The 144,179-nt window shown below is 44.6% G+C and overlaps 1 protein-coding gene and 2 long non-coding RNA genes across 6 annotated transcripts; all 3 read right to left on the bottom strand.

Annotated features, from left to right (window-relative positions):
- Nucleotides 1–16,529: 16,529 nt before the first annotated feature.
- On the bottom strand, nt 16,530–22,787 carry LOC137476613 (uncharacterized). Its single transcript, XR_011000457.1, has 3 exons — nt 22,482–22,787; nt 21,056–21,216; nt 16,530–17,126 (listed from the first exon to the last, which is right to left on the bottom strand). It is a non-coding gene; the product is annotated as an uncharacterized lncRNA (long non-coding RNA).
- Nucleotides 22,788–31,487: 8,700 nt separating this feature from the next.
- Nucleotides 31,488–44,121, bottom strand: LOC137475158 (uncharacterized). Its single transcript, XR_010999712.1, has 4 exons — nt 43,958–44,121; nt 42,616–42,738; nt 37,011–37,127; nt 31,488–36,627 (listed from the first exon to the last, which is right to left on the bottom strand). It is a non-coding gene; the product is annotated as an uncharacterized lncRNA (long non-coding RNA).
- A 12,691-nt stretch (nt 44,122–56,812) lies between these two features.
- On the bottom strand, nt 56,813–120,022 carry SYT16 (synaptotagmin 16). 4 transcript variants are annotated; one of them, XM_068192160.1, is made up of 7 exons: nt 119,670–120,022; nt 107,258–107,404; nt 96,161–96,697; nt 75,953–76,209; nt 71,680–72,123; nt 70,432–70,621; nt 56,813–59,598 (listed from the first exon to the last, which is right to left on the bottom strand). In XM_068192160.1, exons 3-7 carry the CDS (start codon nt 96,624–96,626, stop codon nt 59,285–59,287), a joined length of 1,671 nt encoding a protein of 556 aa, XP_068048261.1. In that variant the 5' UTR covers nt 96,627–96,697; nt 107,258–107,404; nt 119,670–120,022; the 3' UTR covers nt 56,813–59,284. The 4 variants fall into 4 exon arrangements, with proteins under 4 accessions (XP_068048261.1, XP_068048260.1, XP_068048264.1 ...); XM_068192159.1 differs by lacking the exon at nt 119,670–120,022 and having other exon boundaries at nt 96,071–96,697; nt 107,258–107,433; XM_068192163.1 differs by lacking the exons at nt 107,258–107,404; nt 119,670–120,022 and adding an exon at nt 93,464–93,589 and having other exon boundaries at nt 96,161–96,290.
- Between the last annotated feature and the right edge of the window lie 24,157 nt (nt 120,023–144,179).

The following is a 144,179-nucleotide window of genomic DNA, read 5'->3' as shown; positions in this document are numbered from 1 at the left end:
TATCTGAAAGCTGTACAGCAACCTCTTCTTAGCATGCAAGCATGCATTTGACAGCTCGCAAAATAGGAGGTGAGTGTGCAAGGTGGGCTGAGTGCCAAGGCTTGCAGAGAGCTTTGGCAATGCCCTTTATTATCCTGAAAATCCAAGCAGCCTCAGAAGAAGGCTATGGAAACCCTCTGGCCAGGGCAAGTCCATTTTCACAGCTTACAGATTGAAGAAAGCTCTTCCATCTTTCCACTGACCTGAGAAAAATCCATAATTAGCAGGGCCTGAATTTGGATGTCAATCACAGAGTTTCAGATCCTGAGTGTTTTGACAGAAAACGCAGAAAATTTTGACACAACGGCTCCAGTTCAGGCTCAAAATGCAGTATTAGCACACACCCACTTGCTATGTTGTCTAGTCCTAAATAATTCCTGAAACCTGGGGAGCTTAAGTAATAGGAGAAGTGGGGGGGGGAAAGAGATGCTGTTATAGAAAAGTGACTTTTCCCAAAGCACAAGATGCCACCAGTCTGGTACTTCTGCCACAGCCAAGTCCTATTACTTTAAAGGAATAGTCCAGGCAAATCAGGACAAGCAAAGCCAGGCTAAGCAAAGCAAACGGAGCTGGCAGAGCTGCTGACAGAAGCAGGTGAGTCCCAGCACCATCAGCACAATGCTGCAGTCCTTGCTGCAAGAGCAGCACTGAGCTTGCACTAATTTTCACACTCTTTATTTTCCTCCCCTTCTCCTCGCATGGCATGACTTGTTAAGCAGTGGCCTGTCCAGAAGGAAGGGGAATTAATAAGGTGTCAGCTTTTCCAGACCCCTGTTTTGAGGAAAGCTAAATTTCCAAGCTCAGCCAAAGCCCTCCAGAGTGCTCACCTCTCCCCCTCCCCATCTGACCCAGCCTTTGAAAGCAGAGCTGCCTGGCTTCAGCCATTAGGCTGTTAAGAGCCTGGCACTAACACTATAAATATCCCATATTCAAACACTATCATTGAGCTCCCAGAGCAGAAACTACCTTGACTGAAGAATGGACTCATTAAGGGAGCGAAGTGACAGCTCTGAGCAGGCTCTGTTTGCAGTTTCTAAATGCATCTGCTCTGATGGGATTAAAGATGTGTTCCCCACTGGGAGCAAAGAATGGCCTTAATGCCAGGTCTGCCTCTGGCTACATCATTAAGCAATAAGACATGACAGGCAGTGCATTTTCAGAGGTTTTTTTACATACTCAGGTGTGCAGTGTCATAATGGTCATAGCAAAGCAATCTTGGGCCCCAAGAGCTGTGCTCACTGCACTGGTACATATTAAACACAGCCCTCAGCCAGCCAAACACTGTGCATCTTCAATCCAATAATAGCAGGAGCAGAGAGCACCATTTTTTACATGCCAAACCATTTTTGGGTGCAATTCTTCCCAGCTGTCTAAAGCCCAAGCAAACAGGCTTTAGATTGAACACACATAAGTCACTGTATCTATTAAAAAGGATTTGTGAGCAACCATCATTTCAGAATTGTTAATAGCAAGCCAAATCCTGGAGAATTCCCTAAGCAAGTGCTATGCCAAAATATTCACAGGTGGGAGTAGAGAGCCAGCAGTGTTCCCACAGGGCTTTGACACATCACTGAGCACAACTGCAGCAAACCAAGATGTGCATCCTCCTGTGTATCACTCTTTAGGAGGCCTGAAAGAGTGGTACCTACATTGGCAGGGTACTCTGCATCGTCTACGGCCACCTTGGTGGAGGTTTGCCCTCAGGTAGCACCATTTCTTTGTGACAGTGTCACCCATCATCACCAAAGCAAACAAAATGGTTTTAGAGCAGTTCACCTTCTACTACTGCATACATGGGGAAAAAAACCATCGTTTTTGTCCATGCAGGAGGTGCAAATGCAAGCCCTACAACCAGGGAATGCCTACACAGCCATGACTGCCAAAGAGAGCAAGACAGATCCTGGTGACTGCATTAAGGGTGGTAAGTCCTCCTTAAAAAGAACAGGGTGGTCCTGAACCTCTCAGATTCCAAATCGTGGTGAAAAAAATTAATGTACCAGGGTCTACTGCTAATAACTGCTTCCAATGTGTCAGTCCTTTTCCACACGTCAGGTCTGGCAGCTCTCCTTGCCTCTGGACTCACTACTGACTACAGCTGCTTGAATATTCATAACCTGTGGCTTACTCAAATAAATTTTTCTGAGCAGAAATTCTCCAAAAATCCCTCAAGCTAGACACATAAAAATGAAGATATTGAAAAATACCTTCAAGATGCTTTCCAAAAAGCATGTACACTTTCTTTTTGGACCGCTATGAATGCAAAATGCAAGCTACATATTTCATATCTTCACAAACCCAAAAGCAAGTCTGCTCCACATGTCGTTTGGCTGTGTGATTTATATGCCCTGTGTGAGCAATGTAGGAAAGAAAGCTACAAAAAAAATCCAGATAGTTGATGGGGAAATTATTTCTTAGCTCACAAAGGGCCAATCATATGATAAGACACCATATCCTGAAAGAGTCAGGTGCTCACAGCTGCTCTAATATTGACCACAGCAAATGTTCTCATCAAACAAGCGCCCTTACTTCAAATTGTAAGGGCTTATACCATCCCAGCAAGCTATGAAATATGTAGGGCTTCTCTTATAAGCCTGGGGATTTTTTTAAGTTGCTTAAATGAATGCATGTGGATGGGCTTAAGGCTGGCCAGCCAGGCACAACCTGCAGTGAGCAGCTTTAAGAGTAATTTAATACAGGAAAACACCACCTGAACTATCTGAGGGCTTAGTACTCCATTCCCGAGAGAGGCTTGGCCAGAACACATAAAGGGTATTTCTCTGCTGGGTCTGAGATTTGTAACCAAAGTGTTTCCTAACAGTGAGAAATCACATAAACAGGGAAAGAAAACCAAATATAACCAATTAGCCCTTTTCTTTTTTCTTTTTTTGGATGGAGCGAGAAAAACTTAGATCACTATTTTCTCTCACGGCTCTGCTCAAACAGAAATCTTCACTCCAGTGTTTTAGTCAAGAGGTTTCTGTTTCTACCTGGGGGGACAATTCCATCCACACAGATAATGAACTCAAATGACACCCCAGGAAGCCTCCTACCCTATCCCTCCTGTATGTTTTTATCAATCACCCAGGTTGGTGTGTGTTGGAGTCCAGGACATCCCTCTGGCTGCCCTGACTGTCTCGAGACCCTGGCAGGGGGCTCGGAGACCCTGGCATGAAGTCAAAAACACCTGTGGCTTCAATTTTAGCCTGTGGAAAACTGACAATTTTGTATGAGGAGTTACAAGTCACAAGGGTTTGAGTAGTGTGATAGTGAAATTAACGCAGGGTGAAAAATAGAATTTTGGGGTTTTTAAGATAAGGGGTTCAGGGGACAAAATGGAGGGATTTGAGCATGTTCTGACCTTCTTCTTGCTCTCCATGTCTTGGTGTGATGGTGACACTTTTCTCTTGGTTTAAGGTAGAGACACACTATCCAACATAGGTCTTAGATATTGGTACGGGAACTGTAAACACGGTACACAGAGTTTTGAGTATATAAGGTGGGAGCTGCCTGAGGCTCGACAGCAGAATACCATGGCTGCCTTGCTGAGAGGATCTTGGCAGGTGAGAGAAAGAACATATAGATACGAAGAAATAAACAACCTTGAATGCACAATCGGACGCATTCCAGACCTCTTCACTTGTGGCTCAGGCTGGGAGAAAAAGGACTTTTACAATCTTGGGGTCATCAAGACTTCACAGAGACACAGACCCCAAGAGGTGTGCAAGCTCCCAGCCCAATCCCCCACCGTAGTACAGCCACAGCCTCACATTAAAGCATGAAAATTTAAACTCCTCCTGTTCTGCAACATTTACAAATCTATGAGAGTAATGCAAGCAAATGGCAGTTGTCTGGGGCTGAGGGGAACTGCTGAGCTTTCCATCAGCAAATCTGTTCCCATTTTTTATTTACAGGAATTTAAGAGATTTCATTAGTCATAGAACAATTCACATTTCAAGACAAGTGAGGCCACACAATTGAACTGCACTCAGTAACTCCCCAGATGCTCCCACATTTTTATAGGAAATGCAGAGGCTGAAACTTTTCAGGCTAGAAAGCCCCAGTGATGAAGCCCAGCAAGGAACTCTACTGCAGAGGGTCCCACCCAGGCTGTGCTACACAAACCTCTCCAAGTGGAGGGTGTCCTGCTGTGGAGTCAGGAGCTGGCCCTGCAAAGCAATCTGCCTCTGCACCATCATCCTCTGAAAACTTTAACAGTCCCTTCTCTGCTACTTATCTCCTACTGGCATGGGAACCACTTTGCTAAATTCATATCTGTCCAAATTTTTAAAGCTTATGCAATATTGGATAATCTTTCAATTTTAAATTGAGGTGGATTTTAAAAAGCTGTTTAAGTTCTGTGTCACTCAAACCATTTTTACACATTTGCTGTCATGTTCCTAGAAGCAGAAGGACCACATTGCAAGAATATTCCAATTTCTTTTATTCACAGGCAGCTTTGTGTTACAGGTTCCTTTGGCAAGAAATATCAGTAATATGCTTCCATCCTGAAAATATTCATCTGGTGGGAGATGTCCCTACTCATGGCAGTGGGGTTGGGCTAAATGATCTTTAAAGGTCCTTTCAACACAAATTATTCTATCATTTTATGCTGGGACAGACTCTCTGCCACCAAATGGAAAACTGATTTCTTTGATAGCCATCACAACCCACACCACCATCATCCTTTCTGAAAATATGTACCCTTTAGGGACCAGGCAATGGAGAGAACCTGATTCATGCCACAGGCAAATTACCTTCCTGAAAATGTCTTGCTTCTCTCGATGCCATTTGCTGTCAGATAGGTTAAAGCACCCGTTGGGAAGAGAATGCTGATGCTGCAGAAGCAATGAGATAAGTGTGTATTTACCAGTAATTTATGATTTATATAGGATGAGAATCCTCTTGTCTGAGGATCTTCAAATACATGAAGCTGAGAAACAGCCAAAGTTTTCCAATTACAAAAAACAAGAAGACTCATAGCATTTGAAATGGATTGGTTTTTAACAAGAACATTTAAAAATCCAGAATATATAGACAACTCAGAAACCTCCTTAACTTCAGCTGACTTTAGCTTTCTTTATAGAATTACCAGAGCTGCTCTTCTTTTCTCCTTGCCTTCTACATCCTTTGTCTCTTCAGTACTCTTCAGAAACATTTTGGAAGCCCAACTCACAGTCTATGAACCACATAGCACAGTGAGCCCTCTTCTTGATACACCCATAGATGTTACTGGAAGGAAACAAAATATAGCCTCCTCATTAGCATATGAGTTATTCCTGGAAGACTCAAAGATTTTCCCATCAAGCTTGGACTGTTTTGGTTTAAAAGGTTTCAGCAATGTTCTGCCAGCTTTTCTCCAGCCCTGTCATAACTTATTAAATGAAACGACAAAACTACTTTAATTGCTGTTCCTTCCCCTCATCTCCTCCTCCTTAAGGGGTTTCAGAATAATCATAAATTTGCTTTATTCTTGCTTGAAGCCTTTGAGCTGTTCTCTACCTTCCTGACATCAGAAATCCAGGTAAGCACAGTCAGCCTTCAGGAAACCATCTGAGATGGGCACAACTCTGATGCCTCATCTTGGAAGATGCACAGAACAGAGCAGGCAGGTCACCTCCACAGGACAGGAATTGCCCTTGGTGTACAGCCTGCATGTCCTTGGCACACTGACCTCAGCAAATGCAAAAAACTTTCCTCAGGCTTCATGTTTAAAAAAAAAAAAACACCTCATTTACCAAGGAGATACCTTGCAAGCCCTGTGGTACAGAGAAGAGCTGGCTGAAACCTTCCTCTCCCCTCAAATAAAGATCAGTCCTGCAACAGGGGACACACACGGCATAGTTCTGTCGAGAGTCCTGTGACAGAACTTGGAAAACAATTATCATACAAGAGGAAATAGCTGGCTTGCTCTGGGAATATCCTGCAGCTGTGAATACAGCAGCAGTCCTGACAGCCTGGGGAAGTGTTGCCATCGCTGCCTATCTCAGTGCAATGGAAGAGTTCCAGCCAAAACACACCCTGGTTGTTGTGCTTGATGTGAGAGGACAGCCAAGCACACAGCTGCTTGTGTCACTGCCACTGCACTGGGGAGGTGTTTGCCTCCCAGTCAGGGTGGAAATTTCAGAAGATGGGACTATTTTGAGACTTGCAGTGTGTCTGGACTGTCCTAGAAGAAAGCCATCTCCCTTCACTCCTGTGTGTGCTGGTGGACTTCCACATGAAGGTCCCATTCCATCTTTGTATTCCCTGTGTTCAGGAAAATTCAGCTGCTGGGGCTGGGCTGGAGCTCAGTTGGCTCCAGCCAAGCCTGGTTGTCAGAAACCACAAAAAGAAGAGTTCCAGCCAAGGCCACTGTGCTTGAAAACACACACACAGAGCCAAATTCTGGCACTCACACAAGTCTGAAATCTGGAAGACTGGCAAACCTGGCCTTGAAAACAATCATGGCTAATTAAAAATAAAGACACACTCCTGAGCCAAGTACTGAGGTGGGGAGACATTTCTGTTGGATGTATTATCCTTTCCTGCACCCCAAATGATTCGGCATTATTGGTTTAAAAGAAAAAAAATATCATTCATTTTCTTTCAGTTTACCATTAATTCTTCAATTTGTTTACAAGGCAGCAAGTGAAAGACTCTTTCTACAAGGAGCTAAAATGCTTACAGATCACTATGAGTTCAAAGGATGTGTCATGGAAATACATTGGGGAGAATTACTATTTCTCATCAGTGGGATAATTGCAGGCAATCCATCTGAAGGTTAGAACACAATATTTGGAAGAAGTTATTGCTTCTACATTTCTTTATAGTCTGACATAAAAGATCTGAAACTCCTTCTGCATGTGACTCAAATATGAATAAAGCTTATAATAAAACATAATAGAGGAAAATGAAAAATTCCTGGCTGCTATAGAGGCATCTGTGCTGTGGTTAAATTATATTTTGATTTTCAGCTCATTTGTTTATTCCTTCTGACAGCTACTGACCATATTCTAGAGGATCTTTACTTTGCTGAGGACCCCTCAACTTTTCTGACTTTTAATTGTGCATCAGGGAGACTTTAAATAAATCAACCATTGCTATTGGCTATTTAATGAAAAAACGTTGGAAGAAGGTGCAAGCAGAATCTACAAATTGCTGAGGATAGAAACAGAGAGCTGAATTCCTCATCCATGGTGCAGGCAATTCCTCTGCAAAGTCAAAGCCTACCCAAGGGGCTTGGGCTACTTAAACCAGCTTTGCCAGAAGCTCTCACAACTTTCTCTGTGTGGGAGCTCCTGTGGTGACTGAACCAGCAGAAACATGAGCAGATTGTTGTTTTGCCAGGCTTATCATAACAAAGGACCACAAACTGAACTTACCTGGGAAGAAGAGTAAGACAGTTTTTTCCTTCTCACCCCCAACAGTTCACCTCTTACAGTTCAGGTCTAAAAGTCCCTCTCTGGAATCCACTAAAAATATTACTGGTACTCATCTGAGTTTTAGCTCCTTCCTGCTTGAAGTATGTGTAAGAGATCTCTTCATCTTCAAGCCCAGAGTGGTTTCTTTGCTCAGACCTGGTCTCTGAGCACAGAAGTCCTCTGGAGTTCAAGGTGTCTAGGAGTCAAAAAGCCAGGCAATGGAGAAAGGCCCAGAAGAGCTCTATTTCACTGTCCTATGTCATGCTAAAGCCAGGGTGGCAAACAACAGTCAACCCCCTCAGAAATGCTGACCAAGGTTTCGCAGATCTCAAGAAATGCATGTTGAACGCAAGTGTGTTGGAAGAGACTTAAACAATCTGACATCCTCCCCAGCCTTCACTCCTCAGCATTTATTGCTAGTAATTGGTGCAGATTCTTGCCTTCAGCAATTTCTCACCCAAGCACTGCAGCTGAAGATACTGACTCCCACCGTGCTGGGGGAGCACGGAACAGCCTTGGGCACTAAACACTTCCCAAGAACATCCCCCAGCAGATGGCATAAATTTAGTGAACTGTGGATGGGAAAGGGAATCCCCAGGAGATGCAGTGACAGCACAGACACTGCAGAGAAGATCTTTTTTTCTGTGTCCTCACAATCCATTTCCATACAGCTCTCAACTTCTCTCCACATAGTGTTTGGGACTTGAGCACTTCTAGGGAATCACACTTATTTGAGGCAGGGATGAGGAAGAGAGGAATAAACAGCATTTTTTACTCTTGAAGAGAGATCACTGAGACACCAAAGGCCTTTCTCTACCAGATGGGGTGAGAGATGCTGCTTTGTGTCAGCATGTAGGTGCACCAGCAGGATTATATTAGCAGCACCAGTGAAATGCCCTGACTTCTGCTGCCTCCAGGCCTCAGTTTTTCCCTTGCTTAGCTCCAAGCTCTGCATCAGATACACAGCTGTCTCCTAACTCCTCTGGGCTCTGCACACTGGGCTGCTCCAAGGGCTGAGACACCTCCAGCAATCATCATGAAGTACCTCTCAAGTACAAGATCAGAGAGCAGGATCATAGCCATGGGAGAAAACAGCTTTCTGTGCCCAGCTGGACTACATCAAACAACCTAGCTACATTTAAAAGGTGTTTTCTGCCCCTTTTCTGAAAGCCACCTTCTCATACCTCCATGCTCATGGGCACAAAAAGCCCCAGGGTTTGCAGATATGCAAGTCAGCTGCTGGAGAGCAGAGCTAGGCAGGCTCCAGTGCTGCAAGGTCTGCAAAGCTCTGCCCATCCTGGAGATGTGCACAGCACCAGCACACCTTGGGTTATCACATAGCACACCTGGGCAGGTGTGACAAAGCAGGAGGCAACCAAACAGGAAACAATACAGCCCTCAGGACTGAGAGGAGGAATCCTTTCTCCTGTTGGAAATGTTTGTGGTTGGGCCACCAGACCATCTTGGTGAGTCACGCCTTTAGGGAGCCGTTCACCTGAACCAAATGCTTCAGCATCCCACAGCACCAATAACCCCATCCAGAGTGAAACCTGGATAAATGACTGTGGCAACCCAGGGCACTGGGAAGATTTCTCTGTCCGCTCTGGGGTGTCCTGACCCCCAGGGGAGCACTGACTTTGACCCTCATTCATGGAGAAAACTTCCAAAGCCTCAAGGTAAACTGGAAACCACAAAAGTGTGAAATAGATTGTAGGGATTGTAGATAGTAGTATAGTATGTCACATGGGTGAGAAATTTAGGTTTTAGGATTTTTTAGTTTGTTATAGATGGGTTCAAGATGGAGGATATAGGGTGTTGTCCCGAGTTCCTTTCTTCTTTCTTCTTCTTCCTCTTTCTTCTTGGGTTTGGGTGGTGTCTTGTAATTGGGTAGAAAAATCCGCATTGCAGGTCTTTAGGGGTCAGTTATTGGGTTAGAAGGGAAAATAATTTAGGTGTCACTTCTTAATTGGGTAGCTTAGTTTTTGATTAGACTTAAAAGGGCTTGTAACAAGAGATTGTTGGCCATTTTTGTGCTGTTTTTCCTGCACACAAAGTCTGGTGCAGACAGTGTGCTGAAGTTTTGATAAGATAACAATTAACAGAAGCTGAAGACTGAAAAAGTCCAATGTGTCTCTCGTTCCTGACACAGAACTGCTCCAGGAGGGTCTCCCCTGCCAGGGGAGTCCCCAGGGAGTTGCCCAACTTGGGGCCCGAAAACTCACAATGACCAAAAGAGTGCTGGCATTAAAAGTGGCACACTGAAGTGAGTCACTCAATTAGCAGCCTCTGTGCAATGTTTAGTGGCCAGAGAAGGGCTGTCTTGTCTCCTAAGTGACTCACAACATGAAAGAACATCACATTGTAGTGATCAATCACAAAGGTGAATAAGCAGCAGTGGCTTTGTCCAGAGGCTGAGTAACAAACCCAGCTACACATCAGTCTGATCCGTGGCCCTGCTCCTTTTCTCTTAGTTAAATGAGCACTACTGAGTGTATCAGGCATTGTATCAGGCAGGGTCTTGTCTAAAGGGTGGAGATCAAAGAGCAGCACAGGGAGAGGTTTTCACACACTCCTCCTAGCTTTACTACTGCCAAACCCCTATTGCAACGCTTGTCTGACTCCAGATATGCTTCAGAAGATCACAGGAAGGAACTGCACAAATTCTACCTGAACTGAGACTTGGATCAACTGGGAAAAGGTAACAAAATATTATTTTGATTCAAGATAGCATTTTTTTACTATCTTTTCTGAAAATAAAGTCTGTCATTTCTCCTACCCCTCTCTGTTAAATTCTGTCATAGAATAATAGGACTGTTTGGGTTAGAATGGACATTAAGCACAATTTCTTTCCAAGCCCTCTGCCATGGTCGAAGTGCCTTTTCACCAGACCAGGTTGCCCAGGACACATTTAGATGGGACTTGAGCATTTCCATGGATGGAGCACCCCCAGCTTCTCTGGTCAACCTGTGCCAGTGCCTCACCACCCTCACTGTCAAGAATTTCTACTTAATATCTCATCTAAATCTACCCACCTTCAGATTAAAGCCATGACCCCTTGCATCTCAAAACATGTCTGTGTCAAATTCCCTCTCCAGCTCTCTCCCCACGACCTCTTACTGTAACTCAAGAGCTGAGCAGCAGCAGGAACTTCAGAACAGCATAACCAAGGTGAGCAGGGAAAGTAGCAGAGTTTTCTCTCTTAAAAAGATAAAGCTGCCACACACCCTCCCACACTGCAGTTCTCTCAGTGGTCCTGAAAGCTGAGGACAGCTGGTGGCTACTTGGGAAGAGCTGGGTTTGCACAGCATCAGACAGGAACTCACCAGGCAGGTGAAGAGTTTGTGCTGTCAAGGCACCCTCCAGCTACGCCATAAAATCCTCCTTTTTCTTTCATTATGAGGATCAGAGTGGCTTTAAGAAGCAGCCAGCATAATGGAAAGGAGAGGGGTGTCTGGGCAGGTAAGCACTGCTTTGAGCAGATACAAGTTCCTTCTGTGGTGCTGCATGTGTTTGATGACTCCATGCAAGGTAGGAAGGCAAATATGGACTCAGTGTAATGTCAGATCTCTGCTTTCTTGGTAAAGGAAAACTCAGCATTTCATACCACAGGCAATCAAATTCAGAAAAAAAAAAGGGGGGGTGGGGGGAATAAAAGAAAAACAGAACCCAGAGCCAAGTTCTTTAGCACTGGCACTGAAAGTTTGACTCTACAACCTTAGTACCTTTGCTTCCTCCTGTAAAGACATGCAAATACAGATAAAAATACTCCAGTGATGCTGATAGAACCTTTACAATGATGTATCCGGGGTGATCACATCATTCATAGGTTAGCAAGCTTTACATGAATAGTTCAGCTCATTTGGTTGATTTTTTATTCAACTTTTATACAGTGGTAGATAATGGCACAGCATGTCATAAATCCTTTAGAATTCTATTTTAATGTCTTCCCCAAATATTTCTGACTTAGCATTACAACAGTTGCTTTCAACTCCAGAGACAAATTCTTTGGAATTCATGAAGGCAAACGGGCAGAACTCAGAAACAGCCTCAAGATAAACTAAGAAGTGAGAAAAATTCTTTTTTCACACTTACAGACTTTGTATTCACTCAGAATTTCCAAGGATAATGATGTTTTCTCCCCTTCAACAGCACACAGGAGCCAGATCCATCTGCAGAGATGCTACAATCCAAACCAGTTGGTGTTGTAGTCTGGTGTTCAGGGGAAGACACCTCGAGGTCTCTTTTCCACTTCCCCACCTTATAAATCCATTGAGATGTGAAGGCACAAGGTAGGAGCTTATTAGGCTTTCTTAATCAACATTGAGGCAAATGAGAGTCTGTAAATCCCATTGTTTTGTTATTAATGCAGGAGTATTTTCACATCCAGCACTATGCTAGATTGGAATTTAGCCTGAACTCTTCCATTCCACATCAGTGCCTTCAATCTATTAATTAGACAGGAAAAACCCTAACTATTCTCCTTTATCCAGATAAGCTCTCACTTTGATAGATTTCTGAGCTAACTTTAAAAAGTTGCACAAAAGGCAGCTCCAAGGAAGGCTTCCTGTCTATCTCACCAGCAGTGCCCAGTGTGTGCTCCAGACAACACCTCACACAAAAATGCAGGCAAAAGACTGAATTCCAAAAGAGCTGTCATGACCTAGTTTCATACCAGCCTTCAAAAGACTCCAATGTGTGCATTCTTTCTACATTTTTCCTTGATTCAGAGAAAATCAACACTTTGTCTCTAACCCCAGCAGAGAGGCCAAGGCAGTTTTGGGTTACTGCAATATGATCTCCCTATTAAGGGATGGTCTGAGTTATTGGTTTTAGGACAGTCTTTCCTTTGGCTGAGTGCAGAAGGAATCATGTCTATAACACTGCAAATTCTCCTGTGCCTGTTCTGCTCAAACCCAGATTACCCTCAGCCTTTGGATAAATCAAGTTCTCTTCCAACCTTTCTCAGTGTAATGGAATCAGGCCCCAGAGATTTTCAGCAGACCATGCCTGAAGACCACTTGTGTTAGACCGGGATCTCCAGAGTCACACCATCCAAGTTGTGTTTTGCCAGTTCTTATCCAGCACCATGTCAACTTCTGCATAACAAAACACAGGAGCACTTTCTATATTGCAGGATAATAAGGCAGATGAACAAAAAGTATATTTAAGCAGATTATCCTCAGACAGGAAGAGTTGCTCTGTATTCAGGTTTTGTTGGCAAAAGCAACACTGTACACTTACGAAGCACACTCTCCCAATTCTTTCAACCAGAAACAAGATCATTTGGACCCCATATACCATTAATCTGAGTATTAACAATCCCAAAAGAAGTCAAAGGGAGTATAATACTTGTGGAACAGTAGTCAAGCCCATAATGTACCAATTGCTCATTCAGCATGAGAAGAAAGTATTTGAGTCTTTAATGATTTGGTTATGTTAATTCCACCTTCAAAAGATCCTTAAGCTACAGGGAGGAACACAGGGTACTCACATAATGCTGCAACTTGAATCTTTTAATCTCTTCCTTAACACAGGCCACATATTTACCAAAAGGCAGTGCCACATCCAAAAAGAAAAAAGGTTTTGAGAAAAACCTTTCTAGAAAATGTTAGTGACCTTACCATAAACATATCCATTTTATAGGAAAAGCTTTGATTAAATAATTTGTTCAACCAGTCCCAAGTATCCCAGATTTACACATCCACTTAAACAACTGCTTAGGTCTTTATATCCTTATATCTGGGACCTAATAATAAGCTTTCAAAATTGCTTTCCCTTTTTTAAAGATTCAAATAGGGAAAATAAGTGTCAAAATATGAAGACTAGTTTGAATGTATTTTTTGCAGTGCTATAGGAGGATGAAATACAGAGAGGACCATGAGTTTGTGCATCACAAAAATAACCTGCTTGCTTAAAAGCCTTCATTACCTTGGCCACAGACTTTTTGAAGTTTCCACGATATTCTCAGTTGTTGCTTTGCCCGTGTTCATTAGTTCGGAGGAGATCTCTGAGTCAGGAAATAAAGCAAGAAAGAAAGAAAAATGGGAGTTTCAGCTTTCTGAAAATCTGATTGTTGAACATTTTCAGCTGATTTCATTATTCCCGGGCCTAAGCCAACTAATTGCTTTGGCTCAATTGAACGATAATTGGATTGTTCCCTATAGTTGTGGTTCAATGCCACAGCATTGTGCTGTCGATAATACAGTAAAAGCCTATTAAATCCATGGCCTTGCTGCGGAGAGTGGTACCTTTAAAACAGACATTTGCTTCTATTGCACATATCAATGCTAATTTTCTTCTTAAACCATAGGAAAAGGGCATTAAAAATGCTGCAGCAGAGTGAAAGAGCAGAAACTGTGCCCAAGGTTCCTTCCAGACAGCAATCATAGAAGACCTTTCTCTAAGGTTTCAAAAGGTCTCAAAATTCCAAAGAGTTTCATAATTGTAATTTAGACCCTTTGCCTGGAAAACTTGGATTTAAGAAATTGCATCCCAAACTTTTTCCTGTTTCTTGTGACAGCAGTCAAAAATTCAACTTGAATTTGGAGCTTTAGCTCCAGCTCTCTCTTTAACGTTTACCAAGAAAACACAGGTTACCCTGAGTGCTCTGCAGAATGCAGCACACCCAGAGGGGAAACTATGTTCCAGGTGAGCATTGCTAATGCAGACTTTTCTATTACAAAGGTGGAGAAACTGACTTTTTTCATATGGCACTGATTCCAGCCATTGCAGAGCCCAGGTCCCCACCAAGGTGTGAGCAGGGGAGCTCTCGGGTGGGTGAGGGTGAAGCACCCCTTGAGAAGATGAGCTGGAGCTCAAGTGGAAGAGCCACAACGTTAGGTGGCAATTCACAGCCCAGATGCTGCAGAAAACACACCTGTAGCCCTTTCAACCTCCTCCCACAGGCTGCTTCTCCTTATCAAGATGCTCAAAATTGGGGCTGAAGCTCACAGTACCTGGTCCTGACAAGACAATATTAATTCTGGCAAAAAAATTTCTCAAATACAGATAATTTGAATCAGAAATTGTTATAGATATTTGTGAGATAGCAGGCAGCCTGGGACAGCCTTTGTCATAAAGTTTAATGTGAGTTCACCTCCAAAAATGTCTCTAATGTTTTACCATTTTCAGGAATCATCTCATGGCAAGCATGCCTGGGTTCATTTCAGTGTTGAGAAGTGTTTGCCTCTGTAATAAATGAGAACTTCAAACCCTTCTGCACCACCTGAGATGAAAACTACCTCCTCTCTGAATTTCTCTTGACTCTTGTTAGCATGCTGCGGCACAACTGCACTTAAACCTACACCTCTTCCAAGAGCAGGCACTGAAGGTCTCTAAAACCCCTGCATGAGGTGATTAATTAGATGATTATTCACACACAGAGCTTAATCCCAAACCCAGGGAGACCTGTGGGAGTTTACTGACTAACGACCTGCAAGTTGCTACCTAGAGACTCCCCAAAGATTAATTATGTGCCAGATCTGCTCAGATTATGGGCCTGATTTACAACACTGGTATTAAGCTTGCCCAACTCTTTCTGGTTTTCAGTTTAACACTAAATGTTTGTGCTGAAGGGTTCACATTGTTGCTTCAAGGAGCACTTTTGGAGAATGTTCAAAGCCAACTAGCTTAGTGGTTTCCAAAGAGGAAAAAAGAAATTAAAACAAGAAAATAACAAAGATGTTGGCTTGGTCCCTAGCGCCAGACCTGGGGGAAAGAAAGGGATTTTTATTTGAAAACCTTGAGCTGCAGGATGTCAGCAGTAGAAAGAGGGCTAAGAGACAAACAGCTGTTCTTTACTTCAAGGTCAAGATCCACATTTGTAATTTTTGGTACTTCAACTCCTAAAATACTGACAGACCCCATTCTCAGCACCCCTGGAAGATGACATTTTCCCTGCCACTCCAAGTAGAACATCACTGTGGGAAGTTCCTGGTGTGGATGGGAGTGATAAACCTCTCAGTCAATGACTTGCATCAGTATTTTCCTTCTGCCTGCATGGTGTGGCTGGAAAGGAGGTAAAGTTACCTCTGAAGGCCAAGGTGACTCACTCGATGGCACCTGGTGTCACACAGACACGGAAAGGACACAGAGAGATGGCCATGTAAATCTCAGAGAGAGCAGTAAATCTCCTCTGCATGAGTTATCTTCTCATGTATAAACCACTCGAAGAGCTGCCATTAGAATATTTCTGAGGGAGTTTAACTTTCTGACTAGTCTTAATTGGGCCGGTACACCAGGAGCAGGATCAAGGCATTTGCTCATTTGTAACAGAATGGGTTCATGGCCCAGTGGTTTCTGTTTCAGCCTGTGCTTGGCTTCAGTCCACCAGCTGGACCATAAAATACTTGTAGAGGGAGGATCCTGTTTCAGCAGTCCCTTGGGCTGGAATTTGTAAGTGAAGGTTACCATAAGACCATTGGGAAAGGCAAAAGAGCATCTCTAGAACAGAGCTCGATTCACAGCTGGCATGGATTACAGCCTGTGAGGCAGTCCTTCATCCCCTGGGAGTCTACAGTCGGGATAAGTCTGGAAAGCCAGAAATAAATGTCAGGGATTTCCCTAATAATAGGGTTACTGATTAAAACAAAGGGACCGAGCTGGCTTCCTCTCCCAGGCAGGAAAAGAGAAAAAGTAAGAAGAAGGTAGTGAGCACACATAGGTACAAAACTGGGGCTTCACCAAAGCTGCTCTTTCCAGTTTCTGAGGGACTTGGATTTCATCAAGCCTCCACTTGCACTCTTTAACCACAGAATCCATGTCTGCAGAGCTAAGGGAGGCAAGGGGAGAACATCCAGAAGATCTGTCCTTATCCCCAAGTAAGTTATTGTCCACCTCTAGTACAAGGCAGAAGTAAAGGTCTTCCTGTAGAACACCACTTTGACCATGGACAGTATTTATTTTGCTGTGCAAGGCAGTCATATTTGGTCTACATCCTCCCACCAGCCCCAGAAGGCACACAACAAAATACTGAAATTATTAAATACAAAATGCTGGAGCTGTACAGTTCACATCAGATACAATACAAGGCAAATACAAGGATCTGTGTGTCCTTGCTCTTCTGCCTAAATTGCCCACAAACCTCTTTTGTGAGAAAGGACTGTTTCCCAGGAATATGCTGCAGCATAATGCACTCAAGTGCTTTGCATTTTCTCACACCATTTGTCAGCCTCTGTTGAGGGCAGGTCACAGGACTGGGCAGACTGTTCTCACCCAAGAAACAGGCATCCAGCCCTGCACAGGCTTCAAGTCCACTAATTAGAAACTGAACTGGGGAAAAGTGTCTTTCCTAGATTGTCTTGCTGATCATCTCCCTGACTTCAAAGCTCACATCTGTCTCGTGAGGTGAGGACGGTTTCTAACTTTAGTTGACCCAAATTACTTCCAGCCTTCCTCTGCAGCACACAGCAACACTGAGTTTTTGTATCGTGCCTTTGATCACTGCATCTGGGAAATAAACTGGTGTCTCTGCAAAGAAAGCTTTACAGGCAAAGGCATAGAGGTGAAGCCCATGGTTGAGTCAGCTGCCATTAACAAAATGATTCTTCTTTGGAGAGGCAGCAGGGGAACCTGAGCACAAAACACAATTTACCTGGAAGGTGTTGAGTTTCTGGGCTCTCATATCACACCTGAGGGCAGATCCTCACTTTAGGCAAGAGCCATGCTTTGGTTTTCCACAAGGTGGTCCTGCAGGTAGCAGAGACAACCTTTCCTGAAGTTTTAATTAGTAAAACGATGCAAAGACCTACAGCTGTTCTCAGACCTGGAATAACTTTTAACTTCCTCAGGGATGGGAGGCTGGAACATTCTTCCTTTGTATCCTGAAATCTCTCCCATCCCTCCTTGTCACAGTCCCCTCAACAAACACAGACACTTTGTAAATGCTGAATTAACATATCCTTAAATTCACCATACTGAAAGCAAAATGGTGTCTGGTTCAGAGCATACCTATGAAAATTATGCTTAGAATTAAAGAATGTATCATTAAATTTCATCATTATCTATGAAAATTATGCTTAGAATTAAAGAATGTGTCATTAAATTTCATCATTACCTATGAAAATTATGCTTAGAATTAAAGAATTTATGGCAGGATATTTATTATTCATACATTTCTCTCAAATTGATTTCTAGTGTACTTTGCAGTTTTATTCCCACTCAGCAGGGTGATTGTGGTGGTTGTCCTTCAGTATAAGGATGATTTTTGGTCATCCTCTACACTTAAAACTTTGCTGATTTAGCCACAATAGCAAGAAAGTAGCTAAAATTCTCAGGGATACTTGTGACTTTCACTTCTGTTATTTCAAAGAAAAATTAAACTCAAGCTAAAAAACACAGCATCTCGGAAAAGGGCAAGGCCATTTTTAAACACCACAGATTAGCAGAACATAGCACAATTCAAGCTTTTGCCTATTCATAGACATGACCCTTCTAAAAAGCGAGAAAAGGAAGAAGAGAATTTTTTTTCTTTTTAAAAAAAAGTTGGAACTCTTAAACAGCAGGATATTATGTACCTGCTATTAAGCTCCATCTGGCAGTCACCATGCAGGCAAGTGACAAGCAAAGACAACTTTTTTTTTTTTTTTTGGGGGGGGGGGGTGATGAGGGGTGAGAAGTAGGGGGAGAGACTGATTTCAGCAAAAGCTGTAGAACAAAAATTTGTTTGAAGTGCTTCTGCACAGCTTTTTGTCATGCACTTACAATTTTTAAAACTATTTTAAGATTTGGTGGTAAATGTGTTAAATAGGTCACTGTCTGTGTCCAGCACAGAGATAAGAGGCTGTTTATAACTCCAACTGCAGAACTTGGGCTTTTGAGCTCAACTGGTAACTGCTTACATGGCAGGTCCCCAGTGCTTGCCCAGAAGGCAAAAGTTACAGTCAGAGAAAATAAATAAATCTGACTGCTCTCATGTTCAGCCTTGCTCCAGCTCACCAATACTTCTATATATGGCAGCCCTGGAGCTCTGGTGCTCAGACACCACTGAGGAGCACATGATGAGTGGGAAAAGCAGTCCAAAAATGTTAAAGCATTAGGCAAGGAGGCAAACTGGATGGTTTTGCAGGAAGATGATGAGAGAGAGTAGGTGACATTTCTGCCAAAGCGGACTTGGGTTCTGCAGCTGCTACCAGAAGTGACGCATAGTGATGCTTTTTGTTTGATTCAAACAGGAGCTGCAGGAGGGAGCCTGAAGGAAAGAGACCCAAGAGAAGGGTGAAGCAGCGTGAGCATTAATCCAGCACTGCCTAGGCCAGGACAAAACTGAAGATGAGCAACGTGACCTGTTGAACCGGTGTATTCCGGGGTGAGCACAGCCTCGGCATCCACCAAGGAAAAGATTCTGGCCAAAGCACATGATGGAGGAGCTGGTAGAGTGTAAATGGGCTAAATGGCCCAGCACAGAGAAAAAAGGCTGATTATAACCCCATCTGCAGAGCTCGAGAGACCAGAACCACATTTCAGAGGGTATACTCTCCTGCCCAAGTGCTTTTACATCCCACTGAGATTACTCCTACCTCTAAGTTGGACTAAAGCCTCACAAAGACTGTGACTGAGACTTGTAGAGAGAGAACTATAAAACAAGGTCTCTACTTTCACTCCCCTTGTGCCTCCCAGAGAAATTATTTAAAACAGGAGCCCTAAGTTCTGGTCTGGCCATGAAGAATCCATGACTGCCATGGCTTTACAAACTTCCAAGACTTCAATGTGGTTGATACCATTTTGTCGTTGACCAGCAGTGGACCATCAGCCCATCTGTGGGCTGCACTGCACCTTGTTTGTCATTCAAGAGCAGGGGTTTAATCACCTCTCTGATTGCCCAGGAATTAGCTAAACCACTACCTACCTCCCGTGTGGGCCAGGTGTAGTCACAAAAAGAAAGGAATCCAGGAGGTTGTGTTGAACCAAAGTTCTGAAAGCAACACTGTGCCTGGTCCAGAAATACCTCTTTTAAAAAATAAATCCTGTAGGAGTTATCGGGGAGCATGGGCAGAAATACTTCAGACACTGAAACTGAAAAGTTGCAGCTGAGGGCTGAAATAAGCTCATGTGATGTTTCAGAGGAGCAGGAGACCAAAGGATGCAGTGACTACGCAGGAACAAGGAATTCGAGCCATAAATCCTCTTGTCACATGCATCCCTCCCTGACACAAAAATATTACAAAAAAATACCCAAAAGTAAGGCCTGTGGGTGGTAAATGCTGTTCTGGGTCTTCACATTTCTGCTGCTCCTCTGCCCTTTTGTTTCTGCTTTTGGGCACAGCAAAAGAAGCGTGGAAACAAATCAAGAATCAGTCATACACAGGAGGAGAAAAATCTCTGACGGCAGCTAAGAGGAAGCAGAACGTATGTTTACTGTCATCTTCCTCCCCACATTTGAAAGGCCACCTCACTTCCAAGGGGGAGAAAAATCCTTTTGCTGAGTCCCTTGGAAGTGAGAAGAGCACCTCATCAGCTGGCTGCTGGCTCAGCTCTCAGCAGTGGCTCATTTTCCTTCTGTGCCACCCTCCCCAGGGCTCTGATGGAGCCTGTGATTAATTCAGCTCTTTACTCGAGTTTAATGCTGTTCCACAGTCATTTTGTGCAAGTCGTTTCTCTCCCGTGGCAGAAAGCATCACATTCTCATGCACGCCTGTGGGTTGTTGTTTCAGATTGATGGCTCCTTGTGCTGTCAGCCGCTGAAACATCCCTTGCACAATCCACATCCTGCCACTGGGCAGGGGATGGCTTAGTCCCTGCTGCACAGGAGGGCCAAGAGCCCATCAGAGGGGTGGGACCGATCCAGGCTGGTGCAGGGATATGGGACAACACGGCACCCTAAAGCCAGACCCCACAAAGCAGAGCACAGCTGGCAAGCACAAACCCTCCTGCACATCACTACCTGGGGAGGGAGAGGGAGGAAAAGGAGCAGTGAAGAGCAGAAGTAACAATTTTCACTACTGACACTCTCATTTAAGCGCAGACTGCTATGTAATCTCTTTAATCTACAATCAAACATTATCAGCAGCCCTCAATTTACCCCACAGGGATGACCTCTCCTACCCAAGCACAGTGCAGGCATCCAGGTCATTTGCACAACCAGCTTACTGGGAGACCATGAGGCTGTTCAGCTGTGGAACTGACCCCAGCTGGAATTCCTTACAGGCTGCAGGACCAGGAGGATTAAAACGGGACCATGCACAAACTTCAAGCAAATGACAGATTGCAGCCCCTGTTATACACAGGGGCTCCTGTGTATAACACAGTACCAGACACACAAAGCAAGGAGCACTTTTATGTACTTATTTCCTTCACCAAAAGTATAATAAATAGACCATTCCATTCCATCACCTGATTCTCTGGTTTGTTTCATTTTTTTCTTAAAAAGTTCCCTTGGCCACAAGATGAAGTTATCTGTGGAATTAATTATCCTGAGACAGCAGCACTGCAAAACAGAGGTGTAAAGCTCTAAAGTGCTTCAAAAATAGAAAAATATTAAGTCAAATTAAAAAGAAATATCAAACTTAAAATATTACATTTAAAGACAAGGGCTACTCTGTTCACTGTCACACGCCAGTCACCTCAGAGCAGAACTTAATCCCACAAATGAAAGGAGACAATCTTTCTGAGGAGCCAACCTTTCCCAAATATAGTCCATCCATATTTTCCCCTGTCTGCTCCAAAGAGAATGAAGGTTTCAGTTTTTAGATGAGTAGTTTTTACTTCATATTCTGGATACTGTTGTCTCCTGGACAGTTCCATTTCATTTTGCAGCTCCACAGCACTGCCACGGTCATTTCTGTGTGAAATCAGAGCAGAAAGTACAAGGGACATTTGGCATCATTGGGATTACACAAACTTTCACATCTGGAAATTTATCTCAGCTGGGATAGGAAAAACAGGGTCATCAGGACATCTTTGCTGTTGTTGCAGGAAGATTTCATGGTATTTCTTTTACTACAACCTCAAACTGAACAGGTGCCTAAAAGATTTTCAGAGAGAGTAAGAACAGAGGATTAAAGGAAAAGAAAAACACCTTGAACTGACAAATTAATGAGAGTATATGAAACAGAGAAAAACAATATTTAATGAGTTATTATGGGACATTGTGTTTTGCAAATCGTCCCTGGCCATGTGGTAACCATGACATGTCACAGCCAACACTTGTGAATGTTTGGCTTCAGCTGCTCACCAGAAAGATGGAAGTTGTTCTCAATAGAAGGACCATTGCTAGGAAATGAAAGCCTGCTAATTGTTACAACTCACCAAGAGAGACTTTTTAGTAGTGTGAAGTGGTATTTATACAGTTCTGAACTGTTCACTTTCACCTCATAATTTCCATTATTTCCATAGTATCCAGAAGGAAATCTCTATTTTATTGACTTTCTACTAGCAAATACACAGCCACACATGCTTCCTTTACCCTCAGAAAGGCAATCACAGTGGCCAGGAGTACAGCTCTGCCTTTGGCATCATATATAGTCTTTATATATCTGGGGTTTGTTTTCAGTCCTTGACCTCTCCTTAATTTGGACTTGAAAAAATAAGTTGGCAGCCACAGATTGCTTGATGGCTTTTCTCTCCCACACAAGTTTGGAGAGTTTATCTTTTTTTTTTTTTTCCTTGTGGAAGTCAGGGGAGTTATCAGGAAAAAAGCAAAATGCTTTGCTTGTTATGCTTTTGCTATAGTTATTAAAAATCTTGGAGCTTTATTGTTACTATATTTGATAAAAGAGAAACAGGAACATAAACCATTAACTGGAATGAAAAGAACCCTACTGGTTCTTAGAGGGAACATTATATCCTTCCTTGCATCCTTAGATATTGTTTAGAGCACAACTAGACACACACCAGATCTGTGTTATGTGCCACCATAATTCTTATTTTGGACAAAGCTGTTTCTCCCTCCCTGCATTTCTCCTTCATCCCCAGGGATGGATCAGCTAGCAGCAAACCCATCTGCACAAGCTCATCCAAGTAACAAGTCACCACTAAAAAGGTTTCTGGCCTTCCCTTTGCTCCTGCATTCCCACCACACATCCCAGACGCCATCCCATCACTTGCACTGTAAGTCTGCACTGCATCAGTGGAAGTTTGCTTCACAAGAAGGATCCAGCATGCCTCAACAGCTACTTGAAGTCATCTGGGTTTTACAGACACCAGGTTTCCATGCAGGCATGCTCTGGACAGCATTAGTGCAATAAAGGGCATTCCAGGGGGAGCAGAACCAGCTCCTGCGACAGGAATCAGGATCAATTTTAAGTATCAGTGTGAAGGCAGATTGTCTCCTCCTCAGTCATAGTGCTATAAAAATGTTAAGTGTTGATTTAACAGGAGTTTCTCCTGGCCTTGATCTGCAGTAGCAGCTCCTAGCATTGGCTACAGAAGTGCTCAGGAGTTTCTGAAGCTCACATTACAGGGACAGAGTACAACTTCCCAGGTTTGCGATTTCCTGATTAACACTGATCTGTAACACTGGGGTGGTCTCAGAGAACTCTGCACTCACTGTGAGGACAAGGATTTTGGGACTTGCATGATCCCCTGAGTTCTGACACTGAGGGTAAGATTACAGACAGCACCTTGAGCAACACTCAAGGGGACAACATGAACTATTTCATCCACCTCTTTTCCTTCCTGCATTCTCCACCCTTTTATATATTTTTTCCTTTTTTTCTTTCAATATGCAGGTGGGTTTTTTTATTACCTTTGTGGTAAAGGGAAAAACAGGTCTCTTACTAGTGAAGAATTTCATGTCAGAAATTCTATGCTAGGAAAACATCATGTAAGGCAATGAGGAACTGTTATGAACCCCAATATTGGACCAATATAACCTTAATACCTCTTGTAGCCATCACACTAGCACTTGCAGCAGCCAGAAGGAGCATGAGGCTCTCCTGAGTTCAAAGCTGGGCGCTCTAACTCCCTGACCCCTTCCAGTAGGTGTGTGTCCTTTCACCTTCTCTCTCCAGAATCACCAAGAACATGAAATATTCTGGGTTTGACAAAGGGATCTGCACCCCAAGCCAACAACCTGTTTCTTGGCACTGTAGGGTGATATATCCAGAATAAATTTTGCATCATAGAGTCCAAACCACTGAAACAAACATAAAAAAGGCAAGAGTCAAGGAATCGGATTAAAAAAGACTACACTCTGTACAGGACAAGAAATCCTTAATGCTTCATGTTATACTTTAGAAAATCACTTTAGTCCAGGACTCACTCAGTGATTACAACCCCATTTCAGGCCCAGATGCCCAAGTGAAGCTCTGATGGAAGGTTTAGAAAAGGCCTTTTAGCCACAGACAGGGAGATCAATCTGTTTAGTCTCAAAAGGGAGAGAGTGGGAGGCAACTTGATTACACTGTCTTCACATGGAGAAGAAAACAGGCTCTTAAAAGGGATTTTTAATCTTGGAGAGCAGCTTAACAAAATGCTCCTGGCTAGAAGCTGAGTCCAGACCAGGTCCAATTAGAAACAAGACACTTAATAAAAGGAATTTTAAAAAAAGTAACCTTCTTAAGAGGTTGTGACCACCGGGACAGGCTACTTGGAAAGGACAGTCTCCAAACCAAGACTGGATACTTTCTGGCTGTTGCCCTTCTGTCACCCCTTAAGGAGCTCAAAAGGGAAAGCCAGCTAGAATTTACCAAAATGTCACCTACCATCTCCTGCTGAGCTTCTCTAAGCCCTCAAAATAGCTCAATTAAAAAAAAAAAAAAATCCTTGCTAATAATGACAGTGCAGTGCTATTTAGGTCCACATTTACCTGGGCTTTAGCAGCATTTGTGCCTCTATCAAAATTATCCTTGAAATGAAGAGACCACCCAAAACAGCCAGTCCAATGCCTTTTCACTGTGTTAATACTTTATCCCAACTGGTTTTTGCCTGCTGTCATCCCTTTTGGTGTATGTTTGAACTGGAAAAGAAGCTGCCTTTTGGAAAAAAAAAAAAATACCAAAAAACAAAAACAAAACAACCCAAAAAACACAACAACAAAAAATAACCAGTCAAAACCATTTACAGCCTGCTGCAAGTCTGCCTGCTCCCACCACCCCATAGGCAGGAAGGGCAAAAGGGGGTTAAATAAATGCATGCACAGTGGGCATGCTTTCATTTCACTCCATTTATGCCCATTCATAGACTCACAGGATTACCAAGCTTGGTCAGCCTAGGTCATCAGCCTAACACTGACAGGTTCACCATTAAACCTTGTCCCTGAACACCACATCCACACATTTTTTTGAGCACTTCCAGGGGTGCTGATTCCTTGAACAGCCTGTTCCAATGCCTGACTACCCTTTCAGTGAAAATCTTTCCTAATATGCAGTCTAAATCTGCCCTGGCACAACTTGAGGCCATTTCCTCTTGTCCTGTTCCTTGTTACCTGCGAGTAGAGACCGACTCCACCCTGGCTACAACCTCATTTCAGGGAGTTGTAGAGTTTGAGGAGGTCTCTTCTCAGCCTCCTTTACTCCACACTGAGCCCACCCCCAGTTCCTTCAGCTGCTCCTCATGGGATTTGTGCTCCAAAACCTTCAGCACTCATTTCTGCTGTTCAGTAGTGATCCCTGCTGGCATTCCTCATACCAGCATCACTCAGGATAGAGAGATGACACCACCACTCACAGGTCTGTGAAAGCTCTGTGACCCAGAAGGGGTTCAGCAGGAACCAACAGAGCTGCATGGCTGTTTCTCCTGGCACGTTCCTCCTGTGTGCCAAAAAGAAAGTTATGCCATGGGTTCCTAGGGAAATGAAATGTCTCAAAGAGTCACAGAATTTTTTTCAGCTGTAAGGAATTTAAAGACCATCTAGTTCCAACCTCCCTGCCATCAACAGGGACACCTTCCACTATTCCAGGTTGCTCAGAGCCCCATCTAACCTGGCCTGGAACACTCCCAGGGATGGGACGGCCACAGCTGCTCTGGGCAAACAACTCTGAAAATATGAATGACAGGAGGACACAAGATACCCAGTACACCAATTCCCCTTTCTGCAAGGGTTTCAAAGGGAGCAGTTTGGTGTCTGACCAGTGTCAGATCCCATTAGTGATTCTGAAGCACAATGCTGTTTGATTTATTTATCAAAGCTTTTATTTTCAAAGGAGTTTAAAGGAAACCCAGTCATCTGGGAGGGGAGGGAGAGAGACACAGAAAGGCAAGTTCACAGCTAGAAAGGCCTTTTCAAAATTTGAAGTTCCATGAAAGATTTCTTTAAGAAATCCCCAAAAGCTTTCATTGAAGCAGTTACACACTTCCCTGCCCCACTCCTAGCAAGAAGCACAAACACCAAGGTGTAGAGGGACTTGTGTGCAGACACAACACCTGCAATCAATGCAGAAGACTTTATCCATGGAGAACTTTCCTGTGGTTTTAACCTGGCAGCCCTCCCTTGCTTGCTTCTCTGTCTTTTCAGGGGAGAGCACATAGCTACACGGCGGGGAAAACAACTTTAAATATCACACTGTCATCTAGAAAACACAAAGCACAGTTTTCCACCCCAGGTAGCTTCTACTGGCAAACACACTTCCTCAGGAGTTTGTGGAGAAGAGCCACAGGTTACAGCAGCCACCCTTCCTCAGCGAGGAAGGGACCCTGCTGTCACTTGGTCCCTGCACTGGAGCCCCATTCCTCTTCTCGGCTGCAGGGAACTTCTCCAACAGAGCTGCAGCTGCTAAAATAACCACGGCATGAAGACTTTTGTATTCTGAACGATTTGCTGCCCTCTGTAGTCCAAGCAGAACTTTATTCAATCCACGGCAGGAACGCTACTGCTTTGGGCTGAATTTCTCCAGCAGCCCTTGGGAGCGAGAGCCCAAGGCGTGAGAAAAGGGTGGTGAGTCCAAGAGGACAAGCAACAAAGTCACTCTGCCAGGAGTGAATCTTCACCGGGGCAGTCATCCCAAGGATTTCCCATCCCTAAGGAAGCCCTGCCTGAGAGTCAATCATCAAACTTCACCACCCTGCAGTGAGAAAGGGGACTGGCATGGATTTAGGCAATACCTGTTTTGCAGTTCCTAGTGGCTCTGCTGTGTCTCCAAGCTACGGGAGTTCAAAACTAGAATAGAAGTCTGCAAATTCTGTGTGAAGCTGAAAAAAATCCCACAACAGTCTGAGCAGAGAGCCCTGGAAAGGCCCAACTTTTCAGCACACTGTAGCAGATCTGCAGATAAAATATTTCACTTGTCAAGCTCCTGCTCCCCAGCTGCACCTTTAAATCCTGAGGGTTAAGCAGGAAAAGGGAGCTCAGCCTATTGCCAGGCTCTGCAGAAAGCTGATCCCAAGAGGACCAAGAAGGGCTTGGGTTTGGAGACCAGAGGGGCTGAGCCTCAGGGAACCACCATCCAGCTCAGGCACAACTCAGAAATAGATGGCTGGGAGTAAATTCAGGAGATCAAGGGCCTCTTCATCTCCAACAGCACTAGTATTTAATTTATGAAAGAGGGAACACAGCTCAAAACAAGCTAAAGCTTCTATTTTCACAGCCCTGTTATCCTGAAAAAAAATTTTCCCCCCTTCCCTCCCAACTCACTGCCTTTATTAGAGCTTACCACAAAGCTTCCAACAGGGGGAAAAGTGCTTTCACTGCAAACCGATAAAGTTTACAGCAGATTTTTCCCAAAAGAAAACAGTTTCTGCTTGCCAGCCTTCCCCAATTACACTGGCACAACATCTCTCGAAGTGACAGGCGCTCTGGGTTTAGTGTAACCTAAACAGAGTTTGCAGGTAGATGCAGCCCTCCAGTGGTGAAGAGAAAGACACACAGATAGGCGTTTTGTGTGTGTGTGGATAGAGACAGGGTTATCCTAATGAGCAAAGAATTCTTCTCTCTTGGTGGCCTTTGGGGATGCCAATGCACAGAAAACTGCAAATGCAGACCCAGCTCAAGACATCATTGCCAATTCACCTTAATTGCAGTCGGTCTTCCATCACCCTTGCAATGAAACGGAGCCAAAGTTGATGGTCAGACAACAGATCTGGGACATCTTGGTCATCCAGGGGTCAGAGAAGGTCATCATTCCCTTACTGCAAGGTCCAATCCTTATCTGCACAATTTAGGGATCATTTGCTGCTTCTTCAGGTCCTTCAAGAAGTAAAGGGGAGGGAGAGCAAGAGCCCAGAAAAGACAACTTCATTCACACCTTTGGCTCTGGCCACTGCTGTTTTACTTGATGTGGGCACTGGGCAGAGCCTGGGTCACATTCCCATCTGTCTTCTAACCACCAGAGCAAGAAGGGAATTGTCCCTTGTAAATACGAGCAGCTCCTTGCATTTTGTCCTGCACACAGCAGACCTCCACAGAGCTCAGAGAACAGCACACACATTACAGCTTCTTAAGAGAGCAGAGGAGAGCCTTTACACCAAACTAGCAAGATTTGGACACTCTCTGGGCCAAAAGCTAAGGAAAAACTGAGGATGATGTTACAAAGAGATACAGAGACAGTTTGGGGGTGGCCTGTCAGAGGGGAACAGCGTCCTTTGAGCCCTGACCCAGCCAGCACCCACCACTGCACCCTCACCTGAGCTCCCCTCACCTGCTCTGCCCACCTGCTTTCCACGCAGCTCCACAGCAGTTTTCCAGCAATCCTTCAATGCAGCAGTGCCATCTTCAGGCACAAAACCTGCCCTGCACCGCTGGGGGAAGAGCGACCTGTCCGGGGAGGAAGGGACGAGGTGTCCTGGAGGGCAGGCTCCAGGCTGGTACCCCGGGGTACCAGCATCTGACTTGCTACTGCCCTGTGCTATCTGCAGCTTGCCCTCACTTTCCAGACCACCCCAGCTTTGAGAACTGCAAATGCAAGATCCATGTGGGCTTTTTCAGCCTCATGACAAGTCTCCCTTCCACCACTGATTTTGTTATCCCACGTGGAACCAGAGCAGACATCTCTGAGCCAGTCCATCAACTCCTGGCCATGTCTTCACTCAGGCCACATCTCCCAGAACACAAACTGCCAGCTGGAACAATCCCAAGAGAAGAGTAACTCCTTGGTAGCAAGTGCAAGACTTTTGGGAATTGAGAACTTCCAGCCCAGGATTTTTGACCTAATTCAGGTGCTCCCAAACCAGCCTCTGCATCTGTCTGAGCAGCAGCCAGACACAATCTCTGGCTCTCCTCCAGGGCAGACTTGTCTTCCCCCAGCTCTCTGCACATATACCTGTGCTCCTAAAGGGTACAGAGATGCCCATTAGCCTTAGGCACAAAATTTTGCAGAAAAAAAGCTATTTACACTAATGCTGTAAGCCAGTGACCCATCTTACTGGGATCATCAGGACCAGCACTCTGATTCCATTGTCAAAAGGTGAGCCATCCCATGGTGGGATGTCTTTGTGGGATATCACACTCTACACCTGGCCATGCAGGACCTGCAAACACGGTGCAGAACCTTATGACACTGTCACAATGGGTGAATTCACAGAGTCCCACCCTGCAATTCCATCTACCTTCAAAATCCCAGTGTTTCCCTGGATAGCACCACCTTGAGATGCCACCCCTGCCTGCACTAGAGAGCTCTGGGAGAGACCCTGTCTGGGGTCATGGTGCATCCAGCCTTTTGGAATGCTTACTGTGTATGGGATATATGATCCCAATGGGGACAGGTTAAAAAACTCCTGTGGCTCCCCCCAGCATCCCAGCAAGGGCTGTGGGCTTGTCAGGTGCCCAGACTGTGCTGGGCTGCCCCACCAGCCCAGATTCATGGAGCAGCTGGCACAGAACCCAGGGAACCCGGTAATGGGATGGTGTCAGCACACCTGAAATGTCTGCATGGCCCTGAGCCTCAAACGCAGGAGAGCAATTACAGCTTCCCCACTATGAACAGGGGATTCTGGCACCTTACAGGGAAAAAGACCTTTTCCTTTCCAGCCAGCCTTCCTCTCCCCGACAGCAGATGTTATACACAAACCTCTTTGCAGCAAATTGGCATTGATGTCCACTGAGCAGTTTATGTCACAAAAGAAAGACTCCATCAACCAGTAAGAGCTACAATTTGGCACCACTCAGCCTAAGTGGGGATGGTTTCTCATCGATGGCACATCAGCCTGCGGGCAGTAAGGCAGAGCAGAGCCCCTCGCTGGACTGGGGAGCTGGGAGGCTGCAGGGCTCTGCTCAGCACTCTGCAGCCAGGAGCTCAACGCATCACCTGGTTTGGCCATCAGCACTGCTTATCTTGGGGCCTGAATTAATTAAGCCCTGAAATGCGCTGAGGGTGGGATGCAATGATGAGTTGCAGCTCTCAGCTGGGTTCCCTGGGTCCTGTGCCAGCTGCTCCATGGATCTGGGCTGGCAGTGCCCGGGTAGGGCAGCCCAGCAGCTACTTCAATTCAAAGTGGCTGTAACGAGCTAAAAAGACAATACAGCTGAGTGCAGAGCAAGCCAACAATGGTCTGGCCATAGTATTTTCATCACCTCCTTAAGCAGCAGAAGAATTAGCATAGAGGAGCCCACCTTAAGTCTGCAGCTAAATTTGCTTTGTGGCAGGATGATCCACATGACCTTGAAAAGATCCATAGTGGGAAAGTGTTTGCCTGTGTTACACAACCCAGTACCTCTGTTCTGGGAGGTGGGGAGCTGCTCTAATGCCTTTTGTTTCCACACTAAGGCAGTTCTCCCCACAACTGGGCCAAGGAAGCCTCAGCATATCTTACCTGGGTGGTGAATCCTCAGAGGTGGCAGCTCCTAGCAAGGATCCAGGTCTCACAGCACACGTCACAGCTGAGACGGCCACGATACACAGAGAATCATCATACAATTTCAGAAAGCTTCAACCCGTACAGAGCAGCATCACACCACTTCAGAAGGCTGCAAGCATCTGCCCTTCTTGTTCTTTAGCCCAGCCTTTTGTACCCTCATGGTTCACGCACTGCACCTGTGTGCCCTCTGTTCCCTTTGCTGGTTGGTCAGTGCCCCTGGGCACTCCATGGCTCATTGCTGTCAGTGCTGCTCACCTGCTTCTCACAGCTGTGCCCATGGGGGATGAGGCTGGGCCACAGCCCCACTCCCAAATACCACAAACTGTGTGCCTACATCCATGAGGAATTTTGGGCATTTGAACACATTTCTCTATGCCAGAGACCCTTGGTCATTCATACAAAATATGTGGAAAAAAAGCAGGTTAAAACTGCAGACATGCAGCAAGCCCGTTCCTTAAGTCATGCACATCCCCAGGCCAAGGTCTAGGTATTGCTTTTTGGTTAAAAAGAGGAGTGGCTCAGAGACAGGTAAAGGACTGTGTCTGATAAGGAACACCCCAGGATTTGAGGGGTGGCTGCTAATCCTGGCAACACCACATTCACATGAGGCACGTCGGGGGCTCAGGATCAGTGGTTTCAGAGCTGTACTCAGGTTGAAACATCCAGCTGCTGTGTCCTGATGCAGCAGCTTCAGAGAGGGTGACTGATCTGCTGCTGAGCCTATGGCACCTGGTTGCGATATTCAGTCTTTACAAAACTTGGACCTGCAGCCCAGGTGGTACCCAAGTCCTGGCTGGACATGGGAGCTGAAGCACCTGGCCCTGGAAGATGTTTCCTTGTGATTGCCTCAAGAGGCTCCTGCCCACAGGGGAAAGCCCATTCTTTGTAAATATTTCTCCTTTTCAGTATCTCTTCAATATGTTCAGTGTTTCACTTCAGCTTGTTCAAGAAAAGAATCCTAAAGAAAATTCCTGAGGATAAGGAAGATGGTGATCTTTGTCATAATCAGGATTTTTAGTAAAAAATCCCATTTTTCTGAAAGGCTCCAAAAGCTAACTATTTTAACTTTGACCCTTTGGCAGCATCTGGAACATGCCCTGCAGAACATCATTAGGAAAATGGTTCCTTACAGATTTTGACATAAAATACATAAACAAGGAAAAGAAGAAGGGTTTTGCAAGTCCAGAGGCAAGTTGGGATGTAAACAATGGGATCAGGGCAGGACAAGTGAATGACAGAGGAGCTACCCCAGGTTCGCTCTCTGATCCTTCAAAGAATCTGTGGTTATAAGTTTTTTAGGGGATTGATGGAGTTAGAAACTTTTCTTTAGAAACATTACATGTTATCTTGTAAATCAAACAACATACAATCAACAAGAGTTCATCTGGTTCAATATAAATAGATCTTTATTAATAACATGCACATCATACGTATATTTAAAATACATATACATTTTTTCTACTATTCACTTTAGAAAACAATTTCATAAAAACCTTCAGTCAGGTCCCAGGTAATTTTAAACATTAAAAGTTTTTTTTGTTTTTTGTTTTTTTTTTTTTTACAGAACCAGTAGGTATTATTCCAATTATTTGGTGTATAATCACCATGTATTTAACATAATGCAGGCTCATGCATTTCAATAGAAATAGGTGTTCCCTTCTCTGCTTTGTCAATCGTGTCAAATATATGATGATATACTTGACAACACCTGCCACAGTTGTCATATGCAGCTGTGATTCCCTCCTGGGAGCGTTCTACAGGTGGTGTTTAAAATCTGGAGACAACTTTTTTACAACTTTCAGAGTTCCTGCGAGGAGCTCCTGGTACTGCAGGGAGCCCAGAGCCCAACTATGGCAGAAACCAGACAAACAGAATTTCATGAATGTCGGAGAGGAAAGCAATCTGAAAAAAGAAAAGAGGGAATTGGCAAATCCCCTCTCGTGTTCATGGCAAACTGAGGTCAGGGTTGGGTTTCCCAAGGTCCTGCCAAGTACCAAATCAGATCTGTAGAGAGTGCACAGAGATACCAGCAATAGACGGTTTGCAGATTTACAGAACATTTACAAAGGCTCATACGAGGATGGGACTTTAAGGCACAATAGTCCATATACTCCACACATTCATTGGAAAACAGAAGTTGAATTTACAGTGCAAGAGAGATGTATTGAAGAGCTGAAGCAGCAGCTCGGGGGTCACCGTCACCGATAAGGCGGCGATTGAGGGGGATCTGCAGCCCCAGCCCCACACAAGCTCATGCACATGCTGAGCATCAAGCACACGAGGAGCCTCTCGGGCTCCAGTGACAGGGTCTGAGCGAGGAAATTGGGTGATAACCCAAGCATTTACAGGATCAGGGCCCTAATGTCACAGAATCATGGAATCATGGAATGGCTCGAGTTGGAAGAGACCTTAAAGACCGTCTGGTTCCAACCCTCCTGCCATGGGTGGGGACACACCTGCACTAGAGCTGGTTGCTCAAACTCAAACTGTTGGGGTTCTGCACCAGACCCCATCCACACCCACACTGTGGCCCCCACAAAGGTACCCCGTACACCCTTCACCAGCATGTCCAGCCAGAAAAGCAGCACAAAGAAAACCCAACTCATGGAGACACTAATTACAGCCAAGGGTGCTGCTATTCCCAGGTGAAAATGAATTGTCCTAAGCCAGTCATTTTCAAAATGATCAGCTCTCCTCACCAAGTCTGTCCTGGTTACCCAGCTCATCTATAGTCTCTCTGATGAATATTCTATCTCCAAGGCAACTGAGTCAAAGGGAAGCAAGGACTTTCTTTACATCCAGTGCAAACATAGCCCATATGTAGGAGTTCCTAATGCAGTCATAATAGAACATATATATATATATATAAATCTATCTCAGTGAAAGTTGACCACCTACAGACAGATTCTCACATCAGAAGCCAGAAGAGCTGAGCTGTAGCTACAAACCCAAAAAAGAAAAATCACTGTATGTAGCTGTATTAAAATGCTGGTACCCAGTAACTTGGCAACTAAATGTTAAAATCAATGTAAGTATACAATTCAAAAGGTGTCAAATATTTCGGGAGTCACTTGCAATGTTATTGCACATTTGTACTTCTTTATGACCCCATAAACTATTTTTAAGTGCTCAAATCAAAATTTTCAGACCCACTTTTCAGCAGCGCCAATGCTGGGCAAAGCAGAAGAAGTAAAAACTGAAGCAGACTTAAAGCATATAGATGAGTGAACCTTTGATTCAATTCCATATCAAAAAGTCAACCATAAAAAACTCAGTTTGTTCTCTAGAAAGAAATTATCCATTTTAACAACTCCTGGAGCAAGTGAAAATTTAAAAAATAGACATTGTGTTTTCTTCAAGAAAACAGCACATGAGAAAAACATGACTAAATTATCATCCTCTTTCCTAGGAAGCCCAAGGAGCTTTGTGACCTGATGCAGATTTTTGTCTGTTATATCTGTTCAGTTATCACAACGCCTTCACAGAGAAGCTTTCAATAGGCAAGGAAGTATCTTCCTCTTTCAGCAGGCAAAGAACTTCTTCAAAGGTGAATCTGACAGGGACAATGTTTTTTTGTTCAGGTGAGGTTAAAGACTTTGATCCTACTGAGTTTTTTCATTTCATTGAAACGTTTCTAATTTTAAGTTAAAAGATTTGTTTATTCAAGCCAGAACCATCCTATGAATATAAAAAGTCAGTCAGTGAGAGAAAAGAAGCATTTAAACATTTCCTGTACATGCTAGATCGTTATGAAATCAGATGAAAACCGACAGGAAGAGGGGGAAAAAAAAGCATAAATCAAACCACTTCAGAGTGGAAAATTACATGGTTTGAAAAATCAGAAGACAGGAGCAATTTTCCTTTACCATTCCCCCAGCCCTGGAGTGGCACGAGGCGTTCCTGGTGCCACAGAGGCCAGAGGGCTCCTGAGGGATAATGGCACCTCTCACAACAGCAAATGGGCTTCTCTGCCAGCTCTTACTGGTCACACTGGGGCTGTCCTATGGACCTGACCAGCAGCCTGGGCTCTACCAGCCCCCTGTTGAAGTGGGCATGGCCCCTTTCCACTGGAAATTTCTCAAACTACATTGAAAGCATTTCTCAAATCATGCCACTGGACCAGCTACATGATTTTGGGCTGGTGTAAGCCCAGGGACAGCAGGAATCAAATCATGCACAGCCAGGAAGCTCTGAGGCTGAACTGCACTGGCTAAGGGTTGAAAGACACTTTTCTAAGAGATAAATAAATATGACTTGTCTCAAAGCAAAAACAGAGATCTGAACAGTCATCTCAACTAACAGCACCTCCCAAACAGCACTGCCCTGTTTTTTCAGCCTTCCCACAGTATCTGAGATGTTTATATTCTCTAGTTTGCAGGTTATCCTTGTTTTGAATTACACTGCTGACATTAATTTATTTTTTTTAATTAAAAAAAAAAAATCTGGAGTTTACTGCTTCCTTCTGTCTCCTAAATCTCTACTGACTTCTAACTACTGATACCAGAGTTAACTTTGTTCTTCACACCTTTTTGCTTTTGCCTTTCTGCCTTTTCTCCAGCACTAACACGTGCCTGGGAGCTGTGACGATATGTGAGACACACACGACCAGGGCGCTCTGAGCAGGGTGACAGGAGGAATCTGACACAAAAAGCACATTCCTGGCAAGCCACGGTATTTGTTCACACTATAGAATGCTTCAGAAATAGCATCAGCCACATCTGCAAGAGCAAAGCCTTTCAAAACAAATAAAAAATTAGGTTCTTAGATATATATGTATATATATGTATATATGTATATATATATATATCTGCCTCCAGCTGAGTGTGCGCTATTATTTACTTTGTTTTAAAGCTTTAAAGTGGTGATAGCCAACGAGGCAAAGCCAACAGACCTGTAGGACTTTGACAGGCTTTGAACCATCTTGTGTATTTGTTCAGCAGTTCTGGGATGCAGGTCCCTAACAGCTAATTTACAGGCTCGATAATCACATTCCCCCAGATTATAGTGCAATCTCTGCTTCTGACCCCATTGCTGGAGCATCATCTTTTCCCTAATGTTACTCTTTGGTATTTTCATGACGTAGCTTTGGCAGCTATGAAACTTTCCACTTGTAGTCATTCCATTTGCTGAACATCCCACATGCCATAGCTTGTGAAATATATATATTTACATATTTTAAAATTAATTCCCAGATTGAAATTAGACATTTCACTTAACCTGAAACATTATTACTGATGGAGAACAGTTTCATCAGGAGAGCCTCTGAGGTCTTACCATCATCTGTCAGATACATTCATTCTCTATCTATGAGAGTTATCATTGTTTTTCTGCCTTTTATAGTCCACATAAAAAGAAATTGCTGTCTATTCCCTAGCACCAGTGTGAACCTCGGGCCAAACAGCAAATTAGCATGCAAAGAAGTATTCGGGGAAACAGCTAGGGAAAGAGGCAAATGAAGTTAAGGGAACACTGATGATGGGCTGAAGAAACAATCTTTCCTGTGAGTCATTCTGGTTTGTATTAAAATAGCAAAGTAGATACCAGCTAAGAGATAATATAAGTAAAAAGTGAATGCAATTATTTTTTTAAAAAAACCAACCCACAAACCCTTGCAAATCTCAGTATAGAGTGTCTGTAAGTAGCAAGCGAGTTCAGTCTCTGAAAATCCTAAGCTAAAGACTGATTCCTTTGGCACTGACTCCTTCACGGTCAAAGCAATTCTCAAAGAAACTTTCTGTCTATACTTTTACAGCAGATAACTTGTGTTTTACTCCTCACTGTTAGACTACTCCACTGCTTCGGGGACTCCCCTTGCACCGGGGATGGCGTAATTTAACTGCGAGAGTGATTCGGAGCATCCGCATCTACACACAGGTAACTTTAAGAGCAGCTTTGTTTCTACAAACCGCCTTGCACGCAGTCTCTGCAGGTTTAGGACCTCTGTATTGCACCTCTCTGTGTGTACAGCAAGGTGCTTCACACCGGGGGTTAACAGCGGGGGCTGCAGAGCATTTTCCAAAGCACCTTCCACTCAGCTCCCTGGCCTCCGCCTCCATTGCAAACACATCTGCAAATAGTGCCTCATCTCAACACCTCAACAAGCAGTCCAAGCATTCAGAAACAAACATCAGTGGGTCTAACAGCTACTTTAATTCATTTTATAAATAAGCAACTGAGAATTTTGCTCCAGGTGGCTGCCCGTGTAGCCCATCCCGTAGACGGCGTTCTCTGCAGAGTAAGGCACGATGCGATACGAGTGCAGCTCTTCATAATAGAGCGACTGGGAACAGCACTCCTGCACCATCAGCTTCAGCCGTTTTCGTGCGTCAGAGTAGGCAGTCCTATAGCACGGAGCCTCCTTAAAGTACTCATAGCTCTCCCTCTCTGTCTCTAGGTGAATCTTCCTCAACAGATTGTTAATTAATACAGACCTACGGAGATAGGCTTCGGGGTCGTCCAGGAAGCGGAGTTTCTGGAGAGACAGTTTTAGGATACAAGTCCGGTCCTCCGGTAGTATCAGGTGCTGGGGAGTAAATGGATGTTGTTTTGATTTTTAAAGATTTTTTTTAAAGCTTTTTGAGTCTGCATTTTTGTAATAAACTTTTTTACACACTTTTTGTAAATAACTTATTGTTTTTACATTCTTTTATAAAAGTAGAGAAATTTAATAGACTATTAGTTAGTCCAGTGTCATTGGAGAGGTGGCACTTTCACCCTCCAATCCACTGTCACCTTTAGAAAACTATAAATGCTAGAGTCAGAAAATAAACTTACCTTTTTTACCTTTACAATAACAACAACTCATATCATATTTTCTAGTGTCCTATAGTAACAAATGAATGGGTTTTTAGCATCAAGGAATGAAATTAGTGGGAGGGTGGGGTCTGGAGCAAGAGAGATACTCACTTTTGGACAATACTCATGGTAATCCTGATGTAAATGTTCTTCTTCTGCATATTTTCTCTTAAAGTAAGCTACTTTCGACGTCGTTAATGTCTTTGGTAGGCCCCGAGCAGATCAGCTCTGCACAAAAGAGGAAAAAGAAAGTCAGTATTGGCCAGGGTGGCTGCAACATCTCAGTCTGGGGTGTGCAGGGCAAGGAGGCATCCAGAGGGGGAGCACAGCCAGGACAACACTCATCCTCAGCTTGCAGCCCTCAACCCGCTGGAAAAACAGTTGAGAGGCTGGCAAATGTGAAGCTGTCTCTGAAACAGCCACCCTCAGGCTTGCCAGCACAGGCAGCCCATCTCCCCTCCCTGGAGTGACCACCACAGCACCGGGCACGGGCAGATCTCCTCCTGGTCCTACAGCTGGGTGGGGTGTTGGGGCCAGCCCCAGCCCCACAGAGCAGGCAGGAGATGCCCTGGATGGGAATGTCACTGTGCACTGCAGGAGGGACCAGGATGGGGACACTTGTGAGGAGGACAGGGGACTCTGTGCCCTGCTGTCGGGTGTGCGGGCCGAGGATTGGGTTTTGATTTCCACCCATCATGCCCAGAGCTCCGTGGCTTCCCTGGAAAACCAATGCAGAGAGCATTCACTAGATGGTAGTGTTGTCTCAGAAGAGCCCCAGTTCAGAGGGAGGGTGATGGAGTTGATTTGTTCTCCGGGTGGCTTCAGTTTTTTAGGGCACAGGGGACGGAGGTTCAACATTTGGGATAAGAAAAGGAATTATTGGGCTTTTGTCCTGTGACAAGAGCCATGGGGAGGTCTGTTCCTCCAGAGCTGAGCCCTGCAGAGGACCAGGGCACTCTGAGCACCTGCAGCCAGGCCTGGCTGCCTGTTCTGAGCTTGCTCGTCTCCCAGGAAAGGTGACACGGTGCTAATTCAGCACCTTAATGAGGTTCATAATTCCAGTGGTACTCAGCCTGGTGAGCACTGGGTCCCTGTGAGAGCCAGGACTGGGCTTTCCTTGGCTATTCACCAGAAAATACGAGGAGCCCTGTGCATTTCTGGGAAGCACAATCTCCTCCCAAACCATCCCTTTTATGAGAAATTTCTGCTATTTGCTTTTAAATGTACTTAAAAAAAAAAAAACCTAACAAAAACCACCAAAGTTTTATTATACTGATGTCTAAAGGCAATCCAGGGGAAGAAAGTATCCAGAGACACTTCAGAGAATAACTCAAAGTCAGGTCCTATGGAAAATATTTTCTTCTGCAAATTAGGATCTCCTTATGGGAGCATTTGAAACTTAGATTTTCTGAAGACATAAAGGATTTGGTTCCCTGACACAATAGAAAAGCCATAATGTATTGCACAGCCAGAACACAGGCCTCATGTTGCTGGAAGGATCCTTCCATGGGACATGAGAGGCTCCTTGTGCCTTATTTGCTGCTGGAGCTGATGAGATACCCACACAAACATTCCAGGGACTGACAGCATCTCTTCTTCACTGACAGGAAGGAGCAATGTGCTCTCCCTTCCTTCTTCTACATCAAAAACCCCCAAGAAGGGTTTGAAGAAAAAATCCCTTCCATGAGAGCATTCTTGCGTTTTCTCACTGAATTTTGAGTCTGTGAGGATGGAGGTTTTTCATGAAGGATTCTGCAGACCTATGCAGAAAACCAGCTGATGGAGTAACACCCCATTTGGAGTCAAGACCCCTCAGCCCTGCTCTGGGACCCATCAGGACATGGATTGCACTTCAGAGAAGCATTTCTCCAGGCGAGGGACTATTGCTCTTACAGTGGGACAACACTGCCAAGGTAGTCAGGGTTCTAGCTGCCCTGGACCACCACACACATCAGAGATGCTCCCAGCACCCACCTCTGCTCGCAAGGGCAGGGCTGTGGTCTTCACCACTCCGCTGGCATTGAGTTTAAATCACAGGTTTAAATTCATACGCAGCAACCTTCTCTGCTTGCAGGTTTCATTCCAATATTTGAGTTACACCAGAGCCCGGGCAGCCTGGATATTTAATTACTCTGATATCGTGTTCTCCCAGGTGGAAACCCCACTGTGCTGTGTTATCTGAGCACAACAACAAATGCATTTATCTCCTAGTGCCATGGGATGGGAGAACATTACAGTTCTCCTCACACTGCTCTGAGGAAGACAAAGGTACAGACAGATGAAGTGACATTCCCATAGCCACCCAGGCTGTCAGGGCTGGGAAAGAAGCCAAAGCCAGCACACAGGTAGATCCCTTCCTCCAAACCAAATCTCTAAATGCTAAAACACACTTCCTAGTGTTTTTCAGGGAAAAGGCTGGAAGCACAGCCCTACCACTGCCTGTGTGCAGTGGAAGCAGAAAATCATCCTGAGTGCAGGGGCAGCACAGACAACCACAGCGTGCAGAGGATCGCAGCTCAGTTCTGCAGCTCCGCCAGCTCCATGCAAAACTCTCCCTTGCTGCTCCAGCCCACGGGAATTCCACTCCCTGCACCAGAGATGGAGGGTGACTGTGAAACTCAGCATCCCCTGAGCACAGTGGTGCAGAAGACATCAGGGAGCCGGGACAAGGGAAGGAGCACTGGCAGCCTGTCTGGGAGGGAAGGAGGGCTCTGGTTTTGCACATGCCATGGGCTGGAGGCTAGTGCTGGCTGGCAGGAGCAGACAGAAAAATTGTATTTTGCTGAGGGACACACATGACCATCCTGGCAGTAGGTTCATTGAGCTCTCAACTGGCATCCCCTTTCTGGGGGTAGGTTCAACACCAGCCTGGAACATACCCTTGGTTGGCTGAATTTAAATTTCTAAAGACCTTATGTCAGCTAAAGCAGCAAAGTTGTCATGACCTCCTCACCCCAACACCCATAACGTAGTTTTGGAGCAAGGAAGGAAAACAATGGCCAAGCAAACACCACGAGCATCTCTAGGCTGTAAGTTTGGCTTGAAATGTGTTCTCAGTTTTAAATGAAAGACTACTTGAGGAGCAAAGTAGCCCCAAGCTGTTCAACACCACACCATCTGTCAGCAAATCCCGGCAGCTCCAAATCTGCAGAGCTTGGAGCACCCACTTCCCCAGCTCAGCAGCTCCCAGGGGCTGTCACAGGCGGCTCAGCTCCCCGGGAGGGAAGGGGTGCTGCCTGCACACCTGCAGGGTGAGACAGTGAGCTGGAAGCACTCAAGTCCCATCCCAGGGCTGCTCAAGAGAAGTTCAGGGCCTGTTCTTGTGATCAGTGCAGCGGCCATCCCACCACCACTCATTTCATCACCATCATCTTTTGTGGCTGCCGCTGGTGCCCACACATCTGTCTGCAGGTTCAGGGGAACAAGAGCACGAATTGTGACCTTGCAGCGTGCCCTCAACACCAGCAGCGATGCTAAAGCCCTCGAGGGGCCCCTCTCCATGCAGGAGGCTCGCAAGGACCAAGCCTTTCTCTAGCCCTTATTGGAAGTCAGCACTCCATGGCTCTGTGCACGCCTGGGAGCTACTTGGCTGGGGTTACACCCATCCAAGGCTGTAGTAATGCCGCAGTGAATCAGACCCTTAGTGTTTTGTTTAAATATAAACATATTGAATCAGTGCTTTTTGTGTAGAAGGCTATTCTCGCGAGCCAAGTGTTTTGACAGCTCCAGCAAGGTGGTATGAGTCACTGCCTCTGCCTCACTCAAGCTCAGAGACAGATACATCTTAATCACATTACGTTTTTTCCAGCGCTACACCACAAGTCAAGGCACGGGGCCAAATCTCCCCACGGGGACCAACCAGCACAGCGCTGAGTCCTGAGCCTGGGGTTTGTCCTTCCAGCCTGGATGAGCGTCGGGAAAGCGCATTCAGCATCCCGGCAGCGCTCAGCCGCAAGCCCTCTGCTGCTCCCCAAGGGCTCGCTGCAATTTGCAGCGGCGGGCGGTGCTGGGGGGCTCGGCAGCTCCCGCTGCCCGGTGTTTACACCCCGCCGGTGCGTGCCTGCTCGGAATGCACAGCACATCGGGGCACGGCGGCTGGAGCTGCCATTAGCGCTAATGGAAGCTCGGGATATAAATCCCACGCGCGGCAGTGAGGGAATAGGCGCCTCTGTCTCAGGCTTGGAGCTCTCAGAGTCAGCTTCGCAAGGGCTTCAATTGTACTTTCAACAGAGCAAAATGTGTGCGTTCCTGTTTATTTCTCCAGGAATAATTATGGTGCTCTGTGGCGTGGTACTCGCAGAGTTATTAGGCATGTTTGAACAGAGGGCTGTCTTATCTAAATTGGATTGGAAATAGATTTATATCATGGCAACTTCCCATTTGAACTGCAAATTGCAGCGAAGTCACTTCACCTGCGCTCCTGCATCGCCCCAGTGACAGCAGCCCCTCTTCGGCATGAATTAATGCCGGGCGATTTCCACGGGGCTGCAACCTAGTCGAGACAGGAGCTAAGACGGAGTTTAAAAAATGATTGAACATCCAGGAAAAAAAAAACACCACCTGAACTTGTGCTTTTGCATCTCAAACAACAGAGAGGGATCTGCAAGGCGGGCTCTGCACAGCAGCCCCGTCACAGAACTTGTGCGTGAGCCCTTGGGAGCATCCCCTCACCTGCCTGCTCCCGCACCTCCCCTACCTTTCCTCGGGAAGAAAATTCCTCCCTGCCTGCTCAGCGCTGCAGAGAAAGGGCTCGTCCGAATCGATACTCTTTGGTTGTTGATGCAGACATCCGCAGGGGGTGAGCAGGGAGCCGGCTGGCCGAGCCAGCCCCGCCGAGCTGCGCACCGAGGTGGTGACTCAAATGTGCCGCTGCCCTGCAGGGCTCCTATCGCAGCCTAAAGGAGAGTGATCAATATGCGAGCTACAGCTGCCTGAGACGGAGACCTTCGCTGAGCATCTCTTGCGTGCTCAAACACAAAGGCTTCTGAGCACACAGAAACTGGCCTTCATTATCAGCGGGAGACGTGACTTTGACAAGGCAGGACGTATCATCATGTCCTTGCGACTGCTGTCAAACCGCGGTGATAAACTCCCCCGTCTCCAACCTTCAGAGCACTCGCAATTAGGGGGTGCTCAGCTGAAACGTGCGCCTGGTTTCACATGCTCTGCTGCTGCTTTTCTCCTTTCCTAGGGCAGCATAAGCAGCTGGTCCCACTGTGGGATTCCCAGCTGATAATGCAAAGCTACCAGACCACAGGCAGAGGAACATGTGGATCGAAAACACATGCCAGCCCCAGGATTTCACGCGGCTGCCAATCGATGGCAGCCCTTCTAGTATATCGAGCCTTATCAGCCAGAGCAAGCCCCCTTTCCTTGACTCACGGCGAGGTGGGGACCCCCAGCCGCACTCTTGTCTGCTGGCTTTGCACTTTAAAACCGCCTTTTAGTTTGCTGATTGCTCTGCAGATCTCCCTAATTGCAGATTCTCCCTGGGCACACACATGTGTACAAGGCACAAGCATCTGAATAGCTCTCGTGAGGGCATGAAGGCATGAGACTTAATGGCTGAATGACTATTCCTGTCTCCCTCCTTAGAGTCCCGCTGCTTTCCCGAATAGAATAAAAAATAATTCCAGGTTCACCCCCTTTCGACATTAATCCCAATGAATTCCCTCACTCAGCCCAACCAGCTGAAGTTTGCAAACTTGTTAGTTACCTGAGGATGCGGAGTCAGTCTGCAAAGGGTCTTTCTGGGGTAATCTCAGCAGTTCTGGTAAGATTTCTCCCTCGCACGGGCTCAGCGAGCATTTCTGGCAGCACGGCACTGCTGAACGGTCACCTGCCGTGGTGGATCAAGGAGAAACACACATGGCTCAGGTGGCAAAATCAGGACAAACACAGCGAGCAGCTGGACCACAAGAGGTGGTGAAATAGCAGTGCTATTTCAGCATCCCCACAGGGCTTAGTAACAGGGATAAATAAGAGTTCTGATGTTACACCCAATTCTCTAACTTTGACCTTGCTTCCTGGAGGTCTTTCACACATCAGGAAAGTAGATAAAACATTAAGGAAAAAAAAAAAAACATTTCAGTCTCTCAGTGGTGTAACTATAATCCACTCAGAGCAAATGCTGCAAAAATACAGCTTGCTCCTCTAAATATCCGGATGTTTCTGGAGCTAGAACATTAATTCTGCCCCAATCACCTCTTAAAATGGCACATTATTTTCTCCATTAATTCTTGTCAACCTCAGAGGAAAGCTAAAGGGCTACTATTAAAACCATGCCATTATTTTGAGTAGCAGCATTAATTTTCCATCATATACTCTCACACTGCCTGCAGAGCAGTACAGGTCTGGGGAAAGTCAGATTCCCATTTCCCTTTAACAGGGTGCACATTTCAGAGTTTGCCTGACATACATTTTCCAGGCGGATGCCTTGCCTTCCGGGTGAAGCATTTGGCACACTGTAGTAAGAACATCTCCCTCTCTCATGGGGAAATACGATCACAGATACATGTGTATACCTAAACTTTGCACTTTTTACATGTGTGTGCCAGAGACACTCAGACTTTTTGAGTACCTGAATGAAATTAGACATGTCTAAATCCTGCAAGAGAGAAAGGAAAAGAGAGCTCGTGTGTGTGCATACTCATGTCTCGCAGCTATAAGACAACTAAATTTAGACAGTTGTGTCATCCCAGAGGATGACAGCATTAACAGGCGATGGAAAGAGGAGCTATGGTTACTTTTCAGAGTTCAGCTCTGACCGTAAAAAGAGGACTCTGATTGAAATGACCTTTCGTAGAGTCCGGCAGAGCTGCAGCACCTCTGCCCGTGGCACTGCGGGACGCGCGGAGCCTCCCTCTCGGCTCTTCCCTCTCCCACGCTGCAGCAAAGCCACGAGAGCTCCCAAACAAACGCAAAACTTACTCCACGCCAACAGCCACCTGCTAAACCCTTTGGAGCAGATCCCACTAGCAAAGCCCCACACCACCTCGCTGACACGGACAACCCCACAGCTCGCTGCCCCCGGCCACCGCCGGCTCAGTGGCACTCACCCAGCGAGCCCCGGCTCCAGAGGGAGGGCTGCTCCGTCCTTCCCTCGCTGCTCCTGGACGAGGTGGCGGCGGTGCTGCTGGTGGCGGTGGCGGCGGTGGTGGCAGCTCCTGCGGGTCCCTGCAGCCACTGAGGAGCGCATCACCTCCCGGCCGCAGCCCGCGGAGGTGGGTGCCCAGATGTTCCCCGCGCGGATTGGTCCAGCGGGAGCAGATGTTGCCGGGTTGCTAGGAGCGTTGCTAGGAGCGCTGCTAGGAGACGGTGACGCTCTCTCCATCACTCGAGGCCGCGGGGAGGGAGGGAGGGAGGGAGGGAGAGAGAGAGGAAGGGAGGAGGAAGAGGGGAGGAGGGAGGAGCAGGTCCCGCCACCGGGATGCTCCGCGCCGGGCCGTGCCGTGCCGGGCTGCGGGGTGAGCCGGAGGATGGAGCGGGTGCCGCGGCTCAGAGCTGGACAGGCGGTGAGGAGCTGCCTGGGGCTCGCGGCAGATGGGGACGTGAAACGCCAGAACCGGGAGGGGGGAGCAGCCTGGGGAGGGGATGGGCAAGGGGAACCATAAAACCTCCCGTCAGGGCGGACTGAGGGATGCGCGGAGCGGGCCGGCAGCCGCGGAGGTGCCCAGCGCTCGTTGCGGCACTGAGAGGGAGAGGGCTCTGCTCGCTTCAGGGCAAGACTGGGAGAAATACAACCCAGTGCCTGGAAGGGCTGGAGGAAGAAGAGTCCAATTCGGTCCTGCTGGCAGAGAGCCGAGCTCTTCTGCTCTTTTACTGGGTCATGCTTCTCTTCCCTCCTGATTTATGATTCTTCCTTTTCCCTCCATGCCCACCATCAGATCCTGGCCCACTTTTTCCCCTGAGCTTTTGGGATGTTCCACCACGGTGCCCTGGGTTCCACCCTGGCACTTACACTCATGATCCCATGGCCAGAAATTGGATTGCTGGAAAGGAAAAAAGCTGCACAGCAATAAAGCCCAGACTTCCTCTCAAATGAAATAGCAGGTTACTGTGGGATAGGACAACTCCTGCATCTCAGCCAGATTTTACTGCTGAGCACACTCCTTAGGGCAATAGGTAGGACAGCAGGCTCAGCCTACCCTCACAACCAAGGGTCCACACAGAAAGGCCCAGAAAAAGATCAAAAGGAGTCAGTAAAATCCTACCTGAATAATACAGTATGCAAAAAGAGGGGAAATCCCTTTTCCTGAAAGCCTAGCTCTGTATGTTAATACTGGCAGATAGGAAGGTAAAAAAAAAATTTTTTTTTTTTTTTTTAAATACACCAGCTATGTGTAGGTACTTCTGGAAGAAGTGGGTCACTCTCAGAGTGAAAAGGAGTTGCACAAGGTGAGCTTTTCTGGACAGCCAAATTGGTGCCAATGGCTGCACTGGAGTTACTGGTACAGCACTGGCTTAGATCAGCCCCAGAATCAAGCTTCGGCTTTGATCAGGACTTTTCTGCAAGAAGAAACATCTCTAGACAATAAATTTTCCTCTGCACCTGCCAGCTGTGTCCATTTCCTCACAGCTACCATGGAGGAAGGACACTGTTGCTCCTGACAGACTCACATTCATGCCACAGCCTCCCTATCCAAGTAGTCACTCAGTCCAGTCCAGAGAATCTCAGAATGGTTTTGGAAGAAACCTTAAAGATCATCTTATTCCACCACCTACCATGGGCAGGGACTCTGCCCACTACACCATGTTGCTCAAATCCCCATCCAGCCTTACCTCGAACACTTCCAAAACAACTACTGCCATCTCCCACCCTGATACTAAAGGTGAATCAAAGGCTCAGACAGTGCCAAAAACAAGACAAGGTGCAATGGAAACTACTCATTTTGACAACATTTGAAGCTCCCGGGCAATTCCCTGCTCCCCTGTGATCTAATGCATATTCTACCTGGTCATGTCACTGCTGGAAGGACACAGGGAGTTCCTCTCCCTCTGTTTGCTCCATGAAGGTTCTGCAGAGGACTTTGCACCAGGCTTTGTCCTCTTCCCTCTTAGACAGAGGGAATGGAGTCACACGGCATATGGCATCCACCTGGATCAATATCTCACCCAAATTTTAACAAACTGGGTCTTGGCAAGCCTGAGACTCAGCTAGCACATGTCAATGCAGCAGCCTCAGATCAGTTATTCCCTTGACTTGGATCACCTGGCTGCATTTGGTACTCAGTCTGCACAAACATGGGCACACATGGCTCCCCTGATCTTTGCAGCTTGAGGAAAGATCATGGCCACATATTTCCTTCAAATTATCTCTGAAGCTCTGCTTCTTTTATTGAGAAGTCAAATGAAGCTCCAACTAATTTCAAATTTGAATTTTCTAGGACAATAGGAAGGCATTAGAATTTAATTGATTTTGATTACCTGCCTTATTATTATGCTGTCAGGAGCAGTAGTTCAGATTGGTGTAATTTTAAATTTACTGTGAGGTGAATCTGACATTTCTCTCCTGCTGAACCAAGGACTTGAGCAATTCTTCAGCTCTTCAAAGATGTCATAATTAATTCAGTAATATCCCTTCTGTAAGCAGAGATAGAAAAGGAAGACACAGAAGCACCTACTCCATGCCTAAAAGCTGAATGAACGACAGCATCACTCACTCCAATCTCTGTGAAATTTACTGTATTTTTTTCTAACAATCAAGACAATTTCTGCTGCAAAGACACATCTTCCCCTCTCCTGTCAGCACAAAAGCAGGACTTAACTAGCAGGCAATTATACACAGCCAAAAGATCAGCTGTGTTTCCTCAGCTGGATCCAAGAAGTGTTTCCATCCCCTGATCAGCCCTGAGGAAATTCTTCCACAATCCAAGAGTAGCTGCTTTTCTTTGCCCACTTCCCAAGGGGGCAGAGAGTGCAAAGAAGCAGATCCCCTGCCAGTGTAAACCAGCACTGTTCTGCTGGCTCAAAAGGACCTCCATCAGGAAGAGAAGATGCTCCATCTCACCCCATCCCATCTCCTTCCTCCTGCCATGGAAGCATGAGAAATCACCTCCCCTCCTTGTCTAGAGAGGAGTTTTCCCCTCTGTCAGGGATGCCTGGTCAGGAATCACTGCCCAGCTGACTCACACAGTATTTTAGTGCAGCAGAAATTAAACAGACCCATGAACTGGGACCAAAGTCTCTACTGACAGGGATATTATTTGAGAAGATAAGATTTTAAATGTGTTCTGCAAAAGATAAAACCTGGACAGGCAGACAATAGAAGAGCAGTTTTTTCCTTTCATTATAGTTTTTTGAAAGCAGGATTGCCTGACATATTCAGTGCTATAACAAATACATGTTTTTAAATGGTTTAGAGCAACTGGAGATATAAAACCTCAGAACATTAGCATTTACTTTAACTTTCTCACAGAATTAGCAAAAAAAAAAAGTTCCTTCATTTCAAAGCTGTTATGTCTCCTCAAGTCAAGTGTTAAAAAAATGAATTAAATTGTTGTGCCCTTTTGAATTCAAGCACATTCAAATGATGTGTGTAGAAAAGCACCAGCCCTCCCAGGCTGCATATACCTACACAGGTGCTGCATTTCTAAACACAGCATGCAGAAGGTATTTTCAAAAAATAAAATGCACCCAAAGTGTTCTGCATTTGTACCTGAGAAGTTTCAGATGTGAGGAGCTGCATCCTGGGCTAGGTTTTATCCTTGGCCTGGCCCACTCAGCTGCCTCCAGCAGACACAGACTGTCAAAAGCTCTCCCAGCCATTGGCTTGTCACAGCAAATGATGATGAGTAGCTCCAGTTTTTGGACCCTGTACAAGCCTCCCAGTGGTTGGCCAGCCTCAGAGGGACCAGATGCCTTCAGAGGCTAATCCTACCTCCATCTAGAATGCAGACAGCTCTTTCTCTTTCTGTTCTTTCTGTGCTAGAACACTATTTTTCACCTCTATCTTCCAATTCATTGTACAAGAAAAATTGTTGTTATTTTAATTTTTTTTGATTTTTTCTTTCACCTTTTTACATTTGAGAAAAACTTTGAAAAACCTTCTGAAACAAGCTGGGAAAGAGCAGAAAAAATTGAGTTCATTTTCCTACATATCTGTGCTCTTTACCCCCTACACTTTCCCCACATCCCCAGCTCAACCAGAGGCAGCACATGCTGGAGCTGTCACAGTGGACCAGCTCACCGACCCCTGGCCATCAAACCCACTCCTTTCTGCTTCTGTGGAAATGATCCTCTGCCAGCTGACAAAATCTGTAGAAGCATAACTGTCTTTGAGACAGTTACCCTGCTCTCAAATGTGATTGAAATTGGCCAACCTGTTAAAAAGTGATGGTGGTGGAAGAGAGACTGGCGAGGAGACAGATGGCAGACAGCTCAGCTTTAGCCTCCACTGAGCTGATTGAGAAGTGGGAATGCTTTCACCCTCTCGTGAAAAATGATATCACTCTTTTGCTGAAATTCAAAACTTTGTTTCCTGACATTAAAAATGTGACTTTTCCAAGTGGTCAAAATTAGGATGGAAGAAAAAAAAATGTCTTGACAAAGCAGCACTTGGTGCTTTGCCAAGGGATGAAGTCATTCTAAAGAATTAAAATGCAGCTGGAGGAAGGACAGGATAATCAGAACGATAAAACATAACACAGCCGGGAGCCCGGCGGGGCCCACACGTGCTCGTGCTGAGCAGTGGTGTCCCAGCAGGAGCAGCAAGTGGAGTGCTAAACCCTTTTTAGCATGGTGGTGCTGTACACAGAGCACAAACCTGAGTTTTTACTACCAAATTCGTGGGCAGCCTCATTTGGGCCAAGCTGGCCAAGTGCTGGCACCAAGACCTATGGCCCAGTCGCGTCTCCCCAAGTTCAGTGGCAGCAGCTGCATCGTGGAGTGTGCTGAGCTCGCACAGGGTCACAGGCAAGTCTGCCTGCAGCAGTGAAACAAACCCTGGGCTGGTTAGCCCTGAACTGGGAATCCGCCTGGGAAAACCCACCTGAGGCTGAGGACACTCCCACAAGGACAGGGTGAGGCTGTCAGAACAGCAATGTGATGCTCCCAGCAGTGCCCAAGTCCTCCAGAGCCATCCAGAGCCATCACCGGCATCCCTCGGCACTGGGGTGACTGGGGAGGAGCAGGGTGAGTTGGTGGGAGAGATGAGGCTGGTTGGCTGGGCAGGGAGAATTTTAAGTGGTTTTCAGAAAATGCATGGGCTGAAGCAGTGTTAGGGTAACCAAGCCAGGAAAACGCTGTCCTGGTACTGACTCAGACCCTGGCAGCAGCACCCACCTGAGCTCCCAAATCCCTGAGCAACTTGCAGACAGTGCCTGGCTCTGCAGATCCCCTTCTGTGCCTGGAGGAGCTGCTGGGGGACTGCTGCAACCCAGAACAAACCCCAGCCCACCCTGCAGCCCCTGCCAGCCCTCTCAGCTGAGCCTGGTCACTCACGAACATCAGCCTTTAGCAAAACATGTATTTCACCCCCAGTTTACACCAAGGAGGGAGAGTTTTCCCAAACTCCCTAGTTTTTCTCTGAGCCTCCCAGCATATCCCATTTCTCCTCTGTCTTTAAGATGAAGGGCCCTGGGCTGGGTTTTCTGTGTCCTCAGACATGTCTTGTATCAACTGCTTTTGCTGAAGTTTACAAGCACTGAAGCTACCAACTGTTGCCAGAAAAAGAAACTCTATTTCAGGGCTGGTCCTGGAAAGCCAACCCTGTGGGTGCCAGCAGGGCTGCAGAAATCGTGGTTTCTCATGTCTCCCTCAAATCTGGCACTGCTATTCTGAGAGGAACAAACTAACCCCAGTTCAAAGTCACCAATCTGGGAATTTGTTTAGCTTCTATCGTTCTCCATCTTAATGTGGGCAGCGATTACAACTGCAACCTGCCAGAAGTAAACCACTCAAAAATACATCATGACCAAAGGTAGATGCAAACAAAAGCAGCCACCAGACACAGACACACCCTTTGCTGGCCCAGTTTCACCTCTCCAGCTCATCATTTGAGCTCTTACCTTTGTTTCCACCAAGTGGCCGCGCCAGCTTCGATGGGGGCATCCCTCCGTGCCCCATACACACGGCCAGGATGGCAGCAAGGCTGGTATCTACACACAGCAGGGACATTGGTGGCACTGACTCCGTGTGCCCTGGTGCAGGTGCCACCATATCACTGGTGTGCAGGAGAAATGATGAGTCCAGGGTCCCACCACAGAGGGGGCTGGGGGGGCTTCTCTCCCACATCCTGTCAGGGCTGGATGAGACAGCAGGGAAGGGCAGATGTCAAAGGCACAGCCAGCACTTTTCCTTCCCCACACAGAGTTGGGTCAATGGCTTCTGTGCAGAGGGAAGCAGAGACATGAAGGTGATGCCTCAGGATTTAGCTTTTCTATTTTTCAGGTCCTGTACTGCTTTAGTGTGTAACTCTAAAACTCCATAGCCTGTCAGCTGCTGTTCTCCCCTTTTGTTCAGACAAAACAATTCCTCTCTAGGCCTGAAACTCAAGGACACCTCATTGTCTCAGCCACGAGAGATGCAAATAACAGTGAACTGGGGGGGCAAACTTGGAGTAAATCACTTCATTACCTGAAACTGTATTGGAGGATTAAGCCCTGATATATAGATGGACCAAACTTGTAATTGTATGAAAAACTTGTGACTGTTGTCCATCTTGGTGTAGCCCCTCGGAGGCTTTGACTGCCCAAGGTGTCCCTAGTGAAGGCCTTCAATAAATACCTGCTTTAATTCTCTTAATTTTGTCTAGCCTCTATTTTAGATAGCCACTCCAAAGGATCAGTGGGACATGGGAATCTCTTCAGTCCCTGAAACGCCCCAGCCTGCTGCCACAGGGCCCCTGTGTCCATGTGGACGGACAGGGGGACCAAGGGCAGGGCAGACACTTCCCATTCCTCCCAGTCCTGCATTATGCACCAGGCACCTGCACCCTGCTCTGAACAAAGCACGTCCCCCTCTCCTGGATGCATATTCACTCCGTTCTGCCACAGCGAGGACAAAAAGGAAGATAGGCTGGGTTTGCATGTCTACATGAGCCATCTGCTTCTATTTTATTGATAAACCTGTAACAGCAGCATACTCCATGACAAAAAAAGACTGTTTCTAAGGTGTGGACAGCTGTGTGTGTGCAGGGGTAGTTTCAGCCTAGAATTCTGCAGAAGCTGGGTTTAATGCTGATTTTTTTTTTCCAGTCAGATATCATCTAGACATTAGTATTCCTAACACAGCATATAATTAGCAAGAGGCAATGTATTGTATGATCATTCACGTTAGCACTTAAGTAAAATGAAAAATGTTTCATTGTCAAATACATGAAAAGCTAAGAATAAACCCATACCAGATTTCCAGTTGAATATCTAAACATCTTTTCCTTGTAATTTTCATTTTTTTATCGCAGTTTTACACTGCAAATATCTCTTTCAATCACATACCCAGCAAGTGAAACAATGCTCACAGTGGTCCCTCACCAGTCAATACCAACCCTTCTGTAACTAGATACAAGGTACAATTTTCAGTGCAAATCTTTGAACTTTACAAAAGTGAAAACGACATATAAATTTGTTTCTTATAATTTTCACAGTAGGAAAAGTTCTCCCTTTATAGATTTATTTACCATAAAAATAATTCATCAATAAATGCAAGCTCTAGAATCCTTGCCTTTACACCAACAGAAGTTAAGGATGTGGCATTTTTATTAATTTGCCTGTATTGTTATTTTTTAAAGTAAACAACTTATCTATAAATTTTGTGCTTGTCCAGAGTGGTTGTGGAAGTGCTCAAGGCTGGTTGGATGGGGCTCTGAGGAACCTGGTCTAGTGGGAGGTTGCACACGGCAGGGGGGTTGGAATGAGATGGTCTTTAAGGTCCCTTCCAACCCAAACAATTCTGTGGTTCTGTGATCTCAGGCTGGGAAAGGGAAGCTGAGATCTCCATTGTTCCTGGTGCTCCCTCAGCCACGGGACTGAATCACTCCAAACACCAACCAGCTCTCTGTGCTGAGAGGATGACAGCAGGGAAAGGAGAAATATGAAATGTTCTACTAAACACCAGGAGGGAGATGCAGTAGGAGGCTCACAGCACTGTCCTGTGGCAATAAACCCCAGGAGCAACGTCTGTCCACCCACAAAGCACTGAGGGGAACAACTCCCACCTCATGGGAAACAAGGAGGAAACAGGACAAGGACACACCTCAGTGTCTCCAGTGTCCAGCTGTGCCCACAACGGAGACAACAAAACCCTGCCAGAGATGGTATATTGTTCCAATGTAGAAAGAAGTCAATGCACACTAAAAATAACTTATTACACACGGTGTATTTAAATCAACAGTCAAATACACATTGAGATGTGCTTCATGCAAATGCCCTGCGGCACTCTGCCATAAAAACCATTTTTTATATATACACACACACATATAAATGTCACGCAGTATTTAAATGCTAAGTCTACCAAATGATTACTTCATTTACTCTTCTTGACAAACAAAACTCTCTGCTGGGAAAAAGTCAATGAAGTTACAGCTGAGAATAAGGCCCAGCAAGACACAAACCACAGCAATGCCAGCAGAGGAATACAGGAGAGGTGTGGTACCAGTTTAATTGGAAAACTTGTGCTTGAGGTGCCACAAAGTGACAAGGGATTGGAGGACAGGTTTTATCCTGAGCACCATGAACATAAAATATTGCTACCAGGCACAGACCTCACTGACCTGCCTTGGACCAGACCTCTGCAGATATTAATGAGAAGATGGGAAATGCAATGATGGAGACAGCATGAAGGAAAAACACCTGGAAAGTGCTAACAAGGCATAACAGAGATGAAGAAAGCTGGCAAAAGTATATGATTTTTTTTCCTGGTTGCTAATGAGGACAGAAATTTGCAATGTTACCCTAAGAGAAATGAAGGGAGAGGCAAGTATTTGGCATGATGAAGCACCTTCCCTGAAGGTCACAGCTAATAAATGTTCTGGGGCTCAGGAAAAATCCTGCTTTTGTGGGAACCCTGAATCTTTGTTCCTCACCCACGGCCAATATCAGCTTTTTGTCTCTTGTTTCTCAGTAAGATCAACCCACACTGGGAATGACACAACAGGGGACAAACATCTCCAGAGTATTTGGTGTCTATTTGATGTCCCCCACTACAGACAGAGGAAATACAAAAGCAAGGAGGAAACATCTTAGCTCCTCACACCCGCAGCTGCCAAAGCAGCTGTGATTTCTGTTAAAACAACAACAAAAAAAAATTACTTTCCAATTTCCTTGAGAGATGAGCAAGTAACAGGTCTGAATGGAGTTTCACAGCTCCCATCTGGCTTTTGTGTTTCTTCCTCAGCTTTTCCAACCCCAGCTGCCTAATACTCACTGGGGCCAACCCAGTGACCATGCAGGTTTTTGGTGTGTGAGATCAGACTATAACAGCCTACCTGCATCACTACCTGCAGTCTTCCTTCTGCTCCACCACTGATACCTCAGAGGATTCAGGGGTTTATGCCCCTGTGATAGACAATACCCTAATCCTATGCAGGTTCTCAAATTAAGACCAAAAGAAGTCCCATCATTGGAATTTTGTTCGCCTTCTGCGAGAATTAGGTTTCCCCTGCTCTAGGTGTAAAGACCTGTCTAGTGACAGGGCTTTGCTAAGGTTGTTCAGCTTTGCAGGGAGATCTCATAATTCATCCTCCCAGGACAAACTCAGGAGCAGAGAAGAGGGAGAAAAATCTCACCTTCAGCCTTCTGTTTTGGGGGAGCAGCACAGGGAGAGCCCAGCCCAGGTAAGAGCTCTCCTTTTACCCTTTCATTTGTATAGAGGGTTTGTGTGGTGAAGAGAGGGATTGTAATGCCAAAAGAGATGAATGACATATGCCAAGTTTTTTATTGAGGCTACAATATTGACCTATATCTGCTTTACAAAGGTGAAAAAACATGGATAGCTGTGTGGGTTGAGCAGGAGCATCTTCCTGCTGCCAGCTGGCAAACAGCTTGGGGATTACAGCATGAGGATTAATAGCCTTTGTCATTTCTAAGTGCAGATGCTAACCTTACTCATATGACAGACTGATCTTCTTTGGATTCTGTGCCTGTTTGCTGTTCCAGAAAGATGACCTTGGGCTGCTGTGAGAGACAAAATATTTACACATTCATTTCTTAGGGCCCACAGCGTAGGCTGCAGGAAGACACAAGCTCACTCTGCACTGAATAAAAAAGCTGTATGCCTTCAGCAGATTTGGAGCTCAAAAGTCATGCAGAGAAACTGGGTTTCAGCTCAGGCTTGATGCCACTGCAGCCTGGCTGTGCTGCTTTCTGGAGTAAGGAGTGAGCAAATTCCCAGCTCTACAGCAGCACAAGCACACCAAGAGCCTTCCCCTCCTGCCTCTCTCCCCCGCCACCACCTTCCCACCACTGCCTGGGGTTTTCATTTCTTGCATGACAGCTTGTTAAATCCTCACCAGATCCCAAATAAACACCCAGACCAGCTCTGTGGAATTATCTTGGATGCCTTTCCAAGCTTTAGGATCTGTCAGCTTCTGGCTGCTTGTATCGCAGAAGCAGATGAACTCAGAGCCAGCACTGCTTCCTGGGATATGAGAATGTATTTGTTGGGGTACCACATGCTGGAGGGAAAAACCTGCCTCATTCAAAGTGTGAGCTTCTCTACAAACCCTGGCTGCTTTGTTTCTTCCCCTCAAAGCATAGCTGCAAACATCACACTTAGCACATTTTAAATGGAAAGAGGATGTTCCTGCATACTAATTCCTGCAGGCTCCGTTGTCCTTTTGCAGAACACAATGCCCATGAGAAAAGGAAGAAAGCACATACAAACCAGGATGTTTCTTCTGTCATTAACTTGGTCCACATCGAGGTGAATGGGTGTCACTCTGTAAATATTTAAGTGTCACAGCCCAGCCAACAAACTTCAAACTCCACAAGTGGACAATAGAGCAGGGAGGCAAGGTCTTGATCGGGAGCATCACAACTTTGAGATGACCCTTCTGGGAGGGGATAATATGATGGAGAAGGCCATATTCTTTGCTCAGTCTACTTTTCGTGCTGAAGGGCAGAAGGCACGAGAGATGAGAGAGAGAGGCAGAGAGATGAAGTGCTGTGATCACACAGATTAAAAATGATGATAAATATGGGAGCGGAAAGCAAGCACTGCAGGCGCGCCAGCTCCAAGGTCACTGCCAGCTCCAGCTGAAGGGGAAAATGAACTGCCACCAGAGGAAAAGCCTGCTCCTCTGCCAAGCTGCCACCTTCAGCCTTATGCTGGGAAAATGATCAATAGGAGCTGGCAGCCTTTGGATCTGTGCATCCAGGAACTTCTAACGACATCCATGACTGAAGATCAGTCAGCTATGTAAAGCACCAAATAACTCCTCGGGATCTGCAGCTGCTAAAAATACACCCAAGCATTGTCCACCTACCCGGGAGCTGCCCAGCCCACATTGCCCCTGGAGGGAAAGGCAGACAAGGCAGAGCAAGCAGGCCACAGCAGGGTCCAGCTAATTAAAGACACTGGCAAAAAGGAAACCCAGACAAATCAAAGGATGTGGAAGATCATCCAGATAAAGCCTTTGCAAATGGGCACTTCAGTGAGCGATTGCTGCAGCTCAGTGGGCTAAAAAAGGAACTCATTTCTGTGGGCATCAGTTGAAGATCACCGTTATTATGGGGAGTATAAACACGGTGAGATCACTCTGTTCTGTTGTCAATAAACAGTAAAAAAGAAAAAATAAAATAGCAACAGAGAGCTTGGCAGGACGGGGACATGGTGGCTGGGGAGAGAACAAGGAAAGAACAGACCTCAATCAGCTGAACAATGCTGCTCAAGATACAGAGATGTATCCAGGGCACTGGCCCATAATGCAGTTAATCCCTTTCCACATTTTCAGGCCTTTTTTTTTAAAAGAAAATTCAAATAAACCATAAAAAGATTACAAACATTGGTGTCAAAAGGGAATGATTTATCTTAGAAAACATGAGTGCATTATAAAACATCCATAATCTAGACCAAGCATGTAAGTTCCCAAGCATGCTAGAACCAGGTTATCCATTCCTATCCTGCTCCCTGAAATTCCCATGGCCTTCTCACAGCTGTTCTCCCCACCTGGAGCCCCACAGAAGCAGAGAGCATCATCATCCACATGGAGAAAGCCAGGGGAGCACGGGGTCTACCAGCCATCCACGAGTCAAGTGAGAGTCAGGATTCCCAAGGAATGGAAAACTTCCTGGAAATTCAGTCTTGTCAGCCACTTCCAAAGGAAACAAGGGGTTAAAGCAGTGACTAAAAGGGCAGTGGTGTTTACATAAGAAAGACCATGAGCACAAGCCCAGCCTGTATCAATATTAGCAATGACTAATTCAATCTGTCAATGGGAAGAATTTGCAGGAGCTTTGGAATATGCCAGAGCTGCTGCAAAGCCTCCATTTCACAGACAGTCAATAAGGGAAGGCAAAAAAACCCACAAAAACAATAAGAATCCCAAAACATATCTAGCAAACACAAGTACCCCCAGCACCTTGTTCATCCCAAGATGCCTAAATTTCTCCATTGCTTTAGTGGGAACATAAATGACCCCACAAAAGCACTTCTCAAGGCATGGATGTGCCAAGAGTTTTGGCAGTAGCTCTAAAAACCCAATGGTCCCCCTTGCCCCCTCCCTCCAACATGTTCTGACAAAATACAAGGGTAAAATGTGGCAGCAAGGATGCAGCAACCTGCTTCCCTTGGACAGCAAAATTTTAACATGTGCTTAGGTATTGACTTACTCTAAGTAAGCCATTTTCACTTGCTTTTCTCTGACTCCAAAAACTCTACAATGAAATTATATATTACAATTCAATTCCCTTAATGCCATATCTTCAGAAAAGATCTTAATGTGAAAACAGCATGGAAGTCCAAACCCAGTATACTTCATTGTTTTTTTAAATTATCTTTTTCATTAGGTTTTTTTTTAATCATGCTGTTATAAATCTGGGTTATCTCCAGTTCACTGCTGAAATGTATTATGAACATACACTTTTTCCTTAGCTAATCATGAAGCATAGGCAAGGCTTTGCAGGTTCAAGAAGTTCTGAAGAAAATCTCAGTAAGTTTATTACACCCACATATTCCAGGTAATAAAATTAATTATAAACACTTGCATATACATTTTATGCAGTTCAGGACAAAAGATGGAGAGATTGGAAAACAACTAGAATCAGCAAATGCACCTTTTGAATTGTGCTGTTTCCTCTACTTTTTTATTTTTCCCCAGCAGAAAAGTGTATGATAAATGAAATTCTATTCTGCTGGTTACCACTCAGATGTTCACTTTTTCTTGCATTGATAATACAGCAGATTTGGCAGTGCAGTCAAGAACATATCTGTTGGATAAGCTGCATTTGGGTTACACCCTGTTTTGTGTTTCAAAGCCCCAGTAGTGCAAAGCAGACATGCCAGCTTATCTAGACAGTGGAGGAAAACCCTCCTGCATAGGATACCCACCAGTCTCCCTGGAAAAATGATGCTCAGACAGGTGATAAGAAGATACAAGAGTATGGTCTGTAGAATAACTTGTATCACCTGTACCAGAAGTGCTTCTCTGTGCAGATTATTCTGTCTGCCTCCTGGGGACAGACAGAGTCTCTGTGACACCAAGTGATAACCTGTGAGTGTCACAGCAGTGCCCTCGGGGCCTGTCTAGCCTGGATGTGACAAAAACCAGCACCAAGGACCAATTTTGGTCAAACAGCCAGTGCCAAACTTTGCATTAGTTAGATTTGCGCAGCACCATTGAAGCAAAGGAAGTGGCTGTGGTGCAGGAGGAGGCAGAATTTGGTGCCAGGTCTCTGGAAATGGCAAAAACAAATCATGAAGTGATTCAGTACAGACAAACCTCTTCAGCAAAATATTTCCTCTGTCTTGCTGTCATCAGCAGGAAGGGAGAAAAGACAGTCCTCTCCTAGAGAGTGTGGAGAATGGGAGATTGGGCAGCTGATAGCATTTGGAGATCTCAGCACCTCACTGCCTACATTCCACTGAGAAGGAACATACTCCTTTGTGTCACACACAGCACTGCAACAACAACCACTTAGCCAAGCAGCAGACTGAGACACATCCTCTATCCATCATCTCCATGACTTCGGCTCACAGAGACAGGAAAAGAGATTAAAATGGAAAAGGACAGTGTAGTCTGAAAAGTAACCACGTGACAGTGTCATCACCTCATCCAGCAAGGCTGCTCCTTGCATTGCTTTCAGCTGGAGGCAGGAAGCACAATTCTTTCCTCCAGTGCTAGTTCAGCAGAGTCAGCAGCCCCTCTGGATCCTATTCCTGGCCTGCAAGAGAGATCCTTCCCAAGGTTAGGTGACATGGACTGGCATCCTCTACTGCTCAGCATGCCAAAACCAGTCCCCTTCCATATCCCAAGGAGATATTACAGGAGATTTGAAGAAGAGCCCTCAGCAAACTGAGCAGTGCTTTGCTGAATCACAGAAAAACCACAGGTCTGAAGCCCTCTCCTGTAAAGCTCACAGAATGAGCCTCATTTCTAAAAATCACATTAACACAAGGGAAAAACGATGCAGAAAGGAGTGATTCAGGCACAAAGGTGGCTGTGCAGTTTCTTCTGGTCTTTTTTTGGTATTTGTGATGACAGAAGCCATAACTTCAAGTAAACATCTAAACATGCATTGTATAATGCAATATAAAACTGATGCGTGTTATCTCTTGTGCAAACCTATGTCAATGCAGGCTAACAGGTGCACAGGGTGCCTAACTAAAAATACCAGTAGTATTTAGTCCTTATATCAATTGTTAGATCAGGAGAACAGTAGTAATGTCTAGGCACTTAAAAGTTGACAGAGAATTCAAGAGTGCTTTCTCATGCTGCCTGAAAAATATATCATCCAGTCTACAGTGGTATCAAATGCTTATTTCTAGGACTTAGAAACACAATAATAAAAGAGAGAGGATGTGATCTGCATGCAGGTTAGCTTATCTGTGAGCTATCTGCGTGGCAAGAATATTTGCAAACTTCATTAATATAAATAAGGGAAAAGAGGGAAGTGAGAGTTTACCCCAGAAGAAAACAGCATCACATCAGAATCAGCCTGTGGTGATTAAGCTGATAGAAAAATGAGCAAGACAATGTCCAAGGAAAGGATTTTACAGGTATTCCCACTGCTTCTCACTAGGGTTGATTACGTGGATGCAGAAAATGCAGGGCAAGCTGGAAAGGCAAGAACTAAACTTGCTTCCCAGGCCTTGCCACCTTTGATACCCATGGCTGCTGACACTGAGCAGGCAGGTTAAAGCTGCGTGCCCTGCCAGAGCTGTTTTCTGCTGGCAGAGAGCAAGGGGAGACAGCCCTTTGTCCCAGGACCTGCAGGCTGCCCTGGTCACCACTAGGACTCCAGCAGCGTGTGCCACCTGCAGACCTGTGTCCCCTGCGACTCCCTCATTTCCTGCCAGTGGCTCTGCTCCTCCTCCCCGCTGCTGTTCTGGCCCATGGAGATCCAGCCGACCATCTCCTTGCGCTTCATGCTGCGCCTGTTGTAGATGGAGATCAGCAGGGTGACATCAGAGAGCTGGAAGAGGGCGACCTGGAAGATAAAAGTCTCCTTGTAGACAGGGTTGGGCTGTCCTCGGCGGATGGAGGTCTTGCAGCGAGACATCTCCTGACCCACAGAGTTGCGCAGGCAGAGCTTTCCGTAGGTGTCTAAGATAAAAAAAGAGGAAATGACATGTTTGATGTAGGTGACATGCTAAATGAAAGTCCCAGGCAATCAAAAAAACCCCCCAAAAACCATCCAAGTAGAGCAGTTTAGTCTGCAGTGAATAGCAGATGAGGGCTGGATAGCGCTCCCTGGTAAAATCCATGGGATGAGAAGCAGAAGATGAAAGCACTCTTGGATTTTCTCCTATTCAGCTGGGGAGAAAAGAAAACTGATGCATGTTTCAGCCCCACTCTGTTGCAGTATATATCACAGTTGAGACAGCCATGATACACGGAGCATCACCATACAGTTTCAGAAGGCTGCAAGCATCTGCCCATACAGAGTAACATCATGTCACTTCAGAAGGCTGCAAGCATCTGCTCTTTCTTGTTCTTTAGCCCAACCTTTCATCCCCTCATGTTCATGCACTGCACCTGTGTGCCCTCTGTTCCCTTTGCTGGTTGCTCAGTGCCCCTGGGCACTCCATGGCTCATTGCTGTCAGTGCTGCTCACCTGCTTCTCACAGCTGTGCCCATGGGGGATGAGGCTGGGCCACAGCCCCACTCCCAAATACCACAAACTGTGTGCCTACACTACTCTCTTGGAAAGAACAGAATATCAGGCATCCAATCCTAGCAAACCTGTCTAACCAAAACTATGAGCATCTCCATGGATTCTCCACTTCAAATGGTGTCTCCGCCTTCCCTTCCTCTCCCTCACAATCAAGCTTCATTGGGGCTGAATTACCCAGGCTTCCCTCAGCTGCCCTTGCCTTTCCACCACTCTCTATGATCTATTGTTTGAGATACCAAAAAATAAGGGTCTTAAAAAGGAGGGAAAATAACCCTGCATAAACAGTGAAATTATTTGATCTCCCATAGTAGTTTCATATTTTTTCCAAATTCTTATATTACTTTTTTGGTGGGCCAATTGTATTTACAATTTAAGTCCATACAAGGACTAAAACATGCTTAGCAAATACAAGGAAGGGATGGTCCAAGTTAGTACTCCTGTAAATCTACTCTTTAAATTCCTGCTGCCTCCTGTATGAATCAGTTCTCCTCTGTTACATGGTTGCTAATACCATGGTTTCAGAGCTCCCAGTGCTCCACAGACCCAGCTCAGTGTAAGTTTTCATCTTGCTCTGCACATGACAGTGACAGATTGCTTGGCTAGACAAGTCCTCTGCTAACCTCTTCATAATCTGTGCTTGGGTTCCTGCAAGTGAGTATTATTTCAGAGTGTGCTGAAGATAGGAAATAAATAACAAGCCTCCATCTCTTGTCTGCAGCATTTCTATCCTCTTCTGTTCCTGTTTGATGTGCTATTTTACGCACTTATCTACTGAGCAGCACAAGGTGTGAAATTACACTTCAGGTGTGAAAACACTTCCATGTCTCCAAAGCAGGGCTTCCCGCTCCTCTCAAACTGTTCCACTGAAAAAGCTGTCAGGAGGCTGACAATCAAGGAGCAAAATTGTGAGCCTGCACAGCTGTACAGCTATCAAGTTACTGCAGGGAAAGTTCAGCCCAATTATTAGCTGGGGGTGCCAGCTTGGCTCCCAGCATAACACTGGGGATGAGGAGGATCTTGCCAGCAAAGACCAGCTTGTCACACGGAAAGGAAAAGCTTTGATTCAATTTCCTGATTTTATCTGGGAAGAAAAAAGAAAAAAACACTTTATTGAAAGTTGGACTCATTTCCACTGCAATATTCAGTGTTGAGGGACTGAAACCTGTAACAACTTCAGGCCCATCAGAAACACAAAGCCCAAGAGAGGACCCTCTGTTCCAGCTTGACTCAATGTGAAACCAGACACAACTCCTACAGTATTTGTAGGGATGTCACTGTACTTGGCACTCACAAACCACAATGTGCACTGAAGCATTTCTCATGTGTAAGTCCTGGCTGCTGGTCTTGACTGCAGGGAACTCCCTGAAAATAAAGATAAGTTGGGGTTTTATGGATTTTTTTTTTTTTTTTTTTTTTTTTTTTCTGAGAAGGGGATTTTAAAATTTTGGAAGAACTCCACCAGGCTGATTTTTAAATACAAACAAGCAGGTAATTAGTACAATTCTCTGTTTGAACTTCAAAATTTTTCTTTCTTTTCACAACCAACCCAGCATTACCTTCCTATGCTATTTTAGGGAAAGGTGTCCCACACACGCCTGCATCTCTTTTTCTAAGAAGACAGGGAAAGCACTGAGGTCTAGATTTTACTTTTAGTATACCTTGCTGTCATGCTTCCTTCTGACTTTCACCAGTACTGGCAGCTCAGGTGGGATTCATCACACCTAACTGCAGGCACATTCATCTGAACAGTGCCCAGAGGAGTCAACCAATTCATAATCCAAAAAGCAGATGCCATAATTCAGCAGTGATCTAGCAGACAGTGATACCATTACAGATGATTTAGGTGTTAACACCAAAGCAAGTGCCACAGCTAAAGCACCTCATGGGATACTGTTTCAGCATGTCCCAGTTAATTTTGCAGGCAATGAATGGATGAGTGTCTCACAGTCATAAACTCTGGGATGTCACATCCCTGACTGAGGCCTCGACTTTTGCAAGTGAGGGATAACACAGCTGGCTTTGAGGAAAAATGAGCAGCACACCACCAATGAGTTAAAGTCAGAAAAGCTGGCTTTTTCTTTAATATACCTCAGGTTTCTACATAATTCTGCACCAAGACCCCGTCTGTTCAGTAGCAAGGTGGGTGGGGATTCTGCATGTACCATCTGGATCAGGCTGGAAGGAGACTGTGCTCAAGGCAGAGCTAATACCAGGAGCACTATTCTCCCACAGGAAAACACAGGCACAAAACCAGAGCAAGTGACAACTAAATCAGGCTGCTAATTCTCCTCAAGTTTATTCCACTGGGTGTATTTTACCAGCCAAAAAAATCGAGCTTGCCTGAACAGAAATAAAAGAGTAGGTGTGGATCATATATTTAGCACCTGAAATTTGCTTTGCAGAGTTGGTACATACGAGGCTGAGCTGTTATTCTGCTTCACTAACTAAATTTTAAGATTGTAGTTTTCCCTTCCTGCATTGTGCTCTTTGCAGCATCTTTTTAGGTATGCCATCAAAAAACACAGCTTTTCTTGTGGTCCAGTCTGGTCCTCTGGGACGGAAAGCTCTCCCATCCTGTTGACTTTGCCAAAGAAAATCCATCCCCAGTTACACAGTGAAATTAGTGGAGCTACAGCAAGGATGAACTTGACGATTTACTGAGGAATGTATGTGTAAGAGCATCTATTCATTATGAAGGCAAACATTTTCCACCTAATTACATGCTCAGGTTCAGTAATGGCCTCATTACCGTGTGCCGCAGCACTCCGTGCTCTTCTGAATGTTTACTTTTGTGCCACCTCCATCAAGCACAAAAGGAAAAGAGATTTGGGCTGACATTCTTTAAAATGCCTAAGTGCACACCTTCTGTTTAGGCACCCACCTCACTGACACGAGGAAGAGTGAGACCTCTAAATATCTGGGAGTGTCCGAGACTGCAGCTTGCTCACGGTTACACAGAAGTCTGTGAAGATTCAAGAACAAAGTCTAATTTTGCCAAGATCAATTTTAGCAGGGCATCTACCAGGCTGTCCTTTCTATACAGGTTTTGGAGCAGAAGTTCTCACTGCATTCAGAGCATTTTTTACTCTGAACTCATCTTGCCTCTCTGGTATGAGTGGACTGCACAATGTTCACGTATACATAAAATACCAACATCTCAGCATTTAATACCAGACTGAAAAGCACTAAATCAAGGAATGCTGTAATAAGCCAGACACACTTTGGGCTAGTGCTGCATCTACTTACTCCAGAGGGTTGGGCAAACCTCTCCTCATGCAGACTGCTCTGTCTCCATCAACCATCAAACACCTCTGGAGAGCTCATCTGCAAAGGCAATCAGTTTTTCCAGGATTCTTCTAATGACCCATTTCTGTCATGATTCTTCTGAGGGAACCAACTGATAATGACAACTCAGGGGAATAATCAACTGTAATTTATGCATTCCTGTTTTTGGAGCAGGGACCATAGCCAGCGTTCTGCTTTCACTTGCGCTAAGCACCACCATTATTAGTAAAGCTGACCCGTGAGCAACAGCACTGCAAATATAAAAGCATCCAACCCCCTGCTTGAATTTATATTTAGAAAGGAAGTAAACAACCAAAGACTCCTGACCCCTCACGTCTGAGGACTGCAGGGTACCGCACAGCGCCGTGCGGACTTTCCCACCCGCGCTCCAGGCAAGCTAGCTCATTTCCAAAAGCAGGATAACCATGTCAGCATGCTGCAATCCAGACTAATAACAGCCACAGCAGAAGAAAGCCTTGGGCCTGGAGCTTAATTTGCCCCAGCTGGCAAGCCCACGCTCCCAGCCTACATAATAAACGGCAGCGCCGCGTGGCAAAGCAGCCCCAGCGCTCGACTCTGTGCTGCTCTGTACAGGCAGCTCGACGTGAGGTCTCAGTTTGAGGCCCAGAAGACCATTAATGCTGGCTTTGCCTCCCCTTTCAACCAGCAGTGGGGCAGAACACTGAACATTCACACTCTGAGCTGGGCTCACTGCAGCTGGATCAGTAAAATGGCAGGGAGGAGAATTAGACCCATACTTTTGATCCCAACCCCACGTCATGAAAGTCTGGATTAAGGCAGTTTATGGATGACTGGATAAATCATACAAGAGCTGGGAGCTGGCCACTACATTGCTGAGAAGCCAACTTTCCTTTCTATGTTCCACCAAGCCTCTTCTTCTCAGGTTCCCTCTCCTGGGGCTGGCAGCTCTCTCACAAGGGAAAGGCTGGGATCTGGCAACATTCACAACATGTGAGTCATCAGAGAACAGACCAGCAGTCCCTTTAATTTAAAATGCAGCAGAAAAGAATGCGCTGGTCCCTGGAAGTGCTGCTTGGCCTGAGGGGAGGGAATTGCTGGCATCAGTGACATGCAAGAGGGGCAGGAGAAGAGGGCTCCCAGGAAGCAACTGCACAGGTCTCCCAGGAAGGAAAGCTCCTTACGGAGCACCTAGGAGCTCAGTTCTTCAGTGATCATCCTCTGCTGCCTCAACATCCCATGTCTACTCCATTCCACAGCACCAGCCCTCTCCTGGGACACTGTCAGGCTGCAGAGCCAGTTCACCACCTGCCTGCACTCCCCAGCCCTGGGGAGGTGCGGCTTCAGTCCGGGCTGACACAGCTAAAGCAGAGCACAGACACCTCTCCGGATGCACAGCGTGACTCCCCTCTAATAAGGGCATTTCTGCTCTTTCCCACATTAGTGCATTGCTGCTGCCTCAGAAAGGGGGGTGGAACTTTGCCAGAGAAAGCAGGGATGCACAGCCGAGCAGATCAGGACGAGAGGATACACACCTGCCCAGCAACGGGAGCAGCAGGATGTAAGGATGCTTAAGCCCGGCTTTTGTCACCTCCAGCAGCAGTGAGCAGTGCCCACGGGCATGGCTCGATCACCCAGCCCGTGATCAGATCTCCTGCAAACGCTGCTGCTCGGCAGTGCCACTGCAGATTCGCACTAAACATTCAGCTCCAGCTGAAATTTGCAATTAGGATGGTTCCACTCTGGTAGAAATGGCTTTTTCTTCTGCATCTTTTGGGAGGGGAAGAATTTTCTTGTTCACAGCCATGGGAGTGGGAGAGCATCACCATCCATCCACTTCAAATGCAGTCCTTTGATTCAGAAAGATCTTCATTTCTATACCCAGCAACTGTATCATGGACTATGCTTTTCACAGACCTTTTGGAAACCTAAAGCTATTGAAAACATTACTGGATAACCACGTCTTATCCTAGGATGTCTAATTATTATATTGTGGGAATATCCCCCACAAAAGTCTCACTGTCGCTCCTTGGAAGTGCATTTTTCACTTGTTTTGACCGTGACACCTGTTCTCCTAAGCCTACTCAGTCCCAGGTCACACATGTGGTGGGGAGAGCTGTACCCAGCCAGCCCATCCACCCAACAGCACCCAGTACCACACACAGCAGTAAATCCATGAAAATGTGGCATATGCTGGCTCTCTCGCAAATACTCTGGAATCTCCAGCGATTTGTGATTCAGGCACTTCCTCAGTCAGGGGCTTTGTATTTAGCAATCCTCTGTGGAACTTTCTCTGTGGATTTCTCCTGTGCTGCACAGAACTGAAGCAGGCTTCCAGCACCCATGGCATTCTGTAGTGAGGAATCTGACAGCACAGGTGAAGAGCTGCCTCCTCTTCAGAACCTGCTCCCTCCTCGCTTCCTTTTACCATCCTTTGGTTTTGTATCAGGAGAAGATAGCAAATTTCTGTTGTTAATTCACTTTCTCAATGACTCTTAGAGACCTCAGTGAATCCTCCCCCACCTCCTTTTGTTGTAGCATCGTAGGAGGCACAGTCTATTCAGCTGCAGCTTGCTGGAACCTGCTCCCATTCCCCTGATTGTCTCTAACACTCCTCACCACATCTTTCCAGTTCTGCCCTATTATGTTTGAACAGAGGAAGACAGAACTGTAAACGGTGTGCATTGCACCAGTAAATGTGTATTTACAATCAAAAAAACAATTTTCCATTTTGTCCAACTTAAATTTGGGGTTTTTTTTTCACTACTATTGGTGACTCTTAAGTTGACATTTTCCTGCAGCTACTTACCATAAGCCTAATATTTCACTCCCAAGTGGCTCTGAGTCCATCCAGATCACGTTTGAATTCCACCTATGTCCCCATGCAATATCTTACACTCATCCACACTTCCTCTTCCACCTCACTGCCCAGCTGCTCATTACTGAGACATCCTCCTGGGGCTCCTTGCATCTGGCCTCATCTTTTCCACCCAGAGCAAAGCTTCCTCAGCTGTTCTTATTATAAGCTTATTCCAGCTATATTCATGGATGGGCAGCAAGAATGTGCAGAAGGAGAGGTGGTTTTCTACAATCTTACTGTCACTGACTGGCAAGCACTCAGCAGCAAGAAGCTTCCCAGCACATCTACTGCTCTGTTATCCAATGTCTGGAGGACTGGATCCAGCCCAGCTTGCCCTGGCACAGATCCCTTCTCTATTACTGATGACATGGGAAAATGAATCACAAAGCTTTAGGAACTCAAGCAAGTTCCCTGTTCAGAGCAAGATATGCAGGTTAAAAGTTAATTTATTTTATTCAGCTTCCTGGCCTGCTTTGAAGTAATTAAAGGAATTAACCTGTGCCTTTGTTCTCCAGGAATGTAACAGGGATAATAACTTTTCTTCCTTCAAAAATAAGCTGATGAAATAAAATCCACTAATGGCTTTCAGGCACTCTGATCCCAGAGCAAATAGGATCCCAGTTTAAGGATCCTAATTTCCTATGGGAACATTTTCTGTACTTGTTGGCATTTGTTACCTGTGGCTCAGGTAGATGTTTGTTTTCAGACAAATCTTTACTTCAAGAATTTCTCCTGTTCCCCAAAGAAATCCTGATAGCTTGTTCTCTCCCCTCCTGTCTTTTCCAGCATCAGTGCTATTGTATTTGTTTAATGGAGTTAATATGCTGCTGGTATAATAATGATCATGCACGGATGCAATTATTATATGTGACTAATTCTGCAGCTGCCAAAAAGCTTGGAGGACTTTTCTTAGACAAGGGAATAACTTCACAATAGTTCTTCTTACACTGCATTACACACAGACATAAACCCCAAAAGAAATGCAGAAGGGAACAGAAGGAAGGCTGGATGACAGGAGACAGAGCTGTGCCCAGCAGAGCAGCTGATGAAGGTTTAGCATCACATGAGCAGACACATTCTTGTGCTTTGTGTTTATGCACAGACTAGCTCAAATGATTCCTGGTCCATCACTGCGATCCCAAGGTATTACTTCCATGCACATCATATGTAACTGGTTATAAATGTTTAAAGACATTTCTGCCAGTGGTGTAGGCTTCTCTTGTTATTTTTTTTTAATAAACACCCTTTAAATGAACACATTGCATTTTGTTCTAAGATACAAGACCACAGACCAAAATACGAACTCCTACAAAATGCTAGCACAGGTTAATGATTTTTACAAGAAGCAAGGAGAATGAGGTGCACAGCACACAAGCCATTAGCACTAAAATACCAACAGTGTCCACATCTGACAAAGCTGTAGATGCTTTTCTGCACAAGGCTTTTTGGCACACCCAGATAATTGAAGGTCCGATGCTGGAGCCATACTCTTGAGTGCTCTTAAGTGCTCTGAGTGATAATGGATCTATTTGTGTGATCAGGGAATGTAAGCTTAGGCCTGTAACTCAGCATGTTCCCCAGAACAATACCTGGACACTTATCTTTGACCAAACTATTCTTAAATCCCACATATATGTCCTGAAGACAAGACACTGCCTGCACGATTTTCGTTTCTGTAAGCTGCCCAGCTGTTTTCTAACCCATTATTACCCACGTAAGCACCATGACTTTGACATTTACCTGACTCAGTTTAAAGGTTTAAGTGAAGGAGAAAATGTGCCCAGGAAACCCTGAGACATACACCATCTCCCTTTTCTTCTCTATAAAACCATCTCTTTCAGCCTCTGCAGCCTTTAACACCTAAAATCACCAGTGCCCCAGTCCAGTTCCTTGTTCTGCACACAGTGAAATCCCTGTGCAAGAATGCAAAGAAGGCAGCACCCATGGTGTGGGTCTACAGGTGGCAGAGAATAGGGTCAAGGTGGGCAAAAAGCACAGCTGGAGACTTTGCTGTTGTGCAAAACTCCTTTGCCATTCCTAAAAAGCTGACAGGATCACGTATGGGTCCTGTACAGGGTCTGTGTATCCAGGGCTGGGAATGCTGAGGAATTCTGCCCCTTCAGTCTTACCATAAATGGCTGCCCTGAATAGCAGTTTAGGCTCGGTGTCCGAGTGTTCCACAGCGCTATTGTATCCAAAATTTCCATGATACTTTAAAGAAATCACTCCCTCTGAGCCTCAAACAACAAAACTTCAAATAGAACCTATTTAAGAAAACACAAGGGCTCTTTGCTCATCCTCCAGAAAGGGCTCAGCAGTTTTAGCTTCACTTTGTGAAGGACTTATTGAGCATCTCATTCAGCCAGCAGCATGTTTCAGACGGTAACAAACTGCTCTGCAGTGCCTGGGGGGTTATCAGTGAAGTGCTACTCCAGCACCGAGACAAGGGCTGGTTTCCTTCCTTCTTTTTAATTTCTTTCAGGTTCTGCTTCACTGGGCTTTCTTTTCCTCACCACACTACTGGGGACTTTACAGGCACAGAAGAACAATTCAGAAGGCAGAAGCAACAATGTGACTTGGAATAAAAGAAGCAGATTTTGATAGGTTCAGAGTTTGCCTATGATAATTTATGGAGTTCTGTGTTTCACCTGAAAGTTGATCTAGCACTGAGAGACACTGGTCTGTATCATCTGGATACAGAAAGGATGCAATTTCATTTATGGGAAAAACAAGTGGGCATTACAGACACCTTAAAATTAATTTGGACCTATATTGGAACTACTTTAATTTCATTTCTGAGAGTAAAACTTTAGGATGCATCTACTCTGCAGCATACAGAAACAAGAGAGCTTTCCTGCTGGGGCATGGTTGCCTTAGTCTAGCTTTGTTTTAAATTACTAAAAAAGATCCCAACTTAAAACCTTTTATTAAAACATGTACATGCAAACAAGAACATGCCTTTAAGTAACCTATGTGGAGAGGTATGCTGTCACAGCTAATAACAGTGAGGGCTGCACAGGCTGGGGTCGAGTGTTTTACTGTTGCACAGACTTGCCCTTAATTCTCAGGGACTGACTGACTGATGACAGATTATTTCTGTAATCTACTTAAGTATAGTTTAGTGGAAAACCTGAGTTTTCACATCCATTTCACATCCATCACTGAAATATTTCATAAATATTTTGCTAGATCTGAACCAAATAGCAGAGCATCTTGCAAAAGCAATTTTGGTGTTTTGCAGCTTGAGATATTCTATCAAATCCAGAGAAGGCAAGGAACTGCCAAAGGTTTACCTACTTTGACAAGCAGGCACACATCACAGAAAGCAAACAAAAAGGTTGCTTCACATTGCCATTAGCTGCTGGTTTCAGACAGGAGGCAAAAGGACAGCAAGAGATGAATGAAGCACGGCTGTTCAACCCCTGAATGAGGCAACCAGCAGCAAACAGGTGACTGTGGCTGTGACTCCATGTCTATCATGGACATTACCAGCACCATCCTTCGCAAGGACTTACTGCAGCTCAGGCACCAACTAAAACTACTTTAGGCAATTTCCATTTTTTTTCCTTTAGGACTGGAGGAAGGGAAATCAGCTGTTGCAACAACTTTCAAATCTTCTTTCTGTAGAAGATTTCCTTGTGCAGCAGGGGACAATTCACAGCAGGAGGGTCCCCAAAGGGCCCAGAGCACCAGCTCACCCAGCACTCAGCAGCACAGCAAGGGGACTAAACCAAGTGTAGTCCTGGGAAACACTTAATGGCACCAGGCAGGGCCTCTGTGGGTCACATGGCAACATTTAAACACTTGGAAAGTGCTTCTCGCTTTTTTTTATGGATCTGCTGAGAATTCTGTGCTTTGGGTACAGCAGCACTTTTGCCATAATCAGATATTGTAGAGGTATGAGCAATAAAGTAGACATTTGAGTATTATTGTCCCATCAGCTGAGCCTTCAGATGATTCCCTCTAATTGCCCTGTACTATTTATCAGCACACGGATCTGAGATAATACTTAATTTTCAATCAGGTACTCTGCAAAGAAAGCCTTGCAGAAATGCTGTAGTTGAGTACCTTGAGGAAGAAAATAAAAAAGGAAATTTTGGCTCAATGGTGCTATTTTAATGGCAGTGACAGTACTTACCAGGTGGCCTATTAATTGCAAGGTTTCGGAAATGGCTGCCTTTGATCATCTCCACTGACAGCCTCCCTGTAGTGGCATTGTATGACAGTCCCACGAGCAGCTCTGGCACCCCTCCATGCGACAGGGACTGTGTTGAGGAAGCGCTATCACTGTGAGAGATTGCTGACAGACTCAGCTGAGAATCTGCACTCTGCAGGGAAAGAGCACTGAGAGAATCATCAGGACATTCACCACCCCTCCCCCTCTTAATTTGTATCTTGTGGCCTTGTTTAGTAAAATCTCTCTTAAGAAATTACAATAACTGAGAATTAATTATGCTGGGGCACCAGAAGAATCAGAGTGTCACTTTTACAAAAACACATCTCTGAACTTTCTCTTTAAAGATGAAGAACACTGAGTAAAGTGTTATCACGAGTGTAAATCAAAGCCTCTGAGATAAGCAAACATCCTACTACACTAATACTCTGTACATCTCCTTGATAATGGCTTTTGGATGGAATACACTTTTCAGTTTGGCAGTTTTTGGCCATGTACTGTGCATTTTCTTACTTTCTTTCCTTGCTACCACAAGGCTTTCACTATTCTCCGCTTCACCTGAAGTAGGATGTTTTATTCATTTCACGTGCACAACCTCTCTCCGAGCTTTTTGTAGACAATGAATCATGACAGAGCTCATCTACACAAATTGATTGGCATAGCCAGAGCTGGATACAACTGTGATGTGCATGGAAAATTAAGAAGCAGCACAGCCAGTTCCTCTTCACATGACCCAGCTCTCCACTTCCATCTGTCATGTAGAAGAACATTACTAAGCATTTCTGGCAAGATGAAAACTGCACAGTGGAGATCCACAAGCTGGTCTCTAGGGCCAAATGAGATATTTTCTGCACCGGCAGTACCAACACAGCAGTTCACAAGAACCACTGCCCTTATTGGAATTATGCCTTGGTGGTTCCCAGACCAACCTACTGTATGTGAATGGCACAGCATGTGGTGAGTCATGCAGATGTAGTAGATCCACACCATTTTGTGTAAGCTTGCTAGCTGACCTGTTAATAAAACAGAGCTTTGCACAGGGAAGAAATGCCCTGAGCTTCCCCTTCCTGATAACCTTTTTTTTAAGTGACAGCAGGTCAGATCTGCCAGTCACACACTGACAGCCCTGAATGAATGAAAGACTTCAGGAACACCATATTCACCAAAAAACAAACAATTTTGTGGACTCCATCTGTCTTTCATCAAACTTACACTCAGGTTACTCCGTGGCTCCAAAAGCAGGGTCACCTTCACTTCCCCTTCCTGGTTGATGCCTCTCAGGTGGAACAACTGCTCTCCCATCATCTTCTCCCCAACCACCTTGTGCACAGCGTAGAGGCGGAAGCGAACGGCGTGGCTGCTCAGCTCCTGTGGTTCCAGCTTGCTGAAGGTGATTTTGTCCTGGAAGATGGGGATGGGTCCTCTCTGCACACTTGTCTTACCCCTCTGCTTCTTGCCCGGCATCAGAACCGCGTGCACCTGCCAGGTGTTCACACCACTGCGGTCCTTGTCTGGGATGCCCCTGGCCTCCAGGACAGTGGCTATCAGCTTTTGGCTTGAGGGTTTGTAAGTGAAGATGACATCCAGGTCACCACATTTGCAGATGGGCTCGTGGGCACAATGATGAGCTGGCACACTGTTCACTTCATTGTGTTCCTGCAAAGAGAAGGAAGAAGTAAAACCTCCACTGGAGTTCAACTGCCTCTGATTCCAGCTCCATTTACAAACAAATTGTTCTCCTCACTTGTGCCTGCAAGTATAGGCAGTTGCTGTGTGAAATATGGATCCCACTGTTTCTGGAAAGGCCAATGATAGTTAATTGCCTGATTTTGTGTAATAGTCCCCATACGCTCTAGTAAGCAACAGCACTTGTTGAAACATTTCCAATAAAAAGTTTCATCAATATTTAAGTATTTTGCAGGAGACGGTTAATTTGGCAAACATTCTACATAGAGAAAAACTAAACAAAGGGATTTTTGCATTTCATTCATGTCAATATTGAGGCACTAGCAAAACAATTTGACCTACTTAACCTGTTACTTTGAACATACACTGGAATTGCTTTTCAAGGTGGAATTTTTTACCATTATTAAAATCAAACAATTCAGCTGAACCTGCTAACTTTTTTGATATTTTGTTCTGCTAGAAATTAAAAAAAATTAGGCACAATGTTCAATATGAAGAGGAAATCACCATGTCAGAATTTCTCGTGGAATGGAAATTCCATTTCTAGATGCTAACCTATAATTCAATGCTTTTCCTACGGCTACAGCAATGATAATGGGGAAAAGCAGTCTGATTAAATACATATTGATTCTTTATACCCTTCTAAAATCTCCCAAGAGAAGCATCTGTTCCTTCTGTTCACTTTGGGTACTAACACATTCAGAATAAAAATTCAAAATAAACAATCACAACATGTGCAGACCAATTCACACGCAATCTTTTACCTACTTTTAAAACAAAAACCATCTTGATAAAACAAGATAAAACCATGGATGCTCACCTTACCTTATGCTGAGTGGGTGTGTGGGTTTCTGTTCAACAGTGCTTTTTTATCTTAGAGCTAGAATGTGCTTCATATGATAAAGGGGTTGCTATAGTGATCAATGATTTGTGTTTAAACACGAGTATACACTGTACTAGGGAAAGATTTTCAGTTAATAGCCAGAAGGTGAATTAAGGCCTGTCACCAGCATCTGAGTCACCCTCCTCCTCAAACATTTATCTTCTTTTCACATTTCAAGTAACACTTCTTTCCAGCACAGGAGTCTTTTTGCTCAGAGAACAGATGATGGGCCACGGGATGTCTGGTGTTAAGTCTCTTCAGAAGTGTCTGGGTGTCTCAAACAGGCCCTCAGATAAACATCAACATTTTTGTTTACTTCCTGTCAATCTACTTTTGATGGCCCAGATTCATCTGCCATGACATGCAAAGCTCCAGATTTTCACATTTTCAGAGGTGTTTAAGACATGTACATGAACACATAAGTCCAAGTGTGCAGATTAGAGACCTGCTGTTGCATGTCTTGAAGAAGTAATGTCAAAGGGAGAACAACACACAAAATTACTTGCTTGGCTACAGAAACACCTTTCTGTATGAACAGCAGATTGCTAAAAACAAAAATGTAAGGCAGGCCAGGTTGCCTGGAGAGAGCATGGTGTTACGAAAATGTTAAGTGCTCCTGTGTAGCAGTCAAGTTATTTCTGTCTGGTTGATGAAATAATATTCAAAACGGGATGGGATTGTGCTTGACTTATATTTCCCCCCACACTTTTATCTGTGCATCTGCTGTTGAGGAGATGGAATCAAGGCATATTTAAGGACTGCTGCTAAGGTCTGGAGACAACTGTGCTTGAGGCAAAACTTGGCTTTCATCTACACGTCTGAGCTGGAAAATGTGAGCTCCAGTGCATCAGCACAAACCCTCAGGAAGGAAAATCCAAGAGACACTTTCCTGCCCCATCAGGGCTGATATCATCACCTTCTGGCAGTGTGTAAGGCAGACTGAAGGTCAGATATCTGCATTTTTACTGAACAGCTAGAAAATATTTGGATTTCAGGAAAGCTCAAATTGTGCTGCTAGAGCTGTGGCCAGATCCACTGCAGAGCAGACTGCATGATCTGGAGGCAAAGAGGGAGAGAGAAATGTCAAACTCCTTGGTAGTAAGCTTTCCATGGGAAACCAAGCTTTGGAGACCTCACAGACTGGCCCTTTCTGAGAGCATTGGACTCACCCCCATGCAGGTTTGCTACACACCTACAAATCCTCCTTCTGTGGAAGTCATTGACAGAATTTCCCCCCGCTTTTGGAGCCCAGCTGGGCTACAAGTGATTTGTGAATGTGTTGGTTATACAGATACTTGAATTGGAATCCAAGGAAAGATTGGGGTTTAGGTACTTCATACAAATTTCTTTCTTTCCCTCTTCCCAGCACAGTTGTTGAGAGGCCAAGCCAAGTATTCTGGTTGATACTGCATGCCTAACCCGGTCATTCAGGACAGCCAACATCCACCTCACTAAGTAAAATAAGTCCATTTCTGCCAGAGAAACCTGAAAGAGCAGCTAATTATGGACAAGGCTTGAAATGGTACTTGTGGTTCCACTGCAGGGGCATAAAATTACCATTTCTGTCTCTAAAGAGGGGTCCTTTGAGTGGAGCATAATAACACTTGGACATTTCTGGCATGTCAGAACATTTAGTTCCTGCAATAAAAAGCCTTTCATTAATCCACACAATACCTTTGAATGAGAATCTGCTTGTAGGAGATAAACTGTGTCTTGGGTATTTCTGCTCCAGTATGCTGGAACACTTCTTTGCATTTTTAAAATGTAGACACCAGGAGTAAAATGAGCCATGAATTCCAAAGAAATACAAGAGGGCACTGGAGACACTGCAGCACACGTGAACCGTGGCAAAGCACATCAAACTTGGAAAAGGAGAAATGAGCCTCAGATGGGCAGACAAAGCGTGTATGTCAGAAACCCAGCAAAGAGAGGGCAGGCCTGCTGCCACACACAGCTCCCATGTGGTGTGTAGTGTTTTGTGGGATTGGATTGTGCAGAAAACCAAAATGCTGCTCCAAACACCCCTTAGGGCTGGAGCATTTGCACCAAGGAGCTGCCTTCCAGCTTTGAACTGGCTGCAGGCAGCCTGCTCCAGGGATAGGGACCTTCCCTCAAAGCCTTGCTGCTCAGAGGCTGATGGAGGTATGGATTTCTGCAGTTGTCTTTTAACTCAGGCAGAAGTTATGACCTTTGTGCTGTTCTTTTAACATGTCTGATGCAAGCTGATATTTTTCCAGAAATTTAATCCTGCGGTAAGATAATGAAAATCAACACATCATGCAGAGAGATTAGGAGAGAAAAGGGGGATGCAAAGTCATCAGGTGTTTATAATGCCTTAAAATCTGAAATGTTTCCTTGAGGATTCAAAATAAAAGGGCAGAACTAAGGGAAAGCAGAATCAGGTTCTCCCCTTCCCTAAAAGTTTGCCTGGTTTCAGTGGGTACAAGATTATGGTCACTTGGGCAGGTCACAGGCCACCCCCACCAGCTGCCTCCAGCTTTTCAGATTATTCCCATCATCTAAGTCATAGAAACTACCTGGAAAAAGACACAGATCTGACCCAGTGACCACATACCCTCTCCTGGGACACACACCCTGCATGTACAGCCAGTGACCAAGCCCTGGGCCACCACAGAGAGCTCCTTGCTAAACGTCAGTAAATGCTGCTGGGCAGCTAAAGCTCCAATTTCAGTTCAGAGACTGCAGTCAGAAATCAAGCAACGAAAGCCTTTCTGTGAATTAGTGTTAGGAGCAAGAGGTAAAATACCAGAAAAAAGGGGAAACACAAGCACACAGGAGTACCATTATCTTGTGCTGTGCTGATCAATTTTTCACTTCATTTCTCCTGTAACCTTTTTTGGCCCCAATATCCCTCAAAAGCTTTCACTGTGTGTAATAAATGACAATCCACCATACCTCAGGGCTCCAAGCCGATGAGCTGTCAGTAGCATCGTTTACTTCCAATCCCTGGTTGGCAAATGCTGTCTCCGTTTCCAGACGTCCTTCCCTGTGTGACTGGCTGACACCATCCCCAATTCTGGGCTCCATCCTAGGCCCTTTGTGCTGCCCAGTGCCCCTACTCCTGGTTGTTGTTCTTGAATCAACAGATACATGGTCATCTTCACGACAGGAGAGGTTGTCTTGGTAACTCAGTTGGCTTAGTCCATCCATGTCTAACAATTTTCATAAAGAAAATAATTTCAGAGGGATTAGAACAAATTCCTCCCCCTTCCAAAATGTGCCTTTCTCTCCTTTCTTTTATTTTTCTTTTTAAATTTTCCCTAATCCCTAGTGCTTACGATACATAGTTTCTGTTTCCTGCAGCACTCAACCTATAAAGAAACCAATCCTGTTTAAATCAGCATTTAATGGAGGGGACATGGCTATTTCTCACACCATACTGAACTGAGAAACTCATTGCCTTTACTTGAAGAAATTATCCACAAAATGCAAGTGGAGTGTTTGTGATATTCAAGTGCAGCCCCAAAGCAATCTCTTCTATGAAAACACAAATCAAACTACAGAAAAGCACAGCAGAGGCCTGATGAACAGATATCACTATTTCCTCCTGTGCAGAAGGAGGAGAAGGAGATGACAGAAGTTAGCATTGTCCTCAAGAGCATGGTGCTAGTAAGGAAGGCAATTTCACAGACATAACAGAGGGCCAGCATTACCCTCTCAACCATCCCTGAGAGCTTAGGTGAGCATGACCGGCTCCAAAAACAAGCTAGAAATCTCCAAGTTCTGTGCTTGGGCTGAATTTTCCTCCCAAGAACAGCTGAGGGGAGAGGTGTTATGTAATTTCCTAATAGTTTTTATTAGTTTTAATTCATCTTGTCCTACACACACATAGTCCATGGGCTAGAGTAAGCTTCATTAATGAGACTAAAATAACCCTCTCTTCACCACAGATTCCTTTCCTACACCACTGAAATCTCTATTATGAACACAGGGAACTTTTCTCTACTTGAAAGCACCAGCGAGATCTCTCTGGATGGAGCAGAACAGATAATTACATGTCCAGGGACACAGATGAAAATAACAACATGATTTAGCCTTGGATATGTTCTGCAAGCACTTTCAGAAGAAAAACAGGGACATTCCTCCTCCTAATGCATCTCATGATGAGCCTTGCTTCAGGAACACAGAAAGATAAATTCTGCCTCCATCTCTTTCAAATAAGCAAAAAGCAGTCACAGTGAAAGAATGACTTGTGCTTCCAGACAGCTGATGACAGCAATGAAAACATAACAATTTCCTTTGCAAACAGAGCTACTTGAGTTTTTAAGGCTTCATAGAAGGAGGTGAGGTTGGAAGGGGCCTCTGGAGATCATCTTGTCCACTCCCCTGCTCAGGAAGGGCCACATCTTTGTTTGTTCCTACAAAGGTCACTACAAAAGAACAATCTTTTTTCTTTTCAAATTTGGTCTCAAATTCAAATTTTAAAAGAGAGTATTAATTACTGTGTTTAATAGAAAACCATTTGTTTGCTTTTGTTAAATGAATCAATATTTTTATTCCCTGTCTGATAAATGAGATTGAGAATCTGGTGGCAACTGACATGGAGGAGGTTGAGGTGCCCAACAACTTTTTCTGTCTCAGTTTTCATTGTCAACTGCTTGTCTCACATCTCTCAAGTCCACAAATCTCCAGGCAGGGACTAGAGGAATGAAGTCCCACCCATCTTAGGAGAAGATGAGTCCCTCTGAGGGATCCACAAATCCGTGGCACCTGATAAAATGCATTCCAGGGTCTTGAGGGAACTGACTCACGCAGGAGAGGCATGGACCTGTTAGAGCAGGTCCAAAACAAAAAAAAAAAAAACAAAAAAAAAAAAAAAAAATTGTCTGAGGGCTGAAACATCTTTTGCATGAAGACAGGCTGAGAGACTTGGGGTTGTTCATCCTGGAGAACAGAAGGTGTCAGAAAGACCTTATTGCTGCTTTTCAGTACTTGCAGAGGGATTACAAGAAAGATGGAGAGGCACTTTTTGCCAAGGGCTGTGGTGACAGGACAAGGGTAATGTTTTGAACTGAAACAGGTGAATTTAGGTTGGATACAAGGCAGAAATTCTTTACTGTGAGGTGGTGAGACCACTGGCACAGGCTGATCAGAGAAGCTGTGGGTACCCCAGCCTCGGATATATTCAAGGCCAGGCTGGATGGGGGTCTGAATAGCTTGATCAAGGTAGGGGGATTTGACTAGATAAATTGCAAAAGTCCCTTCCAACCTGAGCCTTTCTATGATCCTCTATACATCCCTCTGTCTTAGAACAAAAAGCCCAAATCTTTCTGAGCAGAAGAAATTCTATGTTTGGCCTTAGCAGCATATACACTGTTTCTGATGCTTATCTGCTCCACACACACACACAAAATTTCAACAAGAGGAATGGGGATTATACTCAGGAAACATTTCCTGCAGGTGAACAGAAGTGTTTGTTCCTGTCCTTGGCTGCTCTTTCAATTTAAAGAACTCAGAAATTAGGAGAATAACTTTATCCCCTCTCTTCAACTATGAATGATCTCCACTCTCCCTCCCAGTAAAATGCTTCAAGCACAGGCACTTCAACCAACAAGTCTGAGAGCATCTCACAGCTTTGTAATTATGGTCCTCTTCCGCATGGGAGATGGTCCTTCAGGAGCAAAGAGGGATCCAAATTCATCTCTCTCAAATTCCAGGTGAGTGCTCTTCTCACTGCCTCACTCCTTTCTGAAATGCAGAACCCATCTCTTCTCCTCCTCCTCCTCCCATCTGGCAGACCTAGTTCTGAACTGAGAGCCCTCATTGTCTCACCTCTGCCCTGAGCAAAAAATCTTGAGTGAGGGTAGAAAGTAATTTTTTTTTTTTTTTGCCATTTCTTCCCTTCTTCTCTACAAAGCCAGAAAACAGAAAGAACTCAACATAAGAGTATAAGCAAGAAATAAAATAACAGAAATTCCACGCATTTACTGAGACTGAATGGATACAGGCACTCCTTAAGGCATTTAATTAGCAAGCCAATGTCTAATACACATTTAAACAGTGGGTCATCCATCAAAGCACACACCACACAGCAGGCTTTCAGAATAAAATGCTTCTGTAGTAAGAAATTATCCTCACACAATTGTCTTGTGGGTTTGATTCCTGCTGGGATAATATCTAGATCAATAATAGAGGAATTTTCAAAAACTACATTAAAGCCATAAAAGTCTACCCGTAAGAGGAGAACTCCAGAATATATTAATAGAGCAAGCCATCTCCCTGAGACTCAGGCACAAAATGAATGTGTTAGGAGAGCAAAAGTAGTATTCAGGGGAAGTAAAGAAAAAGTGATTCACCCAAACCAATCAGTGAAACAGACTGGCTTTTTCTTTAAATTTAAAGCAGTTTGGTAAGAGATAATCCCATATAAATACCAGTATTAGAGGATCATTACAGGTAATAGACCAACTATGCAGACTAGAACAACTGCACCTCTCCAATTACATCCGTTCCAACATTATATTCACAAAACAAATGTTGAAAACAAAAGTTCCTCCTGTAAAGGAAAAGGTCAGAGCAGTAAAATGCCTGTAATTTACCTGAGAGATCTTTAAGGAAGAAAATGTCAACCGTCTTATGAATACCTGACGTGAATAAACAGCAGAGCATCAGGGACAGAGGTTGAGACAGCATTATCTGAACTTTAATTGGCCAAGACTCCCTGCAGAGCAATAGCAGACAGTTCTAAGATTAAGGGCAGATAGTACTGTACAATGAAAAAGCGTGATTTTTCTTAAGAATCCTGTCTCCCGAACTTTCCCTTTCAGGTCACATGTTCACAATCCAGGAAGGAGGCAAGGGGGATAGTGGGTAGCAGAAATCACCAATAAATCAGAAAAGCCTGTGTTCAAGGTTGGAGAACTGGCTGTGAAAAAAACTATCAGATGAAAGGATGAGCATGACCTCCCAACAGAACCCTAACAGGAACTGGGCTAGAGAAGGCTCTCTTCAAAAATACAAGGAAGGCTTGGCACTTCAAACACTGAAAACCCGACTGAAAAAAATATTGTGCAGTCCCTCCTCACATTGGCAGGCAAATGTTCTGGCTAATTTACAGTATCTTTCTTTATTTTTTTTTTTCAATGACACACAATCTTTCAGTTCTATGAATTATTATATTTTGCCAAAGGAATGTCTTGAGAGGTCTCATAGCTTCCTAAAATCCACTGCCAGTATTAAAATATGGGAACTGGTAGATCTTGCTACGTTAACACCACACAGTTCATTAACCAGCAAGAACCACAGATTAAGAATTTATGTGTGCCTGCTACCTGTGCTGACCAAGGGCGTGTTTGCTATGTGAACTCTAAAGAATCACTTTGTTTCCATGCAAAAAATAAAATTAAAATTAAAAAAAACCCATGTCTTTTCTTTGAAAGAAAATAGATCCCTTCTTTAAACTGTATATAAACTCATGAAAGTTAAGAACCTGTTTAAATATGGTCCAGAGGAAGAAAGAATTTCAGTATGGACCCAGGTTACCTCTGGACTTGAAATCCTCCTAGCTACAAGCAGTGATTTTTCAAACCCCTCTTCCCAAAAGACAGCAGAGCTATGGCTTAGTGGGCCTGAGGAATATTTGCCCTCACACAGCAGCAGTTCTCTTGCCTGGCTCCTGCTACAGCGCCGGTTCCAAACCACTCTGCAGTACCCCTGCACCCCTTGCACTGAGACACACCCACAGGGAGACCAAGCAGTGCTCCTGCTCCTGGTAATTTGGAGATTAGCCACCAAAAGAGTGCTAAAAAACTTCCTAGAACAGCCTCAAAGGAGCAGAATCATTATGCAATTACAATAAATCTAAACAAAAACGGCCTGTAAATTTTAGGGGTTAAAGAGAAAAAGGATCTTAAATTTCAAGTGACATTATGCAATCAGGCCAAGATTGTTTAATTTACCACATGCTGGGTAATAGCCTGAGAAGGCTCCATGTTTCCAGAGCTAAAATAGGCTCTTTATTAACAGGGTGATTTGCAGAGAGGCTGTGGGCAGAGCTGGCATTCGAGCCCGTTCAACTCCCCAGAGCATCCTCCAAACACTTCCTTCATGCTGTGAGCACTCCAGGATCTATTCAGGTTACTACAGAGATTTTTTAACAGGTGAAAAGTTAAAGCTAAATGAGTCCAAAGTGCAGACTGTCACAACAGTGAAAACAGAAACAGAGGGTCAAGGAAACTCTCCTGTAAGAACACGGTGTGAGAAGACTCTGCCGTATGCCAAGTCTGAGTGGGAGAGAAGTTATTCAGGGCTCTCCAAGATGCTCAGCTTTTCTCTGTGCCTGAGTTTGCTATAGATTTTGGATTATGTAAGAAATTAAAACTACCAGCAATATGTGTAAGAGGTCTGTTAAGAGCACAGAAGGAGAAGAGACATCTCAGGCAAAGTCTGAACATGCCATGATCCCAGTCTGGACTCAGCACTTCCTAAAGGTCCTTCATCCTTTATTGTAAAATGCAGGTGAACCCAGTGGGAGGAAATGATTATGTCCAACTCCAGTTCAGAAGGCTGAATGATTTCTTTATTATAACTATGCTATAATACATTAATATACTATATAAAGGAAGATACTAAAACCACATACCTACTTTTCTAACTACCGTATCTAACTCACAACTCGTGACCCTCTCTCAAGAGTCCAGACACAGGTGGATTGGATTGGCCATCAGGCTCAAACAATCTCACCAGAATCCAATCAAGCAATCACCCCAGGTAAACAATTCTCCAAACACATTCCACATGAGAAAACAAGGAGCAGAAATAGAAGTTATTTTCTCTTTCTCTCCTCTGTGCTGCTCGATGAAAAAATCCTGAGAGAGAGAAGAATGTGCTTGCCACAATCCTTCCCACCCGGAGGATCTGCTCAGCTGGAACAGTGTGTGATACACCCTTGGGGCACAGTGATGGCTTTGCATCCACAAATCTTTGTTTTGTGATTTAAACACCAGCTGGGTACCTGTGAAAACAAAAGTAGGAGCAACTCTGCACCATGTTGTACCAGAAGAGCTAGATGGAGAGACAGATCTTCAAATGATCTAATTGGAGGCTGCATTCAATTCAAGCAATTATATTTCAAAATTAAAACACTCTATTGAGCTAAAAACAACGGGCACTTTTATGGCTCTTCCCTCTAATGAACTTCTCCAGATTTTAGAATGTGTTCAGGCCAATTTTCTAAATAGCTATGTTTTTAAATGCATTTCATCTCTGTTTGTATAAAATAGTCATTACATTAGTCCATGGAAGATCATAAAATTCTTCCCTTCTGTGCCATAAATTTTTAGTTTCTGTCATTGCCTGACATTTGGCGTATGCACTGGCAAATGATACAGCATAATTCATTCAATGTTCACCTTGTGTTTGTGAAGTTGTTACAAAAGGAGACATTCAGCTTCTGCTAAAAGGCTTGCTAAAGAGATGACTTATGTGGCACAGACAAAAAATAATTACAATCAAGTCCTGCAGTTTTAACTCTGGAAAAATTTCCAATAAAATCCATGAGAATCCCAGTGGGTTAAGGAAACAGAATTCAAAATATTAGAAAACAATATGCAAATAATGGAAAGATCTTAATGGACTTCAGCAAGTCTTGGACCTGGACGCTTCCCTCTAAGTATTTTAGCTGCAGGTAAAATCAGGAAATCAAGTTTAGTAAGAGAGAATGGAAGAACTAGGACTTGTTCTCCACAGCAAAAGAACATCTCTGTGTTGAGGCTACAGACCCCAGACTCCAGCTTCTTTAAGCTTTTTCCATGCAAGCAGGACCTCTACATCCAGACACGTCTGTCCTGTGCTCCTTGTGGCTGCAGGGCAAGTGGCTGAATTTGGAATCTACACTCCACACCTGCTTTTTGTTCAGATACTTCTGATCAAAAACTATGTGATCATGACACAGAGGTCTCAAACTGCCTAATCACATCATGGTTATTGCCTGAAGATACTGCCTGTTCATCCTCTTCCCTGTATCTGTTCACTGGGAGAAAAACACAACTCTGGCTTTAGACAGCCTCCTGCTCCTGGCCAAGAAGCCAGAGGACACTTCTGACTCTCAGGCGCATCCTCTGGGGAGAAAAAATCACCAAGGATTTAGGCATAAACATGAGAAGCACCTGCTTCTTCAAACCTCTGGAAAGCTTGATGATGTCATTTTGTATCAGCAACATTTACATATTATTAGACCCTGCTCAACTGTGCATGTTAGCCTATTTTTTTTTAATGAAGATATTTAACAGAGCAAAACACAAAGTCACAACACACAGAAGAACCTTGTAAAATCATTTGCATACGCTAAGACAAAGTAGTGAACAAAGGACTTGAAAACTTTTCCTGCTTCCATTCCCCTGCAGCCCCTGCTAAGGTGGGGAGAGAACTTTTGTGCAAAAAAAGCAGCTCAGATGTAAACTGCTCAGGGTAGCATCACGAACACATAAATATGGCACGTGGGTAACAGGCACTGCTGGCTCCATCTGCCAGCAGCAGACGAGCTCTGGAGACCAATGTAAATGATAACCTTTAAAAGTGAAGATAACGTAGCTGAGCTTGTCCCTGTGCTGCCCTTGCCCTCCTGCTGCCATAATGTGCATGGGGCATGGCTGTACCCTCATCAGTGCTCAGCACCCTGCAGATGGGGGAAGAAGGGCTCAGGACATGCTCTATACTCTTGGCCTGGCTTGGTCAGGATGGAAACACAGACATTCTGCTGATGTCCCTGCCGGCAGCACCAGGGGAGCACAGCAGGATGTTGGGAGCGGTGGGACAGCAGCAGTCACTGCGCACACAGGGGTTTGTGTGTGAACAGCCCAGCTGGGAGCGTGGTCAGGCCACTGCTCCATCTGCAGCACCAAGGGCATGATTTGGTTGCCAAGATTCACTTTGATAATCTCTATGGCAAACCCCAGCAGCTGAGCAAACAGGTGGAGAGGGAGGCTCTCCCGTTTTGGGAGGAAAAGCCACCTTTTCCTCCACCTCAAACCTAACATCAGCCTGAGGTGAGGAAACGGGGACCTGCTTTTATGCACTCTGCTAGGTCTATTAAAAATCTGCAGTATAAACTTAATGGTAAGTGCTGTCACAGCTCCTTAAATCTGCCTGCTGCTGCATAGGAGGCAGCACTCCTCTCCCAGGGCAGAGCACCAAGTCCAGCTGATCCCACTGAAACCAACTCCTTTCATGCCACCACACGGGTAGGTGTGACCCTCTGGTCTGGTGTGCCACAGTTTGACAACAAGCCTGCTCTTCCTGCTGGAAAACTGCTCTCAACTGGAGGGAAAAAGCTGTGTTCCCACTCTGATAAAAGTGAAAAATTTTTAAACATTAGTTTGTAAATGGTCAGTGAACAGCTGTCATAAAGTTTGATAACTTTTATGTAAGCTATTAAAAATAACCTTCTTTGAAATTTTCATGGAGAAAAAATATTTCAAGCTGTAACAATCCCATGGCCTAAATGTGATCCAGTCAAATAATCAAAACACATAAAAATAAACATTCCTTTTCAGCCTAATACCTGCATTTCTACCTTCAGCTCATGTAAGCTCTATCAAATGTATCTAATTGCTCAGCAAATGCTATAAAGTTCTATTAATATGTGTATATCTTTTGCGTGATTAGGATAAAAATAAAAAATTATCCCAGTTTAACCAAAAGTCCACATTTCAACTTTCATTCTCACATTTCAGCAGATTCTCAATTTTCTAAAAATCCTGCGTAAAATAACATTTTATTAATTAAACCACACCTTTCACCATTTTCTTGAACAACTATAACATTGAAATCCTGGGTCCATGGGCGTGAGGCTGTAAACTTAGATAAATGTGTCTTGACATATTGTGAAATTCTGATGATTACAAGAAATTTTGCAATGGCCACGTGGGTACGGGACTCCTGGACAGCTCCTGTCAGGGCACTGACCCACCTGCAACCCCCTACAAAACACAGCAGAGCCTTTTTCCTTAGAGAGGAGGAGAAGGGTGCAGGGATGGAGGAGAGAAGCTTGGCATGGCGTGATATATTATTGGCTGCTTGACTTTGATTTCAACTTCCCCAATCCCCAAGGCACGACTGCATCACTTGCTATGACAGTGGCTGCTATTCCTCACAAACATTTGGAAGCACACAGGCTAATTAAACGATGGCACTGGGGAATCTGCAGCAAATGCCTGATGTGCCTGCTGCTGAATCGCTGCCTGAGCAGCCGACAGCTCCCTGTCAACTTAATATCTCTGTATTAATAACAGTAACTTAACCCAGGGGAGAGGAAAACCATCACCATTCAAACACACAAGTGGCCTGATTAGCAAAGGACAAGGGGGAAGCATTTTCTACATCACCATGGAAACTTAAATAAAGGGCCCGTAATTACAATCTAAATTCTGGAAAGATAATGAATACATCTTGAGATCTGCAGATGTTGTGTAGCATATACATATTTCTAGCAACTTCAACTCAATTACTTCTATGCAGCATCTGTTTTACAAATCAGCTTCCCACTGCTCATAACGAGGCATATGGGATTTTTAATTTTTTTTTTCCCAGAGGAGACAGTGGGGGAAGAAGAAGAGTGACCTCTTTTTTTCTGGCAAGGTGTTTCAAACCACCAGTATTTATTTAGAAATTTCAAACACCCAGTCAGTTACAAAGTTAGCTTACAGGCATCCAAATAGACCACGCTAAAATGCATGAAATAAATAATTCAAGAATTCACTGCAGTGTTACCAAGTAGAAAGAATAACTTATCATTTGCTCGAAGCTTACCCAAGGAAAAAAAAAATTACTGAATAGAATACATCATGTAGGTGTGAAATACAGAGGTACTGCATACATCCTGTCTGCCTGCTTGTTAAAAAACAACAACAAAAAATGAGTCATTTTGTCTGAAGAATGGAAACTTTCCAAATGCCAAATTTCTGGTTTTCCTATGCATTTAATGCTGCCTTTATTCATCCACTTTTGTCTTAGAGATTTTTGATTCTGCTCTACAGAAGTCAGTGAGAGTTTCAATGGGAACATCACCAAGCCCTGAAGGAAGCAGGAGTAGTAACAAAAAAATGCATTTGATCACATAACCAAGACAATATCAGTACATCTATGCATAATGCATACACTCAGAGCATCCCAGGAGCACTCACTGCCATGTGCTTTGCTTTTACAGAAGCAGTCACACAGACCTGGCCTTAAAATTTTCATGATCAGGATGACAGAGAGGAACAGTGATCTGCTCCTACCTCAGCAAAACCCAGAACTGTGCACAGAAAAAAAGCTTTTCTTTGGGAAACTGGAAAGGTCGGTGGCAAACTAGGGACTTGTTAAAGATTCTCAGAAGAAGGAGGAACATTTTGTACAGGGAACATGCAGCAACACACGTGGAGGTGCTCCTATCAATTCCTAGGTGGCTGCAGCTCTGTAGTAGTTTTCAACCTGGAGCCTTCATCCTGCTCTTGCTGTCAGCTGGGAATTCAAACTGATGCACAAAGTAACAGACTGATTTAGATGCAGGACACCCAATCCAAGCCATTCCCTTTGATCCCAAATGTCTTAAAAAATGCTGGAGCAGACCCCTGCTTCCACACACTGCCAGGACACCCCTGACTAACACCCACTGGTCATTTACTGCTGAGGAGGATTTCTCCTTGCACCATCCCTGTGTGGTTTCACCCCTTCCTGCCAGGTCTAACAGCAAGGGAATATTTGGTGTCCAGTGCTAAAGGTGAGGATTGCCCCTCTCTGCTGAGTGTCAACAGACAGTGCCCTGCTTTTGCCTCTCCATCTGTCCTCACCCCATGACCAAACCAACTAGGAAGCTCCCCAAGGTGAGTTTATTTGGGTGTTTACATGTGATACAGGTGGAGAGAATCACAGCTTAGAAGGCTTTGTACCAGGGGATATTTGCAACAAAAATAATCTTTAAGAAAAGAGAACAAAACAGCAAAAAAGAGAGTAATCATGGGGGAAAAAAAACCAAACAAACCATTTTTTGGCTCTAACCACCTCTACAGTGAAACAATACAGCAGTCAGAGCACTACACCCCAATTCTGCACACAGCTGTGCAAAGAAATAGAGGACTGCCCACAGAAAACAGCATGTAAAACCAGCATATTTTCCTGTTGCTTCTTTCCTACTCCCAAAATTGGATTTTAAAAATAGGAACATGGGATTCCACATCAAACTGGCTCTCACTGTGCTGCCTAAGGTTCTTCCATAGCTGTAGGAAATGGCAGCCAAGAAGCTGAACCACAATCATCCCTGATTTTCCCAATCACCTACTTTACATCTTACATGTGGAGCAAAAATGAGTCAGGCTTCATTTATTCTACTGGGTTCTATTAACACAGGCCAAGGATTTGTGCAGAAGTGGAAGAAAAAAAGAGATTACACACTGTAGGAGACACTGCTAAGCCAGGAAAATCCCTGGTGTGGATGCAGTTACATCCATGAGTCAGCTTGCACCTCCCTGACAGCTCAGGTTGGGTTGTGTGCAGGAAACATGCAGCTGCAGAGGCAGAAAAGCAGCTTCTGTCAGTAGATGCTGTGTTATGCTGCAGGGCACAGGTGGAGCTGAGTGTGCTCTGGGGTATGGGGCTGGAAATGCTCATGGGCTCAGAAACTAAACACACTGCCGGATGCCAATGGCTGGTGGAGTAAAAAGCACTGTCCTTTCCTTCCAAGAAAAAAAAAAGAACTTCCCCCTCACCATTATTATTTTTATAACCATTTTCCTGGTAGTTTTCATACCACAATGGGTTGGATTCCTTCAGATTACCCATCTATCATTTCTTCTATTTGTTTGTTTGGCTTGGAAATGAACTTCCTCCAATGCAAGCCAGTCAGTTCCTAAACCTCCTCCAGTATGTTTAAGGAAGTTTCTCTGGATTGGCACTCGTTACTTTCAGCTAGCAGAAATCAAACTGGCCAAGGAAACATCCAGAAAACTCAGGTCACTGACTTTGCTCCTCTTTAAAGCGGTTTCACCACTCCACAGGAGACCCAGGGTATGCACACACCATTCCCAGCACCCAACCATCAGCTTCACACCCACAAGCCTTTGTTTGCTGATCAACAGTGTGGAAATGAACTCCCTCAAAAAGATATTTGTTTGGATTTGATGCAGAAAACAACTGCACTGCAACAAGGCAGATATTTATTTTCCCACTGATTTTTCTAATTGAAACTTTGTTTGCTGCCAGAGCGTTGATTCACCACAGTCCCCCTTTGCTGTAACACCAGCACTCCTGGGAAAATCACCAGCTTTGGGAGCAGCAGTGGGTGGGGATGTGGTGCAGCAAGAGTCACATGCCCTCAGGACTGAAGCTGTCACCCAAAAGGGACAACCTTGTCCTCCTGCCCTCCTCTCCTCCCTTTGTTTTTGTTTTAGCAATCACATGGCCAACACTGGCTCGAAAGGCAAGGGGCTGCTGGCTCTTGTTTGAAGCAAGAGGCTGGGCTGAGTCATGGGAAGCAGCTCAGCTGTGTGATAGGGCAAGGATGTTGTATTTCAGCTGCAGTTTTACATCAATAAGTGGCAATTGCAAAACTCAAGCCCAAGGGGTTTGTAGCTACATTATTTATGGCAGCAAATCTAACCCCCAAACTGACCTTGAGACACAGAACTCCAGCAAACCACAGTGCTCTCATTAATCCAAATTCAGGGCTTTCTCTCCAGCACCACCAGTCTCATTATTTGCTAAAAAATGCTCCCACATCAATGATGCTGTATAGACTGTACAGGTTTGAATCCCTCTGAGCCTGAGGAGGTAAATTCCTCCAAACACCCAGCCTGTGGGGGTAAGTCCTCATGAGTCCCTCCAGGGATGCTTCATCTCACAGGGGTACTGAGGTCTTGAGCCAGAGAAGTACCTGCCTGGACATGAGGGAACTCTTAGGTGGTGCAAGGATGCCATGAGAGCATCAGCTATTTTCATGGACATGGGAAGGGATTTTCTACAGATTTTGCTGTGGACTGACTTAAGATTCAACCCAAGTCATTCTTGTTGGTCTGCAAATAGGTACTGATGAAGTGTCCCTTAGTCCATCTGTGGAAACCTCATGAGAATCACACAAACACCCTCTGTGGAGGTACAGCCCAACCACACCTTCCTCATTACCTGCAAGATGCCCAAAGCCCAACAGTGACATTCCCTGTTTTTAAAACTACACAGTTTTACCTCCATGACTGTAATCTCCATATTTGCTTTCATTGCAGAAAATTAATTTTCCCCTTGGTTACTAAAACTACTTGAGGAGTCTACGAGGCCACCCAAAATGATGGTCATTACAGCAGCCAAAAATTACCTGGGCTCAAGGAAGTCATATCCACACCTCTGCCTGGCAAGGGATGAAGATCAACACCAGCTCACTTTTTGGCAGAGTGATTCCCATCTTATATAAGCTTAAATTAGTGGGTTTTGCACTGTTAAACACAGCAAGGAGGGAACAGGGATGGATTACCTGTGTTTCCACCAAGACCCTGCAGGCCAAGCTAGCAACAACTGCAACAGAAAAGAAAAACCACACACACACATAAAAAAAAAAAAAAAAAAAAAAAAAAAGACAATACTAGTGTTTGTGTCAGCACACAGAAATACTATGTTCCAGCTCTGCAGAGAGTGCTGCTAGTATTGCCTGCACATAACCTCCACCACAACACAATGAGATCATTCACACCTGCCTCGCCTGTAGTAGGAGAGGGAAGGTGAGGAGGCAGGGTTTCTAGGAGAAAGGCAGCATTTCCCAGATGCTGCCAAGATGCTGTTTATTGGTAAATGAAGTCTCTTGAGTCCTAAACAACCTTCCCAGAGGAAGATAGAGTCGCAACTGCCATATGGAGAGTGGGAAGAGGATGTCACTTAGCAAAATGGATCAGAAAATACATGCACAAACACACACGCTCACACACAATTTGTTCTGTAACTACATGGAATGGCAAAAGCCGTTTCATCCTCTCAAATCCTTCTCTATACAGCTTATGCAACCTTCTAGATGACAAGTGCTCCTGAGCAGAGCATCCTTCCCCATGCCCCCAGGGAGATGGGCACAAGGCAGCTCTGCCCACCACACAAGGGACCTGGTGAAAACCCAAACCCCTGGTCTACTGTGAGCTGACAAAGACACTGTGTCTAAAATCACTGACTGAGGATGAACAGCAATGCTGACAGGCCCAAGACAGAGCTGGCACCTTTGAGAAATTGTGGTTTGAACCACTGTTTGGCTTCACTTCCCCAGTTGTAAAGCTGACATGCTATTGTAAACACAGGTGAACCCAGTGGGAAGAAATTCTGATGTCCAACTCCAGTTCAGAAGGCTGAATGATTTCTTTATTATAACTATACTATAATACATTAATATACTATTTAAAGGAGATACTAAAACCACATACCTACTTTTCTAACTACCATATCTAACTCACTCACAACTCGTGACCCTCTGTCGAGAAACCAGACACAGGTGGATTGGATTGGCCATCAGGCTCAAACAATCCTCACCAGAACCCAATCAAGCAATCACCCCAGGTAAACAATTCTCCAAACACATTCCACATGAGAAAACAAGGGGCAGAAATAGAAATTATTTTCTCTTTCCTTCCTCTATGCTGCTCTATGAAAAATCCTGAAATAAAGAAATGTGCTTGCCACAACATGCCACAATCCACCCTCCTTCTGATGCTGTTGTGTTCTCTCATCTCCACTCACATGTGACATCCCTCATGAAGATTCCTCATAATTTGGAAATTTGAAGAGACAGAACTGCAAAGGAATACTCTAAATACAAGTAGGAACATTGCACCACCTTCTCAAGGACAAAAGTCTGTGCACAAACACTTGGAGTGGTTCTGAATTTCTCAGAGAGAAAGCATTCAATGCAAACTCACGTCTGCACTTCAGAAAGCCATGGGCTTGTATCACATTCTTCAGAGACCAGATGCACGTCCCCAGTCACATTTGTGCTTCATCCCACTCAAGCTGCCAGGAGTATTTTCTCTGAAGTGTTTTAGTCCACTGTCTGCCTTTGCTTTCACTCCCTTAGTCTTCATGGTGATATTGATTCAGTGTAGCCTCTTTGAATGTCCTTCTTGGAGTACAGGCACTGATTTTTATAGGGTTACATTATGGCTAGAACACTGGCTGGCTCCATACCCAGACAGGTGATAAAATTCATAAACACTTCACTTCTCAATGTCGAGACTGCCCATCTATCTATTTTAGTCTCAAGTTCAAGCAGAAATTTAATTTATAATATAATCAACATCTTCTTCTTAAGGGTATTCTTTGCTATATGGGTTTATAGGACCTAATGAAAACCTCACTCCTTGCCTAGGATTTCCTGCCTGTATGAAGGGTCATTTACTGAGGTCAGGAGCATTCATATAGAGCAGAAAGAATAATTTCCTTTACTACAGAAATTACTGGCAAAAATCAATGACCCCTGTTAAGTTGGAGGCCAAGGTAAGCAAATGCAATAGTGCTCTCTAGATTTAAAAACTCCCAGAGCCTCAGAGGTGTGCTTCCCCTCACACACGTGCTGAGGAAAACTAGCCAGCCATCTAGACAGGGGTGTCACACTTCCTAGCTTTCCAAGGCCACAAAAATTATTTTAGTGCAACTGAAATGCAGCCTTCAGCTGGCACTGAGGTCACCCAATTGATGGAGGAGAAAAAATCTCTGAGGACTTCTCACAGTGGAAGTGCTGTGCTCACCTATCCATTACACCAGTGCTGTGAGCAGTGCCAGACAGCCTGGGAGACTTCCACCACAGCACTCGTGCAAAAATAGCTCAGCTCTCACTCAGAAGGCTCAGCTCTGCTGCTGTGTCTGTCCCCGGGCCTTTTCAGGGCAGGGTCTGGTGAGACTGAGAACTGAATGGTCACTTTGGCTGCTTGTTTGCAAAGGACAACAGCCCTGGGGGAGAAGTGGGCTAAAGCCCTTGCTTCCACTGCACAGTCATTGCTGTTCTTCACTTTTCTCATTATTGTTGGTTTTTTCCCCTTTAGATTCATGCTGGGAAGCAGAATCACTGGCCACCTCTACCCTTCTACTTGCAGTGCACTACTTTCAGATGTGGTTTCTTGCTCCACTGTTTGTTGGTTTGGATTTTTTTTCAATTTTTAAGCCAACTGTGCAGTGATGGATCTGGCAGCCACCCCCAGCCAGCTGAGCAGCAGCGTCTCAGCCGTGGGGGGATGCAAAGGCTGCTCTCTCCCTGCTCTGTGCTGTGAGACAGTTCCTCTGTCACAAACACTGAGGTTAAATAGTAGACAAGGGTCCGAGAGAGCAAGTTCATCTGTTTCTGCAAAATTCACAACGACATGATTTGCCACTGGTGGCAGCAATCTGCATACACAGAAGGCTCTGCCTTGCCATCATTAACTTCTTAAGCCAAACACTTGGCACTGCAATATTTCCTGCTGAGCTACCTTCTCAGTATTAAACTGTGGATGAAAAGCATACAAAGTAAAAAAAAAAAAAAAAAAAAAAAAAAAAAAACAAAAAAAAAAACAACCAAAACTTTTCCTGCATTTGTTTGAAAACTTGCTACAACTTTACTACTTTACTACCTGCATTTAATTACAGAGCAACAGTGGGCAGCAGCCAAACCTGTACCTCGTGATTAACCTGCCCTCATGATGTCTGATGGACATTTGACTTAAAAACCCAAGAATTTCATTGCTCAAACAATTTATTAGATCCCTAAGCCTAAAATAGGTTTTCAGTAATATATGTGCTGCTTCAGAGCCTAAGAAAATCTACTCTGTGAGCCAGGAAAAATTTCCTAAGAGGCAAAAATAGGATCAAAAAACATATTTGATAAAAAGGAGAAGGAGTAATGATGGTTTTTAACTACGGTGTTATTTCATCACAGAAGCATGCTGGCAGTTTAAGAGAAGGGAGCATCTACTGGATTTTGTTTTGCATCTCTTTTAAAACAAAATTATTCTCACCTAGGGCTGCAGGGCTTTTTCCCCCTAAACCAAATAAACTATATATTGGTATGACCTTGTAACAGGTTTCTGTGGCTCTTTAATCACCAGTGGCTGCTAAATGAAGCATATCTATTTTCTCTGTTACATTACTATTGGCAACCAGGTCTTCAGTAAGTGCCCAGAAATATTTCCATGGCAACAAAAAGCATTCAGCATTGCTACTGTTTTGTGCCAATTTAGCTTTAAAATATTCTGTTGTGGAGAGAAATATGGTACATTAAGTGAAATAAAGTCAAGATGCAATGTTCTGGAAAGAATACAAGGATAAACAGGAAACACGTATTTTGCAGAAATGGGGGGGAAAACCTGCCAAATGGAAGGAAAAATGTTCAAAGCTCATTTTGATGCTACTGAACAGCTTTGCTAAATGCCAGCAAGTCCATGTGTCACTTACATTGTCACTTAGGGTTAGGCAAAAAGCTAACAGAAATAAGGATACCTCAAACATCTTCTCTTGATCATTTTAATCCATGACTGAAATTTTAAGTTGCCAGGGTATTACAGCCTCTCTGCATGTCTAGGTTACCATCAGAAGAGTTCACACTCTTGATGTTAGAGAATGAATCTAAAGGAAAAAGAGGAAATAAAGAGCTGAAAAATAAAACACAAAGAGCATGTGTGTTTTGGAAGTGAAAGTTCACTTAGAAGAGCAAAACGAGTTCTTCCACATCAAAGGGTCTGTGGAAGACATTTTCAAATCACAGTTCAGCACTTTCTCTCCCATTATACAACTTAGTTCTGAGAGAAAAAGGTATCAGTTCCCAGCCCTCTAACCCTCCAACAGCCAACTTTTATGACTATGAAGTCTTGAGACCACTGGATGGCCCTTTGTGCAGCACATTGCAGAGATAAAAAGATTAAAGTCTGTCTGAGACCATTTGGAATGACATTCCCTAAGGTGCAAAAAGCTGTGCAATGCTCCCTGAAGTGCTTGGTGTGGAAGCAGAGAGCTCCAGGAAGCAGCACTGTAGGTGCTGGGAGCTCTGTGGGACCAGCCTTCCAGCCCACAATGGCTCCAGGAAGGTTAGGGAGAAGGAAAGCCAAAAAATATGGAGAGAGCAACTTGACCAGGACCTGCTCTCATCTGGGAGAGATGTCCAGAGGGACCCTCCCTTGAGCTGCAGGGATGGGTCACTCTGGCATCTGTCTGTCACTGTCTCTCACCAGGAAACTCCATCTGGTCCATTTCCCACTCCTCAGAACCCTCTTTCTCAGAGGTCCCTGCAGGTGACAAACAGCTCTGGTCAGGACAGCAGCTCATTCCTGGGCCCCATTTCCCTGAGAGCTCACCAGCTTTCCTCCCACCCATTGTGAGCAAGGGTCCTGTGGGCCAGGGACAGGAGGCTGCCCTGGGAATGATGCTTTTGGCACCGGGCTGAGCCCCAGGATTTGCTGTGAATTGCTCCAACAGCCCCTCCCGAGGCACAGGGCTGCAGGCTCAGCAGGAGACAGGGTTGTGCCCTGGGACAGCACTTGTCCAAGAGGATCCACGGCCCCAGCACTCCCTGAATGGACACTGTGTGCCCTGTTCCATGGCTTCTGTGCACACACTGGTCACACAAGCCAAGCACACACACAAACCCAGCCCTGCAGCTCTGGCTCAGTGCCCATGGACAAACCCTGGGGGCAGGATATTGCACAGGCAATGTATAGGGGTACCAGAAGGGAGGGGTTGGGCTCCAAGAGATATAAGTCTGAGATCTCTAATCTGAAAACTGGCAATCTTTCATTTGGAATGCAAAACAAGCAGTCCCAGTTTGGGAGGCAGAACAGCTAGACCAAAAGAGCTTTTTAATTATTTACTCCCTGGCCGTAGCAGAGTGAGAAACAGCAATAAAGAAAAGAGCTAATTTTACAGTCATTAAAGAGCACCATCAAGGTTTATACCCTCTCAGTCTAATATTCCTGTTAAATACGAAAACAAACAGGCTGATCTTCCACAGTCTGCACAGAAAAGGCTAAATATGTAAGACTTCCCCAGAAGCTAAGAGTGAAGAAAAGCTCCTGGTCATAATAAAACAGACATTTTCAAGAGCACTTACAACCTGCTTAAAAAACAAAATTAGGTTTCTGAAGCCAAATTCTGTAGATCCTCAGTGAGTCTCCAGTTCTTTATAAGCTCTGTATTGTAGAACGCAGTCCCCCCATCCTCTTTCCACCCTCATCACCATTCCTAGGATGTTTGTAAAGAGCAGCTTTATGCCAACAAGACCCAAGGATGGCGTCAGCAGGATTGCAGCTTTCTTGGGTGAAGTCAGGACCTACATCTCCATCAGACCTCTGTGACCCAGGAAACCTCCAGCCACACTTGTGGTGACACTGAGTGAGCAGAAGTCATGTGCCTGAAACTCATTCCTGGGCACAATCCCCTGAAAACAGTCCTGCTGTCATTTAGAGATCAGAAGTCATAGTTAGGCCTATTTAAAACTGAAAATATCAACCTCAGCTCTCCTTCCCATAATCTCATGCCTGCTGTCTCTTCAGTCTTGTTTGAAAAGCCTGTGGGGGCGGTGGGAGGGGAGGAAAGTGATTTGGGAGCCTTTCATCCATAAAATCATGAGATACGGCTGGCTTTTTAGCACAGTATTTCACAGCACATGGCACAGTAACATCTTGAGATTCCTGGCACAAAGAAACAAGGTTTGAGATTACATATATATATATATATATTTAATAGCAATGACGCAAAGGCAGATGGTTCTCAAAGCAAAGGCTTAAGGCTAAACGTTCCTTTTGAAGGGTCCTGCTACCAGAAACTAAACAGGGAGGGAGGCAAAACACTCCTTGCTACACCAGCAGGGCCTGATTGCCTTCTAATACACAGCATTTCACCCTGGAGATCTCCAATTCTTTCAATGAGATTAGTCTCACAAACGAGGGAAGAATTGGAAAGGTTAGATTTTTCTTTGGGATTTGGGGAGTTTTATTTTAGCTGTGGGAAACAGAGACAATGCAGAACATACTGAGCAGATTAGCAACTAAATCAAATCAACAGCAGAAAAGAAAGGCCTGGAAAATGCAGTCAGGGTGCATGCCAGCTGCTTACCTGCACAGCGTGCCGTGTCATTAGCACTGTTTAAGGAGCCACCCAAGCTGAGGCTGTGCTCATGACCTCCCATCCTCCAAGAGGGCTCACCTTCTTCCTCAGCAATGGGAGGAAGCCGATCAAGAGGCTGGAGATCTTCACTCATCCAGTAGGATCCATTGGCTGTCAAGGTCCTGCTGCTTTCAACGCACTGCTCTGGCAAGGTGCTGGTGTTTTTAACCCGGTTTTGCCTCTGGGGACCCGTGTCAGAGCCGTGAGGGAGGTTTTGTGATGCAAGATCAGGGCCTCCAATGTAACTCTCTTCTCTAGGATAGAAATAGTCCTCATCCCAAAGGTCCAGATCTTGTTCATCATCTGATTCCTTAGAATAATCCTCATAAACCCTTCCATTATTCTCCAAGTCCTGGGTCCTTTCTCCTTCTGGCTTACGACCCACGCCACTCAAATTCAGCAGAGAGGCAGATATGGAGTCTCCTGCTTGTTGGATAGCTTCGTATATTTGAGACATCCAAGAAGACAGTGGCTGGAGGAAATTCTGAGCAGCCTCAGAAGCCATGTTTAACACTATGCCAGTGTCTGGTGATCAGTTGTTCAGCTTTGCCAGCGTGTCACTTACAATTCAGGGAGCTGCAGAATAAGCACCACAAGAAATTACTGTAAATTTCTTGTCCATCAACACCTGTCGACACACTATCTATGTAAGATGACTAGAACTGAGAGGGGGAAATGGAAAAAACACTTCTACCCATTGAGAATATCACTAGAAATCCAGAAATGATGGACAAATTGCACATATTCCTGCAGAGATCTGGAAAGCTTTTATTCAATTGCTAAACCTCAGATAAAAATAAGAACATGGAACCTTGGAACACAAGTAAATTTTTGAAGTGCACACACTCTGGTTACAGCTGTCAACAGACCTGGGTAAAAAAGGTACAAAACAACTTGTAATCAAAAATCTCATATAACCTCCTGGCCCCAATTTCCTTAGCATTAGCATGACCAGGTGAGAAAACTGAAGGGAAGAGAATTTGGGGAGAATTATGTTTTGAATGATGAAAATGACAGGCCTAAAACTTGCAGCACCAGGCCACAGCAAACAAGCATCTCAAATGCTTTGCTCCAGAAAAGCTATGAAGAAACTCCCTCTGCCCATAGCCCAGAGCTGTTTTGCCATTCACAGAAATTGAAAAAAAAAAAAAAGCCAAACAGAAGAGGTGCAATATTATAGGTATGAAATTACTGGGAACAGAAGCTACTTAACAAAAGCACTGGTGTCATCTTGATATGATGCTTTCTCAAAATTCATCTAAACTCTAAATAAAAACATAACTTGCAGAAAGTTAGCATGCCTTTTTGCCCAATATACATCTTCCCACAGTATCACAAGACAGATATTCTTTTAAGAACTCTGAGAAGAAGAAACCTACAAATAGGATGATGGGTTTAGGGAGAAAGAATTAAATAGGTGCAGATTTTAGACTAAAAGGCAACTAAAAAGAAGCTTCAAAATAAATATAAATGTATTGCTGAATTGGGAGGTCTAAAAGCAATCAAAGTATAAAAGGGTAAATACAGTGTAACAGCAGGAAAATAAGCTCAGCAGCAATGTGTATTACTTTGCAAAATGATCTCTAGCGAAATGTAGTTGGAATCTCAGTGTTGGGGACCTTTACATGGAACATGGACTAAGGACACCCCACTTTGCTTGGTGAGCAGCTCTTTTTTTATGAGATCAGTGACTTAAGAGGACTTTAGCTCTTAAAACACCTGTGCCAAATAATTTTGTTCAGTGATGTTGATTTATGCTGCGGACACTTCCAACAGGTTTATTGTCAGCTTCAGCATGTGCTAAGAATTGCAGCCCTAACAAGGGCAGTAAATGAATGTGGGTTACTAAAGGCATTTTAAAAGCTATGGCTGTCATAAACTCCCTGGGCTCAGGGCACACACTGTTCCAGAATCCATCTGGCAGCCTCCAGCCCTCAGCTCAGCCCCTGGGATCCAGGTAAAGCTCCCTGCCACACATTAAATCTTTGGCAAGGAACAGACAGTGCCATAGCCTCACCTCCCAGGTGAGCTGTTCCCTTCACTGACTCTCCTCTTTCCAGCCCTGCCCTTGGCAAAGCCTCTCTGCTTTGTGCAACTGATTTTCTCATAGACCAAAAGAGATCACAGGCTGCGAACAACCCATTTGCTGCATAATGTGGATTGGCTGCTGGTAAATCACAGCACCAGAGAAGTCACTAGGAAGAGATGGTACTTTCAACAGTGAGATTCTCCCAGGCATGGAAGAACTCTGGTGGGTAAGTGCTTGATACTGGATACATTTTTAACCTGACTTTTTTTTACAGGCAAGAGCAAATGAATCTCTGGTTTCTGATGAAAGGAGAACTTCACAGTGCTCTCCCTCTGTCTCAGCAGCAAGATCCATGGCAGCAGGAGCCCTCAGAGGGATGCAGGCATCCAGAAGTGATAGTTAACTGATGGAGATAAAACATATGGGTGCTGAAATGAAGTGCTGTTCTAAAAATCAACAGAACACAGCCCTGTGATATTTGCATGGGGAATAATTAGCTCCTCTTGTTATTAGATTTTGGAGCTAACACCTGATTGGTCCAACAGAGCTACCCCACTTCTGGATGCTGCGGCTGGCTGCGTCACAGACTCTTGACAGAGGGAGGTTGGTACCACAACCGTAAAGATGGAGGGAGTTTTCAAGGCAAGACTTTGGTTCAGCAAGAGAAGTAAAGCAGTGATCTAGACCCACCTGCAGGACTTGCATGTGGTCACACAGTTATCTGAAGCAGCAAATAGAACTTGAACTTTCATATACCCAGCAGCGGCCTGTAGGTTGGTGGGGAAACATGACACACACACAAGTATACACATGCACAAATCTACCCAAGACTGGACATTTAATTGAATCCTAGGAACCCAAACAAGTGGTTGGATTGCAGTTTATGGACAATAGACAGATACTGATGTGTATTTCACCAAAAAATCTAAACTATTTTGCAGTAACACCTGTAACCCAGTGCCTACATAATTTCAAGAGACAAAAGCAATGTCTTTTCCAGGGTGCCTGACTTTGTTTCACCTTTGCTTTGCTTTTTCTACCATCCTCTTACTAAAGACTCCACAGTCAGTGATATGCTGAACAACTGGAGTTCAGCTGAATTATAAATGGTTTATTTTTGTTCTTGCACAGATGGATAAAATGTGTAACAAGATGCAGACAAGTTTAGGCGGGCAACGATTTTACAAACTCACCAGAGGATCAAAGGGGGCTGAGTTGTGTTACAGGCTTGCTGTTTCCCAGGAGCTCTCTCCATTAATTAGGAGACACTGCTCTAACAGCATGTTTATGATATATTTCACTACGTGGCCTTTTCAACATAACGAATTTTTACTTTTGATTTCTCTAACAGTTTTGACTTGCATTAGAAGAAAAAAAAAACTAAAAGAACTGAGAAAAGCATAAAATGTGTGGGAAATAGAAAAAAAAATCCATAAAGTATTCATCAAACAAGAGAGAGGAAAAAAGCAGTTTAGCAAATTTACTTCAAGTTCCATCTTCTAAAACCACCCATAAGAATTTTCACACCAAATCACATGCTAAATACAAAGTAGTTAGGGGATTTTTTTTTCCTCTCCTGGAAAATCAGATAGCTAAAAGGATCAATGTTAAGCCTCTCACAGAAACCATCATAACCTTTACTACAATCTATATTCCCTTGTCTTGATAAGATCATTATTCCTGAGTAGCATTCCCATTGAGAGGTGCAATTACTATATTGCTAAAAAAAGTAGACTATTACCAGAATTTCAGACACGACCACAATGCAGAGGTTTGTAATATTATCAAAGTGTCTTTCAATCTTCTTGATAGGTAGGTTCCTAAAAAAGTGCTATCAGTTGTGCTTTTCTTAATATTTCCCTTATTCAAGCTGTTGCAGAGTGTAGGAGGCACAAACTTCCTTTTCTTCACTCACTTTTTGTGTGGCCCTTGGAAGTTTTCTACCAAACCCCTCCCTTACAGGCAGAACACAGGTTGAAAATGGATTATATCCATGAGCAGGAGCTTTATTTGTGTGGATCTCAAAGAAGAACAGTGTGACTGACCAAGCATGAAGGTCTGCCCCAAGTTCAGGGGGAAAACCTAAAACAAGGTGTGAATCTAAGCTGATACCCAGAACATCAAAGATCTGTGCTAAAGGCAATGCCATTTTGCTGTTCACAGAAGGGGGAAATAAGGAAGGCTTGGAAAGGTAAGATTTTTTGAGCTACTGAAAACTGTGGTGAGCCTGATCCTCCTTTCAGACTAGAACCCAATTAAAATACACATATAAAATAGCAGAGGGTAGATTAGAAATGTACTCAGATGAAGGCAGGCAGCAGCAACACTGGGCCAAGAAATCCTCTATCCTGGTTTTGGGAACAATCTGGACTCTTTGCTCCTCTTGCAGTTGCCAGAATTGTATCTAACAAGATGCTTGCAAAGCCCTTGCATTCTCACTAAACATTACTATGATGAAAATGTATTTCCAGCTTAAATTGTCACAGTGCCAAGGCCAGCCTGTGCACTTGAAACTGTTCAGAGGGTTGGAGCTTCTTGCAGAAGTGTTATGAGGGAAGTTCACAGTCAGTGCCCAAGGTTCTCATCAGCTGCGAGCATCACTACTGACCAAACTTCCCTAAGGGAAAAACAAAACAGAAATACAGAATATCTAGTACCTTTTTGGCCTATTTTGTGCTATAAAAATGCTATTTACGTGGTCAAATTTAACACCCAAAAAAAGAGAAGACAGAGGCACTTTCCAAGTGATTATGTGCTCTGTGATAATAGTTTTCAGCTGGTGAATCAGAAACTCCAGGGCACTGAAGGAAAATCTAATGGTCTATGCCAATAAATTAGACACATCTCATTGGAAACATTCACGGGTTACAAATCAACACAGCAATAAACCCACTGCTGCAGAGCACTGGTCCTGCAAGCCCCAGAACGGTGAAGAGAAAACAAAGATGAGCTCAGGCAGACAGCAATGTACCCGGCTGCACGGGGCTCAGCCCACGCACAGGAAGCCTGCAGACTTATTTCTTACTCCCAAATCATCTCATGTCTTTGCAGGCAGCTCGCTTAGTGATGCTGTGCCAAATTAGTTGTAAAAATTGATGCCCAAATGACAAAAGTGGTTTTGATCAGGATATTTAGCCCCACGTTGTCTCCTACTTTCTTTTCATTCCTTTGTTCGTGCTCTCCTTTTGTCAATAACAATGGCAAAAATTTACTGATCTTCACTGCTTCAGTGGGATGGGGAGAAGAGGAAAGAGGTAGAAGAAAAAAAAAAGAATTATGCAAATGTGACATTTATCGTTCAAAATTGTGGAGCTTTTTTCAAAAACCCAAGTCTCTCCATCATACAGAGTATGTGATGAAAAATTCAAGCAAAAAAAAAAAAAAAAAAAAAAGTGTTTCTGGAAGACCAGGATTCAAATATTGTGCTCAGAAGCTCCAACAGCAGCGGGGCTGAGGAGCTGATGGTGATTTTCTATGCTGACCTCTTCATAGCTCTGTTTTGCCTAGATTGTAAGAACTACTGAAATCAGAGGTGTTCATCTCATGTCAGTCCAGGGCACCCAGAAAGCAGAGGATTTGTGAATGCACAGATAGATATTATTGCCACCAAAATATTAATACAAAACGTGGGGGAAATTCAGGAGAGAGAAAATGGCAACACCTCCATGGCCACAATATTTGGTTTAGATATTTAGGTGAGCCAGATTCTGACTTGGCACTGGTGTTAAATCCAGAGTCACTCCACCGAAGGCAGTTACATCCTTCAAATCAAAATAAAGCCCTTTGCATTTAAAGAGCTACTTGTCACCAGAGGCACAAAAAAGCCCCTAACTGTTCCATGCCAAATGGTTGTACAAAAAGCAGCAATGAATAACTTCATTTATACTTCTCCAGCCGAGGGTTACACAAAGGGCATAAAGAAATTCACAAATCATTGGAGTATTAGAAAAGTGGTGTTAGTAGTGGCAACTGTGCTCTTTCAGGCTGAAAGACCGAGAAACATCTGTAATTACTGGATTAGGGGAATGAAAGAAGAAACCTGCAGTCAGAAATTACAGCAAGTTCTGTAATTGAGCTGCTGCCATTCCCAGGCTTGCATGAAGACAGAATAGCCAAAAGGAAATCACAAGTTCAAAGGGCTGGAGAAACACCAATTTACACCACCACTCCAACCCACCCACCTGTGCTGTAAAGCTGCTCCCTAGAGCAGATCCCATAGACTCCACCCTGCCTGCGACTGTGCTACCCAGTTTGCAGCAAGTGAACAAACCAGGGTCAATCAGAGCAAATACTTGCATGGAAATTAACAGTGGGAGAGCATATCTAGCTGTTTAACAAAATGAAGTTATTTTAGAAACATTTAGAGGAGTCACCCAGTTCCTGTTACTCCTTCCCCCACGCACACACTCCATCCTTTCAGAGCCTGTGGGAATTGCTTTGTGTGGACCACCAAGAGCAGTGCAGGCAGTGCTGTTTGGGAGACAAAAACACAGTGGATGATTCCTGGCGATCCATCTTTGTGTGTACACGTGACTGAGTCTATAGTTTCCATCTCTTCACACTTCTAAGTCAACCACCAGTCCAGCCAGAAATGCTGGGAGGCTGAGGGGTCACCAGGAAAACCAGACCTAGACTCAAAGGATTTAAAGGAATTTGGAGCCACAGATCTGAGCAGGCAGTTGTCCCTACTGACTCAGGGACTGCTCCCTCAGCTACTCTAATTCTTCATTTAATTCAGCTTGTTGCAAACCAGGCTCTCCAACACCTAGGGCATGCATCAGTAGCAGCAATCACACTGTCCCATGGCCACTCACTTTTCCTATGTGCCTCCACTGAAGCAGTTGAGAGAAAAAGCAATTTAGAAGAGCAGCTTCATGTGGGCACTGAGGAACTTCCCTTTCACTACCTTCTCTCCTTCCTGCCACAGGTTGGTCAAGGAATCTGAACTACATACCTCAGCTGGGTGATAGAAACCACCTCAGGCTCACTCTCAGTCTGCCCTCGCAAAGGACAGTGGAGCTACTGGGTACTCAGCATCAGAGTTTAAAGGACCACAGCTGTATTTCTTTGGAGAAGTACACCCCTGGGTTTTCCACAACTTTGGAGGAAGCCAGACTGGTGCTGTCACGCTCACCCACGTTTTTTATTTCTAAACATGACTCTCTGCCTGTGCTGCATGTGACAGTCCCACTCACTGCATGTGACAGGTCCCCAGGGCCCGCCTGGGCCCAGGGCAGCACTGACAGTGAAAGGCAGCACCCAGGCAGCACTGCTGACATTCCAGCCCTGCGTGAGGGTGAGAGGTGTTGATGCTTTCCTTAAAGCCTCAGCTAAGGGAGATGAGTGGTTTATATAAGAACTGCATCTCCATTTATTTATTTTAAGTGTGCAGCTAGCCCTAGAAGCTGGAACAGTGGCTGTGCAGAACAGCTTGAGAACATGAACTGAAAGTGCTCTTGAGGCTGATAAAACAGAAGGAAAAGTGGAAAAAAACCTCTTCTTCAAACCTCATCATATTTATGTTGTTTTCACACATTAAGAATACATCTTTAACAAGTGTTCAAGGCAAGGCACAACTGGAATATTTTCATATAAAGCACAGTGTACTAAGCTACAATTTCTTTCCCAGTCTCAGGTGACGTCATTATGAAAAGATTGCTGAGTAGAACAAAGAGGACCCTTCACTCTCGTGAGCCACAGCACTGAAGCCTATGGCTGGTTACAGCTCTTTACACAAAGGTCTGCCCAGCATTGCCACAAATACCTGTGAAATTCACTTCACGCATGAACTTTTGAAGTAAAGGTCTCCCCAACTCTATAAACACAGTGTGTAGGAACATCACCACCTCCTCTTGGTCCCAAAATTCACACTACAGACAGGGACACCAAACCATCACAAGGTCTCACAAACCATGAAAAACCATCACAAACCATCAAAAGGTCTCATATGAGACCTCACTGACTTCTCTCAAGCCTCTGCTCAAGGGAAGCTCCTCCTTCCTTGTGTGGAGAGATGATTCAAGGGGCAATTTCCCATACACACTCTCCCAGTGCCTGAAAGACCACCAGTGCTGTGAAGAACCACTCCAGCTGACTCTAAAGGTATGGCAGTTAATCTTTCCCTCACTAAGGAGTTCTGCACATGACCTCTATAAATGCTCTACATCACTCTGGAAAGACCAGGACTGCTTCATGTCACCACCTCTTCCTTCTGTACATGCTTGGGCATAGCCAAGCAAGCCTGATATGCTCTGTGCTACCTTCCTACCAGGTATGGGGTTACCAGCTTCGCTGCCTTTGCAGTCTGCTCTGAGCAGTGCCAAGTGCATCCTAAATACAGGCTGGCTGTGTCCAGATAAGCTCCAGCCCTCCCAGTGAAGGGACTCCTGCAGCTGAGTGAGAAGAAACCAGGGCAGCACATCCCTACTCCAGAGATGGGCTCATCATTAAGATCAATGAACCAGTCAAGAACAGGATTCATAGAAGTCTAAAGTACCAAAAATCTGCCATTCATTTTGTCCCAGTAATTAAGAGTCTTTGTCCTGAAGCCTCCTAAAAGGTTTTCAATGAAATCTTCATTTTCACAATGATCTTTTCCTTATCTTTCTCCCTCCATAGAGACACAAACTGTGCAATTAACATTAAATCAGGAACAAACCAGCCAGATGTATCCTAGAGCTATGTTGATGGGACCACCTATTTCATTCTGTCACTTGCCTTGTTCTGGGGTGAGGCTCTATACAGGAAAGCAAAAACAACAACAAAAAAGAGGCTCTGACATTTTACAGTACATTTTCTTAATGCCACCCTGCACACCTGCAAAGTAGACAGATTTCCTCATGTTTCTCTACCAACTCTCTTCTTCACTGGTAGATAACTCAAAACTCAGCTGGATCCAAGGGCAAGAGGGGCAGCTCATGCACTGAACCCATACACCCCTTCCCAGGCCACAGCCTTCATTCACCTGTGCTATTGCATGTGGGAGTTCATCCTATAGCAGATGTCACAGTCATGCAAAATGCCTTCTCTCCTATTTAGATGGATAAGTTCTAAGCACTCTTAATTCCAGAGGTGGAGAAATGAAAATCTTTCCACAATTTGAGAACTTAGAACTGGGAAGAGCAACCATTAGTGGGCTGCATGATAAAGAAGACCAGAGTCCTTGGAATCAGGATCCCCTTGCAACATACACAGCTCAGAAGAAAAGAGTTGAAAAGAGGAAAAGCGAATGCTAACCAATGAACTGCATGTTGCAAATGATCCCCCATCCTGCTCCTTCCTACCCACCAAAGCCATATTCCAAATTCAAAGCAAATTCTTGCTTGTCAACACTCCTCTTGGGAGAGCTCCCTCACGGTGCTGGAAACAGCCTTCCCTGGCTTCCCTGCCCAAGCTCAGCCTCCAGGTTTCTACATTCGCCATATGACACACTGAGTTAGCCCAGGGTTTAATATATTCCCTCATGCTGCTGTCCTTTAAAAGCATTGGCATTTCCTACACACAGATTCCATATTGACTTTACAAGTACCAAGACACCACGGTGAAATTTAAACTAAATATAGAGGTGATATTTTTAAATAACTCTCAGCTCCAACTCGCCAAGCCAATTTTATTTGAACGGAAAAGGCAGACTCCAGCTTTAAGCTTCCATTGTAATTAATGATTACAACACATTCCTCTGCCGTATCAGATTTAGCACCTCATTAAGGTACGTGGTATTTTTCTTGCATGGCACAGCTGTAGTTAAAGTTGACTTAGTGTTTCCATTATAAGCCCATGTTTTCAAAGGTTTATCACTCAGACACATGAGATTTAGTCTGAAATGAAAATTGCCGTTGAGAGTGTCAGCTGGGAAGCTTGTCCTTCAAAACCTGGAAGCAACAAACACAAAAAAAAAAAAAAAAGCAAGCCACTCTGTTTATTAATAATTCACATTTTTAAAAGCATTGCAAATATGTGTTTACATGATAGCCTGTGACAGCTCCATAGAATGTCAACACCCACACGCTCCTGGGAGATGTGTCATCTTAAAAACCGAAATAAAAGCCTCATTTTTACACCACTTGATGGGAGGAGAAGAGAAGGGGAAAAAGACTTAAAAGTAATATCGATGAAGGAAACTTATAAAAAAACCCCATAGTCTTTGTTTAGAAACACTGAAGTTAGGCCTTTCAGTCGAAAGGGGTGTGGGTGGGAATCATTTCAATTACCATTTGTACTTGTACCTTTTCGGTGCCTGTCCCTGGCTTACTAATGAATTTAGCAAGAATTAGTCCCACTGAGTTCCTACCACAGATGGCATCCAAGGCTTCTACTGTCCATGAGTCCTGGGGTCTCAAAGTACGACCAGATCATGTCCTCAGCCACACTGAGGCACAAGGCAAAAGGAACAACAAAGCAACCTTGTATGAGCTCTATGTTTTGGGATTGTGCTCTTCTGCCATTAGATTTAAGACAGAATCATTGAGAAGCAGACCTTTCAGTTGAGAGACTTCTGAGGCCTCTTAGCTGACTATCTCAGTGATTATACACTTCTGACGTGCAAATTTACAAACAAATACAGGAGGAAATTACCAAATTCACAGTGACCACCATTACCAGAACAGATGCATTTTTGATGGCTGAGAAAAATTAAAATGTTCTTTTTCTAACATAGTAAAATTCCCAGCTGTTTTGACTCCAGGACTTACGGGTTTACCCAAGACATAACATTTCCAGAACACATGAAGGAGCATGTAATAGCAACTACAAGGAAACCAAGATAGACATATCCTTTATGAGCAGAAAGGCACAGTTGTTACTCAGAAACACTCACATTTTGCACCTCACTGGATAAACAAAACACTCCCACAACAGAGCAGGGAGTGGGCTTCTTCCAGTGTTGACTTTCATTTTTCAAGACATTACTCCAGACAACAAAGATAATGGGAACACGGTAGTAGTTGCATATCCTTATGATCAAATTTGGGTGGTTATTACCCAAAACCCCAGTGTTTTCCACACAAACAACCTGAGAAACAGCAAGTGGGCCTGTGTCTTTCCTCCCAGCAATCAAAGTCTCCAGAAGACTCTGTACATCAAAGGCAGTGTAATTCTGTGACACTCACCAAGGCCTTCATGAGCTCCGGACTTTTCTTTGGAGTGATTTCTTCACCCTCGTTGTTCCAGGCATGGGAGCCCACCTCTCTCCTCACAGAAGAGCTTCTTGTTGATGAAGTGAAACAGGACTGCAGGGAGGATAATGAAGGCTCCAACTGCAGACAAAAATCCAGCGGCGCCAGGAGTAACTAAGAACAGAAAGTTAAAAAATAAATCATCGGCACAACCAGGACAAACTGCCTAGGGAAAGATGTGGTTTAAGCACAGCTGCATCCATGGCTCTGCTTCCCCATCCTCTCCACAGAAGAAATGGAACTGAAATTCAGCAGAATTTGGGCTTGGATATAACATTAATTTAACACACTGATCTGATCTGCTAAGGATGTACATCGCACAGACTTGGTTCCAATTAAGGTCTTCATTTCTGTCACAGGATGAATGCCAACAGAGGAAAGACACCAACTGATTTTAATAAAGTTTTGTAGGAATGCAGAATTCCACCAGCTCCAAGAGAGACACTCTCCATCTGTACTACAGGGATCCATCCTACAACAAGGATCCAGCCAAGAAAGGGTGGTTGGTCATTAAGGCCCCAACACCTCCTTTGCAATTTATGTATTTTCTTTGAAACAATCAGATTACACATAATGGTACTCACTAACTTCATTACATTTACTAAGAACCAGGTTAATGTATAGTCTATGATCCTCATTCAACAGCTGCTTCACCCTTAAGTAAGGAGTATATTACTGTACCACATAATTACCATTATTTTCTGGGGGAAAAAAATCATCAGCCCCCAGCTCAGGCAATTCAGTTTAGCTCCTTGGGTGTCAGGTTTGGCCACAGGTGATGAGCACAGTGGTTTGCAGTAGCAGATGTCCCAGCTCTGTACATCAACATCCCTGTGTCAAACTGTACAGAAACAGTCTGGTTCCAATTTATCATGTTCTGCCTGTACCACTGGGTCTGCAACAAACCACAGGCGCCAGCAAAAAGCTTTTAAAGCTATTTCACCTCTCTCACACATATCAAAATGCCAAAACAAAGGACAAACACTACATACATCACTTGATGTGGGTGGCAAGGGCGCACATGTCAAAAACTTTCAGTGTCATCTGCAAAAAAAAAATTGGTTTGTTATTCTGGTAATTACTTCACCAAGAAGGGGTGAAGTTCAGCTGCTCAATTCCAGTCAAAGACCCCATAAAAATGAAACATCAGCAGCATCAGTGGCACACCAGGGATGCCTGTGATTACAAAGCTGCAGTTCACAGATGAGATAAGCAGGATGAAAGGATGTAAACAGAGCCCTGCCTGTGGAAAATCCAACAGGAAATTTATAAGACTTGACTCAGCAAAAGACTTGGGCTAGAAAAGCTACACTGACCCCAGTTACAGCCTTGATAATGCACTGTATGACTGCTACCAAGCAGATTTTAAAAACTTAAATTAATACAAGCCAATATGTCTCAACTGGAAGCAAAAATCACCAATGCATAGCAGCAGCCCACACGCAAAACAAACAAGTGGTTGGGACTGAACCCAGAGGAACATGTGTTACACAAACTCTGGAGGTGGCTCTGACCTTCCTCATCCCAGCCTGAGGAAGGAACAGAAATATGCGCTGAATCAAGCAGCTGAAATGACAACAAGGTGGAGTCTACACTTCCCTTGCTCTGCTCTGCATGGGCACAGACAATTCACAGAATCACAGAATGGTTTGGGTTGGAAGGCACTTTAAAGACCATCTAGTTCCAATCGTCCCAATATGGACAGGGACACCTTCCCCTAGGATGCTCAGAGCCCCATCCAACCTCTCCTTGAGCCTGCCAGCACTGCATTTGGTGCCACAATTTCCCTAGATAATTTGGCCAGCACATCCCAGACCCATTTTCCCCTCACACCTCAAGCCAGGGAGCAGGGCTGGGAATGTGAGAGTGGCTGAGTGAGACATCGACTCTGGCTATTTTCAGCTGCTGAAGTCACCACCAGGCTGCTGGTGCCAAGGATAAATCAAAGGAGATGAGTATAAATCAAAGTAGCCATAACCCCAGAATATACATGAGAGTCTGGCTGCATCCCATCATGGACTTGCCCTGTTCTTGAGCATAGAAAAGTAGGAAAAAGGATAATGCTCTACCTTATATATAAAACACATGGGATCACCACATCTCAGCACACAAGAGGATGTCTGCAGCAAGGACACCAGTGTTAGCATTTATTTTATTTCATAAATATCTCAGTGAGCCAAGGAGACAGCAGGGTTTCCCCTTCTCAGACAGGGCACAAGCCAGCCACCCGTATCTTTAAATACAAATTATTTAACACATGCTCTGAAATGCTACACAAGCCCCAGCTAGAGAAAATCCTCAAAGTGCCCCTTGGCCCCAACAGACCTTCAAGTACCTTGCAAAACCACAGAAGAAAAAGCAGATCTTTGACCGGAGAGGCATCCTGAAGGAAAGCTTGAGACAAATGATCACCTGCTAGATATTTGCTCTAAAGTAACTCAGACTGGCACAACAGCGTTATTGCGCTTCTAATCCTTGTTTCCTGGTCAGATACAGGGGAACAAGAAAGTAGTAGCTCCGTGACATAGGATCTGGGACAACTCTTCTGGCTTCCCCTACTGCCTGGGGCAAAAATGTAAAAGGCACCACCTATCAGAGCTCACCAAAGGTCCAGCATCAACTTCCAGGAGGAAGTTTTCAAAGCCAAGTACTAAAAACCATCCACACAGAGGCAGAGTTTTTGGGAGCATAGGCAGGAAGGGACTGCATGTACTCTTCCTGCATGGAAAAGACCTGCAAGGCCTCAGATCCCTCACCTCCCTTCAATATGGGCACTGAGCAGCTCTCCTATCTATCCTTCCCAGACAGTCTGTCCAAATGCAAGGAGGTGACTGAGACTTCTACAGAGCAAGGCAACACAGCTCATGTGGCCTTATGCACAGATTTCCTCTTTTCTCAACCACAACATTCGTGCCAGATACCAGAAGTTTGTGCTTCAATGTCTGTGAGGGAGGGCTGGGTTTGCACCTGGGCACTGCCTCACACACTGCAGCTGGCTCCAGCTGGAAGCTCAAATCCCTCTGGAGAGGGGGCAGGCTGGCAATTTGCATCTCCATCATCAAGAGAAAAACATCCTGCACCTGCCTACAGTCCTGATCATACCTCCCAGCTCTCTTCCCAACCCTCAGCTGGAGCGCTTTCTCTGCAGATTTGAAACTCCAAACTAAGGCTGTGCCTGGGAAATGGCTGTGAAACTGATTTGGAGCAGAGCACTGTTGTGGCTTGTGGTGGCTATCTGGGCCTGAGAGATGCTGAGGAGGAAAAGTAGCAGAAATGCACAGACATCCCTTGTGCTGCAGCATTGCCAGAATGTGTCACATTGCTGGAATTTTCACAGGTAAAATGTCCATCCCCACACCAATGGATTACAGACTGTGCCTGGAGTGAGAAAATGTGACATAGTAAGGCATTCAGCTCTTGGTCCAAACCCTGGGAGGTGCTGACCACCACATGCTTTGGGAAATAACCATTCAGCCAGGATCCTCTCCCATTTATCCATTTTTAAGCCAAGAAATGAATGCCATAGACACCTTTGTGCAGGGCCACAGTGGGTCCACTCATTCTGCTGCTCTGGTTGAGAGCACAAAGCAAGAAATGGTGTTTGTGCTCCTGGCAGGTTGAGGGTCACACACTCCTTGCCCACTGCTCAAGAGCAAACCAGAGGTGCAGTGTAAAGGTCCCTGAGGTAGAAAAGAGATCAGAAATGGAGGTGAAGTCAACAGTAAAAATCTGAGAGAGGACATAGGGAGCACAAGGCATCATAATGCTGTTCCTGCTCCAACCTCTCCTCAAAGCCACATCCACACTACAAGATGACTTCAGGGAGAGCCTGTCCAGAAGAACAAGAGAGAAGTGCTGGCCACAGTGTTTCATGCATGGAATCCAGCTAGGTTTTGGGCTTGTGGCTGGTTTCACAGCAATCCTACAACCAAGACCTGTCCCCTCCTGATGGACCAGGGCCGGGAGAATGAACACAAGAAGATCCATAGTAGATTCACTTGGAGAACCTGCAAGTAGCAAGATCTTAATCCATTCTGCTGCACAAGGGTTAAATTCTGCATAAAATACTATTCCAGACAATAGTTCTTTAATTTCATTTGATAGCAAACTTCCTGAAAAAGGAATGTTTACTGGTACTTTTTAATTACGAAAAATAAAAGAAACCATAAATTGTCTGTTTTGCTGTCTGTGCTAATTGCATTTCATTATATATTTGGAGTAAGCTATGATTTTCCTGCTGGTTCCCATGACATTTTTCATTATCAGCCACTAATTGTCTAGCATGCACACTGCATTGTGAACCAAGTAGGCTGGTGCGTGGGCAGAAGTTCCAGCAAAAGCTGCAAGGCAGTACAAGTGTACATTATTATTATTACTATTATGATGTATTAGAGAGTTTCCACCTACTTGCATATCTACATATCTTCATCCCTATCAGCAGTGTCACAGCAAAGCCCAGGAGTCCATCGTTGTGCTTGGCAAGGCTCAGCAAATACTGAAGGGAAATTATGTGGGATGGAATGATGGCAGCAGCCCCACTGCAAGGGCAAGTTCCCTGCTGGGTGCAATGGAAACACCAAGCAGCTTTCTCAGTCACTTCCTCTACTCAGTGTCCAAAGCACGTGGGTATCAGAATCTTGTCACTTTGCCCACCCACAAGCTGAGGCCAAGGTTATCAAGGAAAGCAGTGCCATATGTGGATCCTAAAGGAACAGGATAACTAATGGGATCTTTCTGAGACAGCAGGACAGAAGAAAAAGGTAAGGGGTTTTCAGAAGCCATGGCTAACACTGTATCCATTATAGAAAAATCTTCAGCAAATCCTCATCTATGCAAAGTCAGAAAGTGCCACAAATGGTGAAGCAACTCCTTGCATGCAGCATTTCATAAACCCAGACTGAGGGAAGCTGTAGGTGCCAATTCTTCATAGAGCAAACTGCAAAAACATGACCACTGCTTGTCCTTATCAGCCTTGGACAGGTGGCAATTCTATTCATGTGCACCACACACACAATACACAAACACTTCAGAAATAAATGTGTGTTTTCACAGGATTGCAGCTCTCTCCTGATATCTATTTCAAAGGAGACAAAGCCAGACCCTTTCCAACAGCACTGTGAGGGAACAGTTGTATAACTCCCCCTCTTCTCCTCAAGGTGATCCACAAATACATTATCAGAAATGCAATCAGACCACATTCGGTGCTGTGGCAGGAGTGAAATTCCCATCCAAGGCAGGAGGACTTGCCCTGCATATAGGCTGGGTTTCACACACTTTATTTTTATGTACTGATTTACAGATAGCAAGAATGAGGAGGTTCTCCAGCCCTTTTATATAAGGAATATGAAGAACAGAAAGGCACTTATGACCTGACTATACCTCTATTTACTTTGACTGCCAATTTTGTCTGATCAAAGGGTGGAGGAATGGGCCCACTTATAGCTGCTGCTGATGTATTTTCAGGTCATCTTCAAAGGTTTAGGCTGCCCTTATGGCCTCTGACATAGACATGCAATTTCAGAGGTCTCAGAGACAGTAAACCAACTTCATTTCCCTCTCTTCTACCACCCACAGAGCCACCCAAACACCTTGCAGGCTTCAATGCATTTATCCCCCCAGCAGGTCTCTGAGGCAGGGAAACACTAATACAACTGCTCCACAGAACAGGAGCCATGGCACAGGCACAGCTCCAAAGGGTGGAAGTTAGATCCAAAAGAGGAATCAAGAAAAGTTACATCCACCTACGCCAACATTTCAGTGCTTAGAATTACCTCATGTTTCACCCCAAAGCTGAGGCTTCATCTAGAGAGGACATCACGGTGACAGTCACAGGACTCCAGGCATCTCTCCTCAGTCACACTGGGTCACACAAAAGCCACAGAATTGGCATTTTTTCCCCCAAAACTGGGGAGCTGCATCCTCTGATTCTCTAAGAGATGCAGTCCAGTAGAGATGCTCAAAACCTTCAGGCCACACTGAATTTAAGGCACGTCAGGCACAACAGGAGACACAGAGGCAGTGGTGTTTAGCAAGTGCTCTCCCCTCAGAAATGGAAGGCCTGAGATGAATTCTCCCTTAAACCCACATTTTCCCTTTCTCAGTACCATGTCTAAGGTGCAGGACTAGAGGAGGGCAGCCTCTGTCCTTCAGGCTCAGCTTGGCTCACTGTGCAGCCTGTACGGGGCCAGAAGTAGTAGCAGATTTGATTTTTCTCAGCCTACTCATAAAAACCAGACTCAGACTTGAATCCTTAGCATGCAGTCTGGATTTCACTTAGAACCTGCTAGAGATAAATGACCAAGACATAGACACTGGGTGGGCAAACCTCAAAGCACCCAGCAGCCAACCTGTGAGAGCCACAGGCCAAATTTCAAAAGGGCTTTCCCTGAGGCCAGTTTTTCCACCTGACAAAGGCTGCTCTGTGTTCTGCTACCTACGACCCTGTGGCAGCACTCTTTTCCCAGCAGCAAAAAACCCATCCTGGCCTTGAGCAGTGCTCTTGATGACACTTGTAACTGAGTACACAGGGTTCTGTGAAACATTCTGCCTTCAACAAAAGGCACTTTTCAGCCAGAAAAGATGAAGTATTCGTTTTGCTGGATGTGTTTCAAATGAGTGTGGAGCACTAGTTCAAGTCCACAGCAAGTACACAGCCTCAGCAAACAATGACACGTGAAGTTCTGCATCCTGAAGAGTCCTGGCTCTCTCCTCATTCCTCCATCTGTAAGCCAAGACACCACAAACACAGATGGAAGAAGGGAACAGAAATGTGTCCTGATGGACAGGGAGAGTCCACACTGTCTGGTGGAGGTCACTCGCAAGGGTGATCCAGAGGTTCTACCATCAGTTTTAGTAATAACCATAAAAATGGCTCTAGTTCAGCACAGTATTTAAATTTATTTGAAGTTAACAGGGCCAGGGAGACTGAGAATTTGAGCTGCACAGGACCTGAATTGTCATTCATGAGCTGAAAGCTGGGCCCCTCCATGTCAGGGCTGGACAGATTCGATGGGGATGGCATGAGGAACCTCACACCCATCCAGGCCTTGGTCCTCTCGGCCCAAGGTCCCTGCCAGGATTGTTCCCAGGGCTGGGCCCACAGCTGAGGTAATCAAAGTGAAACCTGCAGCCTCACAACTGTTCATCTCAGTTCTTCTCCAGACCAGGGAAGAAAAATTAGAACCAGGTAGAAAATTACTTTCCCAGCCCACAAGCGATGGCCTCATACCCAAAAGTTTGCTCTGCCATTTCTTCTCCATCTCAACATTCACTCTAATTTCTGAGCTATGCCAAAATTCTCCATTTTGCACTCTGGAACTATTTTCCATTGTAAAACCAGCTCTCACACAAAGCAGTGAGCTATCTTGGAGGTCGAAGCTTTCACCTAAGACATAGAAAAGCAAGAAATTGGCTGTAGTGATAATGATAAATACAACTTGAATTAGAGCAAATGAAAGAATCCAGTCCCTAAAAGCCAATCTCCTGCTGCTTAGGGCTCTCATGTTAGAGATAAGAGATGTACTCAAATCCAAATAAATCAAACAGTACAGAGGTCTCCACTTGCCCCTTCCACATATCCTTTGACTTTCCAGCCTCTGGAAAAAACTACCACAGTATCAGGGGACAGGCTGTTTTTTCTCACAGACTGCTCAGAGAAGAATTCCATCCTGAAAGAGGACACAACCTGGGTCTAAGAAAAAGTTTTTTCAAGGTGATGCACTTCTTAGGAAAATTTATAATTTAAACAGAATTTAATTGTCCAACAAGAGCACCTTTTCTCAGAAGGTTCTCAGACTGCTCTCCCTGTAGTAGGTTTGTCTTTGATTGTGTCCCAAGTTTGTTTTCAGTCACAGTACAACACAGAGATCATAATCTGATACCTTTTGTCATAGCTGACACCAACACTGCCTTACTGGTAGAAAGGGAAGACTAGGGCTGTCAGTCTGCCACCTTTCTTGAACACTGAAGTCATGCTATTTTTTTTTCCTTTTCTTTAAGACAACTTCTTTGTTGCCATGGTATCACTAATGCAGTATTTTGAGACAGGGAAAGAAGATAACTGTGCAGCACCACAGTGACACATCTATCAGCTGCCATGCTCTCAAAAAGGATAAATAAATAAGGATACCAATGCAGAATTCCTCTACCCTTTAGAATTTTTCCCTTTCACATACAAGTCACTGTCTATAAAGTTCATGCCTCGGTTTTATTGTAGAGAAGGTCAGAATTTCTCTCACAGCAAGCAGTGTCTAGAGTTATTTTTCAATTCCTTCTCTTCTCCCTATGCTACATGACACCAGCTGAGGTCCACACTCAAAAGAGAACAGCACCTGCATGTTCAGAAAATGCCAGCCTGGCTCCCCACGTTAAACCATGCAGTGACTCTTTGCAAATCTTGCTAGTACAGTGATTTCTCCCTGAACTACTAACAGGGTATCCACTGGTGAGAATAACTCACATTCATCTCAACAGTGAGAGAAACAAAAAGGGGCACTCTGATGGACGTCTCCTATATAACCACCTTTAGCTCCCTGTGCTCATGCTGTCCTTGTAGCCTTGGAGTCTTTCCTATCTCTGCCAGAATTATTTTAAAACAGAAACCTTTACTAATTTAGTAAATTGAGGCCTGACACTCAGCACAATGGCACTTCCCTCCTTGGCTTGTGAGAACATTGAATCAGGTCCTTTTCAAAATTTCAGAGGTGGCTGTGCCCACCATTGGCACAATTCTGCTGTGTGAGTAAATCCAGGGAACAGTCGCAGTGAGAGATGCTCCTGTCCCCATGCACTCCCTGATTTGGGATCCAGATCAATTAAGAGGCAACAGGAGACACAGTGACTTGATGAGATTTTCATCTCCCAGTTGATACAAAGGGAGGAATAATGTAAAATGGAAACTTTTATAAGCTGAATTTACCAGGGCTTCTTTAACAGATAAGGGAGCAGAGAGCAACAAGCAAAGCAGTGACAAAAGGTCAAACTGGAAGGACCTCTGATATGAGTCAAGAATTAAACAGTGAGCACAGAGTCCTCTAGAGAATAAAAATAAGTATTTTACATTTGGGAGAGAGAGAAAATGGGAGGAGAAGGGGGAGAAAGGAGGATCTCAGTTGCTGTTTCACTTATTTGGGGGGATAAAGAAGAACAAGTTGTCCCCACTCAGAATTGAAGTGCTTTCACCGCTTCAAAGAGGAATCTAATTGGGACCTTTATGCTCTCATGTTCTTATTTTTCTCATCCACAAAACCTTGCTCTTAGTTTCACCAATTTGACCCAAGGCACAATGACTCATCACAGCAAAAGGCTGGACAGCAGCTTTGGGTTTTTTTCAAAGACCTAAATAAACCCTACTCCATCAATTGACCAAGGACGACGCCACAGTAAACCTCTCACTGAAGGCTGTGCGTTGCCTTGGCAACCTGTCTGATCTCCATTGCTCCAGGGACTGGAAATGTGCTGCCAACAGGAGAATTTAGCTAATCAAACCAAATCTCTTAATATTTAGATGATTCCCCATCTGTGGAGAGTGGGCCATGTGCCAATGGAAAGCAGGGCACCCTCTGAACACAGCCCTGGCTCCTCCTTGACCTGTTATTTGTTGGATGTGTGTAGGCACTGACATCTCCTGGCAGGTACCAAAGAAGAAAGGGGGCAAGGGACCACAACCTCACACCTGCACTCAGCACAGCCTGGCAGGATGCAGTACCCTCACAATATCCATGCCTCACCCCCTGACCTTGAAAATTAAAATAAAGTTTCCAATATTGGCATTGCACACCCCCTTGGTGCTACTTCTCTGGAGCCTTCTGAAGCTGCTCTGTCCCTATTTCAGCTTCCATTAAATATATCCAGGCAGCAGTGGCAAACTGCTGACCAAAAAGAAAGAGGGAGACAAGCATGTGCCTCTCAGCCTTCCCTGATCAGGGGCTGCTGTCAAACTGTAGCACAGAACACCTACTTGTTCCTAAAACTTCTAATTGGCAGTGCTAAAGGGGCAGCTTTGGTGGCTAATTTTGTCTTGAAAGCATGACCAGCCATTGATTTTTTTTTTTTTTTTTTAAAGGAGTAGCCAGGTCAACCTTTATAAAGATCCACCAAAGGTTTCTGGACCCTGCATTTAAGCCCAGCCACAAATCTAGAAGATCAGTCTGGCATTTAGCAAGCCAGGGGGACACAAAAAGAGGCATGAGCAGCAGGGGGGAGAGAGGAGTGTTCTACAGTCCTACTGCTGCTGCTGAGACATGAAATTCTGCGTGGTGGTGATGAGATTCACATCCATGAACAACCACCAGTTTCCATCTAACAACCACCAAAGCTACATCACCAAAGATGGCCCTGACTGTGAACTTTCCATGCAATTGCCAAAAGAAACCAGGGTGTTTGAACAGCAGAGGTAGCTTTGGCATTCAGGTTCTCTTTTCCTTCCTGGATCATTCTTTACAGCATCTCAGAGGACACTAATCCACAACTCTCCAAACCCAAATGCCACAGATCCTGCATGGAGGTTCATTCCACACAGGTTATTCGCTGCCAAATTAACTTCTGGTATAGCTACAATTGGCAGGAGGGATCCTCAGATGGTTTTTGAGCTGGTACAGAGGATGTCTGCACAGGAGAAGCTGCCCCACCACAGCTTCCTGGGACCTAGCCACCAGCCTCAGGCTATGGCTTTTGAGGAGCAGGATGGAGGAATCGTTGGCATTTAACAGGGAGGCCTGAAGCAGAAGGCTGCTGCTCATAAAGCAGGGAGTGATATCAAAGACAGAAGGTGTTGTGGAAGACTTCTAGGCCTCTGGTATTGACCAAGTGACCTATGCCCTGAGAAAATATGTTCTAACAATAACAAAAGACATTAAACAAATGCTTGTGTGAGGGAAAAATATCAACAGTTTCTAGAGTCATATATTCAATTCAGTGAAGAGCTGAGCAATTACTGCCACCTTTTACCATGGCCCTGGGAATATTTCTCATATTTCTCTCTCCACACAGGTATAAAGCAGTTAACCAGTTACTGGGGCTGCATGGAGAAAGGAAAGAACTGAAGTCATTGCTCAGCCAACCCAGGGTTCTGTGATAAAGGAGAGGCAATGAAATCCTGCAGGCATGAGGGAAGCAGAGCTCTTTTTAAATGGCCAGAGCAGCTCAATCCCTATGTGTGCTTTCCCAGTTTATTCTTTCCTACATCACAGCTTCTTCTAGTCCAGGCACTCCTCAGCTTTACTGAACCCGAGTTCAGCCAAAAACTGAAAAGCTCAGCCAAACTGAATGAAAGATGAACCCTGGTATTTATGCATGAAATGTCTATCTCTACAGGACATGGAAAATCAAAAGGAGAGTGGTCACTGATTTAATGGGGAGCAGAAATGATCTCAGAGAAAACAACTGTTGTAAGTCACCCTCCATAATACCCTTGTAAAAACAACATGCAGGGCAGGACCCCAGCACTTCAAAACCTGGGGAAGGGCCTTCTCCAGATGGAAGGGCCTTCTCCAGATGCAAGCAGCCACAAAGACGTTTCAGAGAATTCATTTGCATTAACAGGTTTCAAAGCATATACCCAGAGTTTCTTTCAAGCAAAAGCTGTGATGTGCAACTGTTCTCAGGGATAAATGGAGAGCAAGGAGAAGGGAAGAGGGGAGGCAGATAGAGGCAACTCTTAGCCAGAACAGATGCAATGGAGATGGACTAAAATAGATTCTGTGCACTCCAAGGGCTTCTGCAGCACCAACACTCCAGCCCAGCCAATGTGAGCAAACATCCACACACACACTCTGCAAAAAACTTGACATAAAGGATCACAAGAATAAAGTGCAGCCTGCTCCTGGGATATTTTCAGACACACTGAGCCAAGCTATGGCATGCATTTACTATTTTATTGGGATCCCTTCAGCTGTTTTCTCCCGCAGGCACCATGCTACATTAAGTTCCTTTTTTGCTTTGAACCTGTCTCAGTCCCAAACACCTGCAAGCACCCATGGCTTCCCTTGCACAGTAATCAGATGTGCCCTCTGCTTAACAGGAATGCAAATACTTTGCACTTTTGTTACTCATTATGAATCTAGAATTACAGTCTACTACTGCCTTAAAATAAAATCTGGAATGACAGCAGGAAACAGAATAATGTCAAAGTAGAAAACAGAAGAAAAGGCTTACTCCTATTTAATTCCTTGCAATTTCCAAGATCTTTGTATTTTAAGAAAACCAAAGCAGCATGCAAATCCAAAGTTAGAAGCGAGGGTAGCATAGGATTTTCTTTTCAAACTGTAATTGTCTTGAAAGTAACAAACTAGGGAAGCTATCTTCTCACCAAGAAATAGCCCCAAAGCATTCCAGACACAAGACTTACCTAATCACACTTACATAAAGCAGCAAGATGAGTCTAACCAGAAATGGAATTTCCCAAGAAAGCTTTGAAATGTGTTGTTTATGAGAAAAGTCTTTTTCCTGGGACAGTCTGCTAAATCCTTAGAATCTGTAGTACTCACATGAGCTGGGCAAAGCTGAAGAGAGGCACAGTCCTGAGTTGGAGAAACAGGAGTGGTGCTGGTGTTCTTGCCCTTTTCTCTGCATGTGCTTGTTGATTTAACATCCCAAGGAAGAAGGAACACTGCTGGTTGGCAAACATGTGACAGCCACCAAAGGAATGTGAGCCAGGGAAATGAGATAAAGCAGCCTATGCCACTTCCTAAAGGAGATATTTAAATATTACCGCCTCACCTTTCCTACTTCTCTCACCTTATGAGTGCTAGGTCTTTAGTCAAACAATTATCTTGCTGAAAAATTGCCTAAAAAATTGTTATTCATGTATCAGGAAATTGGAAATTGTAAATTATTTTCTCTCCTGTACGGAGATATCATTTATTACTTGGCTTATATTCCCAGTCTGGTAATAAGTATTTTGGATCCACTTTGGAAATGTACCTTTCCCATCCTGGATTCCCACAGATTTGCAGTAAAAGGGTAAATTAAGGATCATTCATCTAAAGCAAAGGGAGCAGCCTGCCCCTTGCACTTGCCATGCTCAGCCAGTCATCACTTCCCTGAACTCTGCTCACCCTGGGGCCAGGCCCTGCTCCATCTCTGAGGCATCCCAGGTTGGAAGAGCAAAACTGTGCTGGCAGCTTCCCAATGGGTTTTTACACAGAGGTAAAAGCTGTTTTTAGAGCAAAAGGTGTAAGCACAGCACTGATCCCCATGTATCCCTTGTTAACCTTAATTTTAAGGAAGGCTCTGTGTAAGCCTCATGTACCATGAGGGCACATTCTATTCTCTCTCTTCACTCTCCTCACAACTGCTACTTTGAATGTGCACTTTGGATGTAGTTTTGAATCCCAGCATAAGAAAGGTCATTTTCCCCTGATCTTCAGGGCAAATCCTTCCTCAGTCTCTGCCTGCAAAAGGTCTCTCTGTAGTGAAACTGAAGTTCTTCCCAGCAATTCATTTATTGGTGTAAAAAAATTGTTTCCAGCTTCTAGAATACCTGATGTTCCTCAAAAACAGCATGGAAAAGCTATAAAATAAAAACCACACATCTGAATCCAGCTACTCACAATGCTCAAAATATGAGAGAGGGTGGGGAAGGTGGACAGAAAATGAGGGGAAGGAAGGGAGTACACAGACAAGGCTGCTCACAACTGAAAGGGCTTCTGGCCCTACAGCCTGCAGCAATTTGTAAGCTGGCTCTAATCTGCTCTCAGCAGTAGCTTGCCTTTCTAAGGCAAACTGCTCCCTGAGGCCATTTTCTGCAGGTGTTCCTAATGCAGCTCTTTTTCCCCCCAAAAAAGAAAAAGAAAAAGAAAAGAGAAGGTGTTCTGATGATCTTGTTGCTAAAAGCTGTTGCCTGGCAGATCCCCCAAAAGCAGTCCAGACTGGCATCTTCAAAATAAAAGCTACTTAGAAAGAGCTCAAGAAGAAGAAGAAAAGTCCCCATTGGGCAGACCTCAAGCCCCTGGATTTACATGAATCTGGCCATGGCAGAATCCCAATGGATCCCAGCTGGAGAGGGTGTCTGGCTCCATGGGCAGAGCCCTGGTGAAGAGCCACGTGTGCCTTCCAGCAGGGCTGTTCCCAGACTCATAGCCTGTCCCCTGTCCCCGTGGTGCCCACATCAGGCATGGCTGAGTGGCTGTGCTGATGAGCCAGAGCAGGAGGCGGCGGCCGTGGAGTTGTGGCTAAAAATATGTGGGAGTGCAGCAGAGCCACGAGGGAAACACCAAATCTGGTTATGTCAGACTCATCGCTGGAGCCAACTGAGTGAGCCACTTCATCCATCCATTGCCCAGGAGGCTTGAGAGAGCCACTTCCATCCATCCATGGCCCAGGAGGCTTGAGAGAGCCACTTCCATCCATCTATTGCCCAGGAGGCTTGAGAGAGCCACTTCCATCTATCTATTGCCCAGGAGGCTTGAGAGAGCCACTTCCATCTATCTATTGCCCAGGAGGCTTGAGAGAGCCACTTCCATCCATCCATGGCCCAGGAGGATTATCTCATCTGCTAAGCCAAGGGGAAATTTCCCTGCTGATTTAGAATGAAGATGTGCAGAGCCAGGCTGCCTGCACAGTTGTGCACACAGGTCTGTGGGTGCCTCATTCCCTGTACATTCCCTGTATTTCCAATGCTGCATGATTGAAAATAAATGTTCAAGTAGAAACTCCTGAAGAGAGGCTGTGAAATGAGTTGCCAAAGAGAAAAGAAGGTCTCAAGTTCAATAAGGTTTGGCCAGGTTTACTGCACCAGAGAAGTTGCTTATTCCAGACTTCTTCCCAATTATTGTTCTGTTATTCCCTTACTTTTGAACTCTTCCCTTTGCAACTTTCTCTGTAGCCCTTAACATGTTTTCTGTGGAAATGAGATGCTCATCCACTTCCATTCAAATTTCTCCAGAATTCATCAGGACATTTATGGAAGGCAATGGGAGACCATACAAGTCTCCCATTCTGATTCCCATGCACTCAGCTGCCTTTCTTCATCTCCCACATCAAGTTCTTACTCTTCTTTATTCTTGAAACCTTCCTCTTACAAAGTTTCAATGGGGAAAAATGCAATCCAGAAATAATAGTACAATAATATTAAGAAAATAAACTCTCATCTTTGTCAACTCAACACTGCCCTTTCTATGATTGTTTTTCCCCAGAACTGCTGTGCTAAAAGAGCTAGAACACAATTGGCAGGAATTCAAACACATTTTCAGATGTAGTCAGTTTTTATTATTCTTTGTCAACCACCAGCTAAACTGTAGATATATTCCCTTTATGTCCTACTAAATGTCAAGATGGTATTTTTAAAACCCAGGAAATGTATTTCACATAAACCTTTACACCATTATTCCAAAGATCAAGCATCCTTTCACCTGGGAGCCACAGGAATGGCTGTTCCCCCAGCAACAGGATGTGCTTTTGGCTTGGCCAAGCAGTGAGATCCCTTTCAGGCATCTCCTGCCCTGGGCCTGGATGAGAGATCAACCCTGACATGGCCCAGTTATGGCAAGAAAAAGAGTCTTTATGCTGGTGTGGCTGATTTAATTCCCTCACAGAGCAGCAGCCATGGGATACCTGCCACATACCTGATATTTAGCAGTCACCACTCTCATTGTAGTTCTTTGCAAAACAATTATTGCTGCAGCATTTGATGGAGGTAAACTTGGCTGAACAAAGAATGAATGTGCAGGGAAGGCAGGATGGCAATAAAACTGCACACAAGCAGCAGCAACTCACACTTCCACTTTGTTCAGTACATTAAACCTTCCTCAACATTCTCTAGACTTGCAAAAACCAAATACATCTCCCAGTGCTTGAACTTAAAGTCCAGTTATTCTCACTTCTAGGCCCCAAGCCTTATTCAAAAGAAATACAAGAGTAAAGAGCAAACTGCATGCAACAGAGTCATATCTCTGAGACAAGAGCCCCAAAACTAGAAAAGCTTATGAAATAGAGCTCAGGGCAATGTACTGCTCTTGCCAAGGCATGAATATCTGAGTGCAACATCTCCGGCACATCTTGCTAAGGTCAGGTAATGTCTCCCATTTGCACAACACATTTCTGCCCAAGTCATATTCACCTGCTGTCTGCTGGCAGGTACAGATGACAAGGCCCTGAACTCCAGAGGAGGAGGAAACTCTCTTCGCAGAAGCAGTGTTTCAATTAAACACATGTATTGACACCACAGCATTTCCTCACTAAAATTTCCATGAAGCAGCACAGACCAAGTGCTTGAAAACACACTTGAAAATTAACTGAAATGAGGCTGTGAGCTGTTAGCCACAAACAAAAGGGTTAGCTTCACCTAGGGTCCAAAATGCCAACAAAATCCATGTGGCCACTAAGCCTGTAGTAGAGAAATCTGACCTGGCTTGCTGAAGTGTGCAAATAAAGAAGTTGTAGATTATCAAGCAGTAATTTGATCTAATCATTTCCTTGTGGCTATTCTAGTAGGTGCTGCCTGATGGCCAGGCAGTCGCTGTCCTGTGTTCCTGTACACTTCACAAATGGGTTTTTGGATCCAATTCTGACTTTCACCTCAGGCTTGGACCTCACAGCTCACTTATTCCAATCAAACAGTTTCCCACTAATTTAACAACCTCTGAAGTGGATCTGAAAGGTCCAGTTCACAGGAATTTGCAGAAGTTTCAGGAGAACCCCAGGGTCTCTCTTGCAACCTGCATTTATTCTGCTGATGGGAAGAAGGAAAGCCTGGAGCAGCACTCAGTTTAGTGGGATGCCCAGGAATTACAGCTGAGTAGGCAAATCAACCCCTGAAACAAAGCAAACAGGCAGGCCAATTCAAACTCCACATGTGGTAGATTTCCAAAAACATGTCTGTGTACACAAAGGGTGGTTCAAGTCTACTTAGAGACTTGAAAATCAGTGGCAAGGATTTTGACTTTCTAATTAAAGCTGGGTGATTATTTTATATATATATAAAAGAAAAATTCAGAATTAAAAGAGATTGTTGACAGAAATGCAACCAAAAGAATTACAGTTGCAAAGGAGATGAAGGAAGGCTGGAATTCCCCAGGAAAATGGTAGGTTTTGATCAGAAATCAAGAAAGAAATGAGCAGTGCTTCACCTTGCAGCTAAGTCCACAAACTACTTCATCAACATCAAGCTAAACAGAAACATTGTGGGTTACACAAGTCCAGCTTGCAAGCAAGAGTATGGACAAGAGCAGACCTAAATCTCGAAAAATGCAAGCAAAGTCACAGGCAACGGCTGTATTTAGAGAAGGAACCCAACAGGAACCCAGATACTGAGTCAGCACATGGACTAAAGCAATGTAGCTTGACGGATGTGACAAACAGACCTGGAATACAGGCAAAAGCCACCACTCCACCATGGAAAGTGATACGAGAGAGAAATACCCTCCTGAGAGCTCTCTTGACAGAGATGAGGGAGACAGAACCAAATACCCCAGGAACTGAAAAACAAAAAGAGGAACCAGCAAACAGCAACATGTGCACCGATTGGGAACATCACCAAATAAGAGAAAAATGCCTCCAGAGTGACTTTAGCTAATTAGAACCCTTGCCATTACAAACACTGCAGCCTAATCCCAGCCACACTGATAAGCAGCAGTATCAGACTGGAGGAAAAGGAGCAGCTGCTCACCACACACAGTGAAACCATTTGGAGATGCATGGGCAAGCACAGGCAAGCAAGAAGGAGCTCAAAGTACCAGGACTGTTATTGCAAAACCTTGACATGGTACAAGCACTGTCACCTGTCCATGCTCAGCACTCATGAATGGCAGCCAGAGATCTGCCTGGAGCACACCCTGGGTGTTGGAGTTCTGGATGCTGAGAATTCTAGACTTTCTGTGCTGACAGACTCTGACTCCCAGGAGAACACTGCATTTGACCTGAGGCCGTGGAGAAGGCTTCCAAAATTGAATGATAGCACTGGGATTGTGGGTGTGGAGTTGATTAGAAGTGTGTAATATCACAGGGTAGATAACTTAGAGTTTGGGGTTTTAGAATATAGTAATATATATGAAGCAAGATGGAGGTTTTGTGGTGGAGGCTGGTCCTTCTTCTTCGCCTTCTTCATAGGTTTGGGTGGTATTTTGTAATTGGACAGAAAAGTCCATATTGCAGACTTCCAGTGATTAGTTATTTGGTTAAAAGTTAAAATAATTGAGGTGTCATTTCTTAATTGGATAATTTAGCCTTAAAAGACCTTGTAACAAGAGGTAGTTATCCATTTTGTGCCTTGTTAGTGAAAGACTACAGAACTCACTTCTGTGAGACTGTAACATAGATAAGAAAAAATAAACATCTATCATGTCAAGTGCCTTCAACCCTGAACTCGACAGAGGTAGAAAAAAGAAGTGGAAAACTGGCACCTGGGGTGCTGGGGAAAGGAGGATGCTGACCCAGCCCAGCTCCAGCCTGCTCTGAAACAAGACAGGAAGAGGGCAGGGAAATAAATACCTTAACAATGGATTTGGAAGAATGATCCTCGAAAACTTTCAGGAATTCTGAGGAGAACCTCAGATGCATTGGGGAATGTTCACACCCCAGAAAATGCAAGGAGTCCTCACTTTAAAGAGACCAACAATGTTTCCAGAGCTGGTGCAACTCATATTAAGCTGGTGCAATATTATTATCTAACAGAATTGAAAAGAAAATAAAACAGTGAAAAGACAGCCACAAGACTAACAGTGCAGAAAAATGTGCAGGAGGGATTCACTACCAGTTGTACAGGTAGTTCAGTTCAGGATTTGACTGGAGGGCAAATAAAGGTTGTATTTTCAGTGTTAGCAACATGCTTTAGGTCATTGAAGTGACAGAAAGGACACAAACGTCTTTAAGAGAAAGCCAAGCAAAGCAGGCAGCTTCAACAATACAGGCACCAAGGATCATAAACAGCAAACACAGCAGAGGTGAATGTGTCTGGACTCCAAATAACAAACAATATGGAAGCAATGGTAAAAATCAGCAGATGATATCCAGAGTGGTGAGAAAAGGAACTAAAAGAAAGCTGGGGTACATTAAGAGACATCCAACATTGCCCACAGCAATTTGGTTTATTTAATTGAGTTAATACTGGTAAGTAAGAGATTTGAACATTTGTTACAAGAAAGGGAACAGATGTGATTTTCCGGAGCTCAAAAAACTCATCATCAACCAAACAAGAAACGTGCAGTTTGCTTACCCCCTTCCTGTAGAAAAATGAAGTCAGAATGGGGGCTCAGAGGATGAGCAGTGAGCTCATAAATAGGCCTGGCTGGAGAAAACGAAAAAAAAAAATCACCCCCATGTCACTCCTGACAGGATGTCAGTAGTGGCTTTGTTGCCCTTGGATCAGTGCCACAGTCTCCAACTGCATCCCTGCAATGCCCTTTAGTTTCAAAACACCCCAGCACAAAACACACTTACTTGAATGAGTTTGGCTATACAGGAGAAGTAAGTGTTTGCTGATGTTTATTCTGCTTTAATTTTATCTTATTTCACAGTACATCTTCAATTTAAAGCTCTTAATAGATGTCAGTCAACATCACTGAATGGCTGTTAACTGCGGCTGCTTGGCAAATGAGAACCTCAACTCAAAAATCAGGTTCTACATTTCAGCAGTATCAAGCTTCAGAAGTTATCTAGATCAAAATTAAGTGCTTTGAAAAGAAAATACCTTTAAACATTAAAAAATAAGTTTAAACTCTATTGCTTAGCCAATCAGTTTTCAAGGCATTGAAATCAAAGGAAAGATTACAGATTTCAGCTAAATTTTAATACTATGGTCAAACTCCTGAGTGTAATTAGTTAAGGGAGCTACAAAACTTAGTTTTTAAATCACCACTTAAGGTAGCTAAGTAAAGGAATTTTTATTGTGTTTCAGAGATTATAATAATTGAAGTTTACAGTAAATCCACAGAGTTCAATAGAATTAACTGGCTGTAAATCTCAGAACCTAAAACTGGTTTGCAGAGTAACATGTAAGTGATTCCCAGATTCTCTGCAAGGTGCCAGCCATGGAGAGAGCTGATTAGTCAGCCTTTGATTAATTGCCTGTTACATTAGAGCCAGGGTCAATCTACTCAATCAGGTGAATGTCTGGTGGAGATCAGAGATCTGAATCAAAAGCTGCAGGAAAAGTTTCACCACAGGAGGAGAATGTTCCAGCAGATTTTCTTGCCTGCAAGGACCTGTGTCCCCAGGCAGCTGGCTCTCCAACCACAGCCGTGGATCATGGAATCCCAGACTGGTTTGGGTTTGAAGGGACGTTAAAGGTCATCCCATTCCAGCCCTTTCCATGGGCAGGGACACCTTCCACTAGACCACGCTGCTCGAAGATCCATCCAGCCTTTAACACTTCTAGGGGTGGGGCATCCACATCTTCTCTCAGCAACCTCTGCCAGGGCCTCACCACCCTCACAGATAAGAATTTCTTCTTAAACCTGCCTTTTCTCTGTTTGAAGCCATTCCCCTCTTGTCCTGTCACAACATCCAAGGCTGCACCATCTGTGCTGCCACCTCCAAACAGGCGAGGCTTGGGGTGCTGTGGGATAGGAGAGACGAAGGAGGGACACAGCCAGAAGAGGCTCAGTGGAAGACAAAACCCAGTGGGAAGCTGTAAATCCCTGAATATAAGAAGCAGGAGAATGTCAGAGGAAATGGTGAAATGTGTTAAAAAACCCCACAGATTAAGATTAGTTTAAAACCTACCAGATTGTGACACTGTCCATAGGGTGACTGGGTATGGAGACAGAAATAAGGAATGATTTGAAACTAAAGTTATACCACAGAGACTGGGAAACTGTCTTGACAGGGTGCTGAAAACACTGCATTTTAATACATTATAAATAACTAGTTTAAAACCTGTAATAGAAGAGCATCTCGTCCCCAGCAATACATGAGAATGGCTATTCTTCAACACTCTATAGAAGAAAAAAGCCCACAGAAATCTAAGTAATAAACCTGGATTTGAAATAGGAGAACTACATAAAAATCAGTGTAGCATTACGATGAAGTACGTGGAAAGGCAGAAATACTTCAGGAGACCATATACAGGTACTATAGGAAAGTATCAGGACACTTATTAATTCAAAATATTATAAAAGTACCAAAAAAATTAATTTGTTGATTGGGATTTAATGGTTATTTAAGGCAATTACTGGTAGTAAAGCCAAAAACAAGAAAACCTATCCTGTAGAATGTGAATCATGTTCAGAGGAGGAAAAGAAAAACAGATGGTGAACTTCTGTCAAGTTCAATGTGGAATCATAGGAGGACAGGCCAAAAACCAAATGTGGTTAGCAACTTTCTAATGGCGTAAAAATTTAATTACAGCTCCTTTTCAAGTGTTGCAGAAATAGGACTCCTTTCTGAAAGCTGGTGGGGTCACCAGTGATGGTGGACAAGGAACACTGATGATGATCAGCCTAGAGTAGGAAAGCCAAATTTTGCACCAGTGTCACCTGCAGAGAATTTGAAAGATGTAATTCAGGACTATTTTCACCCAGAAAAGGGATCTTGGTGACTGCCCAAATAGTTCCTTGAAAATAGCTCAGTGTTCAGGAACCAAGAAAATAAAGAAACATTATGAAAACTAGTAAGACCACAAAAATCATTGCCATTACAAATTCACACTGCTCCCCTTCTTCACTGGAGTGTAGAAGTCTTAAAAGACTTCTTAAAAGACTTAATAGACACACCCCATTATAGCACCATGCTGCTACAGGCAACTTGGGTAATGAGGGGTCTGCAAGAGCTTCTGCTCAAGGAAAAACTTAATTTTGTCAAATAAAGAGGTAATCATGAGATCAGAGCAGACGGAGAGGTAATAAAACAGGGGTAAAAAGTGTTATGGAGGAGGCTGTTCTGGTTTGAAAACAAAACCAGTGAGAGACTCCAAGACAGAAATACAATTTATTAGGAAAAGTGAAAAAGAAAAAAAATACATGCAATAATTCAAAAGAAAAACCACGGACAGAGTCAGACTACAATCTGACACCCCTTTGGCCAGCATGTTGGTAGCAGTCCAAATTGGAATGGCTGCAGTCCTCCTGGAAATCCAGCAGAAAAGCCTGAGTCTGGTGTCCCAAAAAAACAGATTATATCCAGGTAGGAATGCTTGGCTCCTCCCTCTGGGTGGAGCATCTCACAATGGGATGCTGTAACTTTTATCAGTCATGCAGGGACATTCAATAGCTCATTGTCAGCAGAGAATTGGTTGTGAAAGAGATAAGGAAAACTGCCCACTTAACAGAAGACAACTGCCATGCAGATGGCAAATGAAATACATCTTCTGTTGCAATCTGGGACAGTGGCAAATAAGGAATGAATTGTAACTACACCTTTCTAGAAAACAACTAGAGGGCACACAACAAAATGAATAGGTATCAGATACAAATCACAATGCACAGAAATAATGTTTCATGCAACACAAGACTATGGAACTCACTGCTGCAGGTGTTGCATGGCCTGGAAGCATAAGTATTTCAAAAACCAAACAGATAAATGGGTTCATCTTAGGCCATCAAACATAACTTCTGGGTTAGAAAGTCCCAAGCTGATGATTGGCAGAAACTGGGAACACAAAGCCAGACTCTGCTCTTAAATATTCTCCCCAGGTACTTGCTACCAGCCTGCATCAGGGATCTTTGCTTTCACACAGCACAACCACTTTTCTAGCACTGCACCACAGATTGCTTTCTTGTTTAACTTTTAAAATTATTTTAAAAATTTAAAATAATCTGAACCCATAGGATTGCAAGCTGTTAAAGATCTGTAAAAAAATGAACTGCTTGGTTTGCAGCTTTCACTCAGTAAATCAAAGAAAATAACTTTCTTCAGCACCTTTACCTGCCCAATAAACCTTTCTGATCATTTGCTTTAGGTTCAGGGGCAGCAGTCCCAGCAAGAATGGTATCTGAAAGCTAATTTCCACCGCTAATCACCCAGCAACTAACAGAGGACCACACCACCCAACTGGTGTGCTATGTACACAGCAGTCAGTACAGTCCTCTGGTCCTGCAACTCACCTTTACAAGATTATCACAGATGTTCCATAATGCCAGATCACCCCTGAACTAGGGTGAGGCATTAATCTGGAACACTATTCGTGCTGGTTTTCCTGGGGTGCTCTCAGTTTCTGCCAGGCAGCACAGGGACAGGTCACCACTCTGGTAATGGATCCTCTGCCAGGAGGGCAGAGCCAGTTCTGGGTTCTTCAGTACAGGAGAGACAAGGAGCTCCTGGGGTGGTTCCAGCAGAGGCTACAAGGATGATTGAGGGACTGGAGCTTCTCTCTTATGAGGAAAGGCTGAGGGAGCTGGGCCTGCTCAGCCTCAAGAAGAGATGACTGAGAGGGGACCTCATCATTGTATTCAAATATCTTTAGGGTGTCAAGAGCATGGGTCAGGCTCTTCTCAGAGCTGAACAACAGGACAGAGGCAACAGGCAGAAACTGATGCACTGGAGTTCCACTTGAACATGAGGAACAGCTTTTCTCCTGTGCAGTGACTGAGCACTGGAACAAGTTGCCCAGAGAGAGTGTGGAGATATTCCAGAACCATCTGGACACAATCCCGTGCTGTGTGCTCTGTGATGGCCGTGCTGGAGCAGGAAGGTGGGACAAGGTGACCCACTGAGTTCCCTTCCAACCTGAACCATTCTGTGCTTCCCTCTACCAGGACACCAGAATCCTCTCCTCCAGCCTGGGGTCTCCTCCATGCCAAGGATAAACACTAAAAGTGGTTGCTCTCCTGGCCAGGTAACATCACTCCAGCACTGGCAAAACAACTTCCTTCTTTCAGCCCCCCAACGTGCATGTGAGCAGTGGGACACTCAGGAGACACAGAGAGTTTCGTGGATTGGCTTTGCTGCCTGATGGAGGGGTCTTGAAACAGAGATTTTTGGAGTTCACTGGAGTTAACAAAATGAATTAAGCATTTAAATTTTAGCTTGTAGAATTATGTGTTGAATTTTAACCTTTTATTTAAGAAACCTCTGCCATGGTACAAAGGGCATAGGAAAATACAAATTCCTGAAGCTTCTTGCATAAAGAACAATACCGGAGGGCACCAGGAGATGCAAAGAACCCAGATAAAGGGGCTCCTCTGTCTCCAAGCTTATCAAGACTGGCAGACATACTCAGATAAGCACCAAAGGACCAAAAGCGCATGCGCAAAGGAGAAAAGTTCAAAAGTTCAACCATGAGGAAGACCACAATCTTCAGCCTCGGAGACCACCGAGAGACCCCCGTGTGACCACCACAGCAAACCACACAGGCCCAGAAGGGCGTGGACCTATTTAACATGAAAGGTGAGGACAGGCGGGGCCAGGGGTTGAATATGCATGCAAAAGTTGTGTAATGTATTGCATATGGAACACCTTTGTGAATAAAGATGTGGGTCAGACTGAGGCTGGGGACACAAGTTTTTATGAGAGATATCTCGCTTGTACTGGGTGCTGATATACATACCCACTTCATAACTACCCCAGGTTGTGGAGTCTATTTATTTATTCCACGTATCTCTTCAGTCTGGGAACCAGAGCACCAGTCCAGCCCTGCCCCACTGGCTGTTACTTGCCCTGATGGGCATGGAAACCACAGAAGCTTTAGTCCATCTTCAATGATCCTTTGTGGGTCTCTTCCAACTCGTGTCATTCTATGATTCTGTCTGAGGCAGAAGCCAGCCCAAGAATAACCATTACATTTGGGGGGAAGGGAAGTAGGAAAACATCTGATTATTTTTTGAATGAAAAACACTCATCTTGGAGAGAAAGTCTTCATGTCAGCCTAGATTCCTTTGGCCTTTCTGGCACAAGTAGGGAAATACAGCCGAGTAGGGAAAAAAGAGATGGGGAGAGGGAATGGGAAGGAAAAAGTGTGAGAAGGTAAACGAGAAAAGGAAAAGCAATTGGGAATGTATTCCCTCTCAACTGGGTGACAACAGTTCAGCTTCCAGCTTTTAAAAGATAATTTCTCCCAGAAAAATGACAGTGTATTTTATTTATCTTTTTCTTTGATGCTGCCAAGCTTGGCTGCCAGCAAAATAAGTTTTGAATAAAAATGTTTTGACCAGCTTTGCCTGAAACACTCAATTAGTGGTGAAGGGCAGAGCAGGAATTGGTGGGGGAAAGAAAAGAGGCCAGCAGCTGGGCAGCAAACAAAGCCAGGCTGACAGAGAAGCTGGCAGCACTCTGGCCACCAGGCACCTGACAAACCTGTGTTCAAGCTAAAAAATCACCCTTTATCTCAAGCAAGGCTTAGCCTTTCAAGGATGTCCTGTACCATCTTTTGCAGGGAACTCCCCCCAGGGTGCTAAGGTCCCTCAGACCCTACTGGGTGCCATGGTGAAGTCTGCAGGGCCTGGGTTTAGCAACAAGGATCGACAGCACTGAAAATAAATCAGGAGGCTCCTTAGGAGCCAGTCATCACAATGACAGTCACCAGGCTGGCTCAATATGACTCCAACCACGCTCCATGCACTCAAGTAACAGCTCAGATATAGCAGTAGGTCAGTCTCTTTGCAGTCCTCAGATTCACCTTCTTCCTTTTTCTAATTCTCTATTTTATTACATAGTACATCTTTTAGGCATCTCTAACTTAATGCCCCCTTTTTCTGGCTGCCTGACAGGTCTCAAAAAAGCACATCGTTCCACTTCCAGAGCAATTCTGTTTAATCTTGTATGAAGAAAGTGTATCACTTAAGTAACTTTTTCTACCCCTCCTTTTCTGCAGGAAAAAGGGAAGAGGTTGGAAAGAAGAATGACAGAAATGTTTCAACCTAAACGGGAGCAATTTGCATGCAAATCAGGTTTTTCAGGTGCCACAAAAGATGTGGGTGCCCTGACAATCTGAAGGGAAGGAATAAAAGAAGAATGAATTTGACACAAACAGTGTCAAGTGATGAACCCGACACTTTTAGTTTCCTCACTGGGGCAAAGTGTCCTGGAGAGAGTTTCTTCCATACCACCTACGTATTTATTTTCATTCTCATTGGCAGTGCCATTGTAAGAAGAAAAACCTATTTCTTCTCATGTTTATGCACCTCCTCAAAGCTCCTTGCATGCAAGAGCTACCAACGTAGTCAGCATGAGAGTAGGTGCAACTGGAGGTAAACCCAAGTGGGAAGTGGTTTAGTTGCAGAACTTGATGAGAAAATGAGTCCTACAATCCATAAACGAGCACCAGACTGCAGAGGAAGAGAGAATCTTATGATGTACTAAACAACACCCAGGCATTATCAGCAATAAATCACAAAACTGTGGGGGTTAGCAGGGGCACAACAGGGGTGCTGAAGCTGCTGAACACAGAGGAGCTGCAGGAAGGACAGCCACCAGCACTTTAGCTCAACCAGCTCCTCCCAAGGGAGTTTCTCCCCCAACAGATAATGTTTGTTATCCATATGGAAAAATCTTTTTGCCCCACTGGCTGGCACTCCTTGCTGTGGTTATTTGTACTGTTCAGAGAGAAGCCTTTCAGAGACTGACTGCCATGGACATTTATGTTCTCCTGGCAGCACTGAAGTAATCTTTTGGGGAACCTGAAGGCACGAAGCCCTGTGGCAAGGGATGTCACAGCACCCCACATTTGGGACCGCTGCACCACGCCGCAAGGCAGCAATGCAGTCATACCATCAGAAACTGGGTTAGCTTGGAAGGGAACTTAGCGATCATCTTGTTCAAACCCCCCTGCCATGGGCAAGGAGTCTTTCACTAGAGCAGCTTACTCAGAGCCCCATCCAGCCTGGTCTTGAACATTTCCAGGGATAGGGAGTCCACCACTGCTCTGGGAAACCTGAATCTGTTCCTCACCATACATAGAGTAAAACTTTCCTAATTACATCTATTCTCAACCTAGCCTCCTTCTCTTAAAATCCATTCCCCCTTGTCCTGTCACCCATGCCTGTATGAAAATTCCCTCTCCAGCTCTCTTGGAGCCCCTTTAGGTACTAGCAGGGCCTCAAAGATCTCTGTGGAGCCTTCTCTACTCCAAACTGAAGAGCCCCAATTCTCTCAGCCTGTCTTGATAGGAGATGTGCTCCAGCCCTGTGATCAGCTTTGTGGGTTCCTCTGGGCTTTTTCCAACAGGTCAATGCCTTTCTTGTGTTGGGATCATTCAAACCAGATCTGTAGCACTGCCATACACAGACAGACAACATCTTCACTGAAGCCTCAACATCACATTTAACAGTTTTAATTTATACCTGAAAACACACAGAGAGCTACAGAAGAAAAATCCCTGGTTTTGCCTTCCCATGGATTCTGCTCAACAGTCCTGCTGTATGTACCAGGAGACCAGCAATCAGGTTAGCAAACATGCCACAGCTGCCCTTCACTAAAACAGACACACATCTGGTCTTGGAAAACTTTTACTGAGCACGTTTTGTTCATTTTTCCAGGCTCTACTTCCACGTTCCCGGTATTCTAACGCAATTTACCATCACTGCTCTTACAAAAGAATTACACCCTTTCTAATATAAACCGGGGCTATGTGACAGATCAAAACCAGCAAAATGCATCTGAGCAATTAGTGGTTCTGCTGCCTTTATGGCTCTGATTGGAATTCTGAGCTCCAGTGAGGAAATACGGTGGCTCTGCATACGGGCTCCATCTGCCGGCGCGCCGCTCTCCCGGCTCTGTGCAGAACATAGTAAACTGAAACAAAACCTACACAGCCATCAATTACATTTTCTTCCCTCAGCCTATGAATTTCAATAAATACCCCATCTGTTCATCTTCTGTGTGGGAGTTCAGTCATCTTCTTGGCAGCAATATTATTCTAGAGCAATTACCTGTGTCTTTATCACCTATCATTGTGCTTCATCATCTTTTCATCATGTGTAAAAACCAACCACTTTATTACTACAATTTCTGTAGGCAGCCCGGTCCTGTTAGTTACCATGGAGATGATCTGTCAAAAGAAGTCTACATTTAAAGAAGTAAAAGCTGTGAAAAGGAGGAGGAGAGAAGCACAAAGAGCCTGAAATGAACTTGTTTCTCTAAGTCAGAGTTTAAACACAAAAGGCACATCTCAGGCAGCAACGCTGAGATGCCACTAACAACCTAGTTAGGAATCCATCAACCTGCCAATAAAGAGGATGAGTCAATGGCTCACAAGCATTACAATGTGCCCAGAGGTCGGAGACTTGGCTTTAATCCCTCAGCCCAGCCCCATGACCCGCTCTTAGGAAGGCTGATTTCTTATTATGATAAATCAAAAGATAAAGCCAGAGGAGGGAGGACAGGCTGGGACGACAGGCAGGCAGCAGTGGCAACTCCCCCCTCACCACTGGCAGTCACAGGCACGACAGTGACTCTTACATCAGCTGCACTACACTTTATACCCATTTCTGAAATCTCTTGGAATTAATCCCTTTCTTCCCCAACTTCACTCTGGTTTTGCCCCACTTTCTCTCACCCCTTCCACGGATTCCTGCTTAGCTCTGCTCTTTTGCTCCTTCCCTCACAGGCTGCACATTGCTCTCCTCTTTCCATCAACCATACACACACTTGCAGCTGTTCCACCTCTCTCTTTCCAGATTCCCACATATTTTTAAAAGCAGCTGTCAGTGCCAACTATTTACAGATGCTTGCTCCCTCGCCCACCCACATACCCTCTCTGCCTTCACTTCATGAAACCCTGTTCTTCCCTTTGAATTTTTTCATCTCCTCCAGCCTTCCAGCTCCCATCCTTCCAAGCTGTAATTGCTCTCGTGTTACTGCAGGAAAAATATTAGCAAAGTACAAAGGACTTGCTGATGCTCTGTGTTTCTAGGATGCGTCATTAGCAGCCCTGAGCTGAGACACGCAGGGCTGCAAACTGCTTTGGCTCAATTCATCCTTGTATCCCTGGAAGAAATAAGCAATCTCAGAGCTATCCAATTTGTTTAATATCAAGTACACATGCACTGAGTTTCAATGGTGTGGATTGTCATTCTGAATTGCAAGGGCAAAAGTGACCACCTATATTCGCTGTGTTCACAGCTACCTTCTGTAATTGAATTTCCACAATCTTGCAAATCACAGAAAGACAGCTAGGGAGGGAGACAACTTTTCCAGAAGTTCTGCCGACTTAAAAGCACTTTAATTTCTGTCTGCCCACCTCAAGACTCGTTTCCTAAGTGCCCATACTTCCCATGTATTTCTGCCTGCAGAAAGCTTTCCATGTTAGATAGCTGAGTCTAAAGTGCCTCAAATTAAGGTGCTGTAAAATAGGAGGGGGGATTACAACAAAATATTAATCAGGAAAAGAGAGAGAACGATGAAAAAAAAATATTAAAAAAAAAAATACACCACACCTAAGGCTGTATAAGGAATGTGTTTCCAGAGTTCAAAGCAGAAATCTCATGGACAAAACCAAAAATATCAAATCTGAAAAAAATCAGCATGTGGTGAGAAAATATGAACTAAACAATAAAAAAAAAAAAACACGCATTCTGATCTCATATCTAATCTCCCTTGAAAATTTATTATGGAGCAAAAGTTCTTCCCAGCTGCCCCCTTAGCAGAATTGCTGTTGAAGAGAGACTGAAACCACAGACAGATCAGGCAATGCAATAGCTTCAGTTGCTGAGGAAATGGCACCCACACACTCCTCTTTATCTTTAAAGATGTGGGCCTCGTGTTTCCTCTCTCTCTTCAGATACCTTTTGCAGGCAGGTTGAGCCATCAGCTTCCATATGGTGCTTTACCTTCTACAAGACAGGTCCAGGGAAAGTCACATTCCTGCTCTTTAACTGTGTTGCTGCACAGATTGGATGGAGATGGAGAAGTGCCCAGGCTAAAAAGTGGTTTCCAGCATCCTGGGCCAACTTGGGCCGTCGCTTGGTAGGCAAGCTGTAGAAACTTCTGCTTCTGCTAACCTCGTTTCCTCCAGCCAAGCCTTTCAGACAGGCTCAGTGGATGCTGACTCCCTGCACAGCACCTCTGTGCCCTTCCAAAGCAGATGCCCTCCACCAGCAGCATCTGTGCTGCCTCTGCCCTTGGCAGGTGCTGGCAGGAAGCCGGGACAGGCGCTGGCTCCGCTTTTCCCCTCCGCTTCCCCCACAGGTCTGCAGGGACAGCCACGAGCTGTGCCCACAGGGAATGCTGCCTGCCCTGCCTGCTGCTGCTGCTGGGGCTGCTCTGCCTGGGGCAGTGACACCCCAGGGCACCTCACACAACCACAGCTGGGACACGGAGGGCAAGGTCCTCATCTGCCACTCCCACTCTCCCAAACCCTCGTCAGCTTTGCAAAAATTACTGTTTCTGCTTACTCTTTTGCTTGAGCAGATGTCCCCGTCAGTGTTGTGTGCTTGCACAGTGATTCTCCCTCTCTAAGGTTCTTACAAGGACATGCAGGAGAGGGAGAAGGAAAGCAATGTGGGGATTGTGGTCACCCGCAGCTTGTGAAAGACAGGCAGAGTGAGCAGCAGATGATGACAGACAGGCAAGAATAAAAACAGTTTTGGATGAAGAATTTCTTCCACTCTTTCAATTAAATCAAATATACATGGGCCAACCCATTGCACACGTGGCTCATTAAAATGGCCAAGACACCCACCAGGAATGGGCCTTGCAGCTCCCTTGACAGGGCAGAAAAAGAAGAACCAGTATGACCCCTCTCGCTCCCCTGCAGAGAGCCAAAAGCACATTTCCCCAGTGGCACCCAGAAGTTATCTGTTCACCCCTCAGCAGCAGCACACATCTACAACCCCCCTAAGAGCCAGTGTGTCCCTCCAGCTGCCTGCACAGCCATCACCTTCCCAGGCTGGGATGGGAGTAGACAGAACATGAGCTTTGGCTGCCTTCGGATGGCACCTGCAGCCCACCACTGCCCTGTCCTGTAGGATCATCCCTTGGCATAGGAATTGACACGTGGACTCAGCAGACATTCATGATCTGGGCTGGTGTTTGGCAATCCAAGTGTAAAACAGGCAGTGGATGCACAAAGCAGGCTGGGATGGCACGTGGCATGCCAGATGCTCATCCAGCACAAGGTCACTGTTGCTTGATTTTCCTTCACCATGACCACCCAAGCTGTGCCTTGAACTGTCATAAATTTATTCCACCCAGTGATCCAGCATCACTCATTTCCAAACCAAAAGGTAACACGAGCAGTGGGAAAGGCACAGGAAGAGGCTACACACCAACGCTGGTGGCAGGGACAGAAACCAGGACCAAATTTGCCAGTCTGAAGGATTAGGTTAACGAAGAGGTACCATTAACACCTATCACTTTTTCCTTTAACTTTGTATAAAGCCATAGACAAAGCAGTGCCTACTTCTGTGATCAAAACTGTGTTAATTGTTTCAGTTCACAGCATGTTCCTACCCTCAGTTCAGCAACAGCCTTGACTTGTTCCTTAAAAACTTAACAATTCCTGGCCTCACCCTAGGGCAGCAATTTCCTGGCAGTGCTGGATAGAGTGTACAGTCAGCACTACCCACAGCAGCCTGCCTGGCACAGGAGCAGAGCTGGGCTGGACTGGATTCAAAGGCAGTGCATGGCTGAGGAGATGGTGAGACAGAAATCATCAATTCTGCCAACAGCCAGGTGGAAAAACAGGAGTTCCCACAGAGATTTGGGGGTAAAAAGGTCAGAGGATCTCAGGTTATCACATCTCCTGTTGTTCTCATGTCACTTTGGGAATGTACACGCTTTTTCAATTTTCCATATACCTTGCGGATTTATTGGCTGTTCCACAGGGTTTTACAGCTTTTTCATTAAACAGCAATTAGAGCAGGCAGCCAAAGTCAAGTCAGACCTGTGCACTGAAGAGGCAGAAAGTCCTGAGCAAACAGTTTTTCCTTTCTCATTTTAGGTATGAGGAAGAAAGTGACACTGGATCTAGCTGATGCTTTACCTTGTGTCTGCAGGTAGCTGCATGCAATCTTAGTGAAAATTCTTGAAAACATCATTGTCAATTCCCTTCATGTGGCTTCCTGCCCTTGTTACATACAGATATTTCAAGAACAGAGTAAAGCTCTGTGCTGACTTTTGCTGATGCACAGGGCCAGCAGAACACCTCAGGGACACCTTGCTTTGTAGCCCTCACATAAATGCAAGCACACAGCAGCTGACTTTCAGCTAAACACACAGCAATCCATTTGCACACTTCATCACATGGCCTCCTGCACCAGGCAGATCTGGAATCCTTCAGCCTTAATTTGTCTTTTTTTTCCCTTCTACTTTAAAGCCCAAACTCAAGCTGAGATTCCCAGACAAGAGGCTGCAAGCCCTTAGGAAGCGCAGAGCATTTATCCTCTCCAGGGAACAGCTCATCACACGAGTTGCTGCCAGCATTGAAAGACAGTTAGGATTCTCCTGACTAATACAAAAGTACCAAAGTAGCATATAAAGACTTCCATCAAAAAACAGTGTGTCTTATTTTGTAGACTGGGAGGAATCAAAGTACTGTGACTGTACCTCATGTCTGGTAGCTTACTGGGGTTAAAAAAAAGGGACAATTTAAAAGCCTAGTAAAAAAAAGAGAAACAACAATAAAAACCCAAACAAAACAGAAAAAAAGCCTGTAGAAAACATGTGACACAAGGAGATACAAAGAAAGGGGAAATAAAAAAAATCACTATGGATAGAATGGAGATTATCTGATCTCTGTATCTATTAGATCCAGTGCTTAAATTGCAGCAAGAAAATCTGTAAGGAGTGAGCTGGATACAATTCATCTGGATGTGGGGTAAAGGGATGGATCTGTGGTCCTGTCCAGCCTTCTTTTCTGTGATTATTTGTGCTCCTCAGCACTCGTAATTCAAGACACTCTCCTGGTGCTTAGTGTATAAAGCCAGCCAGAACAGGACTTATTTCCCATTTTGCTCAAGCTATAGGGTTTCCTCATGAAAATAATAATGTCTCCGTTTAGCCTGGGGTCCTAAACATCCAAACAAATAAGAGTAAAAAATAACCACAGCTAAACAACAAAAAAGAGTAATTCTACAAAAAGAAAGTCAGTAGTAAAACCCATTAGGCAGAGAAACAGAGCATCTATCAAATTTATTGCTTGGTTTCAGGACTTGGGAAGAGTCTCTTCATTTCCTGTACCTCTTGAGTATTTACTATGTCCCCTATGAGCTAAGTCTCCCAGAGTCATTTTAATGTCATGTTCTAAGCGCCTGAGTGTTGTAAATCATCGATTTTTATCTTCTTCTCCCAATCAATGCAAAGATATTTATGCTGAACACATAAAAGCACTTGACACTATAGAGAAACCAATTACACCCTGCGAGACGTTTGCTTTTGGTCGTTGACATCATGGAATTATCCATTACACTTTGCACATGCCTGCCATTTACAGGAAAGCAGTGTGACCTTGCCTGCCTGCAGTTTGCACCCCTGCATCCTGGTGGAGCAGCGTGGCAGGAGCTGGAAGCAGAGGTACTCATCCCTGGCTGGGCAGTCCCTGAACTGCAGGCTGTGAAAGCTGGGTGAAATCACGGGAGGAGAATCAGCTCTCGTGTCAGCCCTGCTCCTGTGCTCCTACCAGGCACTGCTTGCTGTCAGAGACGAGGTGCTGAGCAGACAGATTTACTTCTGGCTGCAGTCACCCTTCCCTCCACAGCCCCAGGGACAGACTGGAGAACTTCATTGTGGCTCTGTGTTTGCCAGTGCTTCGAGGATGGCTCCCACACCCACCTGCTGCTGAGTGCCAGGCAGGTCCTGCTGTCTCTTCCCACTCCCACACACCGGGCTAGCAATGACTGCATCAAACTCCGGGGCAGGCAGGCACTAAAGCACCTGCAAATTGTCTAGACCACCCCACGATCCCTTGTGGCTCCCATACTCCATGGCAGACAGGCTCAGGGATGAGCCAGGAGCCAGCCCTTTCCTCTTGGCAAAACTGCAACAGACTTCTCAAGTCTCAGAGCGATTTGCATTCCTGACGCCCACCCGTGCCTGTCTTGCACTTTCTAATGTAGCAGCAGCAATTCACACCATCCCAGCAGAGCACTGAGGGGTCTGTGCTCCCTGGAAAAGGACCCAGGACCAAAGGGTCTCCCAGCAGGTGCTGCTGTCCCATCCTCAGCATCAGATTCTGTCCCTCTCTCTCCCCTGTTCCCTGCTCAGGAGCTTTCCTGCCATGCTGTGACTGACAGTGGATGTGCCCTGCTGCCACACAACTCTGTGCTTGCTTTCTCACCAGTTAGACCAAAAAAAAAGTGTTTCTCTCAGCACTAAAGCAGCCAGCATTATCTGAGGAATAAGTGTGTTGAACAAGACCGTGCAGGAGAGCACTGTACGTTCCCTAGCACTGCTGCCAACTTTGCCTTTCACTTCAGGTGCTTGCTCAGATTTTCTCTGAAGCTGGCACACCCCTGTAGCTCCAGCAGGTGAGGAGCAGCCCTCACAACTTGCTCAAGTGAGCTGAATTTGATTTTAAAACCTTGGTGAGATCTTCCAGTGTAGAAAGTAATGCCAGTGAAGTCGGGGAGCTGTGATGGTTACATCAGCTCCAGCCTGAAAGACATGAGCACAGCTTTAATGAGAGTATGTGAAGACAGGGAATATTAAACTCCAAATCGTTCTCTCTCCTTGAAGTGCAAGAGTTACAAAAGCAGTGACACCAGCAGAAGCTTTAGGGCCGAGAGTCATCATGTTGGCTTCTCTAAGTTCCCAACTGACCCAGCTGAGAGAGGCAGAATTATCTCTCAGTAGTAGAACAATTAACTTTCTGTGTGCCCAGGCACTGTTTATACTGAATCTATTTTAAGTTTCTGGACTTTTCCTTAGAGAGTGTTGAGGGCTTTACCTCTTGTTGTTAAAACAGGCAGAATTCAGCCAAGTTCACTGCAGATCACCCCCATTAACAGGAGGCCAAATCACTCAGGGGAAAAAGGGCAATAAAAAGCACCTCTGTATTTAAAAGCCAACAACCATACTTTGACTCTCGAATTTTAGGAAAAATAAAATCCCTCCTCCCTATTATTTAGCCACTTCTGAACACCTGGAGCATCAGGCAGGCAAAGGAATGGTGTGAGAACACCAAGCAGAAAAGATGTCCCTTATCTTAAAGGAGCTGCACACAAAAGAAATGCTAATGACAAGAACTTGCAGCACATCAATTCAATGGCATTACGTCCTTTGGCTCTCTCCCCTTTCCAAAAAATCAAAGCAGTCTTCAATAATAACAGTATGAAATTAAGCTGATTTCTTGCTCTTTAATCTAAATGAAGACAGCACACATGGCTCAGTTTTAAACCATAGAGGAAATAACAAGCTTCATTCAGAAGGAGACTGTGTAGACAAGAATTTGGCATCATTCTGTTAATCTGCTTTACAGTCATACCTTATTTAATTAGGAAACACATAGGGAAATTAATTGGTACAAACAAAATTAGCAGTAATCTCTACTACAGTAACAGCTATGCAGCATTCATCAGACAGTCTGATTCACAAGGTGTTGCCAACAGGTCTCCTACTTGAAAATTCTACATTTTGGTGTCTGAAAATCAGGGTGATCTGACAGGCAGCTTGTTCAATTCCCCTGGACAAACACCACCAGCAGCAGCTCTTCCAAAAACCATAGAGAAGGTGGATAGGTACTGCTGAAAAAGAGACCTGTCACAGTAGAACTGTGGCATTTGTAGGTCTCATGTACCTTCTTTTTAAAGGCAGAACTGAAGAAACAAAGAAAGCAGCAGGGAGTGAGGAAACACTGCTGCTTTAAAAAAAAAAAAAAAGTATTCTTCTGGAAGTATATACAAGCAATTTTCCTTCTCTCTGGTTCAAATGAGAGCATCTTATTTTTCACCTCAGTTATGTAAACTCCTGTTACCCACAGCCCCTCCTTTCCTCTCATCATCTCTGATTTGCACAGATGAACAAGATGTACTCTACTTAGAAAACAAACAAATTCTTGTTTCAAAAGTATCAGTTATCTAATGCTGAGCCCACATACAGATCCTTTGCATTCACCCAGAGTAACTGCTTGGGATAATCTCCTCTCTCCTGCTGTGAAAGGCAGTCGATTTTAATTTGGAAGAAGCATTGCTACCTTGAAGGTTGATAGAAATCCCTCATGTGCTGCCTTACCGAGGGGAGTTGGTGGCACAGTCCTGGCTCAAACACCTCTCTGCAGGATTTCAGCCCTGATTCCTCCATGCCCAGCCCTGAACGACCACATGGGCAGCACAGTCTGGAGACATGAACTCTCTCACGGAGCAAAGATCCATGCCAAAAGCTCATTAAATAATCAGCCAGCCATATATAAGCTGTTTATGGGGTAGCAAGGAGCTACTGACCCCTTCTGACAGCAGGAGCAGACTCCAGGTTGTGGCTCGACATCCTGAGGAGCAGGCTGACACCCTGAATCACCGCCCTGCCATTCTGGATGCAGCCCTGGAATATTATCAGCAGGCAGGTGTGTGTGGCACATCTGAGCTCCCACCTGAAGTGAATTCAAAACATTCTAGCACAAGGAAATGTTGCTTCAAGCTGTGCTCTGCTGACACAATGATTTATTGATTTATCTCTCTACAAGGGAAACAGGAGCACATCCAGTCAAAAGATGTGTTGCATTATAAGTCTGTGCTGGAGAAGAGGAAAAACAATGTGAAAACAAATAGTTCTTATGTGGACTCTGCTAGGTGCACAGGTGGGATGAGCTTTGGTTTGTTTGTTTCCTTAAATTGTACACAAACATCTTACTTTTTTTTTTTTTTTTTTAAGAGATTAAAACCTTTTTAAAATTAGTACTGCTAGTCTAATGTTCAAAGCTCCTCTAAAAAGGCTATGTCTTCTTGGTGCAAAAAATTTTCTTCAATAAAAACTCCCTGTGAAATAACAAAAACTACTGCTAAATTCTATCTTCTTTTTTATCTATTTAAAGCAATCATCCTGCAGAGTAAGATTCCTATGAACAAATCCTGGAGGCACTCCCATCACAGGGATGCTGCACTGCCCTCTAGAGTCTCTC

Source organism: Anomalospiza imberbis, chromosome 6, assembly GCF_031753505.1.
Source record: "Anomalospiza imberbis isolate Cuckoo-Finch-1a 21T00152 chromosome 6, ASM3175350v1, whole genome shotgun sequence".
In the NCBI taxonomy this organism is placed as follows: domain Eukaryota; kingdom Metazoa; phylum Chordata; class Aves; order Passeriformes; family Viduidae; genus Anomalospiza; species Anomalospiza imberbis.
The sequence above is the reverse complement of the archived record's forward strand: the minus strand, read 5'-3'. Positions and strand labels throughout refer to the sequence as shown.

Bases quoted from the DNA above. Each gene is read 5' to 3' on its own strand.
- SYT16 (XM_068192159.1), bottom strand. From the start codon at position 96,626: ATGGCTTCTGAGGCTGCTCAGAATTTCCTCCAGCCACTGTCTTCTTGG. The intron at 72,124-75,952 runs GTATGGTGGATT...TTCTCTTTGCAG, and splicing joins CATCGGCTTGGAGCCCTGAG to GAACACAATGAAGTGAACAG. The intron at 70,622-71,679 runs GTAAGTTTGATG...CTTTCCCTGCAG, and splicing joins AGCCACGGAGTAACCTGAGT to AGTGCAGATTCTCAGCTGAG.